This window comes from Pyrgilauda ruficollis, unplaced genomic scaffold (genome assembly GCF_017590135.1).
Source record: "Pyrgilauda ruficollis isolate IOZ18807 unplaced genomic scaffold, ASM1759013v1 scaffold3, whole genome shotgun sequence".
NCBI lineage: Eukaryota > Metazoa > Chordata > Aves > Passeriformes > Passeridae > Pyrgilauda > Pyrgilauda ruficollis.
In genome coordinates, this window is record NW_024524377.1 from 26287293 (window position 1) to 26403627 (window position 116335).

The following is a 116335-nucleotide window of genomic DNA, read 5'->3' on the forward strand; positions in this document are numbered from 1 at the left end:
ACTGTCACTCTTTTGACCTTTTTGTGCTGTACACCAGTTTGCTCCATGCTGAAGCTTTTGCCTGGTAATTAATGCAGTAATTTATACTGCAAGCCCAGTGCCTGGTGGGCTGCTGGGCAGGGTGTGTGGACCTGTCAGAAATATGCACAACCCTTCAGACTTCTGGCCATGACATCAGGCTTGAGCAGGAACTTCTGCCTGCTGTAAGGAAGTTGCTGTTGTTGGGTAGACAGCGGAAGCCCTACTCAAGCAGCTGAGGTCATATGAGAGTGACATTTGTTTCTGGGTAGATACAAGGTAGGACTCACTTTACAAATGAACTGTACAGAAATCTATTAAAAATAGATACTCTCTTACATACTGAATGAATTGAGCCATTCTCTGGCCAAATAATGAATGGACTGTTTTCTTAAAGTGTATGTTTATGCTGAACTATATGTTTTTCCCTTAGGGTAGATTTTCAGCCAGTCTAAATTATATGGTGGTTTTGTAATCTGAGCTGATGTTTAACATCTGAGCTGAGTCACCAGGTTTGAGTCCAAAGCAGACTGGAGATGCATGCACACTTCTTTCCTTTTTTCCTCCCTCTCCTGAACAGCAACAGCCTTGTCAAATTGCAGTGCAGTAATTTTTAGCTTTACTTCAAAACATGAATCCAGTTTCCAGAACTTTCTAGTTGTGATTTCCCAGCAGTGAGTTCAGAGTATGAGTTAGCAGACTGAAGGCAGAGTTTTTCAGCGCCGTTCACTCCCCACATGGCTCAAAGCAGAGTAGCAAGGCAAAAGGACATCCCAACAAAATTCTGTCCTCTTTTGCTCAGGCTGGAGTAACTGCAGTTTCTCCACAGATAAGGAGAGAGTGGTTTTGGTCCTCTGAGCGATTTTTTGGAGGACCTCTGCCCCTGCCCCTAAGGAGGCCAGCTTCGTGGCACAGCCAGCATAGTGTCAGGCATGTCATTCAGTCTGGCACTCCTGTGGGGATACTTTGAATGGAAAAGTCAAAACATCTCTCTTGGGAGAAGATCTGCAAACTGCTGTGTCTTTCAAGATGCTTAAGTTGACCTTCTTGACAATTTTTTTGATTAAAAAGGAAATCTGGTTGAAAGATTGTGCACACATGGGTTTGTTTCTGGAACCTGGGAAATGTTATTAAGTTCTTTCATCATCATTGCTTCAGGCTAAGCCACTTCTAAGGGTATCCAGTAATTGTCCTACTATGAAAGTTTGGGGGGCTTTGTTGAAGGAGGAAATAAGCAGGTCAGCAGAAAAATAATTTTTTTGAATTTAACTTGTCTCTGTGCTTCTGGAAAGAACAATTTCTATTTCAAGACAGTTACTATCCAATTAATTTAAAGCTGAATTAAAGCAACTTTTAATTTTATTCCATTTAAAAAGAGAGATATTAAAGAACATTTAAGTATTTCAGCTGTAACTAAGTCCTATGTCAGCTCTGACGGTTGCTTCCAATAATTTTTAATATCTTTCAAGACCTCCCCAAATAAAAGTAATATCCAAAACTAGCTGTTGAGGGAAAAACAGTGAATACAAATTTACTGTCGAATGTGTAAAGTAGAAGAAATGGAGTGAAAAAAGAGAGACTTCTTCTTTCCCTTTTAATATTTCTGATATATCCTGAGTATCCTTGTAATTAAAAAGAAAAATGGTGTCAGAAGTGTAATGATTTGATGTTTCCAGTTTATGACATCTCTCTTTTGATTTTTATCAGATTATATCAGATTTTATGTCTCTAGGTTTAGAATGATCACTTCTTGCCCTGGACTTGTTTGTATCATCTACCTGCATAAATAATTATTTAAAACATGCAGACCTAATGAGCACTCAGGCATTCTAGGTAGCAATACTGAACAGTTAGGACTATATTTTAGCTGAAGGATCTCATTACTTTCTGCCTGCTGTTGATGCTCAGAACTGTGCAGTTATGTAATATGATGGTAGTTGTATTTTTGAAATACTGAATTTCATGACCTACTGGAATAAAATTAAATTTCTACTATGTGATACAAGTTTATTAATTAATGAACTAAATAATATCAAAGACTTAGGATATAGTCATGATCATGTAAGTGAAAAGGCTTTATTACCCTCTCTTTGTTAATCAGTGGAGAAAAATAGAGATCCTAAAGAACTGATTTTTCTTGGCTCTTGAATACTGTGACAGCTTTTATATTCTTCTTTATCTTGGTGATAGAATAGGAAGCATCCAAATGTGTTAGCTTAACTTGCATCTGACAGAATGTTCGCTGATGGAGAAAAATCCTGCTAATCAGTGAAATACCTTCTAAGACAAATTCCATTATGTGGAATGCAGAAAACTTGATGAGTAGAAATTCTTGGAAATATTCCAGCAGGAATAACAAGAAAATGACATCTGGGCAGAAGGATGAAGCTTTTCTCTCATTTTTGTCTGCAGAGAAAAGGATGCCTCATGCCAGCTTTATCTGATTTTATTATTTTGTTGTGTTTTTACTTTATTTTTTTAAATTTTTCATAGGCCAAATCTGTTATCTGAAATAGTAGAATACAGGCCTGAAAGGAAGCTATTGAGTTAAAAGAGCTATCCAGTTAATCCCTTTGTCTCAGGCCAAATCAGCTCCTGATGATCATGCTGAGTAAGTAGCTGGTGAGTTTTACTGGGAAGGGCCCATCTGTCCTGCTGGCAGAGGTGCACAGCAGCTCTAGAGGAGAGAAAAGCTCTTCAGTGCTGAAGCAGGGTAAGTGCAGAGTGGTGAAGCATATGAGTGAGTCATGGTTAACCATCACCCAGCTGCACAGGCAGCTTTTGCAGCAGACAGTGAATTTTGACTATTCTGCTTTTGCCAGAGTTTCTAGCAGCTTTGAAGCCAGTACAGGGACTGGAAGAGTCCTACCTTATCCCAGAAAATATGCTAATTTTGAGTTCTGTGCAGAGAAGGATCTCCAAATTCTAAATTTATTCAAGAAGCATTTTCTCAGCCACTTTTAGCTCAGACAGATGGTCAGTTTGAACCTTATACTGTAGCATTTATAAATCTTTGTACTGAACAAAGCAGTGTCACACAGTGTGTAATTGGAAAACCAGCATGTTTTCTGTTCTTTTTATTCTTAATGTGTTCTTCAGCCTGTATAATTATGGGGATTGCTTATCTCAGCATGGGAGAGACATTTGAGAGATACAAACCAAGCATGATCTGGATGTGTCCAAAGGAGAGCAAGGGAGCTGGTGAAGGTCCTGTGAAGAGCGGCTGAGGGAGCTGGGGGTGTTTAGCCTGGAGTAAAAGAGGCTCAGGGGAACCTTAAGGCTCTCCACAACTTCCTGGAAGTAGCTGGCTGTCAGTCTGTTCTCCCAGGTAACAGGACCAGAGGAAACGGCCTCAAGCTGCCCCTGGGGAGGTTTGCATTGGGAAAATTTCTTCAGCAGAGGATCTGTCAGACATTGACAGTGGTGAACCGGTGTTATGTTAGTGGTTGGGCTGGATGTTGGTAAAGGTCTTTTTCAACCTGAGTGATTCAGTGATCCCGTGAGCGGGGGCCATTTGGGTGTCAGTCGGGCAGGCCAGTGTCTCCTGCCCGTGTGTCACACAGCAGCAGGGCCGCCGTGTGCGGAGCGCTGCCCAGGGCAGGGAGCCCCGGCGTGCAGCGCCCTGGGCCGGCCCGCCCGCCCCGCGCGGTGACCGCAGGGTGCCGCGGGTTAATGGGCGCGACCCAGCAGCGCCCTGAGCCCCGCGGAGCGCCGGCCGGGCCCGCCGGCCCCGCGTCAGCGCTCGGGCCAGCCCTGCGGAGCTGCTTCACTCTGAGTGCTGTGGGAAGAGGCTGGGAGCAGCACCCGTCAGCCACATCAAAGAGCGCTGCATAAACAAGAAATGAATCACTGGTAGGAATAAGATAAACAGGGCAGCATGTGAACTCAGGTTTGTTTTGCATGGTGGGGTAGGATTTTTTTTTTTTTTTAATTTTTTTTTTTTTTTGTTATTCCTTGCTGGAATTCTTGGACTTCCATTCATGGACTTATTTAAACTGTTGAGTATTTGACTGTGTGAAATGGCCTGACATTTCTTTTCAATCTCCTTTAGTGAAGAAGGTCGGGCAAGAGGATTTTTCCTATCTATATGTTGTGTATTAAGTGGAACTATTTCCCAGGTCTGGTCCCTCTATGATTAGTAATTGGGGAGTATATTTAGATAGACATAATCCTGAGTTTGGACCACTTAGAGATTAAGAGGAAATCAGTTCTAGTTCTCTCTAAGCTTCTTGTCAAGTACTGAAGAAAACGCTGTGATATGGATTAGTAGCTTTGATACAGGTTTCACTTTTCAGCTGAAATAGTTTGCTGAAGATGGTATCTGCTGAATGCCTGTATTTTCCTATGCTTCTAATTCAAACTGAACATTTCTGTTTGCCTTCATGAAACAAAGATGCCTGGCCACCTTGGTGTGATACTCACTGACATCACTGCTCTGATCGTGTTCAGCCTGATGAGCTGAACCTTCATGGCAGGGCAGGTGCACACAGCTAATCCTGGGCATTGTCTTTAGAGCATAGTCTGGGTGCAAATGCTGTCTCAGTGGTGCTTAGCAGGAACTGAAGGTGGGAGGATAATTCTTATTTTCAGTCTGTGGTAGGATTATGTGTTAATGTTAATGTTAGTTATTAGTGACAGACATCAGGAATTGTTAACCCAATGAACTAATTTCTTTTGTAGGCAGGAAGATGCTTTGTAAGGTTTTCCTCTTTTCTCAGGTGGAAATAATTGAAGCAGTGGCTCTTTTTGCCCTTCTATCGCTTCTTATGGGTTGGGTTTTATGGCAATCATATTTTCCTCTTTTACATATGAGTGTTATATTTCTGTCTTTACAAATATTCTTAATTAATCTCACTGTGAGATACTACATAGCAGAGTACTATCTGACATGAGGGCCCCTTTGAGGGCCCCTTTACAACCGCTTTTAATGATTTAGAAGATGCTGTAAAAACTTATGAGTCCTGAATTGTTGGAGGGGTTGTTTTTTGTTCTTTGTTTTGGTTTTTTTTTTACCTGCAATAGTAGCTCATTTACATGTGAGTTTGACTTGTTGGTTGCAAATTGATTTCAGTGGCTTTATGTGGTTTGTTTGGATCACACTTGGAATTATGAATGGGATCAAATGAGTTACCCAGTGTTTAGATTTGTGGTTTCCTTTACTTTCGGAAGCTGATGTGTTTCACCAGAGTGATAGCCATTGGGACTTAGGAAAGTGGACTGTTGCAAAGGAGTTAATGTTTTTCTCAGGCTATTTTTGTCGCTCAACCTGTGGCATAGTCCTGGCTAGTACAAGTTAATTCTCATGTGTCCTTAATCATAGATGAGTTTGTCCATCTGCCACATATAAATTTTCAATATGTTCCAACAAATGTCAGTTCTGCCCTAGGTACAGTATAAGACTTTGCAGCTGAAGGAAATTTCTTCATGCCTCCTATTAAAACTTGGTCTTTAACCTGTAGTCTGCCTGCACGGCACTTATTTTGCAGTGATTTTACTGCCATAAAACCAGTGCGTACAGTAGTTCAAAAAGACATAAATCTATGGCTGTGGGGCAGAAGACAAACTTAATAGCTCTCTGTCAGCCTGTTAGTTAATACTGCCTGATCTGGTGCTGAGGGCTGTGGTTCCCAGGCAGGAGCACGAGCTGTTTGCTGTCGTGGGCAGCCCCAGGAGCAAATCGGGACCTCCTGACTCGGGTAGAACTCTGTCAGGGTGACATTTAACACTTAAATGTGGTGTGTGCTGTCACATCACAGGGCTGATCCCTGTGTGTTTCACTGGCTTGTAGGGAAGGTGGTGGCTGTTTCTTGCCAACCTTTCTGGTCTCAAAGCACTTTGGGATTTTCAGGTCTAGTGAATAATACTTTGCATTGAGAAACAACATACTAACTTCCCTGATTCTCATTTAAAAAGTCCCTTTGTACTGAAGTTTCCCTTTTCTCACTGACCCTTATGTCAGGGGCAGAGTGTGCAGGAACATGGCAGAGAGGAGGCAGTGAACCCTGCTGACGTCCAGTAGCAGAAATAAAATGTGTATGCAGCCAAAATATTCCTCATGTCAGGAAAGACTGTGTCATGTACTTTGTGAAGTAGAGACAACGTGGTTGTCTCTATGTCACTTCTGTATATGTCGATTTATTTAACTGAATTTTTGTTTCCTTCCTTTTCTGCATTATTTGATGCTGAATCATATACAGTGTATGATATACTGCACACAGCTGGATAAGCTGAACTTTATTTTTCCCCTTTGTTAGTTCTTAGTGTTTCAAAACATCTTCCATTTAAGATAAGCTGAAAAACAGCAGAAAATTTTTTTGTATGCTTGAAGAGTTCATACACTGAAATATTACTGAAAAGAAAATTGAAGATGAGTTATGATTTATCGCAAGTTGTGAGTAATGTGAGGGCTTCTTTTCAAATGACAGTAATTTAGATGTAGTAATGTAGACAGTAATGGATAACAAAACACAAGTTCTGATTCTGAATGTATTGTGTGATGATATTGGCATGGCCCTTTCAGGGAAGACACTTTAGTGAAGTGTCTGCTCAGGGCTGGAGGAAAACAGTCAATGACAGCTCCTTTGCTGAAGAAATTGCCTTGAATTTCTAAGGCCTCTGTTTTGTATTGGATTGAGAAGAACAACAAAAATTTGACTGCACAGATGAGTGGACTAATTGGATATATATCTGTATTCTAAAGTACCTCAGTCAATGGTTTGACATGTTTTTGTATGGTATAGAGTACCTCAGAAGCTATGCTTTGTACCTTATAAGATGAAATCCTTACAAGATGATTTTATAGTAACATAAATCTGGAATACGATATTTCTGCTGAACTATGTCCAACCTTACATCCAATCTTAGACATTTAACTCATGCTGATCAAACAGTGCATAGAGAGTATTGTTGAAACTACCATAAACATCATGTACTGGTGGGATTTTTGTGGTACAAGGCGAGTTCATTATGTGTTTGCTCTTAAGGCTACTTCACTCTTAAGTCCACACTTACATTAGCTTTGTTTCTGAGGCTGTTCTTGCTTCATAGATTGTCCTGGATGATTTGCTTTCTGCTGTTTTCTGGCTTATAAATGTTATTTCATGGTGTATGGCTAACTCCGAATTTTGTTGTAAGTGAATCGTGGGTTTTTTTAATGTACAGACACTCAGTTCTTTGCAGTGGTAGAGCAATGAAGAAAAAAATTGTATTCGGTCTGTTTCAGGCTTTTGTGGGAACATTTTTGCACTGATACTTCTCCATTTAATAACTGAGTCACCTCCTGTCTCACTTAAAACTGTCTTTTTTTCCTTCGTTGTGATAGATCTCTGAACAACAACTTTTTTACGTGAGTTGACAGAAGAGGAGAAGAGATGGCCAGCTCAGCCCGAGAGCACCTGCTCTTCGTGCGCCGTCGCAACCCGCAGCTCCGGTACACCCTGAGCCCCGAGAACCTGCAGAGCTTGGCCTCTCAGGGCACCATGCCTGAGAACATGAACTTGCAGCGTGCCAACAGTGACACTGATTTAGTGACCTCGGATAGCAGGTCTAGTTTGACAGCCAGCATGTACGAATACACCTTGGGACAGTCTCAGAACCTCATCATTTTCTGGGATATTAAAGAAGAAGTAGATCCGACTGACTGGATAGGACTTTATCACATAGGTAAGTCAGAATTGTGTTGTAATATTTCTGCCTGTTTCTTGCTATTTTGCCACTTCATATTTTCTTTTCTGATATGTGTTCTGGCATGCTACAGAATTAATCTACAGATGAAGTTGAGGTACAACTGCAGAGAGTTGCCTTGGGTTCCTCTTTGCTGTTCTTTGTGCAGTGAGCTATGTAAAAACATGATTCTAATTAATGTAGATCTGGTTCCACAATGACGTGCTAGAAGATGAAATGTGTTATTCCTAAACAATAAATATGCATAGAGTTTCCTGTTTCCAGCTTGGCTGGTGGCTGGCTTACAGACTGGAAAATTTGAACTATCATACTCATCATGTACCTTGATGTGCTTACAGTCCAATGCTTATACCTTATCTTCGACAAGTAACCTCTTCTTGTTTGTTAAAAGCAAACAAATTATCATTTGTATAAGTCTTTGATTTTGTAGAACTGAAATAGCATCAGTTCTGAAGGAGTGAAAATTTCTGTTTACGAGGAATTCTTGTAGAAGGAAATCCTCTCCAGAGATTCTTCTGTGTGGGTTTCTTTGTGCTGTTCAGGCTGTTTCATAGGAGGAGCTGGAAAGAGCTCTAGGCTGCCATGCAAAGGCCTGTGGGTTGTGTGTGCATTAGCAAATAATGTGATTCCAAAGGGGTGGATCAGTAGCTCAGTTGGTGCTGAGAGCACCAGTAACCTATCTGGGCTGTGATTTTCCTCTGTGTTGTGTGTAGTCAAGGATGCAAATGTCCCTGTTGCAGGTGTGGTTTGGAACTGTCCAAAGGACAGCCTTTATGTCCCAGCTAGGAAAGGAGCACAGCCAGTACCTGGGGCAGCACATGGGGTTAGTCGCCTTCTCAGGAATTGCTTCACGTGCACTAAATTTAACCAGTGCTCACCAAGTGGGACTGGTGGGTTCATTTGTTCCAAAATTGTGCTGCTTCTCTGGATCTAATGACTCATGTAGAGAGAATGGTCAATTCAAACTGCCAGAAGCAGCTATAGCAGAAACTGATGGAGACAGTTCTGACCACTGAAGTTACATCTGACTGGGACTAAATGTAGTGCAATGAAACTGGCCTCAGTAGGATTTTTGAGAAATACTTGCTGTGTCATCTTTTCCCAAGATGTTCCATCTCTGCATCACTTAATGTTAAATTCTATGTAGATGCTATTTCTAGTTCTCTTTTTTTAAAGTCTGATTTTTTTTCTGACATTACCATAGTTCCACAAAGTCGGCATTATTAACTTGTGCTGTCCCAGTGCATACCTGGCAATAAAAGCTCTATTGCTGCATAAGCTGCAGTCTCTCCTTGAAAAACTGTGGATGTGCACTAACTTTTAAGCCACCTAAATGAAGTGTCTCCATAATAAACAGTAATGGATCTTCCCAACAGCGTTAGCAGCTGAAGTGTGATCTGTGCTGTAAAATGCACAGACTGCTAAATGAGCTGAAACATTCTAATTTAAATACATCGAGAGCTTCATCTGCATAAAGGTATAACAGTCTTTCTTGTTGTTTTTTTTATGGTTCACAGTGCTTCAGGATTCATGTTGAATAAGCTAAAATGCAGCATCTCTGTAAAATTCTTATTGGTTCTTACTCTAGGCTGAAAGTGATTTTTATCTTATTTTCATGATTAAAAATATTTATGCATTCAGTCTGTTGAGTCCCTAAAGTACAAAAAAATATTAAGTTAGGACAGAGTAAGAAACCTGTAAGGAACACCCAAATTTATGCCTTCTTGGGCCTAAACCCCCCATTATACAACCAGGTAATACCAGAGTATGTGAATGCTGTCTTGTTAAATGATGGAAGGTCCAGAAGCTTTTGTCTCCATTGCCACTTGAAATCCGTGAATGGTGGTGTGAGTTTTGATGGTGGTTTCATCATTCTGAGTGATGAAATTGTACATTTTTTAACAACAGAGGTAAGGACATACTCAGTCTGATAGGCATGCCTGCCTGTCTTTGATGTAAATTTTTTTATCAACTCTTTCAAGTGTTAAAAAAACCTTTTAATTTGCATAACTTTTATAGCCACAGTTATGGTAAGTTAAATTCTACAGGTATAATCCAGGATTTTCCATCCTTTATGATAATAGTTCTGAAGTACCTCCAGTTTCCACTTACTCCTTTGTAAGTTGAGCACACTTCTTATTTTCTCAGGAGAGGCATGCTAGTTGGTGAAGATTTTTGAGAGTAAAAGCTCTATTCTCAAACATGTTATTAAAATTTATTGTATTTGCTTAGGGTTCTTCATCCTAGTCTTTGTTTAAAATGAAAATTATTTCATTTAAGTCTCCCCTCGGGCACAGGCTCCTGAAGGCACTGGGAACTGTGTGTGGTCACTAACACAAGGCGGCACTGGGGCTCTGCCAGCTTGCTGCCGTACCTCCAGTATTCCCCCATGTCTTCTAGTAAAGCACCATTTTTCAAGGAGCTAGGAGGAGAAAAAGGCAAATATTGTGCTCTTATTTTAAAACGCAAAAGCACAGTCCTATGGCATCTTTTTTTTAGTGTTGCTTGTACAATTAACTGTCATGCAATCTGGATCAGTGTTTTGAGAGGAAAAAGTGGTTGTTGATTCTGTGAAGAGAAGGTGAATATTCTAAAATGAGCATCATTATGAGTCAGGCATTTACACAAAGAGGTTTGGCAAGGGTCTGAAGCAATCCAGGTACATTTTCAGCTGAAAATAAGTTTTGCAGAGTTACAGCCATTATAAAAGGAAATGAAAATGGACACTGGAAGCTGTCTTGCCTCTTCATTCATTAATTTTCTCAAGTAGCATGTTCTCATTAGTTTTCTGTAATGAGAAGGCAGTTCTGTGCTTCTGTGTGTGGTTTTATTGCTCAGTTAGAACTGCAGGGGCTCATGAGGAATCCCACAAAAGTTCTTAATAAAAGTTTCTTTATAAAAGTCTGAGCAGAACCCACTGCACACATTCACCCAGCATGGACTGGTGCAGTTGGTAACAAGACTGTCAGCAATCAGAGTCACTGCCTCTGCTGTTAGTGCTTTGCAGGTGATTGATTGGCTTTCACTAGGGAATAGTAGATGGAGCTTTTCCCAGTACAGTACAACTTTAGTGAAGTGTTTAGCCTGCTAAATAGTTATGAAAATAAATGTTCCCTTTTTAAAATGAGAAGAGCCCAAGGGGAAAAACACAGAATCATCTTATTCTGAAGGACTGATTTAAATTTTTTTTTTAAGTGCATGTGAATATTTTTTGGGGACTTCTGGTTATTTTATTTTTTTAAAAAAGGAAGGAAGTCATAAATGAACAAAAGCTTTGTAGAAAAGACTGTATTTTATGAGACATTAATTCATGGGCTACTCCTGCACAGAAACTTTCAGTCTTTCATTTTTAAATGCAAGGAATTGAACCTAACTGAAAAATTCTACATAGCTAAATTCATGCTCAGATTTTCTAGGATTTTGTACTTTAAAGAATGTTGTTAGATATGTATATGAGCTTGTTCACTTGTAGCATACTTTTATCTTCTTCGCTTTCATCAATATGCATGTGAAAACATGGCCAGTTTTCTTGCTGAGGAACGGCTTTGTGCGCATGTTCTTTTTCTTTCCCAGTGTATTCTTAAGGATTACCAGAAGAAAAGTGTGTGTGAGGGACGTGGTGTATTCTGTGAAGGCAAACATCCTTTTTCCTGGCTTTTTCTGGATTTGTACTGGCTGAACTTTTAAAAGTGTCAGTAGCACTTCTGGAACAGTCTTGTCCATCAAGTTTTGTTAAAGCAGCTTTCTGTCTGCAGAGGAGATGTGTGGGAGTGCAGATAGCACAGCTGTGAAAGCACAGAGGGTCCCACCGAGGCTGCGTGCAAGGCAGAAATGCTGTTTGCTCTCTTTGGGTAAATCGGGCAGTCTTGCATGAAACGTGAAATTGTCAAATCTGAAATGCAGGTTTATCATTTTGGATTCAGCTTTAAGCTCTGCCTAGAATGGACCTGTCGTTTTTTCTTCAGGACTGGTAATGAGGATTGTCACTTGAGAGTGACAAGCATGATGAAATTTGAAGAGGGGGCTTTTTAGTACAGATACTGAGCCTGTGCTTACTTTGAGAAGTAGAGGTAAATTTTCAGTCCTTCTGTACTTACAAGGAAGGAAGAAATCCTCTTCTCAAAAATTCTCGATTTCTAAGTAGGATTTAGACTGAAAATCACTATTTATTGAAGTCGTAGCAGACTACAGAATTTAACACACATCCTCTTAGACCCATAAGGTTTTCTTGCTCAGTAGCAACCCAGCTTTTGGTTTGTGTATGCCTGTTTTAAAAATTATTGTTGTTACAAGCAATATTTAATACATTGGAGGTTGTTTTTTATTTCCTCGATTCATGAGGAATCTGTATCTTGCTATGGCAGGAGTGCTCAAGCTCTGGAATCCTGTAGTGAGTAAAGCTGTGCCAAATACTGGCCCCAGTTGGAATCAAAGAAGATAAATGGATATTCAGTTTGAAGGAACTATAAGGTCCCAGTTTTCTTGCTACTGTGTTATTGTAGCAACAGGCTTCCAGGACTTCCTTGGAAAGTAAGGGCTGCTCAAAAAGATGAGCAGGTGGACTCTCCACTACTCCTGGAATGCTGAGGGAAGTTGCATCTTGATAAGTGTTACGGGTTGTCATGAAGTCTCATATTAAAAGAAAACAGGAAGTACAAAATAAGGAATAAAAAGTCAGCAGAGAGAAGCAAACCCTATTTCTGGTTAAAATAGATTATCTCCCATGGCCAAATTGCACAGGTTGGCCTATTTTTGTCCTAATTTACAGAGTCCTATTTATGCTGCCTGCCCTCATTCTAGAGAGCCTTAGCACATTCAGAATGCTGGCTGTCAAAGGTCACTGTATTTGTTTCCATTAGCTGCCTTACAGAAACTGCTTGCTTTTTGTTATACCTGCATCATGGGTCCAAAACAGAATTATAAAACCAGACAAAAATAAAAAGAAACAAACCCGCCTACCCCCGATGTGAACTTATCTAGGGCAATTTAGATAGGCTCTGGGTTTATACTAAGCTTCCTAGGGTAATGGAGTTTGGAGACTCTCCTTTTCAGGTCAGACAGGATTAAAAAGAAAAAAGCTTTTGCATAAACTGCCTTTAGTATGCTTAAAATAGAGGCTCACATTAGACAGAGAGATTATAAAGTGTTAAAATACTTTATTCCTAGAAGATTTATTTGGTTTGCATTATAGAAAACATACAAAGTAATACCTTTATTATCTTCCAGAAAATTCTGATTTTGCACTTGATTTTTTTTCTGCTTCCTGTTCTGTTCTTTCCTTTTCTGTACTTAAAAACGTGAGCAGTACTGTTCATGTCTGTTGACTAGTTGCTAGGCATAAAACTATTAATTTGTGGTTACTCCTTATTCTGGCTGCTGCTAAGGTCTGTAAGCTGCTGGCTTGCGTTTCTGTGTGGAAGAGTCTTTCCCAGCTGGCTCCATGAGAGTCTCTGGCTTTGACTTCCAGGACACTGGCACTGTGCTCTTTGTCATCAGCCATAATGCCAGAAAAAGCTGCCTTGATAGTTTAATTTGCTGGTGCCTTAGTAATATTTAGGGAAGGGCCACCTCTTGAGTGGGATAATGAAAAGTAGGGGCAGTCTAATGTAACAACTGTGTCCTAAAATGTGATGAGGCTTCAGTGGTCTAAAAATAATAAACCAAAGGTCTTCAGAAGCTTTCCCTCCAGGTACTACATTCCAATTTTATTCTTTCAGTTCTTCCTAGGTCCTGACCCACATACAAAGCTCTTTTTTCACCAGCATGGAATTTTTCCTCTTCAGTTGTGAGCTGGTGAACTTTGTTCAAAAATCAGTGTATGGCCAGCAAAATGCCATTTCTTTACTGCAGAAAATTAGAAGATGCAGATGGAAAGTGTTTTCTCTATGTATTTTTCATTGCATTAAGTAGATGCCTGAAAAGATACTAGTTACATTAAAATGTATGGGTTTTAATTGTTTTAAGAAGAAAATAATTAATTCCCTGCTAAAACCCCCAAAATCTAGGAACTTGTAGGATGATACATAGATTCAAACTGTGACAGAAAAGGTCTTGCCAGAACATCCAAACTTTTCAGTTAATTGTGGTCTTTTTCAGTTTTTCAGATAGCCCTGACCTGAAAACTAGACAAACGTAGCTGCAGGGAGGACATTTTCAGCTGTGTTGTCAGTATCTTTCCACTGCAAGAGGTTTTGGCATGACAACATTTATAATCCTTTGGATAGAAAGTGGTGCTCTCACAACCCTGCCTTTTTGAAGTGACTGTTCTAGCAGATGGGAAGATGGCAAATACAAACACTGGATAATGAAAAACAGTGTAGACCTCTGGATTTGTAACATTCCCTTTTACCATAAAACTGTCTCGTGTCAGCTTGTATTTTAATTTGGTTGAAGGAGGTTGGATTTAATTTTTTAAAAGACATTTCCAGTGCTGTTTTCTATCGTGAAATCCATGTGCCATACAGTATTTTCAAAGTAATTTGGAAAAACAGTTATTCCAAGTCAGTGATAACTGGATTGAAAAAGGTATTGCATAAATTCCTTTGTTGATTTTTTTCATGTGAGAAATAGTTGTGTTTGCATAGTGTTAGAATTCCTCCTGTACATTTTTAATGAAGTTCTTGCCTCCTGTGTCTGCACTGATTTATCAATGACTGTAAGAATCTGAATTGAGATGTGTTATAAGCTGAGTATTAAATAGGATATGTTAAGGATGTGACTGGTGTAGGTAAAGCCAGTGGGACATGAAAAGATGAGACACAAACATACTAGGACTCTGAAGCTAACACTTTTTGGCAGATTCATTTAATATAATTTTTAATATAGTCTGATATTGGATACACAGATTCTTAAATTATAACTGGAGGAGGTTAACGAAGGTGCCAATACGGATTTAGATAGGCCTCCTTTCCTAGCAAAGCTCATCAATTTATGCTCTTTGAAGGACAGAAAAGACACAGAGAATGCCCAGGTCTGAAACTTCTCTGGTATGAAAAAATTTTCAGGTGGGCCAGAGTGGTACCCAGCCCTTGTAGGATTTGCCATTTGTCATGAGGAAGGTTCTGGTTTGGGGTGAAGATGCTGGAGCTGTGCAGTTCCACTGACCGTGCTGTGCCGGCGCTCACCCTGTGGGCACTGCAGGACCTGGGCACGGCTGCACTGGCAGTGTTTCCTCTCTCCATGCCCAGCAGCAGCCAGGACTCCACTGCCCTCACTGTAATGGGCAGCTGATTTTCAGGCAAGCAAACCCTGTGCTTCTGAGCTTTGTTTCAAGAGATCTGCCTCCTTTGTGTGGCAGTCATTCAGAGTTCGTGTCAAACTGATCAGTCTTCCGTTGTGTTTCAAGTCATTGATCACTAATGTGTCAGTAGTCCTAGAAAGTTCATAAAAATCAGTGGGTTTATTGCCCTTGTCATTCCTACCCTAACGTTGGGAAGAAATGAATCCCTTATCTTCCAATGTGTGGTAATGCAAAAAACGAACCTACAATTTCCATGTAAGCAAGGTAGTCGTTCTGTGTGTACTGTAGTAAGGCAAAGAGGAAAAAGACAGGTATCTATTCAGATATGGTGTGAGCTCTCACACTCCATTAAATGCATCTTTCCTTGTGAATTTAAACTTCATCTGATGGTCAAAAATGTAGTTCATGTGACTTAAGTCACACTTGAGGATAATTTTCGAGAGGGAAGACTGAAAGCTTGGATCTAATAAGTGTCATCTGTGAAGAGGATTAAGAACTGAATGCATTCCATGCCTTGCAAAATCAGGACCTTAATCAATGTTTTATCTTTGCCATAAAATGTGGAAGCACTTTCTTGTATGTGAAGCTAGTTAAGCCTAAATGGGTTTGACTTCATAAAATTAAATATGTGTAGAAAAATGTTATAGTGCAGTAATAGGCACATTTGGTTGTCACTGAGATAAATATCCAGTAATGACCTCATTAAAAAAGAAAAAAAAATTCTATGTTCACTGTAGTTTAATTTGTATCTAGAGTTTCATGCATGACATAGTTCAGCAGATGGAAGCCTGCAGGGTGGGGGAAAATTCAGTTTGACAAATTTTTCAACATAGATCCCTCTTTTAATTTTAGTAGAATTCCAGAAAGACACTTGCTTCCCAGATACCGAATAAGGATGCAACAATCTACTAAAGTCAACAGTGAGTAAGATTTTTAGGAGTTATTGATGAGGTGGTACTTAATGTGCAGGCAACAACACTTTTTCTGATGTATTCTTAAATTTTTAAATTTGAGCAATAGGGTGAGAAGTGCATTGTCCAGTTCTCTTTGAAAACCCCAAATCAAACATACCCCTGCTATGTGTTCAGAAGTGAAATCCCAGCTGACATCAGTGCCACTGTCCCAAGGGATGTGAAGAGCTCTGAGTAGATCAGATCAGGAAAGGTTTGGAGTTTGGAAAGCAGTCCTAATTACAGCATGTTGAACTGAGTGCACTCCTTCTCTCCTGCTCAAGCAGTTAAATACAAATCTGTGTGTTTCAGATTCAGGTAGGTGACTGTGCTTGGTGCTGCTGGTTGCTGGCTCAGCAGTGCCAAGCTGGCAGAGCATTTACTCTCCCAAGAATGCAAACAGCTCTGGGCCTCTTCAGCATCTCGGAGGGGCTGAGGGACAGGAGCAGGGGTTACCCGCAGGAGCGTGGGACCAGGAATGGGAGGGACATTCTAGGCAGTAATTTGCCACTGGACATGCTCATCCACAGTGTGCAGCAGTGACCCCAGCAGAGAGGCTGTGATGGGATGTGATTTGTAGGCTGCTCTGAAAGGAGTGTGAGTCTAATTGCACTGTTAGCAATTAGTTACTTATGTCCGAGTTTGTGTGATTGCTGGTAGTAGCTGAGTTGGTGAGCCTTTGCTTCTAATTGCATTCAATTCTAGGTTCTGTTCATTGCCTGAAGAGTCCCAGGGAATTAATGCTTTTTACAAATGCTCTCCTGGAAATAGTGTAGAAATAATGGAAATCTTATATGTAGGTGCTTTCAAGATAATTACACAAGTTAATTAAACTTCCTTGCCTTCATTAGTCTACAGTTTTGTGTTATTTTTGATGTTGCATGCGAGAGAGCGCTTTTTATTTCAGAGATTTTTATATTACAAAGTTAAATAAGCAAAATCATTATCTCCTTTCTTGACTTCTGATGATGCTTTTTGGCACTGGTTAAAATGATACTGCTTCTGAAGAACTGCAGAATGACCTTTTTGTTTCTTCTGGCTTTGGTCTCATCCAGTTAATTTGCAGAGCTATTTAGTACTTATCATAAGCAGTGTTTGGCTTCATTTCTCTCATTTTCATGACATCAGCTTAAATATTTGAGATGAGAAATAACTATATTGGCATCCTTTTTGTTGAGGAGTTAAATGTACTACTTCTTAACCGTGAAGTAGTCATCCATCTCACTACAAAACTACTAAAGCCTAAATGTGAGAAAAATGATCTGGCAATGTATAGGGGGAAAAAAAAATCATTCCTGTTACTCTGGATGTGGCAGGATGGTGCTTAAGACAAGTTAGCAGTTTTTCTGGTTATTACTTGAAAACTCTCTTTATGCCATCAGTGCATTACTCAGAAGTTAATTTATCTTGGAAATTCTAAATTGTTTTCAGCTGAAGTAGATTGCCAAAATTGTAAGTGATCTTCCAACCTCCTTTTCCCCCTCCTTCTCCATCTATATACTGCATGTCACGTGATGAAGAATAGGTTATAAGATGATATTTTCTAGATAATGTCCTTTTGCTTAGGACTGCTCTGCAGTTAAATGTAGTAAATCAAGACTTTGTAATAAAATGAAATTTCAAATTTCATTTAGATTTCCAAAGGAAAACTGTCTTCTGTTTAGCTAGAGCATGAACTCTACAGTTACTTTGAGATGGCTTATTTGATACTCAAGAACATTTACTAGTGCCTTGAGATGTTGATCCATTGCTGGAAACCGCTGAAGGTAATGAGTCTGTGATGAGGTGATTCAGTGTTGTGTTACTCATCTCACTGAAGGGCTCTATTGGATGCGTGGTTTGACCATGGACTCTGTGCCTCTAGGAGTAAGCACCAGGGACTGAAAGCTCTCATGAGGCACACAGGCAGCAGTTTTTAATTTAACTGTAGGGGAGATCCACTAAACTGTTGCAGGGTAGGGTTTTTTTTGTCTTTGCAGGGAGAAAACAAACTTAGGAGAACCACTTCCTGATTAGCCATAGTATGTTGGTTTTAAAGTGGGTGTAAGGAGAGTTACGAGGATGGGAAACAAACATTGCGTTTCACAGAAAATATTTCAGGTTCTTTTAGAACTCCTTCCTGCTCATTTCTTTAGAAATCTAAGACTGGCTTATCTTATTGTGTGTGTATATTGGATGAATTTCTTCCAGGATGTGTTGGCTCATTTCCTTGAGTACTTCTAAATTTTCTGAATTTTTTTCAGTCACAACAGATAGCTCAAAAAGCTTTAAGGAAATGAGTCAACCTCCTGAAATAAATTGCTTACTGAATAGAGGATACTGTGTTCAACATCACAGACGCCCTTGATAGTTCTGTGGATACTAATTAACAGATAGTCTCTGAAAATCTGTTATATCCAGGTTCCAAAAGGATTCAGGAGACAAATACCCACAGCAAGCACATGAGCTTTCCTGTTATGAATGTGGGGCATGCTTCTAGACTGACAGGTATTAGTATGAGAGGTGCAGATGGCGAGGTGACAGACAGGCTCTCTAATGCAAAATTAAGGATGTTGTTGAACTTAAGTGTAAATAAATAGGAGTAATGTAAAGGTGCTGAGTTGAGGACTACAAAGCTTTCATAAAACAACACTGAAATCTGAAGGCTGCATAGGCAAAATGCTTTGGTCTTTATTTTATTACTCACAAGCAATTTGCATTCTGGTTCCAGGAGCCCTTGCTGTGAGTGTCCTGAGTGTCCTGCAGGTGCCTAAAGCCGGTGAGGTTTTTCTGTGAGCAAAGGCCCAATGCCTGGCCACCTTCCTTTTGGGTTGCAGGAGTCCCAGCAGGGAGTTTCCTTGCTTGGGCTTTGCTGAGTCACTGCGCTGGCAACTGACTGCAGTCTTATATAGTTAGATTAAAAATAAGTAAGAGGACACCATTTTAGTAACATATCTGTCTTATACAGTAGGTAGGCACAGGATTCAGGATTTTCTTTGCTTCCCAAGGATTACTCAGCGACTCAAGGACAGAAATGAGAAAGCCAGCACCAAACACCATGATCTGGGATTTTCTGTCTGATGGGCCTAACTAAAAGTAAAACCAGATGGCCCTTAATATTTAAAAAGTTCAATGTCTGGATCTGGATCTGAACTTTGAACTCTGAGGCAGCAAGTAATAAGCCAGCTTGCCCTGCTTTGGTGCATTATACAGAAAGTCCCTGATGCAGGCTGTAAATACCACATCTCTAAACAGAGGTGGCGTGCATCTCCAGACAGGTGACGTGCACTGCCAGGCACTCAAGGGAAATCTGAATACATGCACACCACAGTAGAGAGAAGAAAGCCTGGAACATCTGCAGAGGAGTTGACCCTGTTGGTGTGCAAAGTGTCTCAAAATAGTGAGAGTTGCATAAAAGCAGATGCAAAATACAAATCCAGCTGCAGTGGAAGGAGACAGAATAAGGTGTAGGGCTCTGTCTCTGTTTTTGTGGTTGTTGTCAGTGGTTGTTGCCTGTAATTTGTGGTCGTGAACAATTAACTTGCTACATTTCTCTTGTTGGAGCGTAAGTGTTGGCCATGGTAGTTTGGTACTGTGATCTGTAAGCTTTTTAATACAACATTTAGGAATGAAGTAGCAGTGTTGTGTGCAGGCAAAAGGACAGAATAGTCATGGTTTATTAAAAAACAAACAAAAGCATTGCATCAATAGAAGCATCCCTGTTGAAGAATCTGAAGAAATTATTGATTGATTTGGCAGGAATACAAGAAAGAAAAACAATGCTTGATGTGAGATTGACTTGCAGTTCCAGCTTGAGCAAAGGAGATGGTATATTCCAAACATGATAGAGAAAATCAGCAAAAATAGATGACTGAAACCATCAGGATAAACTCCCGGCTCATTGTGACAAAATAGGTTTGGTGGTCTCAGCAAAGAACCAATAAAAAACTTGTGTATGTCTGTCGAACAAGCCCCAGGCTGCAGTCCAAGGGAACCTGAATCAGGTCAGGGACAGTGCAAGAATGCAGGCATTGAGACAGCAGTGAACACATTCTATTTCCTCCATCTGTATACCTTGCAAAAATAGCATCTTTGGAAGTGTATGTGCAAATTTGGAATGTGCTATGCTCCCAATCTATTTCTGGATTATCCTGTGTCTGCTTAAAGATTAATTCAGTGCATAAGCACGCTATACTGTTTGGTGGACAGGACTGAGAAAAACATGATGTGCTCCTGTAGAGTGAACTGGGTCAGACTTCAGTCATATGCTCATCCAAAGAGCCTGCTCTCCTGGTGACTACAGTGTTTCCCTAATTGTGCTGTTAAATTCTGCAATGTCAGGGTGCTAGTGCCAGATCCCCAAATGGGACAGTCTTTGTTTGCAAGTAATCAGTGACACATAATATAAAATAAAGCAAAAATGTAAGAAATTGTAAGCTGTAGAAACCACAGTTTGGCTGAAAATTATGCCCTTGGGACTTGGTTCACAAATATTAGCAAGATTTGCAGCTCACTGTACAAACCTGTGGCTAGTTAGGCGGGATATAACCCATCTGAATTGATTTTTTTTGTTTGCAGTTCTTATATACTTTTAAACCCATAGATACCTTTTTTGTTATTTTTGTATATTGCTTGCCCACTTCTTGGATTTATGTTACCACATTGAATAGTTCTGGCTGTGCTCACTGGAACAAAATATGTGTTTGGAAACACGTAGAGTATTTTACTTCAGGTGCAACATTAGTAGGAAATGCTTAGAAAAGATGTTTGCTTTGTATAGGTTTGTTTGGCTTCATAATGAACTCAGCTTCTTGGACCATTTATTCTTTTTGTTGGTCGCTTTTACATTTGGGTTAAATTACCGAGACATTGAAGCATGACAAAAGGATATTGTCAAAATATAAACATTTTTCTGTATTCCAAACCAGGAAGCTCCCTGACTTTCTAATAAATTCCCTAAGAAACCTATTACTGCCAAATGACAATAGACTAGTTTGCATTCCCGCTTAAACAACTCATAATATTGAAGATAAACTTAAAAACAACAGCTGCTAAGGGAATATTAAATCCCACAAGATCCTTAAGAGATGTGTGCTGTAGAGACACAGAATAGAATGTTTTTTGACACGTTTCAGAAACCAGAAGAATTTCTAAAAGGCAAGTGAGTAATTGCTTGAAACTGGCAAAGAAATTTTTTTCCCTAAAAAAAAGTATTTTTGGGAATGGACTTGAGCACTGAAAAGGAAATGTTGGCTGATATTGTTACTGTCAACAAGTTGGAACAGGCTAAGAAGAATTTTGATCAATGTCAGAAGCTGTAAGTAGTAATCAAGTGCAATTGAAAGTGAAGCTGAGGAATCAAAAGGCTGTCCTTTGTCTCCTTTCAGTGATGAGTCAATTCTCTCCACCCAGGGTTGAAGGAAGCCACATTGCTGAAAATTTGACGATATCTGTACCATCATAATAGGTTCGGGATTCAAACCATCAACCATTTGAGAATGCAAAACTGAAACTAACCTGGATTCCTAGATGTCAGCTGCTGTGTGTAGGAAAACTCTTTTTTTCTGTGTATCTGATCTGTTCTGTGGGTGTACTGCTTCTTGTTTTAGCCCTCATTCCTAGCAATAAATAGCACTTTCACACACTCACATACCAAAAAAAGAAGTAAGTCTAAGTAAACACCAAGTAAAACAAGGGCTGAAGCTGCAAAAGTGATTGAGGGTTAAATGAACTCCACAGGACTCTTGGGGAGTGTGTTTGGCACGTACTTTGCTCTTTCCTGGTTCATTCCAGGAAAGGAAAGAGAGCTGTGGGGAAAGCTGAAGGTGGGACTGAGTATCAGAAGCAAAATGAGAACATCCAGCTAGCTGGCCATAACAGCAGCTGGTGGATCACTGTGTGCAAAGGCTGCGTCAGCTTTTTGGGTGATGCTGTCTCTGTAATTCAAAATGGTTTGTGCTCAGATCAGCCCTTGCTAATGATCAATTAATTTTTTTTTAAATATGTCGTTCAGAAAACTTTCAGTAATGTGATAGAAACTTTCACTGGCAAAAGCTACTTGTTAGAACTGCTGGCGGGTGTACATATGTGGGCAGTTAAAACACTTAATTCGGATTTGTGGTTACAGTCATTCTCCTTCATGGCCATGAGCAGAGCCAGCCATCTGGCAAGGGAGTGCCTCCTTCTCAGCACACATCTGAGAGCTTCCCACAAATGAGATTTCAGCTCATTAGGATACTTTATGCCCTTGCAGGGATTTGAGAAGAAATACATACCTTTAATCTCCTGTACTTTTTTCTGAGTTGCATGTTTTTGTTCTCTTCTAGAAAATAAATATGTTTACTGAACTTAGCCTTTTGATTGCATGTATACATTAAAGATTTTTTTCTGTGGTTTATTCAGAGTTATTATAAATTCCTAATGAATTATTTGGGCCTGCAGCCCTTTCATGGAAAGTTATGACATGATTAGAGGGTTAGAAGTGTGAGCCCTTGCTGAATGACACTGCTCTTCAGCTGATGGCTTCCTTTATTTTCATTGGTAAAGATGATGGAGTTACTTTTGGGTTGTAGCTGCTTATGGTTGGTTGGTGTTTGTCTGTAGCACCTGGAAGGTCTTGATGATCAAGATGTTGGACATAGAGACATGACTGAGCTCATCCTTTGAGCTGTATCAATATTTTCTAGCATTTGTAAAATGTAAATATTTCTGCCAGCAATAGGTCTGTTAGAATATGAATGGGAAAAGAGCATGTCAGGTGGATAATGCACCAGTAAATTCAGGTCAGTTTTTGTAGAAGATAATTGCAGAAATTGAGGGATTTGTGTCACTTGAGTAAGCTAGAATGAGGTTTTCAAATTATTGATGCGATGAGTAACTAGTTCTGGCTTTTCACCAGTTTTGAGGATCATCTGTCAGGTGAGGTTTTTGAATTGATAAATGTATTAACCTAAAGGCCGTGTAACCTAAATTATAGATGCTTACAATTTATCATCACCTCACTTTTAGGACCAGAGGATGAAAAGGGTAAATAAGCATGAGACTTGTCAAAAAGTGGTTGCAAAATTTATGTGAGTTTATAAAGTATTCACGTGTCATTATTAAGTTGTAGGGCAGGGGAAACAGGATGGCTGCTAATAATTCGACATGGAATGGCTCCTGTTAATTAGGACAAGAAGTTTTGTAGGTTATTAGGTAAGTAGTAACAGGTTTGATACTTCCCTTAGCTACTTCTTAGGGAACCCATCTTACCACTGGCTGGGTTTCAGATAATAGTTTACCATTGCTACTCTAAACTCTGTATAAAACAGGTTACTTTCTTTTGCTGTATGAAAAGCTGGAGGAGAAAAGGAAAAGGGAGCAGAAGGATGAGCAGAAAAGGAAAGCAGGAAACTAGACAATGTTCTGTGCAAATCTACAGATCAATAACAACAAATATGCTTGTAATGAATTTTACTCTGTTTCATGGGTAGCCGACGTGAGGCATATTGCAAAATGCTGCCTGGAAATAAAGGTGAGTACTCAAGCTGAATGTTTCAGTAATAGACAGCTGCCAAGTACATGTTTCCTATCTGATTTTAAAATTTCATTAACATAAACAGAACAAATGACACCTGGCAATAGTTTCAAAATCCAGATTTAAAATAACATGCATATGTTTTTGAAATCTCTTCTAGCCTGTTGTGCTTTTCCTACATGTGCATCACAGTGATATGTATGGTGTTTTAAAGGGCAGATGTACATTGCATAATAATTCAAAATGGTGTTTAGTTTTTAGATTTGCAAACAACAACAAAAAAGTAAAAATAGAACACAGTCATCAACTCTATTTTTAAAATCCTCTCATTTATGGCAGTTGTGTTTGCTGACAGTTCCACAAGAAAAGCCTCATTGTGAGGTATAAGTAATTTACAGAAGATCTACATGTGAAATGAAGTGCACTTAAGGTTAGTTTATGAGCTAGTAATGGCTGTCAAATGAGCCCATATTTTACCAAAATTAAACCCAGAAGAGATCATTACATCATTCAGTACAGTGTGCTGTGTATTAAGGCCAGTCAGTGTTGTCCAAATTTCTCCTCTCCTGAATATTCCCACTCTGAAAAGATGAAAATGTGACTATTGCCAAAGAGCAGCAGCAGACTGAATGGGAATAATGTTCTGATTGCAGAGCAGGAATTGCTCCAAGTACGTTTTGAGGCTGAGAAGGAGGGAAAGGGATGACCATAAACATATGACCTTTCCTGAAGTGGTTTCCACTGTTTCCACTTGAGAAGTGTTTGACCAGAAAAAAAGGCACACCAAGCAAAACTGCTAGTTTGTCTGGGACCTTTCTGCACTGGGTGTCTGCATACAGGACCAGATGTTTGCTGGTTAATAAATAAACCAGCATGAAGGCCACAGAATAAATGGCCCCTCACTTTTTCTGCTGCCTGTAGGATTACATGTGATGTGTATGAAGACAGCCACAGCACAGAAAGCCTCTCTGTAAGTGCAGCTGTGCTAGTGGCAAAATTGTGCTTTTATTGGTAATGTTTATTTACCAGCAGAATTTCCTGGGGGCAGGATAGGCTATGTAGACAAGAGCATGGCTTTGCTGATATCACATCTTCCACAGCAGGAATACTTTGTTATATGTTTGGGTTTTTCTGGCAAAGATTTGTGATGGGAATGTGGTCACAGATAAAAGTGCATGCCCTTTATCTTTGGAAGCTGCAATCCCCTTTTGCGTGCAGCTAAAGCAAGCTCAGCAGCTTGTGTGCTGCCAGAAAACAAGTGCTTATCTGACACCATATAAGGCTGTGGCTGAGGAGGAAAATGATGAAAAACATTCCACAATAAACTTAGACTGGCAGATTTAATATGGCACAGAAAAGGTTAGATACAGTTTTTTTTTTCATTTCTTTTTTAGTTTAGCTCTGACAGCATTTAACCCCACAATAACTTTTTTTGTGTTAATTAGGAAAAAATGGCTTGTTTTCCTAGATATTCTAAACAGTCTTGTCCCAAAATAACAGGATTTTAGGATATTGGTGCACTCAGGGTTTGTTGTTGTGGAGATTGGTTTTGGGTTTTTTTGCCCTTGGACTTGCTACTGTTAAAAGCAAGAAAAACACCTTTAGGATACAGGATTGTGGGAGTGTCAGGATGTGTTTAGAGACAGGATATAACAGTGAGGAGCATATTGAGAAGGAATTATGGTTGTGAAGATGAGTTTGAGTTTTAGCAAGATGTGAGATGCAGTGAAGTGCTTAAAAAAAAAAAAAAAAAGGAAGTGATGCTACAGGAGAGACAGGCTTCTCTTTTCCCTAGTTGTATTGCTTGTATCTTTGCTGTCCTCATATCCTCTCATCTTTATAATGAACTAGCCTGCTTAGTTATTGTAGTGCTTTAGAATATTGGTATAGTCCAACTTTGGTAGCCAGTGGTGGCCTAAATCTGAATTTCCAAGCTGTTCCCTACCTGGTGGTCACTGTTTTTGGCAGTCTCCATCTTCTGCACACATCACTTCCCCATACCCATCAGCAGCTGAGATGATTGTGAGTTGACAGGAGAGGTGGTGCAGCTTTTGCCTCAGCTGTGTGCTGCTTCTTTCAGGAAGAGGTTGAAACACCCCATGTGCCATATTTCCCCCCACATACAGCTAGCTGGACCTCAAGAATTAAATGGTAGGTGATTTATTAGCATTTTGCAAAGATGTTGGGAGTCTTATGCAATATCATTCAGCCTCTTGTGTCTAAGGGTGTGCAGTACCATCTGTCAGAGTTTTTTCAGTGTCATTCTTTAGCTTAATTTTTGCTCTAACATTTATGCCTTTCTTGTTGTAGCCAATCTTTAGTAGTGCAGTGCAGGAACAGCCAAGCATTGTGTCCCTGTGCTGTGCAGGCTGTGGTTTCCAGGTGGGCTGGGTCAGCTGGCAGGTGGCTCATGATGCTCAGGGCACTTGTGCCGTGGGGCTGGCACATGTGTGAAACCTGGACTGGAGGTGGGAATGAAGTGCACATCATTTATGAAGGAGGATTAGTAAGATTTTCAGGAAAGATGTTAAGCTTGAGGTCATTTCCTTCCTCTTGTTATGCTTTTGAATTTCTGCCAGTAAGATGGGTGAAAGGGCTTATTTTTATCTTTGAATGCTTTGAATTTCAATGATGCCTTTACTTTGAATACAGAGAAGTGGAATTCCACTTTATTCCTGCCATTGTACTGTCATATGCCTGAAAAAATGACTTGTATTTTTTTTCCAATATCTTTGTGTCTTGCATTCTAGTTAACTAATCCTTTGAGCTGCTGCTGTGCCCTGAAATATCACATTGTGTGAGGGCACATGGAGATGCTCTGATCCCCATGCTGAAGTGTTAGTGTACATAAAGAAGGAATCAAAATATAGTGGTATAATTCTTGGAAAAGAAGGAAATAGCCAGTGTCAGAATATGAGCTCTGTATGAAAATGAGAGCAAGGATTTTCCCACTTTATTAAGTTTCAATATCAAAAAGGTTTCATAGTTCAGTGTTTGAATGGGGTGTGTGGTATGGTGTCTGTGCTCTGCTTGTGCAGCTGAAGTAGGAATGAAGTGTTAGAGAAGTTGATGTTATTCCTGGCCATCCTGTCAGTCACAACTAGAAAAATTAATAATGGCTCTTGCTGCATAAAGCAATAGAGTGCAATAAGTCAGCAACATATTCATGTACACAGTGAGTCACAGGGGGCACACAAGGGAATGCAAGTGGAGTCTTTCTGCTTCTTGCCCATAGCTCAGGGGCAATCAGTGGAGGTACATGAACCTTAAATTTGGTTGTGCAATAGGAAAAACTGCTGCTGTGCTGTGAGGAGCAAACACCTCTTTTTTTCTGACCATGGGTCATGATTATAAATGATGATGATTCTTCACTGCTAATGTAGGAGGACTGTGGACCAGAAGGCTGAAATCTGTGTCCAGGCTGGAATTCAGAGTGTTGTCCAGCACCCTCTGGCAGTGCACGATTACCTTCAGGAAGAGCTGCAACAGCACCTTCTCTCCTGTGTGAGCCTGTAAGAGCATCTCTTGTACCTTTTTCTGCCTCTTTTCTGCTCTTGCTTTTCTCAGTTGGGCACTTGTGTCTTGTATTTCTGTTACTTTCCAAGTTTTTTTCAAAGTGTCCCGAAGAGTGAAGAGAACTGTAATAGTCGGATCTTGTAGCTGCTTAGGGAGCTTTAAAGACTGTCCAAGAATTTTGTTCTCAGCTTTTTTGGGGTTGCTCTGCTGGGAGAGAGGGAGGAATGTTTCCAGCCATTTACTCTTCAGTGTGTTAGATTTCTCTTACAGTGTTCCAGTTCTGATGTTCTTTCACCTTCTGTCCTTTGAAGATACAATTCCTAGAGGTGCTTATGCAAACACAAAGCAATATGTTAGCTTTCATCCCTTCATTAGCAAAGAATCCATCTTAATTTCTTTGACTGGAAGTGTTTTTGAGAAATCTTCAATTGAGTAAAATAGATACTCCTGTAAGAGGTGGAAGGGGGTTTTTTACTGGTTTTTTTTTTTTTTTTTTTTTTTAAAATCTGAGTATTACTAGGAAAACCAAGATATGCTTTGAGAGTCTGGACCTACAGCTCCACAAGTGTGCAATTTCATGAAATGTGTGCTGTGAAAATTTTGATCTTAGGCTACAGACCAGATTGCAGGTTCCTTTAGGAATCCTCTTTGTTCTTGAGGTGCTGGGACTGCTTTGGCACGGTTTGGGTCCTTGCCACAGGCTGAAGGAGTTTTTGGTCAGCTGCAGGTGTTCCACCAGGAGGCCATTGAGGAGCTGGAGCATCTGGAGGAATAGAGGCTTGTCCAAGCTCCTGCCCTGAGGTGGCATTTAACGCCCTGAAAGAGGAGAGGTATTAATGGAAGCTCTCTGCCACCTGCTTGTTGTCCTGCCCAGGAGTGCCCTGTGCAGAGTTATCCTGGATTTAAGGCAGCTCCATGCCAGTCAGACGTCATGGAGCAGTCCCCTCTTCCCTGAAATAACTGGATTTGTGGGGAAGTCATGCGGGAGGGCGAAATACTGTGTAAACAAAAGCCTGCACTTCCAGCGAGCTCCCGCTGTGCTCGTTGCTGTGGCTGCCTTGCCGTCATTTCTAGGATTTCAGGATCCTCCTGTTTACATCAGCCTGCCCGTGCTGCGGGGCCGTGGCCATGCTGAGGAATCCTCCCATGGACAAGGCAAGGAAGGAAGTGGAGGGAGGATGGGGCTTCGGCATCCTGTACCCTTCGGAGGGGAGTGGCTGCAAATAGCAGAGCCTGAAGGACGTAATACCTTATGTGTTTTAGCACGGGCTGCTTGAACCCAGAGGAACCTTGAATAAAGGAGAAAAGGCAGATGACGGCGTGTAACTGCTCGGAACTGCCGCGGAGTTGGAGGACATCCTTCTAAAAGCCTTTCCTTCAAATGACAGGAGGAAGGGAGAGGACAGACATGCCTCCTGGAGTTGAGATTATGCAGCAGTGCTAACGCAAAGCTAAAGCCTCCAAACTTGAGCTGCACAGGCTGGGTCCAGAAGGCAACTTCTGTAGAAAGCACTGGTTGTGATTGGGAATGAGGATGCTGTTTTCAATATCCGTCCTCTAGAACATTACTGGCTTTTATTCTTCAGTTTGTTAATTGGGCTCTGATGGAGGAATGCAGTTTAGGATCCACAGGCATCCTTTGGAATGGCCAGGTAAGGCTAGAAGGTACAACTAAGTGTTGATCTTTAATTTCAGCAGTAGTGCTGTCTTTAATGAGAAATATTTTTGTTCTACCAGGTAACCTGTGTTCACAGGCTGAGATGGCAAATTCTGAAAATCAGAGAAACAAGCTCTGACTTAGAGGGTTAATATTTGTTTATATGGTACTAACTGATACCTAGTGTATTTTAAATTGATTGACATAATGTGATTTGTTATAGTAATTGCTTGCAGTAGAAACCCTTGAACCTGTTAATTTACTTATTGACTTTTTAGAACAGGAGTGAGGCCTCAGGTGATAAAATTTATCTTCTTCTTCAGATGTGTCCTAATACAGTTTCCAAGTGCTTTTAAGCATATTCTGGGTATAAGAAAGTAATATATTTAATTCATTATATCAGTAAACACGGTGCTACTTCTTTATTGATCATCCATGGATTTTTATTTCTAGTATTTCTAGAATTAAAATTATTAGAGGTTACCAAAATGAAAATATTGCACAGAAGTTAGTGTTGCAGACTTTCCCACTCATTTGCCCAAAATCCACTGTACGTATTTTTTGGAATGTTCTAGTTAGTCTTACATTTTGGTGAGTCTGTTTTACTGCTTGGAAGTCTGTGCTCACACTGAAAAGAGTGCAATTGCTGGCATTGAGATTGAGGTATTTGGAAGTAATGCAGTAAAATGCGTGTCAATTAGTTTTTTGGTTCACATTGGAAATTCCATCCTAGAGACCTCCTGAGGTTGGCTCAAAAACAAGATCAGAAATATTCTCCAATGCAGATTAACCACAAACCTGTTACTTTTAAAGACTAAGTGAAATGATGGAGTAAAATAGGTAGGGGAGTGACCCTTCTTGGTAGGATGTTTATGAGAGTAGCTGATGGCAAATTCACAGATCTCAGCCTTGGACAAAACTAGATGTAGCCTTGCTATTCTCCAGCCTTCAGCACTGCTGATCCTCACTGTAAGAGAACACCTGCCTAGAGAAATCAATGATGCTTCAAAAGCTTAGTACCAATACTCCCCTTAATAACTGAATGCATTGCACACACCATCTTCAGTGCCAAAAATGTATTGACATCAGTCTAAAATGTGAAGGAAGTCAGCATTCTGACAATATGAACTTAATTGAAAATTTTAAATTAAAACTGAACAATACAAACACTTCAAAAGATTTTGCATAAAGCATCTTCCAGAAAGGGATAAAAAGTCAGAGACTGGGATGTAAATCCCAAAGGAGGATAAGAGAATTATGCAGGGATACAATGGGGTTACCAACGTGATTGATCTTTTCTGAGCTGAGCTGCATGGATTTTTCAAGGGCTGTTAGTTAGCCATATATGGTAGTGCAAGATGAAAATTGTTAAGTTGTATATAATTAAAGTTGACAACCAGAATCTATTAACATCACCTTTGCTCTGGTATGAGCATTTTTATAAATGTGTTAGAGTAAAAACATCAGAATGCGGAAGTTTCAACTTCTTAGATTGCTATAGCGATTTTTGCTTATTGCACAGGAAAAAAATTTAAATCAATGATGTTTCCACACCAGGAACTTTTGACTTCTATAATGTTTTGATAATATTGAAGAATAAAAATAATTTGTGTTGATGGAAGCAACCCTTTTATCACAAAATCTAGCACTACTGACAACAGAAACTGGGACCAGAAGATGAGTGCTGGTTTCTCTGCTCTGTGCACTGGGACTGTAAGGCTTGTTTCAGATAATTAATTGCTAGCAGTTCCTCTTCATCTGTCTTATAAGACACTATCTTATTTATCTGTTTGTTGCTTTAGTCTGTGCAGGATGACTCTGTGAGGTGATGGGTTTCAGGTAGTTTATCCTTTTTTCCTAAGACAGAAATAATGAAAGATGTAAGACACAAAGAACAAAATGTGAACTCCTCAGAAACCTCTTGACCCCTGGTGTCAGACACTGGCTTAGCACAGCTTCCAACACTCCATAACATGCTTGTGCAAAACTGGGAGTAGCAGATGATAAAACACGATTGTGCAGCAGGCAGACAGGCTGGAGAAATGGGCAAACAGGAGTAACCCCTGACATTGGGATGGGCTGGGGGCCGACTCTCTGCAAATCAGCTTTGCAGAAGACCTGGAGGTCCTGGAGGACAAGTTGAGGAAGAGCCAACAGTGTGCCAGTGCAACTTTTCTTAATGCCAGGTTTGGCTGATTGTTTAGTAGTTAAATAAAGAAAACACTGTTACTCAGAATGTTTTTGCTTTACAGTGATTTCAAGGAGCATTACTCAGAGTGTAATTCCACACAGTGATACATTTTTTATTACCCACTTTTTGTTGTAAAACATTATCTCATATACTCTGATTTATACAAGGGTTGCAGCTCTGAGAAGTTCTGTTCTGTTGTATTTTATGTCTAAGAATTACTGAAGATAAAGAGAAACTGTGCATCTTGCATTGTTTTATTTCTTTCAGAAGTGTAGCCTCACTGGACAAGATACTGATGCAGTAAGACAGTATTTTGTTACATATTTTATGTTCTGGGAAGGGATATTTATATCTACTATTTGGCCCAGATTCTGGAACAGCCGCCAGTTTCACAAACAGCAACAATTATGTGCTAAAAGGAGAATAGAACTGCTTAGAATCGAAGTTCCCTATGGAATATATATATATATATATATATATGGAGAGAGAGAGTGTGTGTGTGTGCATGTATGTTTGGGGGAAGAGAAGAGATGGGGGAGTGATAATTCTGATGTTTCTCTTTGTGCTCTTAAATGCTTCCTTTTTTTTGGTCAGTATTTTTATGATTATTGTGTACTTCAATGTTTTCATGCCATGCATTTTTTCCTTCAGTTTTTCTTTTTAAAATCCATGAACTGATGTTTGAAGTCATTTTTCCATATGCATTAGTAATGTTATTTTTCCCCTATGTGAATAGCATCATAAAAGTAGAAAAAACCCATCTGTTTCAGAAGAAAGTCAAAGCTGACCAAAATAAATTCTGTAATTTGAGTCGATTGCTGACAGGCAAGGGTCTGTTAGCATTTTCCATCCCTCTGTCTCCACCACCTTCTGTTGCAGTGGCAGCATGCCTGTGGGCAGAGTATCAATGATTTAGTCTTCATTGCTGCAAAGGAGTCCGTTCCTTCATGAAAGGGCTGAAAATCCAGGCACTTCTGTAAATGTGGGATTTTAATAAAGTGAAAGAAAGCGTTCTGCATACCAGCTGGGAATTTGAGACTCATTTCATGGAGGACCTTTTCTGAAGCTTACTAATATCCCTGTAAAAATTGCCATTGACTTTTCTTTGTGACTGATTTAAAAAACAAAGAACAGTTGCTTGTGCCTTATTGTTGGAAATCTCACCAATAAAGGTGTATTTCATTGCTTCAGGCTTTGTTCATTTGTTGAACAAGATAAGAATAAAAAAACTCATGGTTATAATATACCAAATATCCGTCCTTCTTAGAATCATGAAAAGACTCTTCTCCAGCTGATTAAATACAGAAATCAGAACTAGAGCATGTTAGATGAGATGTTTACTGTAGGAATGTGTCTTCATTTACCTAGATGAAATGAGAGTGCTGAATAGTTTAAAACGCTGTGTTTGAGATAACTGGAATTTTTAAAGAATCTGCTCACTTTTGGTAGTGATCTTTTGGATAACCAGGTTTATATGGTGGACCAGAACAGTCCCTAGTGTAGTGTTGATGGAAGTTAAGCTATATCTCATGGTTTCCCAGTGTTCTGTCTGGAAGAAAATAGGGAGCCTTGGGATAGGAAGGCACAATAAAAAAGTAAATAAATTCATCAACAATGCATTCTTTTGGTTAGAGTGTCATTGCAAATCATGTAGAGATTTTTTATAAGGTCTGTGGGGTGATTTAGAGGTTGTACATTGTGTTCCTCTTTATACAACTTCGGAAAAAGCCCCAACAAAACATGATCATGTAGAGATTTTTTATAAGGTCTATGGCGTGATTTAGAGGTTGTACATTCAGTGTTCCTCTTTATACAACTTCGGAAAAAGCCCCAACAAAACATGGGTGAGATGCAGCTTCATTTATTCTGAAAGCTTTTTTTTGCTGTAATGAAGAATAAATACATGCAGTTTAAGATTTTACTGCCTGTGTGCCTGACTTTCTGGTGCCTGTACTTTGTGTCCTATCATGTTGATTCTGCACTTAAGCCTGAGGGCATTACAAGCTTGAGGATCACAAGTGTCAGGAGAACCCTCCTGTCCCTTCTCCTTGTCATTGAGATAATTGTGAAATTCTCCCGGACTTGTCATGATTTTGAGGTGTTGAGACATCAGCTTTCTGAAAATTCTCAAAGTTATCCATGGCTGGAGGCATAAAAATGTCAGTAGCTTGCCATGACCCCTTCTTGATTCTCCAGAGCTCTTCTAGGTTTTGGGCAGTGTGTAAATTCTCTTGAACAGACACAGAAGCCCAGTGTGTGGTAGTGTTCCGTGTGTTGGTTTGGTGGGATGAGATTTACAGACTGCACTGATCTTAATTCAGTGGGGTTACTGCTTGTACACTGAGATGAGCCATCAGAATGAAAGGGAGGAAGAGAAGCTTTAGTGCGAGTTCATATTTTTAAGATAAATGTAAGAAAGCTGCATTGTTTATTATTCTTTCATAAATAGTATATGGATATCTAAAATGTAGGCGACAGTTCTGTAATCTTACGTGAGAGTTCCTACCAAAGTACAAAGGAAAGTGCTTGAATGGATATGAGCTTCATGAACAAAGCCTCAGTAGACTAGGTTCTTAGTGAAGTCTTTAAATTTGTAGAATGCACTCAAGTGTATATAATAAAAGAATTTTTTTAAAAAGTAAGATTAAAGAATATGCAGTATCACTGGAAAATATGTTGTATTTGACATCATAGGTGTAGTTCTTGTCTAGTTGAGAAACAGCTGCTGAAATGCACTGGTAAAATGTCATAATACATACCTCCAAAGAACTTCCTGTACAAAAGAGTTTAGTTGGATTTATGTCAGCTTTGTCCATGTCATCAGAACTAACCTTTGTGCCCTTTCAGCCAGCTTCTTGCCCTGGTTTTGTTTCATTCATTTGGTATTCTGGGTATCTGAATACAGGCTGGAAAATAAAAAGGCCCTAAGACTTGTGTTTGTTAGGACAAAAATCTTAATTTGAGAAGGGATAATACTGATGTTGCTAAGCTGCTCTGCAGATACTATTTGCTTTGAATATTTTCTCTGAATGCATTTTTCTGAATCTCTCCTTTCTAGCTGTGGCTTACTGACAGTCCTGCACTTTGGGCCTCTAACGGGATACCCGTAGTTACAATTCTGCATTTCCCAGCTAGGGAATGAATGCTAGATTTTCACATCACAGAGCAGGACTGGTGTGCAACATGGTGTGGTAACTCTGTGATGCAGTTTCAATCAGCTATACACTCCCAATAGCCTCTTTGTTGGATTAAGGAAGTTTGGAATTTAATACTGTACCTTGGCAGGTCACCTTTTACAGGAAGCCATATATTTACTTTGGCTGTGTGTGTCTGTCTGCTCACTCTGCATAAATTGATCTATCGAGTATACAAGAGAAGCTATTTATTTTTGCCAGTTAATTCGATTTCTTTAATTTTTTAATTTAATACAAGTAATTTTTTGTATCTGGGCCTCTTGAAACAGAAAGCCAAGAAAACTTCTATTTTAAATACTACTTGCTGAAATTATTTTTTGTCTTCCCTCCTTCAGATGAGAACTCTCCAGCCAATTTCTGGGATTCCAAGAATCGGGGAGTGACTGGCACGCAAAAAGGACAAATTGTGTGGCGAATTGAACCTGGCCCCTACTTTATGGAATGTGAGTACCTGTTTATGCAGTGCATATTCCAAGGCAGGTCAACAGAGTGGCATTTGATATCCATTTCATCAGTCCCTCTGATGAAGCAAGGGAATTAATTGTATTGCTCTTAGCGGGGAGCATTTTCTAGTGCATTTGCTGGACATGTTAAAAAGGGAGTTGAGCTTAGATTTACATTTGTATTCTAGTGTTGTTCTTAGCACATTTCACTTTAAAGGAGGAAGAGTTGCCTTATGTGGTGTGATGTAGTATATACACATTGAAAGATTAAGTCCCTTCCCACAGAAGTTTCAGCTGGCCAAATATTAATGGTAAGTGTGTGTGAAGGAAAAGGTAGTAAGCTAATAGTGCTTGCTGATGTTTGTTGTTGGGAAGGTCGGATTTGATTCTAGGAGGTGCCAATGTCCTGTTTAGTTGCACCAGAATTTCTCAGCTGAAGATTTGTTGCGCTGAAAAGTCCGCTGGGCAATTTGGAAATACTGAGAGTCTTTATGTGACTGAAATGAAAAACCTTCAGTTGAACTGTGTAAGGACAGTGTTGGTAGTTGACTACTGTGTTGGTAGTCAGACCTGAAATTGAAGAGCTACACCACTCCCTCAGACAACCAGGATTTATAGGAAGCTGAGCTACTCTGCTATGGGCTGGGTTTTTTTCTTGTTTTATTTGCTTTTTGATGAAACTATGTTATCCTACCATATGAAGCATATGATCTCTAAAGAAACTGAGGTTCTAATCATAGGATGTATCAGAGCTTGCTGGAAACTCTGATGTGCCAAGCATCAAAGTGGCAATCAGTCCCAGAAGAGCTCCGAGTTGCTCTACCACCTGTTTAGCCTCACAGTAATGAATCCTCTTTCATAAGTTAAAAAAAAAATAAAAATACTCCCACTCTTTACTTCACTGCAGTGAAGTAAAGCACTGCAGTGCTGCTTACTGTAGGTCTTGGCAGAAATTTTTATTCTAATTAACTGATAGCACAGTAATACATGTATTTCAAGAGGTGTTGTATGCCCTCTACTAAAAATAAATATTAAAGCTTCCTATTTGTAGAACTCATCATTGAATCTTGCCAAGTTGCCCTATGTGTTACACAACACACTTCTCAAAAAAAAAAAAAAAAAAAAAAAAAAAAAAAAAGGCCTGAATAGTATAAAATTAAATTCCATTTCAGGAGTTCATTACATTACAATGATTGAACTGAAGACAATGCTAAACAAAATAATAAAGATAATTAACTTCCCTGGTGCCTAAGACACTGGTATATTAAAGCAGATTAAAATTTATATTTATAAATATAAAATTTATATTTATATTATAAAAGCAGATTAAAATTCATTGCCTCATCTTTTTTGTACATGAACTCCGTCAGTATTGTTGCCAATATGGGCAGTTTGACTTCAAGGATGTTTGTATCTTTTAGCTGGTTATGTGTTGCTCCACAGTGTATTGAGATGAGGCTCTTGAATGATATTACCAGTTCATGTGAGTAACCCAAACTAATGCTTCAAGTGCTACTAGTTTGGACTTAAAATCAGCTGCAGCTGACTTTGTACTTTGCAACTAACTGCACATCACAGTCAGCTGAAGGGAAGTGCAGGATGTGTGTTCTTCAGTGATGGTGAGCTTCACTAACAAACAGCTCTGCTGCCATACAATGAACAAGTGACAAGCAATTGTGCAGCAGCTGAGAACTGTAAAAGGGAGTGTTTATGAGCATATGTTGCTATAGCACATAGTATGGTAGATAAATATGTCACCAGTGACACTGGTGTTTCTAGTGAGAGGTCAAAAACTGCACTGAAACACTTTACCGAATTTCTGATTCCACTTTTTAAATGAGAGGTGTCCACAGATCTGTGACCATGTTTGCTCAGCAAGGTTTTTCTTTGTAACTTACAGGTGGTGAAGCAACACTGATGCAACTACAGGCAGCTGCTGTTTTCCTTTTCTTTTCTGTTCCTCAGCTCAGTAAATCACAGCAGGGGCAAACACAGCAGGTGGCTGCGCCCTCCAGGTACAACCGAGCTGTCTCTGTGCCAGGCCAGGTGTGGGAAGAGCTGTGCTGGGGGTTCTTACCATGCCCTGCAGACCTGACACTGCCCAGCCTGTGTCATACTTAGCTCCCCTGTTAACCTCCTTCTTCTGTTGTGGTGCAGATATGATTTGTCTCTCAGTCTAGTACTGCATGTGATGCTAGTGTCGTAGCGAGAGGGAGAGACAAATGAGGAGTTTAACGTTATCAGTAAACATGTGCCAGATTATTAAATTTAAGGTATTTCTGATGCTTTAATCTACCATTGTTTTCCAAATTTGGGAAAAAGCTCTCCAGATGAACATACGTTTAGAAATACCTTTGCTGAGAGGTAAAATATATGAGATACAGGTCATAATACATGGGGTGTATCATATTTGCTCCTCACAGTAATGACATTCGGCAGACCTTTAGCAGTATTCCTGAGTTTTTGAAGCAGCAGATCCATAAGGGGGGCAACGTCTGGGGGACCAGCATGAACAAAATGTATAAATGGATCAATCTAAACTCAGTTGGAGACTAGCCACAGCATAGGAACATCATTGCATCCAATCTGCTCTCAGCTGGGACTAACATTTGACCTGCTCAAGTGTGATTTTTATTGGAAGGTTTCAAGGACAAAGATGTGGGTGCTGTAGTTAACTTTTTCTACTGCTGCAGTATTGTTCCATCTAAAAAGATTTCTGACCATAATGAATGGCTGTAGCTTAAATTTGGGGCCATTGCCCCTTTTAAAATCTCTGATAGAACTGGAAAGAGTAGAGATACGTTTGTCTTGCCTTAACCTTCTCTTCATGAGACTAAACAGGGCAAACTCCTTTAGCGTCTTCTCATATGTCACATTTTACCCATCCAGCCACCTTTGTAGCCCTCTGCTCTTCACTCTCCATTTTCTCCATGCTCTTGAACCTAGGGACCCAAAACTAGACACAGTATTCCTCACCAGTACCAAGTAGAGGGGACCAGTACTTAATTGCCACCTATATGCTGTGATACCTACATGATTGCAGGTTCCCTGTTATATACTGTGATACCTACATGATTGCAGGTTCCCTGCAATATACTGTGATACCTACATGATTGCAGGTTCCCTGTTATATACTGTGATACCTACATGATTGCAGGTTCCCTGTTCTACCCGTACTCAAGATGAGGAAGGAATGTTTTCTGCAAGCCTGAGAAGCATTGAACTTGCTCTGGCAGTGAGAATTGATGATGCACATTAACAGAGTTATGCTAAGTAACTACAATAATCCTTTAGGATTTGCACTCAAAAGCGGCGTAAAGTTGTCACGTTTTTTTGGGAAGAAAAGGAATGTAAGTTACTAATGTTGGATAATGAGTTGTGCTCAGTCAGCATGCACTTAAACCAGAGACTCTGGATGTGGGTTTTCCCTGGCACTGTCACAGCCTAGGGACATTATGTATCTGTTCACCAGTAACATCTCTGGAGGGTGAAGTGCAGAGAGTTATAGCATTGCTAACGAGCCATATGCAAACAAATCTCATGCAGAAGGAGTATTTCCATTTTAATTGCATTAATGTTAGTGGGAGTCAGCTGGGTTAGGCCTTGGACTCCTTCTGCAAAAAGATTTGTGTCTTTCAAGTAAAACATTTTATGCCTTAATTTGGGAAGCTGTTTTTCCATGAGCATAATTATAAACTTATTTACAGTTTCACCAAGGTCTCTCAAATTTATGCTTATGTTTAAAGGTAGACTTGGATAAACATTTTTTTTTTTGAATTTCATGTTACTGTGTGTCTGTAGTCTTGTAACTCAGTGTTGCGACCACTTAATTTATTCCTCTTAAAAATCCCTCCATGGGGATTCAATATCTCCTATCTCCAAGGAAGTAACATGTAAAGGCATAGTTTGCCATCTGCTCTATTCAGATCAAGCAACCTGCAGAAAGAGAGGAGGGGAGAGTTTCCTCTTCGTACTAAAAACAGATGTTAATTCCCCTCAAAGCATCCAAAATTAGCAAAACAAGGATGATCAAAGAAAACTCTATTTGCCTCGGACAAAAATCAACACAAAAATTCTGTAGGCTCTGCCCTGGAAGGGAGAATCAAAGGAATCAACAGTGAAATAAAGAGAAAGGAACTTAATGTATTCCAGAAAAACAAGCAGCTTCTGAGGGGAGGGGCTGAGGAAGGGGAGGGAGGAAATATTATGCAGAGGAGAAGGAAAATATTTGCAAAATACCAAGTCCAGCTCACCATTACAAACAGCCAGTGTCCTTAAGGTGTCACCTTGTGACAGTGTGAGTGGCTCTGAGCTGCAGAGCCAGCCAGTACAGAGGCAGGTGTTCCTCTTGCTTTTCACTGGGGAAGGAGCAAAAGTGCTTTGTAGGCATGAATGGGAACTCAGTCATTTTAGACATTCAAGAAGGTGAGTTTGAGGATCAATATGCCTGATAAGCTGTTTCCTCACATAGCAGAGGTGGCTTTCAAACATCCTGCTCTGAGGCTTGCTAAAATGTGAGTGAAGGAAAACAATGACTCACTGGATGGCTCCATCAGTTGGTTTTTTTTGGTGTGTAAACTACAGAAGGATTGCTAAACACAGCTCTGCAATTTTCATCCTCCTGTAAAAGGAAACAAGTTCAAGGAGTATTATCCTAAACAGGTAGCAATAGTGGGAAAGTGCCACACAGCTTAATGCTTTTGCAGTTAGTATGGTCATCTGGTATTTAGCCTGGCATCAGGCTGTTCAGGTTTCTAAGTACATTGGGGCCTTTACTCTCTTTACTTACCACTTTACTTTCTGGTGCAAGAAAGGTTTCAGTTGCCCCAGAAATGATTTCAGATGGTAAGTGTTTCTCTGGGTATAGCAGTCTGTGAGCTTGGGATGGAAGTGGCTCCCTTTGGGGTATTGTGTTGGAAATAGAGTGGATGGTGATGGTATTCCATATGGAGAACAGTGGTAACAGAAAGATGGAGTGAAATGATCCATAGGAAGGCTGGTAATAGAAAAAATGCATGAGAAGAAGCCCAAGTTTTATTTGGGACTAGCTGGTAACAACTGCTGCTCATTCATAATTTGCAGCTTCCAAGTCAGGTTTCTGCAGTACAGGGAGGGACAGGTCATGATGGAGATGCCACGACAGGGACATCAGCATAGGACAGTCGCTGCCATGCAGCAGGTAACTGGTGCTTATGCAGTTCCATATGCAGTGTGCCCAGAAGTGAAAAGCTGTACATATTCCTGTAGGTAAAGCAGGGGGGTGGTTACAGTTCAGCACTATGGATGGACGTGTGCTCACTCTTGATTCTCTGCCATGGTCCTGCCTGGGACCATGGGTTTAGGCTGAGAGCCTGCTTTGAGACTGTATTGGCCTTGTATTTATAAGTTGCAGTTTTGGTCCCATGAGTGTTAATTACAGGGTCCACAAGAAGCACCTTCACCTACTTTATCTACCTTTGTTGTTATTTATACTGTTTGATGTCATAGTCATTACTGTCAGTAGAATAGAAATACATTGATTTGCATATATTTTCTTTACCAGTGCTATGGTTTTATGCTGTGAGCAATAATCCATAGTGGCAGCTGTTGGGATTCATCCAGAGACTGCCAGTCTTGTCACATCAATCATTTCCAAATCTCCCCTGGGATGTTTGTGGTTAAATTACTTCTGGTGCCACACTGAGACACTTGGATGCAGTGACTGCACAGATGCAGTTTGTTTTGAACTCAAATCTCGTTTGTGGCATAGAATCACAGAATAGTTGGAGTTGGAAGGGACCTTTAAAGGTCTCTAGTCCAACCCCCCTGCAATGAGCAGTGGCATCTTCGATAGGTCAGGTTACTCAGATCCTTATCCAACCTGATCTTGAGTGCTTCCAGGAATTGGGTACCTACCACCTCTCTGGGCAATGTATGCCAGCATTTCACTGCCGTCGCTGTATAAAGTTTCATCCTTATGTCTAATCTGAATCTCCCCATTTTAGTTTAAAACCATTACCCACTGTCCCTGGTAAAAAAATTTTTCCTCATCTTTTTGATAAGCTCCATTCAAGTAGTGAAAGGCTGCAGTGGATTCTCCTCAGAGCTTTTTCTTCTCCAGGCTGAGCAAACCCAACTCTCTCAGACTGTCTTCATAGGAGAGGTGCTCCATTCCTTCAATCTCTTGGTGGCCTCCTGTGGGCTCACTCCAGCAGGTCCCTGTCCCTCCTGTGCTGGCCCCAGAGCTGGCTGCAGGGTTCCAGGTGGGATCTCAGAGGGAGCAGAGGGGCAGAATCCCCTGCCTTGCCCTCTGCCCACGGGGCTTTGGATGCAGCCCAGCACACGTTTGGCTCTCTCGGCTGGGAGTGCCCATTCTGGGTCATGTCCAGCCTCTCCTCCACCAGCTCCCCCCAAGTCCTTCTTACCAGGGCAGCTCTTGATCTGTTCATCCCCCATGAGTAAGAATATGAGTAGACTATGAGATATATTCAGAAGACGTGGTAATATATGTGTTTGCATTGCACTAGTATCATGTTAAAAGTGAGGTTTTATGTGGAGTTCTTGGTATTCAGTTCCTATTTCCATGCAGTTATAACTGTTGCAAAAATAGTTACTTTGCAGTAACTATGACTTACTTTGCAGTTAGCAAAGCAGACTCCTAGCTTTCTTTTTTGTTAAATGCTGATAGATATTGAAGGAAAAAAATACCAGTTTAATAATTGAACTTCATATACTTTTAGCTTTTAAGGGCTCCTTGTAACTAGAGGTATGAACAGAGTTTATTTTTTGTAATGGTTTTGACCATAATGGTTAATGTTAATGAATGTTCTATGAATGTAGTTCATTACTTGTATCCAGTCTTTATATTTTTACTATTTAAAATTTTACCAGTTAGATTCTGTAAAGGTCATGGTTTTCTCACATGGAATTGTTCTGAGCCTGGAACATTCATCTCTGCAGTGCCCTGCAACCAGTGCCCTTTCAGTAGTCTGTCTGGGGACTCATGGTTATTGTCCCTACTCTATTTATAGACACATGCACTGAGTTAGAAATACTTCTATTATTCTTCTGCTGTTTTTTTATGTTGTCTCTTAACAGCTATTTTTGAGTATCAAAAATAACTGAAACAGGATCAAGTCTTGTATTTTTTACATTTGAGGCAGGCTTTTTTGACTTCCTTATGCACATAATACCCCAGTGTTTTGTTTTAAAGGTTAGATTATAGTTAAATACTTTGCCGAACTGGAGCATAATAGTCAGTGCTCATGACTGTGAATAAGAATCTCTGATGACAGCAAAGTGAGCGGGCCTGGTAGGGATAGGGATGCTCTGTTACCTGAACAAACATTTGTCCACATTCCCTTTGAAGCAGGTTAGATGGAAAGGCTACTGGGACATAAGCATTTTCTGTTATTGATCCTATTTTAGCTGAAAAGCTTTCTGTAAGTCACTTTGTAGATGGCCTGCCTAATGTTCCTGTAAAATAAATTCTGTGATACACCTGCTGAGAGAGATGGCAAGTACCTGAGGGCTGCCAGCTTTGACCCTTGCATTCTGCTGCTGTGTTTGCTACTGTCCAGTAGGAAGTAATCAAAAATGCACACACTGAAAGTGATGCAGAGAAGAGAATGCTAAATGTCCAAACAGAAATGTTGAGTTCACTGAATTCTCACGCTACAGAAAAGTTCAACAGGCAGGAGTGATAAATTTCTGCAGCTGTCTATCAGGTTCCGATGGTAAGAAATAGGATTTAACACAGTTGCTTTCGCATGGATTGTATCTCCCTTATAGCTTTGTAAAGCGTGAATGTGAGTGACTTCATTTGTTCTAGTTTTCTTAAATAAGTTTTGCAGAACATGCTCTCATATTTTTCCAAAGAGTTACTGTGCTGTCAGCTTTTTCCTCAGTGGATGCTGGAGGACATATGTTTCTGTCTGCAGAGAGCCATGGATTCAGCCCAAGTACCTTCTGGGCACTCAGCTGCAGTGGCCAAGAAGTTTCAGCTGCTGTGCAGGTTCCATACAGTGAACTGGGAGCACTGTTTTGCTCTAGAGACTGCTGTAACCCAGCTTGGATTTGACTTCTTTTTGGAGATATGTCTGCTTATCCCTTTTCAGTAGAGATGATTCCACCTCTCTAGGTGTTTTGTTTGACTAGGGTCTGTCTGGAGCAAGCTGTTCTTACAGTAAACACACCTGTTTTCCTGCATTATCAGTCTCCTGGAAAGAATGCATTCTTCAAGGATTATGCTCATATATTTATGTATTCTTAGTATCTTTCTTTAATAAAGCATTCTTTTGATGAGCAAAGGTAAAGTATTAAAGGCAGTAAAAAAGTAGTTAGTGAGGAACTTTGGGGAATTAGTGATGTTTTAAACCCAAGCTGTTATTTAGTGTAAGCTGATCCCTTTATTATTGAAGAGGCAAAAGTATATGGTCCGTAGCACTATAATTTCATGCAGGTGTTCTTTTGAAATTCAAATGTCAATGTTTGAGTCCCATAAACCTTTACTGATTCCATTTTTATGTAATGGAGCTGTAAGATTATGATTATGATTATGAAATAGTAACAGAGATTATCTTTAAAAGAAGGGGATTATGGTTTCACAGAGTTTTCTGATTAATTAACATATATATCACTTTTTATGTGGTCATGTGATAGCTTTGAATGAGTCATAAATCCCCCCCAATTTAATTTTTTGCTTATTTTTAATTAAAGAAGGAATTTACTGTGGGCTGTATGTCTGCAGGAATGTCAATTATAAAAGGACATGTGCAGTATCAAAAGTACATTAATTTTTCCCATGAATAAAAATTCTTTTGTGTTCTGAAACATCTTATTTTCTTTAATGATACAGCAAATGGTCCTGTGGTCAGGTGCAGATGTTCCTCCTTTGCTGGGTTTACTGGTCTTAATGTTTTCATTAGAGATACCATACAAAGCAATCTCATTAACCTGTTGAGGAAGAATAAGTAGGAAAGAAAAAAAGAGAAGTGCCAGTTTCCCCCTGAAGGCAACACATAAAAACAAGGTGGCAGGAGAAATGAAAGAAACTGGGAAAACGCTATAAGTGACACATGCTAATGTGCATTAGGAGTGTGGAATAGTATGGAAGAGTTCAGAAGAAACCTGTGTGTTAATATGCTATTGAATTCGTTTCTCACAATATTGAAGTCCTGTTTGCAGATAATTGAATTTACTGCTGCTGAAGAAGTCTTTGTGGTTATGGGGCCTTAGAACACATCTGAGTGTTACACCACCTGTAACTGTAAGAACAGGCACAGATACGTGTTTCCAATAGATATAGAGGTCAGGAATCCACCAGTCATCAAGAAAAACCTCTCCTTATCAAGATTTTTCTTTCTGATAGCACCACACAAGACATGTCAAAAGGCAACATCCTCAGCTGCTTTGAACTTACAGGGTTCCTCTGAGATTTCTTCTTCTGTTAACATTCACTGCAGTTTCTAGCATTATTAGCCAAGAAAAAAACCACTTTGGTGCCTCTTACCCTCTGAAGTGTTTGTATTGTTGCTCTGTATAAGATCCAGTCTTGCAAATCCATGCTCATTTTGCCAACATCTGCGTGCATATGGTGGGTAGCCCATTTTTCAATTCTGTGCTGAATTTCAAGCACAGATTCTCTTGTATTAATCCCACTGACACAGTGCTAACAGCTGATCTGCTATTTCTCTAAATGCACGTGTGAATGCAGTGCTGTATAAAGCCCAAACTGAATCAGTGCTTCTTCTGCTGGCAAGTGGGAGAAAAAGTCTCATTGTCATGTTTTTAAGTACTCTGCTCTTTCTAATTATTTCTAGCAATAAGTCCTGAAGTTTGGTATTTTGTTTGTTAGATTGTAATTTTTTCAATTTAGTGTACCTGAAAGGGATTGTCAGATCCGTTTCTTGAATCAAGCATTGTTCTATCACCAGCCATATACAGGTATTGGAAAGTTCTGTATGCTCATAGAAGTCATTGAGAGAAACAAATATGAGGATGCAAAACTTGTAGTATTGCATTTCAGCCTTTAGATAAATGTACCTGTCAGTGTAGTGAGAGTATTTGTCCCCCGTCACATTATGGATTTTCCATGGATAGAACCAGCAGTTGGTAACCTTTCTATTGCTAGGTTCTGTTTGAAAGTGATGAATTGAGAGAAGATAGTCACAACAGACTGGATAAACAGTAGCTCCAGAAACTCTCTGAAAAATTAGGCTTAGGTTGCAATAAAAGTAAGCAATGCAATAAAAGTAAGCAATATGGCTGGAAATTGGAAGTCTTGGTTGGAATAGTACATTGTCTTAACCATGCTCTCATGTAGCCATAATATGTTTTCAGTGTGAATAAGAGATGCTCAGCCTTGACTTCTTGTTACTTAGTATGTGCATTTTACAATGTGGAGAGTCCAGTACGTGATATAAATTCTCCCAAATTTTGCAAGTGCTGAACCTCTGATTTTATGTGAGCTGGAAATTCTTGTGTATCCTGGATATAAGCATTGTTGGTAGGTGAGCAGAATTGCTCAGTTCAGGAAGAAATTAACCCATAGTTCTGCCTGATGAGTTTTAAGTCTCATAAACCTTTGTAGGTGATTAGAAATCCTGTTGGCATTTTGAATTTTTCTGTAGAGCTTGTGGTAAATAGAGCATGTTTTGTCTGTGTGTGTGAACTCATCTGTGAGGAGGAGGATGTGGGCTCAGCAGCTTCTCCACCTCCTGATTCCCTGGAGGCACTGTCAGCCAGACACTTTCCTTTGAAGGGTTGTTCTGAGGTGTCTCCTCTTTGTTCTGGGAGGAAGATAGTAAATAAATGTTGATATGTAATTGTAGCAAATTTAAAAAGAAATAAATATTTTTGGCTGAACAGGCTTGCAGAGTGCGTTTCTGAGTAGGGGTAAGTGGGTACCTCAAACCTCAAGCAATCAGGCCATATACGTCTCAAAATCTTATACCAAACTCTGGGGTTTTGTACTTCAGGACTACTGACATATTGTTAAACCAAGCAGAGGAATTGAACTGCCAAGACTTTTATACACGTCCTCTGTCTGGACTGGCTGCTGTAATTGCCTGCCTTTGGCCATTGCTGTCTGCCTGTGGCCATCTCTGTACCCAGAGGTAAAACCCTCACCAGCCTTACACAGAAGAGTTATCCCAATGGAGAAGGAAAACAGACATTGTTCCAGATAGGGAAAATCCCACAGGATCAAGGGCAGCCATAATTATAGCTGTTCTGCTTGGTTGGAAGAATGCAGAGGAGCTACAGGGGAGGTCAGGCTTCAGTTAAACATAATACTCTTTTGTTTGCAACAAATGCAGTTTAGCAAACAAAACTTTAATCAGTGGGACCAGAAACGTGGTTCAACATTTACCTTTCCTGTGTTCTGATATATAAAGTGATTCCAGCTTCCTTCAGATATGTGTCACGTTCTTCCAAAGTCCCACAAAATACAAGTTGCAGAATCGGGTAAGTTATAATTTTTGTCTCTTAAGTAATAGAATGACCCAACACACAACAAGGATATAACCAACAGTTCTATTTTTAATGTCCTGTTAGAGTGTTTCTGAAGATAGGTCACTGAATGCTGGACCCTTTTGCTGTGTCTCCTTTGCCTAGGGTCAGCCATGAAGTGTTTAATGTGGTTTTTGTTTTCTTTTCAGCTGAAATAAAGATCTGTTTTAAATACTACCATGGTGTTAGTGGAGCCCTCAGAGCTACTACTCCATGTATCACTGTGAAAAACCCTGCTGTGATGGTGAGTTTAGCCTATTTGTTCATTATATTTGTAGATGATTTACTGATAGGTTTTATAAAATGATAGTACTAATGACAGTATTAACTGTCAGACCAACCTATCAATGTCTCCTGTTTTTACTATTGACAACAATTATTTAAAAAAATGTGCTGCCTTACAAAACTATAAAAACTGGAAAGTGATTTTCATGGTTTTGAATTGCTCATAATAAAATAACAGTAAAAAGTCACTGAGCTTAACTGGAATCTTTTATGCTATGAATTTGACTTTGCTTGCATTCAGTTTTTTGCTACTTACAGTTTTCTGTAATTTAACACCGTAATAGAAATTTTTCTCACTGATTATATAACCGAAACCATGTCCAGAGTCTCTGTTTCTTCCGACGTCTTAAATATTTCCTAATATTCAGTATGAAACTGTTGCAGAGATAGCAATTTTTAGTATGAATTAAACTGGACAAAACTCTGCTTTTGCAAAAATTACTGAATTCTTTGAGTGTTCATGTACCATTGAAATTTAGTAATTCTCTGATTATCAAGAAGTATTGTCTTACTGCATTTGTGTTATGAGACTTGTTTAAGTTTTAGAGGAGTTTTTGTAGTTGTTTACGTAGCAGTGTTAAGCAGCGGCAGAAAAGGCTTCCAAACTCGTACCATGGTGCTTTTGCTGCAAGTAATTTATCTAACAGTTTAATTCTTCAACTAAGCTTCAGCAAGTTTCACAGTGCATTTGATTTGTTGATGTTAGCTGCCAGATATTTAAGATCACAGCAGTCAGGGTGGTGTCCTGACAACTGCAGTGTTGAGGATGCAGTAAAGCAGAAATTACTCAGACTGCATAGCATTTATTCTGATCTTGTGCTTTTTCAATGTTGTGCATTATATACAAGTGCATGCTATGGTTATCTGATACTAAATGTGCTATACTAGACTTTGTACCTCAATATACCAAATATGTGGGGATTTTCTCTTAGAATTACAAACCTAGGTGGTAGCATAATTTAATTTTCAGATCTTTGTCAGATCTCAATATGAGTAACAGTTTCACAGATGCATACAGACTCGATACTTTACAGGAGAAAATGTGTCATAGTTAATGAGTCTGCCAGCTACTGTCTTTAGTCAATTTATAAACTAAAGACAGGTAGTCTGATTTTTTTCCTCTGAGCAAGAGGAAAAAGTGAATCTCAAAATAACCATTATAAAATAAAATAACCCTTATATAGGCTGCATGCTGCACTATATCATTACTGAGAAGCAGAGTGATTAGACCACTTGAACTTTCTTGACCTTATTATCTTATCCACCAGTAGTTTTGAGATTAATTGAACAAAAGGACAGCTGAACTTCTGTCATCTAACTGTGCATTTAATGACTTGGAAGCTACCTGGAGAGCTGTCTTTGAGAGTCACAGTAATTCTTGAAGGCTTATACCAGCTTTTGCTGTATTTAAATTTCTTTGTTTTGAAAGGTAATGCAGGGTCCTGGGTATTGTACAGAATTCACACACCTGCTAGAAGGGGTAATTTTATATAATCATTTTTGTTTGTGTGAACAGTGCAGACTTCCAGAAGTAGTGAGCTGTTAGTTTTCTTGATGAGAATATTGTATGACAGTTCAGGTAATACTTCCTAAAAATGTCATACTGGGTTAGTTATGTGTAAGTAAACCTATTGTTAAACATTAAAACTTCACTGCATTTCCATGGTTTTGGTGTTGAGCTTAAGCACTGTGCAGCAGAGATCCCTGGGTTCTCTTGGTACTGGTTCTTATTTTCTTAGAGAAATGCTGTTTGAGGAAGTTGTAAGAGAGTAATGGTGTGCTCACTTCCCTTTTTTTATGGTGCAATAAATTCCTTGCTTACTGGATTTTCTCATACTGGTGGTGTATCACACCAGCTATTTCAGTCCATCATATTTTTGGATAAGCAGCTAACATTCTATTGTGTTACTTTGGCTCAGGGGAAATGGAAGGCCTGATGGAGCATTCAGAAACACTGTGATTACACTAGATGACATGGCCTTTGTGCTGCAAAGCTCTGTGTGTGTGCTGGGATGAAATTTTCACTTGGGGCAGAAGAATTGAAACTGCTGTTTAGATCATAATGGAACAGGAAGAGGTTGTATAGAAAAGTCATGGAAGTGCTAGGGAACACTGTCACCATTCATGTTATTATAGCTGAATTGTCGGCAAATTCTATTTTCTATAATGTGAAGTTAGCAATAAAAATTCTATTATTCAAATGGAGTCTGACTTGTAGCAGAGAAATAGGTATAGAATGGGAAAGGCCTTTTTGTTGATGAGTAAAATTTTTAACATGGAAAACAGTGTATGCTGAAATGAGCCCAAAGGAGGAAACTGGAACACACAGCATTCCTGTGGCATTGCCTGGACAGCATTAGTATCACAGTGGGATGCACCCCTCACTGCTTCCATGGTATCTGTCTGTAGACAAGGGGACACTGATCCAGCTGGAATTAACCCATTGCTTTTGATGCCTTCATAGTTTTGCTACCACCTGTCACTACTTACGCATCCGTAAGTAAAATCACTGGCATAATAATGTCATGCTGGGTGGAAAAGGGACAGTTCTGAGCTCTCTGGCGAGACTTGTCTTGCCCTGAGGGGTGGGAAGTGCCCATGAAGCCAACAGTGAGGGAAGGGAATGGACTGGCTGGCGAGTGGCAGTGCTTGCTGGCATGGTGTGTCCCCTCATGAGACCGCTGAGGCCCACAGGGATGTCAGGCCCCAACATCATGGCTGTTTCTTCATCACTCTGTCTGGAGAAATCCACACGTTTGCTAATTCCAGTGAAATTCCAATGTGCTTGCTGATCATCGTGGGAAGTATTTGAAATGATATTATTAAGTAGCTTAAAGCAGTATAAAAAGGAATGACTACATGTTTGATGAATGCAAAGCAGCTTCCCTGTGGCTACTGCAGCTCCCGAGTCATTTATCCATCTGGTGACTTCAAACCACTGCTCAGGGCTGCCTCACATTCTTCATCTACACTCACGGGTGTTGTGCCCATTTTTATTCAGCTGATTTGCATCTTTCAATAGATCAGACCCTGTTCTATCACTGGTATTAATCCTCAGCTCCGTGTTTGGCTCAAACTTTTTCTGTGTCACCTTTCCTGGCTGGGAGTGAGGGCAGTGCCTGCCCAGGGAACCATTTGTCTTCAAAGATCTCTCCATTGATGTCTCTGTGATAGATTATTCGGCTGGATGCACATCTCCTCTGTCTTGAAAGACAAATCCTTCTGCTAGTTGAAAGACAGACATTAATACATGAGAAACTTTTATTCTGAAATAGTGCTTTACCTAATGAGGGATTTCAGTAGAAACCAAACCTCAAAAATCTGTAAAGCATAAGCTTTTAGACCACATTTATATTTAGATGTGTGATGCGCTTTTCTGTTTAAAAGGAGCTTTTGTTAATAGAGCTGAAAGCTTTTTTAGTCTCTCTTTGATCTCTTTGCTTTTTTTTTTGTTGCACACTAAATTATCTATTTGGGGAAAGTGACAAAAGTTACATATGCTCTCACTGGACAGCTCAGTGCTTTGATGCATATTACAAATCCACACTGTTGTTTGTTACTTTACAGAAGGGAAAGCTGTAAAAGATACAGGTTTTCTCTGATTATTATTGTCTGCATGTGTGTTAGCCTATACATGTTCTGTTTGGAAGATTTGGGATACTGGTATATTAGCACTCTGTGACATAAATAATAGATATTTTGCTGTAAACTAATGCTGTGGCTGAGGCTGTCTGTGGTAACAAGGCAGTATTTGGTCAGATCCTTCCCTAGCATAGTACCTTAAAATTGTGTTATCATCCTCAGGCATGTACAAAGCAGATGAAAACTTCTGTGGTGTATTTCTTTTTTTTTTTCTCCTCTTTAGATGGGAGTAGAAGGCACGGATGAAGGTGCTTCTGGAGCTCAGCACTCCAGGAAGTTGGTCAGCTTTACCCTATCAGGTAAAAACCAATACTTCTCTGTGTTGTACAGATTATTGTTTAAAAAAAGAGTAAGTTTCTGTTTCTAAACAACATCAAAGATGGAATACTTTTCTTCATTAGCCTCTGTAGGAGCACACTCTAGTGGCTTGAAAGATGTCATTTTTTTAGAACTTCTGTTTGTTGAAATCCATCCAGAATCATGGGTCTCCAGGAGTGAAAGAAATGGATTGGATATATCCCACCATGAAAAATTTAGGGAAATTTCCAGTTTGCACAAGGGACGGTTCCTCTCAGACTGAAGAGTGGAAATCATAACTTCTAACTAAAATGCAGTCTGGCTCCATCACTGTGAAAAAAGCAATAGCTGAATGGTGGTTTAGAAAGGGAAAAAATTTTCACTTGTAACAGAGCTAAGCTGTCACTACAGTGAAATAGCTGTAGGGGTGCAGTCTACCAGCTTCCCTTGTTTTGATTAGCACTTTATTCCAGGGAAATCTTGTGTGAGACAGAAGCATATTCAGCTTGAGCAAAGGCAGATGAAATTCGCTTCTGCATCTTGAAGAGCTGACAATAAAACGTGCAGAGATTGTAGAGGTAGAGCAGAAAAAATCCACTGCTTTTTGAAGTGACCTTTCAGCATTTACCTGAGATAGAGCTGATAGGTTGTACAGACTCACAGAGTGGACTGTACAAGTAATTGCTTTGTGAATTCTGGAAAGCCTGTTTTGTTTAATAGACAGTTGTGATTCTGCCTGAGGAGTCCCATGAAATAATTTTGAAAGGTGTGTTGACTGATAGGCTTGTGACACATGTCCTGTAATGTTTTTGGGTTCTTCATTTACACATGACTATTTCATTGTGTTTCTGCTGTGTGGCTTAATTCTGAATACTGGGTAGGATTCTTTTTTTTTTTACCGAATCCACAGGCATGGCATTTAATTTTAGAGCAGCGAATGAATTCTGCTGCATGTCTAAATTGTATGTGCCTGTTGCATTGCTGCATGCAGCATACTGGTGTACTTAATGGAAAAAGACAAGTCTTGTGCTTCAGCAAACCTACAGAGAAACAGAGAAATATTTTACAGTTAAGTTTAAAATCTAATATTATATTAAAAAGCACCTCTTTATTTTTCTTGTTGCTGAAGATTGCACTCTCATTGAAGTCCTTAGTCATGACAATGTGCTCCTGAGGAAATTATTATTTATTGTTGTGAGTTGTGAGGGCGGCAGTACTGAGGTTTCCCTAGGAAGAAAGAAGCCTTTTCAGAAAAGTTGGCCTCCCTTTATGTGAGGTGGATTATCTGCTCTGTTGCGAGAAAATTGCATAATATTCCAGAGCAGACTTGGTAAGTTACATTTCTCAAAGACTCAACTTTTGGAAAGTGTCTTTTCACTGCATTACCTCCCATATAGTTTTTTATCTCTTCTCCTCACCCTGAAACAAAACAAGTACTGTGTGATTCATTTTGAGCTGGTTCTGTTGGGGTTTCCTTTTTTCTTTGAGTGGAAATACCTTAGATACCTTTCTGAGAAAAGTATTTGTAGGTGAGCTACAAGTTTATGTTTTTGTTTTACAAATAAGTGGAGGCTCAAATGTAAATGAGGATGTTGATACCTTTCTTCCTTATATTCTTTTGGGAAAACACTTGATTTCCTGCTGTACACTGGATCAAGTTAATGTGTGAGTACTTTTAAGTTGCTTTATTTAGTAATCTATGGTGAATTGATTTCCTGGGTAATATTTTAGGAATACACTACTTTGTGAACTAGCTTTAATTTACTCAGTTCCTTTTTCCTTCCTTCTTGTTTTGCTTTATAGATATTAGAGCAGCTGGACTTAAAAAAGGCATGTTCTTCAACCCTGATCCTTATCTAAAGATGTCCATTCAGCCAGGCAAGAAAAGTACATTTCCTACGTTTGCTCACCATGGCCAGGAAAGAAGGTCGACTATCATCAGTAACACAACTAATCCTGTTTGGCACAGAGAGGTAATGTATCCCTTTTGGGAGCTGTCTGCCAGGCTTGCATTTTCTCCTCATGCATTAGGCCTTAATCTCTGAAAGCCGTGAGCTTATTTTGTTGCTAGTTATTTCAAGTGACACAGAAATTTTAGTAATTTTAGGAACCCTGTTGGTGGATATAAACAGTTATCGTCTGCATATTAAAGCTGGGTATTTAAGTGCTGGCAGTTCATTCCCTTCTCTGCTAAAAAAAAAGCTGAACTCACTTAGCCACCCTGTAGATTTCTTAAAACTGCAAAAATAAATTAATTAAAATTGGATTATATGTTATGAGAAGACTCTTTAAGAGAAGTTAAACTACATGAACATTTATGCTCAGTGATTGCAACAACTGTTCATTTGGAAATGGTGTTTTTGTGCTGTGTAGCAGGTGACAAATTTCCAGTTTTATCTGGCTAAGGGGATTCTCTTTGATGTAGCCCCTGCAAGCTACACCTTGCAGGAAGGAAAACCCAGGAAGGTGTCAGAGCAGCACTCAGCAAGGGGGGTGAACAGGAGTCTAGCAGAAGCCAGTTTGCCAAACGTGTTTGTATTGGTTAAACTGTGCGCATCCCATCGAAGGAAATCAGTCCCACAACTGTCAGTGAATGCAGGAGAGCCAAGTCTGTGCTTTTGAAGATAAATGTTTATGTGGCAAAGTGAAACTGATGACACACATTCATAGGCCTTTCAGAACTGGCAAGCCTGTACTGTGGTGAATGTTAATGTATTCTTTGGGAAGATGAAAATTGAGTAGGCTTTGGGAAATGTTTCCACAAATCATAAAGCAAACAAGCAGTAAAGCAGAACTGAGCAGGGCCAGCATTAGCACTGCCCTGGGGTGCTTGGTTGTGGGAAAGACTGTAGATGTGAATAGTCCTAAAATCTTTTAAAAAAACAAAGTTCGCATCTCTACACTGACTCTTCAGCTTTCAGTCTGTCTGTCCATCTATCCAGAAGCTAGAAAGAAAATTTACTCTTTTTATTCTCCCCTTTTTTGTCCTCCTCCAGTTCTCCTTGGCTTTGAAGCTTATTAGAAAAGAGATAATGTTCACTGGTGCACACATTGTATTAGCTTGCTTTAGCTGCTGGATCTTCCCTTTAGCAATGCTCTGACAACAGCAGTTATGATCCCATTACGTATTCTGTCCTAGTGGTGCAGGATTGATCCTGTTTTACACCTAATACTTTCTGCAAAGTAATTTGCAATATTATAGCAAACTGAGTGTGACACATTTTTAAGTTCTGTTTATCAGAGGAACCCAGTTGTGACAGTTACTCAGCATGAGGAAGGTATTTTATTCCTGACCCAGTTTAATTGGTTTTTTTTGCAGAGTTTATCTGATGCCTACAGCTGAAGTGAAGAACTGTTTCTCCTATTGTTCATTGTTCAATATATCTTTGGCTACCTAACCAATACATGTGTATTAGGCATTGTGCACAGGTGGTTTGCTCAGAGGTCATAAAGGTGGCAGATAGTAAAAGAATAAACAGATGACCTTGTTTTTTCTGAGTAGGTTATGCCATACTTTGCTCACTTATTTGGAATGTTGTAAAATCTAGATGACAAATACAAATTTTGGGTTCTTAAACTTGTTTTCCTAAGGGAATTTATCATCACACTATATGTATATGTGTGTGTCTGCCAACGTGCTTGCTTAACATTTGCTCTGTACCACTTTTGAATCTTTTAGCCATCTTTGGGCAGACTTGACAGAGAACTACAGGTCTAAGAGATGAAGTACTCACAAAATGCATGAAAATGAAAGCTGAAAAGAGTAACTGTGTTAATGTTCCCATGTAGGGAAAGGTGGAAAAATTATTTTACCAGACATTAAGAAATCTTCTGTAAAGTAGCACCATATTGTTTAAAGACCCCAAGTGCTGGAAAAGGTTCTCTTGGAGTTTGCTGGGAAGATTTGTCAATGTTGGGGCAAGACTCCTTCTCTAGTAGTGCTGCTCCTGAATGTACTGTATACACATTGCCCTTTTGACTTCCTGTCAGGCATACAAAACATGAATGCCAGGCATGGTTTTGGAGGAAAATTCTTCTGAGCACAGCCTGGAGTGAGACACTTACTTCCTTCCTCCTGCATGGACCTGACAGGGTACAGCCAGGATTTCTTCTCTTTTTGCTTTCCCCTATGCAAATAGAAGCAAGCAGTAGGATACATGGCGTTCTACTTTCTGACATAGACACTGAAAGTGCCTTTATTCAGTGGAGTTTCTTACTGAGCAATTCTTTTCAAGGAACTGTGAAAGGGAATGGGGAAGAGTAAAAAGCTAGTTACATATGCAACAATTCTTTAATAAATGATGTTGACATTATTTTGCCTTGTGGAAACTGCTGTCATCAGTCATTACTTTTGAAGTTCACTGCACATTAATAGTAATTAAGTACATTCTTTCTGAATAAAGGTGTATTGATATGGTGTCAAATATGTTCTTTCCTTCCAGAAATATTCTTTTGTTGCACTTCTAACAGATGTCCTGGAAATTGAGGTTAAAGACAAATTTGCCAAGAGTCGTCCGATCATCAAGCGCTTCCTTGGGAAGTTAACCATACCCGTTCAGAGACTTTTGGAGAGACATGCAATTGGGTAAATGAATACATTCTTAATGCTAACTTGTGTTCAGCAGGAGGACTCAGCCTCTAGGATACTGAGAGCAAAGAGCAGCCTTTCTGGCTTTCTGGTAGAGACCAGCAAATTTTTACTGCATCTGTACTAAGAAATACATTGTAATTTTAATAGCTTTATGGAGTGACTGGAAAATGGCAATGTTTCTAGCCCTGTCCTGAATATATGTACCCATGTTTGTGTTGATGTGTGTCTTTTTCTTTCAGCCTGATTTCTTTACATAAAAAATGCTATTCCCAAGAAACGTTACCCTCTGGCTAGCTAGTAAAGAAACAAGGCATTTTCATAGTGTTACGTGGTTGTGTGCAAATTATTTAGAACAAGCAGGTATAATTGACTGACTTCTTGTATAGCTGCAGTCTTTTTAATTGTCAGTTCCCTAATCAGACATGTAATATACCCTCAGTGAATTGGCCAGAACTGCAAGGCTGTGACTCCTTATTTTTCAGAGTGCTTCTAGTACTACACAATTAAAATTGCCTGTTGTTATGAGTAGCTCAGTGATGGGACTCAAAATTCACCTGTTGTGCATGCCATTTTTAAAGGCCCTGCCTCAAAGTTTGATAAGTTAGTGTCTTCATTGACTTTAAAAAGCCACAGGATTAGGCCCATGAGGAATCATGGTGAAATTAAATGCATATTTTCTGCTTTAAAGCTTAAGGGCATGGCAGTGTCATCACAGTTATACAAACTGGCCTCCTTTTCCACAGATACTCCCCTGAAAGTAACAAGTTGCATAGGGGGAGAAAATCAAATTCAATTTGAAAACAGTTTTCAGCTTTACGTTTTCAAAGTGTTGTCTACACTGCTAAGTAAAGGAAGAATAAAATTGTAAGAGTAGCTTAAGATTTTGATAATACCTTCTGACACAGAATTTATTAAAAACATATTTTTAAAAAGCCTGTCCATTTGTTTTGTAGTGGTATCCAAGAACAGTACAGGTATATACACAATACAACTTTTCTAAGAAGTGCCTCACATTGAGCTTCAACATACTGTTTGGTTGAACAAGCAGCTTTTTCTAATAAATTTGCACACTCCTGTACATTCAAAAATAACACCATGATCCAGGCTGGTTTTAAAACCTAGTGCAGGGTGTGTATTTCCTTGCTAAACAGCAAAATGTTTTTCTGCTCTGGGATTCCTAGTGCTGTGATTTGTGGAAATCACCAGTTTGCTGTGTTCATCAGTTCTCACCTCTGTTTTTTCAAACCATTAATCTGGAAGACATTGCTCTTTTCTCTGAATTTCAGTTATGTATATTTGATATATCAAATATTTTTAGGAAAGGAGAGGCAGTATAAGAAATATGTATTAAGAATATGGGTATTTGGTTGGTTTACTGTACCTTTGTTAGAACTGACATTAAATCTTTTGCCTCTTCTTCCGTAGTATACCTGGCCGTTTTTGTGTAAAGACAGACAGTATTTCACCAAAGATTTTGCAAAGTAAACTAGTGTTTAATGTAGATGTGAAGTAGAAATGTACTAAATACACAATTATAACTGCTAATGCTCTTGAATTTTTTTTTGTCAAGCAAGTATAACACCATCATTTTGGTGATGTCAAGGATGATTCTTAAGGAATTAAAAGATGAAATCCAGAGCCAGCCACTTTTAGATAAATTCTACTCCAGTTTTAGCTGTAGTCAGAGCTCACAAGTTTGTGTAACGAAACGACCAGTGGCTTTTAATTTTCTGGAAAACAGGATAAATGAGCATGAGAATCATCTAGAACTGATTCAGCTGAATATAGAGAAGACATTATTCATGACATGGCTTCCTCTATTCTTGAATGGCTTGGAGTAATATAAAACTTATGTAAAAACTGGAAACCTCAGATGTCTAATGGATGACTTGCACTTGGAGTACAGAGTGAGGAATCTGTGACAGGTCCTGGAGAAGCTGCTGCAGAGATCTGGTATCCTGTGGACTGTAGAGCAGCTTGGAGAAGGGAGGCTGCTTGTCCACTGAGGGCTTTTTTTTCCCCCTAAAAGTTTATGCAAACTGTTGCAGCTTATTTCAGTAATAGCTGCATTTGTTTTATTTTACGGTAGGAGTGCTCCCAAGTAAAGGAGAGGTGTTATACCAGTATCAAGTTCTTTATATAAATAACAATAATTTCCTGTGGAGGTCTTTAGGAGCTCCCTCTTCTTCTTGCAGCTGTCCCAGCTGTGCTGGGGGGATCTGGGGCTGTGATTTCAGGCTTTACCTTAATAAAAATGTACAGCCTGGGATCTGATCCGAAGTCTCAAGCTGATACAAGTGTCTAATCTAGTCTGAGCCCCACTGAATTCTGTAACTCTTAAGAATGTATTTAAAGATTAATTCAAGCATTAATTTTCTACTATGCAGAAGTGCTTCGCTGAATGTGAAAAATGTTTTACTATGTTTTGCACATAGTAAAAACCACAAGGGGGCAGAAGGGTTTTGTTAATTATAAAACACTGTGTTGGGGATAGGAGGAGGTTAGGAGAGAGGGATCTTTGTAGTTTGATTTCTTTAGAACTTACATGTAGGGTTGTATAGGAATTGGTGGGGCACAATCTGTATTTGGAATTGATCAAACATAGTTTTTTAGGCTGCTTTATCTGTTACCAAAAGGTATTTTATACCATTGTTGGTGTTTGTGCTTTTCCATGCAAGCCGGAGTATGTGGCCGATTTTAAGACCATAATAGGAATTAAATACTGAAAACATGAAGCCAGCAAAAATTTTAAAAATCCCATATTTTTGATTTTGCAGAGACCAGGTTCTCAGCTATAATCTTGGCAGAAGGCTCCCAGCTGATCATGTTAGTGGGTATCTCCAATTCAAAGTGGAAATCACATCTTCTGTTCATGAAGGTGAGAATTTGTCAATTATTTGGATCTCCAGATAGTTGTATGGAGAGAGTTTCTTTGTATTTCCATGTCTAGGCTTTCCTGTTGTTGAGGACATAATATACTTTCTCATTCGTATATAGTTCCCCTACTACAGGTTTTTTCTATTAGGATTCAAAATTTAGATATGGCAGGTGCTGTCTTGGAGATGGCAGTTCCAGAACCACCAACACTTAGCATATTGTTTTTGATTTTCTTGGATAGATTCTAAATGAATCTGCTTATGATTCTCATGCTATGCTTGGCAATGCTCTGTTTTTTGCAAGCAAAATGGTAATAATTTAAAGTCATACTGCACACCTCTTAATTTTTCTATATCCTACAAAACAGTATATAGACATACAGAGACAGTTCTGTAACTGCTGTCCAACACTGTAGATGCCTCTGTTACTTTGATTGAAGTTTCTTCCCTTAGTTATACAGAGACAGTTCTGTAACTGCTGTTCCAACACTGTAGATGCCTCTGTTACTTTGATTGAAGTTTCTTCCCTTAGTTTTCTGATTGAAGCAAGCGTCTTCAAGAATGTGTATTTTTATATAATTTGAGTAGAATGAACTATGTGTTCTTGCTGCTCTGTGTTTCACCTTCAGTCTTTCTGTCTGCAGATGCTTCACCAGAAACAGTTGGGACTTTGCTAGGAACCAACTCTGTAAATGGAGACTTGGGGAGCCCCTCTGATGATGAGGACATGCCAGCAGGACATCACGATACATCCACTGTGTGTTCCAATGGCCCAGTCTTTGAGGAGTCTTCTGGAGACACAATCCTGAGACATTCTTTAAGGACTAGTAGGACTCTGGAGACAGACCAGGATGAGCTGACCTCTGGTGGTTCAAGATCATCCCCTCCCAGAGGTCGCCAGGACTCACTAAATGACTATCTCGATGCAATAGAACACAATAACCATCCCAGGCCAGGGACATCTGCCTGTGGTGACCGTCCACGAGGAGCCTCCCCAAAACTGAGGAGTAGCTTCCCTACTGACACAAGACTTAATGCTATGCTTCACATTGACTCGGATGAAGAGGAGCACGAGCTGCATCAAGACCTTGGTTTTCCATCTTCTTTGGAAGATGATGGTGGTTTAGTAATGCTAAATGGTGCTACCAGAAACGTTGAAAGAAATGAAGTAAGTTCCTCATCAGATCAGGTAATGCCGGGTCCTGCCGAGAATGAAAGGGTTTCGGCCTCTGATGCTCCTTTGCCATCAGCTGATGACCAGCAAGATTCTCCCCCAGAGCTTCCACCTGCAGAGGAAGGAGGCGAAAGCCTGCAGGGCTCTCAGGCTGAAGGCACAGCAGAGCAGGCTGGCAGCGAGTCCTCTGCCCCTCCGGAGGCAGAGCAGCCTCCCGGCAGTGCAGACTCGGGAGCTGCTGAAGCTGCAGGTGGGAGCAGAAGGGGCGTCAGCGAAACGGAGTCCACTGACCAAGGCTCGGAGCCTTCCCAGCTGTCGTCAGAGACGGAGCAGAGCGACCCGGCTCGCACCGAGAGCGTCAGCGAGGCCAGCACCCGGCCCGAGGGCGAGAGCGACGCCGAGGGGGCCGACAGCTCCTGCAACGAGAGCGCGACGGTGCGGCGCTCCTCCGTGGAGATGCGCTGCTCCTCCTGTGAGAGCGCCAGGTTTCCCGAGACTCCAGCCTTCTCTCCCCAGGAGGAGGAGGAGGAGGAGGGAGCCTGTGCCGCCGAGGCAGCTGCGGCGGAGCCGGGTGCCGGGGCGCAGGAGCCTGCGAGCGCCGCTGGTTCCCTGCCGGCGGTGCAGTTACCTCGGGAGGAGGCGCAGGAGGCTGAGGCGGGGGAACTGCAAGACCAAGAGGAAGCAGAAGAAATCTGGCAAAGAAGAAGAAGCCTGCAGGCAGCAGCTGCCCAGAGCCAGTCTCAGGATGAAGAAACTGAGGGAGCGCAGGCAGCTTGTGAGGGTGCCACAGCGCAGCTTGAAGGAGCTACTGGAGGTAACACCTGCGGGAGGCACTTTCTGGAGTGACCTTTCTGCACCTGAAAACAAAGATCGTTGATTTCTCAATTTCGTTGTCTTTCAGGATTTTTTGTTGTTGCTTTGAATTTATTTCTTTCTTCAAGAGACTCTTGCGTTTTTTTGGTTTAATGAAAAATCCAAACCTGAAATATCCAAAATGTGTTTACTTTAAAATTGCATGTATTTTAGTTCTTGAGGGAGTAGTGAGGAGGATGAAGAGAAGGAAAGAATTCCACAGTATTACCCTATTCACTAATGAAAATGGTAATGAAGGACAAAACTCCCCAAAAGTATGAAATGCAAAATAGAATTTCTATTGTGCTCTTTTCTTTTAGATGTTTTATATTAGCATTAAAACACAAGGGTAATAAAAAGAAAGGGGAAAGGAAAAATAACCATATTTTGTCAACTTCAGGCTCTTTATTTTCCTTTTCCCAATTCGTTCTCTGTACAGATGGATCCTAGCACACTGCAGCCTTGGCAAGAGAGAAATGTGGCACCTAAGTTAACATTGTAAAACGCTTATTGATTTTTAAATTATTTTAACAGTTGAGAATTTTCTGTCTCGCTAAAATCACTGAAAGTAGAAATGTGTCCCTAATGAATTGTTTCCAAGCAACTTTAATAATGGAATCTGTTCAGTTTTTTCAGGGCCTGAAGTGTATCCAGTCAACTGGGTTTCCAAATGCATCTTTTTCATAACATACCAAGAGCTATATATAAGCAGTAATTTCCTTCATAAACAGGTTGTTGACTGGAAATAATAATTTTGGTGTTTATTTCAAATACTGTCAATGTTTTACAGCATTTTCTAGACATTTGGGATGCTCTTTGTTAGGTGTCAGGTTGCATCATGCTTTGCAGATCAGTTTGGCCGCAGCAAGGAGGGACAATGGACAGTTCCACTTCCCACTCTTAAGGTTTCTGAGTCCAGGTGGAGCTTTGTCCTGGGATATGGCTCAGGCACAGGTTGTTTCCATGCCCTGACTTTGGCTGCTCACAGAGGGATGCAGCACATCCCAGAGGTGGTGTTTCCAGGACCAGGACATCCAGAGGATCACTTGCCTAGAACTGTCAGCATAACTTATTTTGACCCCAAGAAAAGATGACTGTTAGATATATCCTGAAATATCATAGTCCTGCAGAAGCTTTAACACAGCTTGCTCAGTTTAGAGGCAACTCTAGGGCTTCCCCACACTGACTGAAAAAAGAAATATGTGTGTGTGTGTTTTGATTCCAGGTTCTCCTGCTAATGGCCATCAGCCCTTGAGGTCCCTGCCTTCGGTGCGTCAGGACGTTAGCCGGTACCAGAGAGTGGACGAGGCCCTGCCACCAAGTGAGCTTCTCCATACTTTAACTGGGGAATAAGCTGCCTGTGGCTCTTCACTGAGAGTTCATTACATTTCCTTTTTTGGATGGTAGAACTGAGAATGAGCAGCTGAGAAGTTGGAAGTGAGGAGTGATGATGGTTGGGTCCGGTGTGTTGCTGTGATAGTTACACCTGGTGCACACAGACTTGCTGAGTGTCACTCATGCAGAGACAGTGCTGCCTTTCCTGTGTGCAGTGCACAGGGGCAGGGAGATGAGGTGATGGTGCTTGTGAGGCACTGTGAGCTGTCAAGCACTCTGAAATCTCTGAATGCTGCTTGTGTGGTAATGATTTACAAAGGAATATACATCTTCCATATCTGCAGATTAACTTACAGGTGTCTGTGCTTTCCTTGCATTTTTCAAGGCAGAGTGAAGATTTTATATTAAAATAAACCTGGACATTAAGCAAGTTAGATGAGCCTTAATGAACAAATGAATTGTAATTTCTCTAATGCATATGAAAAAAAATTGCTCTCAATTACTGAATTCATTAATGTGCTTAAACTTTGAGAAGTGAAAATCTATTCTATGTTAGGTATTCAAAGAAAAGACCCCCCTCCCCCCAAAGAAAAGCTACACAACTCATAAAACATTGCTTTAAAACAAATATGCAAAAAAAAAAAGTAAATTCAGACCCACTGAAGTCTGTGGCAAAGCTCTGTTACTTTAAAGGAGTCAGGAATTAAGATATTTACTGTAAAATGAACAGATCCCTATTTCCCAGTACGGTATGGGACTTTGCTCTGTAACTGGAGCAAGTAACTGGAAGGAGCCTGATAGCAGAACATGGATGGAACTGGGTGTGCAAGGCCAGGATGATGATATGGTTGTGCTCCCTTGCTGGTTATGTTATAATCAGATTAATCCTGTGTGCAGATCTTCGAGTTAACTGCCGCCCTATTATACCAGTTCTGCATTTTACCAAACTGTGTCTGGGAGACAAATATTTAGGAAATGCACAGAGATAGCTGGTCCAGTTCTGTGGTTTCAGAAGAAAACTATACAATAACTACTTGGAAAAACTGGTGAAATATTAGTGGAAAAAGCTTTGGCTGTGTAGTATTTTAACATTTCTGCCATTTGCTGTGTTTCTGCATAGTCATGCATGTCATGATGCATGTACACATCACCCCTTTACAGTCATAGCCCAATACAATATCTGTGTAAATAAATAATTTGCTAATATAAAGTCTACTAATCATTGCCTAGATTCAGTTTTTTTAGTTCAAACCTCTGCTTGCAGATATGTGAGATTTAATATTTTAATACTGAAAAATTAGAGAAAATATTAAGAATATGATTTTGAGCTGTAAATTGTAGTTTCTTTTTAATTTGGATTATATTCAATTTGTTGTTTCACCAAAATTTCAAAGTAAGGAAGAAAAATCTGTGTATTTCTTTCAGTCTTGTGTTAGTTCAAGTTAAAGAACAAGAGAAAGAATTTAAACATTTATCTTTTATTTCTGCCTATTATGTGCAACAATTATGTTGTTGTGCTCCAGTTCCTACATTCCTTGGAAAAAAATTAATAGAGCTTGACCATGAAACCTTGATGAATGACAGTTTTGCAATAGCTTCAACGAGCTATTTATAACACATTTGACTAAGTGATTTGATGGAATATAGCCTTATATAGGAACACAGCAGAAGACAGCCTTGTCAACCACAATACTGATGCACATGCTTTACTTTGGAAGCCATTGCTCAAGTGTTTAAAATTAAATGCAGGATAAAATTTTAAATGTATTTAAAATTAAATGCAGGATAAAATGTTTTTTTCTCTGCAAGAGCATGTCACAGAAATGGTGACTGTCAGAAGTGGGCATAAAGATGACAAGAAAAATCCCAATTTATTATACAGTGATTTGGGGCTTGACAATTAAGCAGGATAATGAATTCACAAATGTGAACTGTTTGAAGGATTTTTGGGTTTTTTTTGTTGTTTGGGTTTTTTTTCCCAATGAACAGTTCTGTTCTTCCTGGAATACTTGTTTACAAACTCTGGTTTAAAAACTTGAGGGTTTTTATTTTGTCATCAGATACTACTTTCACTTAGACTTGCAATATAGACAGTCTCATCTAGACACCTGCTGATCTCTCAAAGACTGTTTTTCAACTGATGTGCTAAATGGTTTGCATGTTTTCTGTAGTTGCAGGTGTCTAAGAATCAGGCATGTCTGTTTCTGTATAGATGTATATTTTTTTATATACACAGGTATATGTCTATGTTGTAGTAGCAATTATTATTATAGAGACGATAGATGGGTTTATAAAAGTGACAGAGCTCAAACAAATCAATGAATAAGCCCCAAGCCCTCCATAGCTGACAGGATTTTATTGCTCCTTAGACTGGGAGGCTCGAATTGACAGCCACGGACGCATTTTTTACGTGGACCACGTGAACAGGACAACAACATGGCAGCGACCCACAGCTCCCCCAGCCCCACAGATTCTGCAGAGGTCCAACTCCATACAGCAGATGGAGCAGCTGAACCGCCGGTAAGAGTCACCCTTGGTGCTTGTGAGCTGTGTGTGCTTGCATTGACCATTGCAAGACTGTGCGTGGAGACAAGGCCACGGCTGCTCCCACTGCTGGCCTTAGGTGGTTATTTTTGTGTGGCTGTTGCTTTTAGTTTGCATTTGAGTTTCCAGGACTTTTGTGTTCCACCTGTGATCTTAAGCTATGTGACCAAAAATAATACATCTGATGATGGTTGTCAGAAATTCAAAAGGCTATTAATGCAGAAATCAGAGGTCAATATATATTAACCTATATGGCAGAAAATATGGGCAGGCTACCTTGGAGCCAGAATTGGGTCATTGTTACCATATACTATATGTAAAGTCCAGTTTTCCAATCCTAGGTACCAGAGCATCCGAAGAACAATGACAAATGACAGGCCTGAAGAGCACACAAATGCCGTGGATGGAGCTGCAGAGGAAGCTGAATTTCACCATTCTAATTCAGGTTAAAAAAAATTAATTTTTTACCCCTTCTCCAAGGAAGGGAGCACTTATCTCGTAGATGATTTAGTGAGAGTACATAAGGCAAACCCTAACTTCTTCCTCTGAAGATCTGTGTGAAAATTAAGCCATTTGTTTTCAATGCTGTCTAGTTTTGAAGGTTATGACTCAGCCTGCTCAATATTCTGAAGAGAAGATGGTGAAATTCAGAGCACTTTTCTGTCAGTACCAGACTGGTTTAGAGAGCAGGAGACTTGCAGTGAAAAAAATATAAAATTGCATGGTCTGGCTTACAAATATTTTGACTCTGCTAATGAAGTTTGAAATAGTAGAATGTAGAACTAGAACAGGCTTCAGGCAGTCATTTGACTACATCTCTAGATAGATTGGATGAGCTGTTCCTAGGCCATGCTTGCCAAATGCTGTCTCATGAGTTCTTATATTCTCCGCTTGAGGGACATTCTTTAACTTTTTTAGACAGTCTTCTCATTATTCTTCTTATAATATACCCTTAAATCCATTGCTTCCTAGTCTTTCCTCGTGACTTCTGGGTTTAGGTCTCAAATTAGTTTTTTGGCCTACTCAGGATTGTCTGGAGTTGGTCTTCAGCTTTTAAGAAAAATTTCAGAAAATCAAATAAAGCTATGACTCTGCTGTACTGAAGAGGTTGTGGAAGTGTCTTACATAAAACACTCCTTGTACGTTACTGCAGAAGGTTTTGTTTTGTTTGTTTTGGTTTGGTGTTTGTTTGTTTGTTTGTTTTCTTTTCAATAGTTTGACACTAACCAGTGTCCTTGATCTGCTAAAATCAAGTCCTGATCCTTGTGTGCAGAACCTTGGCACTTTCATCTGGTCTTTGTGAGTTGATTATCCTTACCTGCACACAGATCTTTATGCTTTTCTGATGTGCCCCTGTGGTTTTGAATCTTGTCCATTCTGCTGTCCAAGTACTGCAGAATCTCCTAATTGGTGCAAGTTTTGTCTTCCCTATCCAGTCATTAGTAGAAATAATGAGTAGGACCAGAGCCAGAGAGATCTTAGTAAAACATCTTAGTGTACTCTTACAGCATTATCCCATTCCTTCTGAGAACTCCTTCAGACCTCTGAAAGAGCCACCAATGTCTCAGCGATTACTCCACCTTATTTCCTAACTGTTGGAGTGCATGTCACCTGACCTAAAGGCTTTGAAAACCTTTCATTTGCACCATGATCTTTAACCTGCTCTCTCTCACCTCTGTTTTTTCATTCTTCTGATAGTCTGTCCAGTGTTAACCTTCGGAACGAATAAAGGAAGAGAGACCTTTTGTTTAGGGTTCTGAACATCATTACTTTTTTCTTTTCACTAAACAGTTCCCTCCTTGGTCATCTTCCTACTAAAAATTTACTAACACGTTTATAAAGTTTTTTATCCATCCAGTTCCTTGCACAGCTGTGTGGTGTCGTGTGCTTTGGCTTTGTCTCTGGATGCTCTTGATGTACTCTTTTAAAAGTCTCTCCTAAATTAAACTGATGTGCAAGCAGTGTCACCCTTTTTTGAGTTTCAAGTCATTGTAGAATTTGAGATTTACCCAAGTGTTCCCTTTTATTACTTGTAGTCTTCACTTCTGTTGTAGCTGTTTCCTTTTCTACCTTTGTGCATGTGCAGCCAGATGGTTTGTGCTGTACACAAGTCAGTGTTAAGCAAATTCAGCTGAATAAACTTCTCATAAACCAAACTCATAAGCCTCAAATTGCAATAAAAACCCACCTGGTGACCCATTCTGGTTTCCAGATTGCCCAGGCTGTGACAGAGGACTTAGCTGCTACGTGTCACAGCATCTTCCAGAGAGTGAGAGCTGCCTGGTGTACACCCAAGTTTTGTACTAGTACAGAGTTCACATAAAACTTCAGTGAGTGTCTGCAAGACACTCCCAGCCCAAGTATTCAGGCACAGCTTCAGGAGCCTTTGTGCCACTCTGCCCTGTTCATTATGTGTTCTGTGTGGGACAGCTTGAGGTCTATTGTTTAAGTAGTGTTTGTAAAAGTCCTCTTGTTTATTTATTTTACCAGTTTCCCTAACACTTCCTAGTTTCCTCTAATGTGTTTTATTTTCTCCATTCCCTTTACTTTGAATTTTACCTTTGTTATTTGCCTCTTCTTTTGTTATACCTTCTTACTTTTCTCTCAGTTTAGAGTCTCATTTACTACCTTTCTCCTTGCTCTGCTTGTGTGTTATGATCTTTTATATCTGTGATAGCTGTGGTCTACATGATAAATATTCATTTGATGGAGAAGTGTGCACATACTGCAACATGTAAAAAAGAAGGAAAATGAAATATACATGGCAGCACACATTTTAGTGTAGCATCACTGAAGACCAAATCTGAACTTGCAGTTTTTCATTTACATTAAAAATACGCTTCCAAGTGTCCTCAAAGAGAATTGGGGGCAACAGTGTTCACATTGTAGCAAACACCACTCAATATTTTTCACTTCCTTCCTGGTACTGAAGAAAACTCAGGGCGCTTCTGTAGTTGCTAGGAGAAGACACAAATGTTTATTGGAAGTTGAAACTTGAAAGGTACTTCCTTAGCAACCTACTTCTTACTTACATAAGCTGCTTCAATACTGTATCAAGACTGGGGCTGTGGTAATGGCAGATTTATTGTTTGTTTTTTAAGAAGGAATGAAGTATTTATAAGTGTACCATGACTTTTATATCCATTAGTTAGCATTTAAAAAATTACTTACCTGCATACAGCTACAGTATAGCAGTGCAGACGTGCCCAGGAGACTTTATTGCATCTTATATAGAAGGACAAACTTGGTAACCCAAATAATGGAACGTGATTTTTTTTTTTAATGGTTGTTTGCTGAAAGCCACAGGTAAATGTTACGAAACTAAGATTGTAATATTTTCAGAAACTTCAGTGTTATGTTAGAAGAAATTTGGGTACACTTATGTGGACAATCCTCAGTAAATCTGCAATAGTTGTCTACTTAATGCTTTCCTTGCTTGTGTGATTCACATCAATATAGTTTTTTGCAGGGATGCTTTGGTAATAACTGCTGGAAGTCTTTGACATTTACTTTGCTCTTAGATTTTCGAAGAGAGAATGTGCTCCCTCACTCTACCTCCAGATCCAGACTTACTTTATTGCTCCAGTCTCCCCCTGTGAAATTCCTTATCAGCCCAGAGTTCTTTACAGTGCTGCATTCTAACCCTGTGAGTATGGTGGCTACAGCTCAAAGGCTTTCATAAATACATGCTTATAAATGCAGTTGTTTTGTGTACAAAAACACTGCTCAGTGTTTGATGATAAGATATTGGTAGTACATAGGGAGGCTAGATTCACTCATCATTATCCACAGAAATTATTGGGCTATCAGGGCCATCACAGCTCTGCATGATAGCAATTTTTATTTTCCACTCGATTCTTCATCTTTCTTATGATGCAAAATTATTTGTTTATGGAAGCAATAGCTTTCTTACTGTGCTTTGCACAGGGTGAGACACAATTCGGGGAAAGACCTTGCTGCTTAATGGCAATATTTGTTTCCCCCAGATTGCCCGGTTTATATCAAAGTATATTAGAGGTCATACAAAACCCTATTAATATATATATTTTCCTTTTTTGCCTGTTCTTCAGTGCTTCTTTTTGCATAGATTCCCCCCTCAGTGTTTCTTTGTGTATTGGGATTTATAGTGTAAGAAGCAGCAATGGAAGGAGTAACTTTTCTTCTGCAGGCCCACTTACAATGCACAGGCTTGTCTTTTGTGGCCAGAGCAGTAATCTCTTTGAAAAGCCTTTGCTGTTGTGTGTTTCTCAGAGTGCCTACCGCATGTTTACAAACAACACGTGTCTGAAGCACATGATCACCAAAGTCCGGCGGGACACCCACCACTTTGAGCGCTACCAGCACAACCGGGATCTGGTGGGCTTCCTCAACATGTTTGCCAACAAACAGCTGGAGCTGCCCAGGGGCTGGGAGATGAAACACGACCATCAGGGCAAGGTAACTCCACAGGGCTAAGAAGGCCTTGTGTTCATCAGTTTCTGAGATCAAATGATGTATCTGAGGTAAAAAGCATGGTCTGTGACAGCTCCCAGGAGGATCACTCTGGTGGTTGTGTATTGCTTGGAAAGAGATGGTATGGAGTAGGTTTCCTTAAGAGGTATTAGAGATCTTAAATACTTGAAAGTCTCGCTGATTTTTTAAAATAAGTATCAATTTTCAATTTCCTAAAAAAATATTCTGATGTCACTTTTACAGTTGTGATGTAAGTTTTAATGTAACTTTAAGCTAGTGCATCCTCAGTATCTGGAACATTATATTTTGTGTAGAAAACAGGAGGGTTAAAAATAGACTGTGATTAGTATGTGAGAAAGTGATAAGGCTTATCAGTTTATTAGGATTACTGGCAAATTTAGCTTCTTGGTTCTTACATTTATCACTCTCAATGTGGTTAGCTGTGAGAGTCCATATAAATAATGATCTTGATGCTTGGAAAGATTAGACAATTCTAAACTGAAGGGTAAAAGTACTTGAGGGTTGCTTCCTAGATTTTTTTAACTCTGTAAAGCACTTTGGTTTTTTGTTAGACAGAATTAGGAATGTGTAATTCTACTAACGTTGTTCTTTGCCTCACTGTTTTCTGTTTTAAGTCATTCTTGTTCTGTTAAGTTCTTCAGAGGTCAGTTTTCTCCTGAAGAATCGAGCAATTTTCAATTTTCTTTAATAAGTGCCCCATAGAGAGAATTAGACCTTTGGATTTCTGAGTTGTTGTTTGGTAACAGCAATGCTACCACAATATTAATCAAGGAGAGGAAGCACTGAATAATTTCCTACTGGGATTTCTTCACTTTGAATTAGTCTTAGTGTTGCTCATTTTCACCATGTTGAATTGTCTGTGTCACAAGTGCCACTTGTGGGCAGTGGAAAAGCCTATTCAGCACTCGAGAGAGACCATGGCCAGTACATGGCAAGAGCAGTGCTTGGGGAGACCAAACTGAAACTGGACCTGCCTTTATTAAAGCATAAACCTAAAGAGAAGCGAGTAGAACTTAGCCATAACACATTATATAATTATGTTTCCTTTCCTTAACTACTCTTCCCTGCTGAGAAGAGGTTTTCCTTTATTTTTTCAAGTATATCACAGTGAGGGCTTGGTGCTCTTTCTCACGAGGCACAGCGGTGGTTCTGGCCCTGGCACAATGCTGAGTAGTGGTGTTTTCATTCCCCCGTGGCAGTGTGGTGCTGCTTGCCTGTCCTCTTTGTGGGCTGTCTTCCAAGGTCAGCTGGGGACTGCCCACCTCTGAACTCCCTCCAGAGCTGCACAGCAAAGCCCAGCTGCCCACTCCTTTTTGGCTCCTCTGTGTATCCCTTGCAGGAGATAATATCATAAAAGGTCTGGTGTGACTATGGTGTAGTTTCTAATGGGCATTATAGATGATCCATCATCAGTCAGTGACCACAGGGAGGCAGAAAGCCATTGGGAAATGTGGTAGCAGGAAGCATTATACAGGCTTAATAGGCCCCTGAGCTGAGCTTTGGGGCTGTGCCTTGCTGTGTCCATGTGCATACACACACAGACAGCATACAGATAAAGCATTTGTGCAGTGTGTGTAAGCATGTGTCTGTATTTTAAAGCCAGATGCAAGTCTTTGTGCTTTTTAATTAGGTCTCTGCAAGATGTGCAAATACATAGGAAGTTATTAGAGCACATTTTTGGTTTTTCTCTCTACAATTAAAGAAATCATAGTAATTGATTACTGAACTCTCCAATAGGAAGAAAAGGTATTTTAGCAATCTTCATAGATTTTAACTGGAAGAGTAACTGGGGCAACTATTCATGTTTAATGGGCTAAATATAGTTTTGGCACTACCTATTTTATGTCAGTCTCTTCAAGCATTGTAGATTTATGGATTATAGGTAGGCAGGAGTTATGAGAGGAATTTTTTTGAAAGGAGATTGTGAGCCACACTGTATTTTGAGCTGTGTGCCAGTGTCCAGATTAGCCCAAAGCATTGAAGCTCCAATGATTATCTTCACCAAAGCTTCAAAGTGCTAACTTATGCTTTGTTTTAAAGTAGGCTACTATGAGCTGGCCTGCAACCATACATATTCAATAAGATAGGATTGTCTTTATCTTCATGTCTAAACTGAGTTGTTACTTAAATAGAATGCTGTGGAGCACTGCATGCAATACCAGAGTGCTGCATTAAATCAGAACTGAGTGGTACAGCTCTAGGGGGTACTACCTCCTTTATTGAATCAGGAATTTTTAATAAGTGATTTACAGTATGGTGTTGACTTCATGAAATCAACCTGTGTTTTGTTGAAAGTGCTTTACATCTTATAAATGTACACAGACTAGATAAAACAGGTAGAAGGACTTAAAAAACCCCCAAACTTGCTAGTAAAATAGGTAGATCTTACCAGTCGGGAGAAAAATTTTCAGAAATACTGGCTGTATTCCAGCAGTCACTTTGAGTCATCTTCCAGGCCCCAAATATAAATTTCATTATGGTTTTTATTCTTTCTCACTGGTTTTGTAATCTCTAATCTGTTTGCTTGCACGGCAGGGTGGCGTCATTGTTTGTCAAGGTAAATAAGTCCTGCATCAGGCTCAGCTGTAGCAATTAAAATTTCATTTATTGAAAAAACTTTACAGTGTTTTAGCTGTGAAACAGTTTCACTTGCATATCTGTGACTATGTCAGATGGTCAGAACAGAGTTCTTACTGCTCAGGTGATGGGATTCATTCCTTGTAGGCACAAGCTACAGGTACAGGTGGTTGCTGTTGGGGCTATAGGAGGCTTGGTGCTCTTTTCTGGAGCACTTTCAGGGTTCTGCAACTGTGGTGTCTCCCCATATGCTTCTCCTTCCTTGGGAAATGGAAGCATGAACATTGTCTCCCACTGCAGTCCATAATGGCTTTTACTTGCTGTATAGTATGACACATGGTTTGTCTACCTACCTTCACAGCAGTCAGAAGAATTGCATTTGCTCTGGTCTGGTTTTCCCAATCTGAAACAGTGATTCCATGAATACTAGAAGCTGCTGTTGCTGCCAGAAAGGTGGTTATGCTCTCCTCTCCTCTCACCCCTGGTGAGCTGACTGAGGTTAGAGGAGCCAGCAGGGAGAGGGACAAAAAGAGTAATTTTAGCCTGGACCAGCTCCCCTGATGGGTTCACTGCATGGCTACACAAACACTTGTGCCAGCACAAGGCAGGAAGGGCACACAGGGGATGAAACAAGTGGTCAGGAGGGGGAAAGATGAGAATGTTTCTTTTGCTGACACCACAGGAATAAATTGTTTGTGGAATTGTGGTCAAAGTACCTCACTGGTAGCCAAACACAGAAATGGCTACGACAGTCCCTGACCACCACTCTGCTGGTCCAGATTTTTTGATTCCTTGAACCAGATGTCACTTTCCTGTAATTCTGCTGCTCAAAACTGAGAATTTTTTTTTGCCACTTCCACATGTTTCCAGTATTGTGACAGAAAATGTGGAGTGTGTTGAAATAGAACAGTGCTGGTTTCCAAGTGCAACACTGGTGCTCCAAAAAGTTTAAATTTCAGGGCTTAGGAACCTTTTTGGTTCAAATTGGTTAGAATTTTAGGAGGCTTTAATTTTCCAGGATACATGTCCCTGTGACCTTGTTTTCAGCAAATGGTTGACTGGCCAGTATGTGGTTGTTCTCATTGGTTGCCTGATTAAAATTTTTTTGTTGCCATCATCTTTGTGTTGTTGGTTGACCTTTCTTTTTGGCTTTCAGAGGTCTTTTTGTTTTGTTTTGTTTTGTTTGGTATGGTGCTTTAGGGGTTTTTTTTGCATTTTGTTTTGGGTTTTAGAAAAAAAGGTCAGAGGACTTAGAATAGTTGTAGCAGAAATATGGCAAAAATGCCTGTTGGTCTGTAATCATAGTTCATCACTGGATGCAGGGATACACTTGACATACATACAGCCAATTGTATTCATAATTATATGGTAAATACTTCACAAAAGGTAATGGGTTTGCCACTTAATGACACCTTTTTAGATGCTTATAAGGGAATGAAAAGGAGAATACACCAGGATTACTTTTATTAAATATTCAAGTCTTCTCTTCTTGACAGTCATAATAAAGCTTCCCACTTCTGATGCTTGTCAGGTGAGAATTTCAAAGGATTTTATAGACACGAACAAAGTAAGGCATTAAACAGTTCATTCCTTTGTCTGGGATGGAAAAGTGTTGTCCTCCTTCTGCAGAAAGGAAATGGAAGCCACAGTAACAGATTTTCCACAGCCCCACCTGGTCAAATGAAACCTGGATTCCCAATAAGCATTAACCTCAGACTTAATGAATAAAAAAAGTGTTGATGAATTCTGTCTTGTGTGTCCTTCTGCAGGCTTTCTTTGTGGACCACAACTCGCGCACCACGACGTTCATCGACCCGCGGCTGCCCTTGCAGAGCAGCAGGCCCACCAGCGCGCTGGTCCATCGGCAGCACTTGACTCGGCAGCGCAGCCACAGTGCTGGGGAGGTGAGTGGGGTCTGGGCCTCCTCCTCAGGAGCTCCACCATCCCTTTTCACATCATTCCGTGTGGGGAGGAGCATGATCCTTCTGTAAGTGCACCAGTCATCTGTAAGGATTTACTATTTTTTCTGCTAGCCGTTGTTGTTTTTGACATGTATGAATTCAGAGGAAAAATACCAAGCATGAATGTTTCTTATTTTGCATTCGCAGTAACCCCACTTAACCACAGGAGAGCATCTGATTACAGATTACTGGTTGCTGTATCCAGTCTTTCACTGACAAAATGTGTATTGTCTATCATGGTGTCTGGTCGAGTGTGTTTGTACATAACTGTGCAAAATAAGAGGGGAGAAAAAATGCATGTATGACTATACGTCTAGTTCTGAAACTTGTCCATGAAGTTAAAAAAATCATAACACATTCAGCTTTATCAGACTGTTATATGCCTTTGAATTTATGTCTAATCTCTACTTTCTGATCAGAAGCCCATAGAAGACACTATTTTGTTGTTATGTTGTCGTGCACCATTTTCACTGGCAGTCCCCATAGTGTTGTTGTCACTAACTTATGCTTGTAACCTTGTGTATGTACAGTGGCTTGGACTTCAGTTATACTTTATTTAAAAACCTCCATACTGTTGGCTGTAGGTTGTAATTTCAGGAGAGGGCTATTCCATGCCAGCAATTAAACATAATGCAATTCAGAATAGCAAGAGGAATGATCTGATTTATCCTTTTCTTAGCTCAGTCTTGTGGCAGATGAAGGTCTGCCAGGCCTCTGTTTCAGAGCAAACATGAATCTTGTCTGCCACTTCTCTAATAGGGCTTCCACTGAGCTGCAGCGAGTGCCACAGTACTGGCTGCATATCTTGTCACATCCTGTGTGAACATGGTTTAGTCAGCTCCCCTCCAGTGTCAGGAATATTTTGCAAATGGTTTTAAATATAATTTTCCACCAGTTTGGTGATGTTGTGTATAAGGCAAGAAGCTATATACCTTCATATAGCTATTTAGGTCTCGAGTAAGGTAAAGCAAGTATTTCTGTTTGATTGATTCGTAGTAGAGCAGAATTTTTTTTCTTGACTTTAACCAATATGCACCCAAATTATCTTTCTTTAAGCAGCATCCAGTAGTTCTGCACTTAAAACAGGTATTTGTGCCTGCCATGCTCCTGAAGTTGTCAATGCTGCAAAACAAGTATAGTTTATCCAACAAGAAGTGATCATATATATTTCATATACATAGTACTGCTTACCTGTCAAAATTTCCCACTCCATCTAGATACATGAAATTCCTTAAACTGTGTTTCTATATGCAATTTTAGAAGTGTTTCCTTGATATTGTTACAATTGTTACTTGAATGAATTCCAGGTATAATTCCAGATAGGAATCTCAAGCACAGCAATTCAATACAGTATTACTATTCTAGTATTAATGATGCAATGAGGTTCTTTTTACATATGTATGAACCTGAACACCAGTTTTTCCTCTGCACTTTGGAGCTTATGTATTACATATTACATATTTGCATTTTTTTCCTATTTTCAAGCTATTACATAAAGGAACTGTACATTATTGCAAGAGATGAATACTTAATGAAAAAAAAAATCAAAATACTTTCTTTGGCTTTAACTTGCCATGAGCTTTGATGTTTTGAAGCCACTGACCCAGTTTTTACAGAGATGCTCTAAAACAAACATGAACCAGTGTAAGGAATGCCTTTTTAGCTAAAGCTGAACTACAGTGTGAAGCTGGAGCTAATAATAATGACATTCCTTTTCCAGCACATTGCCTAACGGGAAATAATTCTTCGTTTTTCTGAAGGAATATTATGAGGGAGCAAAAAGGTCTTGGGAGATATCTTGGGACTTTTGCTGCTTTGTGATTTCAGAGATTGGAATCAAAAGCAACCTTTTATAATTATTTGATCTTTTGCAGTTAGATGTTTTATAGATCTTTGAAGCTTGGGAGTTCAGTTCAAATGGTAACCATTACATGTAGGCAGATAAATGGAGACGTAAACAAAGAGGTCCAGCAGGATGAAAAAGAGGTTAACCAAATGTTTTACAGAGATAAAATACTGAATACCAAGAAATGTCTGAAACCTGAAAAATGATGCAGTAAACTGCAGCAGTTGCCCTGACATAACAAATGCCTCTAAGAACAATTTTATATTGTGGTTCTACCCTAAAAATTGTTCACATGCAATTTTCTTAAGTCCAGAAGGTGAATACAGGAAAAACAGAACAGTGTTTCTGAATTATTCTAGGAGCCGTGTTTTTACCAATTTTGGACTCGTTTGCCTTGCCTGAATGTGAACTCACTTCTTTATTCTCCTTTGAGGCTTCAGCCACAAACTTTTTTCCACTTCAAATTTAGGGAAACTGCATTCATGCACAGAGGTAATAGAGGTGCTAATGAAGGAGCAGAATTTGGTTTCCAGAATGTTTCATATAAATAAAGTTGTCCATTAATTACAAAAGACAAAATTAAATTACAGAGTCAAAAAAGATATCCCAGTTTTAATTTTTTGGTCTCTTTTCAGAGTGGTACTGTTTAAAAATAGCAGTAAATCTTGTATCAGTTTTGATTCTTCCTATTAATGGGCCCAGTATGCTAAATGATGTTTTGCTAGTACCTGTCCTAGCAGCACAGCTGCTTCCTGCTGCAGTGGTTGCTGGGGATAGTGATCAATCAGAGCCTTGATGTACACGCTTGGTTTTAAGCCGTATAAATTCTCACTTTGCTGTACCCGAGTGCTTGTGCTGGCACAGAGACACTCACTGTGGTTGCTTGCATGTTTTCAGGTTGGAGAGGATTCCCGTCATTCAGGACCCCCCGTTTTGCCAAGACCATCCAGCACATTTAACACAGTCAGCAGAGCTCAGTACCAGGATGTGGTTCCAGTGGGTATGTCAGCATCCAGCCTCTGCTGGGAGGAGTTCTCCATCACTGCGAGGTCATGGCAGTGTGCACTGCTGGGGTTTCCATTCACTTGGGATGGCTGGAAGTTGCCATTTGTTGTGATCCTTCTGTCCATCAGCATTTCCCCCCTGTTAAGTTGGTACTTTCAGAGCTGGAAGTGTGCAGAACCAAATAAGTGATGTATTTTACCTTCCTAGCTCACATACTCTGTGTGCTCACAGGATGAACTAAACCAGGGAGTCAGATTGGGTCCTAATTGGACTCCATGTATTCCCAGTGAATTGTTGACTTTTTTTCTTTTTTTTTTTTTTTTTTTGTTCCACAACTTGTGAGCATCTATTTTGGCAGGATTACAGAAAGTGTTAATCAGCTTGGAATTAGCCATTAGCTTAACTTCTGTTCTCAGTTACATACACACAGAGTTACTGACTTCTGTGCCACCACGCACAGAATGTAGCTTGTTAAATCTAACAGCTGTCACGTTGTGCTAAATCAAGATAAATTAATCCAATTAACTCTGACTGGCTCTTTGTACTGTGGCATGTTTACTTGAAAACCTCTGCCCATTTAAATCCTCCCCCTTGCCATGGACATGGTGTGCATGCCTCACAGGCTCAGCCATTACTGAGGATTTGATATGGGTGTTTCCAGTGGCTGCTTAACATTTAAGAATAGATGCAGTGAAAACCAAGGTCTCTGCAATTTTATACTAACAATAAATATTCTGGTTTGACCTTAGCTAAGAGTGTGAGTGCTAAAATATAAGAGGTTGCTAACAGAATTATAGCTGTTAGTGGTGGAAAGGATATATCACAGTGAGATTTGGTTCATAATCATAAGTGTGTTCCTTAAAAGACAATAGGATTGGTGGCCTTACATACAAAAGTATTAACCCAATACTTCTAAATTTAAAACTGTGAAGGTGAAGTATGTCATTATTGTTGAAGACTCAAAAGGAATGTCATCCTTTGTTTTGGGATCTCCTTGTTTCAGCATGATATTTTTGCTAATGTTTTCAGCTTACAATGACAAGATAGTTGCATTTTTGCGGCAGCCCAATATCTTTGAAATTCTACAAGAGCGCCAACCAGATCTTACCAGGAATCATTCACTCAGGTAAGAAAATTAATGAAGTTTGCTGTTCCCATTTCAATAAAAAAAAAGTTAATTACAATTACCTACTTTCAATTATTAGCAGTGGAACATAACACATTATAGACTTCTGGTGACTTCAAACATATTCATAAAGCTGTGGGAAATAGTTGTTTGCTCTATTTCTGTGTAACAGCCTACTATAACAGGGTTGAGAAGTACATAGGTAATGTTTAATTATCAAATAAAGGTACCTACAAGAAAATGTTTGGAAAACTGGCATAAGAGATTTGCTGATGTCTTCCTAATGTGCCAAGACAGCTGGACGGCACAGCAAATGTGCCCATTCATTCAGCTGGGAGCAGGAGGCAGAATGACATTTGGATTTGTCCTTATCTTTCCAAAGCACATTTACAGACAGGCTGTCCTGACCTCATGAGATCTGGAGGTAATCTTACATCAATCAGAATTTTTTGTCTCTGCAAAATTTACAAAATGGGATATCTGCAGATTTTTGCACAGTGCAACAAGATATGAGGAAAGATGATCTTTGTTGTGTGGTTGTTGAAACTCCCTCATATGTTTAGACTTGGAAATGGAAACACCAGCAACTTGGATAGTAGTGACCAGAACTGAAATGAATGTATCCGTTCTTCCTTGGGCACTACATTTAAAAAATTGGTTTGATTGTTGGCAGCCTCTCCTCTGCAGTGCTGTGTTCCAGAGGCCTACCCACGCTGGCCGGCATGGCAGCCAGCACTGGTACTCACTTTTCTTCTGTTCTGTGTTACTTACTGATCCCTTTTCCTCTGTGTCCTGCAAGTTCCCAAAATTCAACAAGCTGGCCTGTTTTGCAGTTTCCCTGTGTGTAGTATAACAAGTTTTGTGATGTGACTTCTGTGTTAAAGACATGGTTAACCTTCTAAAGAAATCCTTCCTGCCAAACGTGAAAGAACACACTGGCAGAATACAAGCTCTCTAGAAAATACAGCAGAAATCTTCAGTTCTCAGTATGTCAAAACACTTGTACCCCTATCACTGCAGGCAAGTTTTTCCCACCAGGCTTGGTTTGAAATCTGCTGGGAAGTAGTATACAAACAATTTCTGGTTGCTTGTAGTGTTATTGCTTCATATTCTTTTTCCCAGGGTGCTTTATTTCCTTCACTGTGATAGCAATCTGTGTAATTTTCTTCGTGTGTGCTGTAGGTTTTTTTAACAAATTAGAGTTCAAATTGCTCACAAGGCTTGTTGGTATTCCCCGATTCTGCTTCTAGTAGAACCTTGCTTCCTGATTACAGATGCAAAATTTCCCACAAACTTGACTTTCTCAAGAAAAGATGGGTTTCAGGTTAAAAATGAAAGATCCGAGGATTTTCTGTACCTCCTAATTTGCTTGAGATTATATGTCCTTCTGTACATTTACTTCAGGAGACTGAAGATACATGCCTTAACTGACTTTCTTCAGCAGAATGATTGGGGATTTTAATGAACATAATTTTATTTTACGTTGAATGGGATCGCTCAGAAAAGCCATTCTCTTAAGCTGAATGGTTCCATTCTAATTTTAGTATTTGAAGTTAGTAATTTGATTAAGGTAAATTGTCTTCCATTATACTTCTCCTATATCCTTCTAAAGCTGATGCTTCAGTAGCATTTTAATTTGTATAATTAAAAATTAAAATGTTACTGATTAAAATCCCAGTTTTATTTTTCCTGGTTAGTCTTTTAAGACCCTGATTTAGCAAATTATTGGAATCCATGTCTATTTGACACATTGTGAGACTAAGCAACTCCATGGACATTGCCGTAACACTTGATAAATTAAGACCTAACTAAAATCCTTCAGTATAAATGTTTTGTGTATTTTTTATAGTGATTAGTACAACTGCCAGAAATCTCTTCCTTTGAGGACCTTGGTGCAGTTGAAGTGAAATTATGATGATATTAAATATTATTATTTTTAATATTATTGTGATTATTACTTAGGTGAGGAGGAAAATCAGTATTTGGCCAGTGGAAGAGGACAAAGATAATTTGAAAAGATCTCTGACATTTTCTGTCTAAAATAATTTCATATTACCTTAGAGAAAGAAGAGATAGGAAGTTGAGAGTATTAAAATATAAAGTGAAAGTATACTACATGTAGAAAGTTGCTGTTCACAGGTCTCATGGTGGAGTGGGAACATTATACTTATCGTGTCTTTGTTAGGCATGTTGCCAAGATTAAATCTTCTGAGCCACTGCTGGTGAATCTGGGAGGCTGCTAGATAATGTAAAGGGCTTCAGGCAAAGGCACCTGCTATACATTAAATATAATTTATATCTTAATGGAAAGTAAAAGGCATATGTATTAAAAAAAAAAAAAATCACTGAAATCACATCTGTCACTGGTAACCCCAGTGACGGGCTGCATTCATTTGGAAGGCTGCATATGTTAGTTTACCCAGAAAATGTCCTTCTGGTTTCTGGTGTTGCTACCAACCAAACACTAAGATATATTTTATAATCCACCATTTATTTCCTCCAGCCTTGCCATTTGGGCACTGATGTAGAGTGAAGTGGGCTCTGCAAGTGTCCGGATGTCCCTGGCCTGCCAATTGCATGGAGTGTTTTTGACCTTCTTGTCACTGTTGGTAATAGGACATGGGGTAGACAGACCTGTGAGATGAGCTAATGCTGCTGTTCTCACTCAGAGGTCTTTTCTGTTTGTTTGGGGGCTTTCTCCTTTTGATTTGGGACTAGATTTAGGTTTTACTACATGGGTTTGATTCTTGGTTCTTTTTCCTCTAGAAGTGTAAAGCCAAATTAGAATTTATCTCTACTGTACTATCATGCTGATAAAGAAAAAATATGAAGGATGTACTTGTATTTCAGGATGCAGGGAAAGGCTCTGCAGAGAAAAATAATAAGAATCTGAGAAATTATATTCAGTACAGATCCTAAAATTATATGTGTTACCATGCTCAGAACTTAGGATGCGTGGATTGCACAACAGTGACCAAACTGGGTCTAGGAGAAAGGATGTGTGTGCTTAGATGAAATAGAGGGGATAAATAATACAGTTTTTTTACTGGAAGATATCTTAAATGCAGTGTGGTATGAAAACACTGGCTTTAAAATCACGAGTATGCATTGTAATGTATGGCTTGCATTTGTCCAGAGATTCAGAAGAGACAGTGAACTCTTTAAAGAGTTCACTTTTGCAGTAGGAATGTCCTCTTACAGGTTTCAGCCTCCTCCTTTGAATTCAGAGACATGGACTTGAGTGTGAATTTGAGGGATTGAATTTTTTTTTTTTTTTTTTTTTTTTACTTTTTGGGTGACTACCTGCCGAGAGCATGAGCATTTAAGAGATGAGGGCAACGTGAGCATCCTTCCTCAGAACAAGTTAGCTTTTTGGTTGTAGTGTTTTACTGCTCACATGGACTTGGTCTGGCAGGGAAAAAAAGTAGGGAAAACCATAACCCAGAGATTTCTGATATACTCTGTACTTGTTGCTGTGGTACACATTGATGCCTTATGTGCAAAAGGTAGTTTGAAAGCCTTTTTTTGCTTGCACAGGGAGAAGATCCAGTTCATCCGGACAGAGGGAACACCTGGGCTGGTGCGTTTATCCAGTGATGCAGACCTTGTCATGTTACTCAGGTAGGCACTGCTGCTGCCCATGCACGTGAGGAACACGCTGGGGCAGCTGCTCAGGAGCTTTCAGGGAGCAGAGTGGGCTGATGGTGTCTCCCAGTCCTTTCCCCTTCACTCCCTGGACTTGCGGCTGGGAGAGCTACAGCTTAGGGCTCAGGTTTTATTTTCTTCATGTTCAGTTCTAGATGGTAGTTGAAAGTCACACTTTTCATAGCATAATGGAATATGAAAGGCAAGTGCAAGAGCACTGTGCTTGTGATTTATATGGGTTTGCCCAGACCACCTTTAATTGTCCTGTTGTATCCAGCCCTGATGCTTAGAAAGGTGGTTCAGCTCAGACCTTTATTCAACAATGAGCCTTGTGCAACCTTTAGACTGCATCTGTTTAGTTCTGTGCTTTGGGAGGTGTCTGTTTGTAAAGGCACATACTTGAGAGGTGTTTTTATTACTTAATGTCTCTCTTGCCTCTTCACTGTGCTATCAAGCATTGTCCCCTTTAGTAAAGACACTATTACAGACATCAGGAAATGGGAAGCTGATTCTTTACTAGTTTTCATTTAAGCTATTAACTCAAAAAATCAGCCAGATTTTTTGCTAAAATTAAACCCTTTTATCTTGATACTGTGCTCTCATCCACTGTAAAAGTGCATCAAGAAATTCACGGGTACCTTTAAAATGGAATCTAGTGAAACAGAATTGACGTTAGTAGTTGTATTTTGAGGCCAGGTTGCATAACGATAATCCTTTCTGGTCCCCAAATCTCCAAATTATTACTATTAAGAAAAAATCTCATTTTAAATTGATGTTTGGGCCTTTCTGAAATGTAAATACTGTTTCTTTAAGAACTTAGTTTAAAAAAGTTAAGTGTAACTTGGAGGAAAACATCACACGGCCATGACTGTAAGAAGAACTGGCAGAAAGGACTCATTTAAAAAAAAAATCTACATAAAAAAAAGTCTAGATACTTGTTTGGTGAAGAGACTTAGTAAAAAACGTCTTTTATTTGAACATTGTTTTCACTGCATTGGATAGTATAAGACTGGCTTTCAGTTCTTTCTATAGCTCAATTTTTGAAAGTAATTTTTACATACTGTCGCAGCAGTTTATTTGTGTCATGTTTCACATTCAAAATACCTTTTGATACCAGATCCATTCTGACATTAGATATTCTGTCCCTTTTTGGATTTGCTTGTGTCAAATTAGGGAAAAGACTGAAATTTTAATATATATATGCATACATACACACACAGAGATGCAGTGATTAGGCTGGAAAATAAGTTTGAGTTTTTTCACTTAAAAAGTTGTGTATCAATAATAGATGAAGCTTGAAGTAACTGAGCTTGAACATGCTAGATATGATACCTGTTTCAGCAGGAGTGTTATTAAACATAAAATGTTATGCTAACAAGCTTACCAGTCAATACACTTAACAAGTTCAGTTGTGCTTCTTAATCCTGGAGGCTTAGAATGTTTCTGAATAAGGTTATTGACCCTTTTGTAATGAGAACATTAAAAAAAAAAAGAGCAGGGTCAAGGATTGTAGCCATGATATTTTATGAAAAATCCTTTGCTAGGATTTTTGTCCTATTCTAGCTGAGAAGCCTCAGAAAAGAAATGTAAACAATTAACTATCTGATGGCTGTGGAATGTGGTTTGGACATTGTTTACCAACAGGTGCACCTTTGATTGGTTCATGTGAGTTATTTCTACTTAATAACCAGTCAAAGATGCAGCTGCTTCAGCCTCTGAGAGTCACAAGCTTCTGTTATCATTCCTCTCCTGTCCTTTCTAGCCTTCTGATGGATCTTTTTCACTCTATTCTTTTTAGTATAGTTATAGTATAGCATTTTAATATATATATTTTAATATAATAAACCAGCCTTCTGAAACATGGAGTCAAGATTCTTGTCTCTTCCCTCATCCTGGCACCCTTGAACACAACCATAGATTAATAACTGTATTTTAACCTTGAGAACAAATACCCAAATAGTGGTTACTGCTTTCCAGTACTTTCAAAATCTGCTTGAGGAAATGGCAGTAAAATATTTTGTAGCACTCTAAGTGTGCACGGTGGAAACAGGTAGGTGACTACTAAAGAAAGCAGGTTAATAACTAGAGATTCATCCCTAGAAAGTGAAACATGCCATTTATTCAAATAAACATGTTCTTTCTTCTTTGCTCCTTTTTGCCAGCTTGTTTGAGGAGGAAATCATGTCATATGTGCCGCCACATGCCTTACTTCATCCTAGTTATTGCCAGTCCCCGCGAGGCTCACCGGTGTCTTCACCTCAGAACTCTCCAGGTAAGGTGCTCAGGCAAAGCTTCTGCAGGGGCTCCATGAAACCACTTCTCATCCTTGATAAAACAAAGATCTAGAACTACTTTTGGGCAAAGTCAACAGGTACAATTGCATTTGACTGTCAGACTTGAACCTCTTGCCTTGGGCTCACAAGATGCTTTGCTGGGTGTATTGCAAATTCAGGAGTTGTGATTTTGTTCTGACTTGTAAAAAAACATGCAGACTTGTTTCTCACTGATGTGAAACAACTAAGTGACTGCTCGTGCCAGCATCCTGATGCCTGGAGAATTAAAAGTATGGATCTAATAGCTGTACATTAAAATAGCAATGTAATGGGGCTGTGGGGCAATGAGGGACAATTTTATGCATAAAAGCCAGCTTGTTATACTTTAACACGAGTTCAGAACACAGCATACTGCAGCTGTCTGGATATTCATGTCAGAACGGAAAGAAACTGATATTTCAGATTCTAACTGAGCTGCAGATCAGAGCTAAATTATTGCAGGTATGGCAAGTTCCATTTGAAAGCCGTGTTGATAGATGTTGCTATGCTTAGTTTCCTCAAGATGATAGATAAACATATTGGAAGTGGCTTAAGGGGATTTCTACAAATTTGATAATGAAAATATAGATAAACGGAGAACATTTAGGGTGTAAGCAACTCTAGGTAGTTCCAGACAGCAAGAAGTTTTTATCAGAAAAAGAGCTGTGATTTTCATGGGCGTTTCCCAGTCCACAATGACAAAAAGCTTTGCCTTTCCATGGAATCAGATAAAATGCATTCATAAACATGTGGTAGCTTTTCCTGCTGTTGGACAAAGGACCTCTGTAAGATCTCTCTGAAGAAACTATCTGAAGACTTTAATGATCTTATGGCATTCTGCGAAGCAGTGAAATACAATATTCACATTTATTAATACTTTCAGTATGTATATGGTTTAGATAGAACTGTTTCTCTTTATTGAAAAGAAGAGAATGATCATGCATCTTACTTCCAACTGCAAACCTGGCAGTCTTTTATAAATAAAACCAGTTTTGGCTTCCAGAGTTCAGGTTTCTTAATCACTGGTATGTGCACCAAAGCATGCTGGGCATAGCTTCATTCCAACAAAGTAATTTCAAAATACACTCAGTCTTTAACATGTGATATTCTCATTTACTCACAGTAGCAGCAGATAGTAGAGAATGTACAGTGATGGGTTTAATCTCATTCTCCCTAAAATTGTAGTCTCTCTTCTGGCTCGTAGAAAAATATAGAGAGACCATTGAATCTCCCTGTCACTCTGCAAGCATGCACGTTTTGTGTTGGTGTACAAATGACTTTTTTGATGAGAAATTGTAAATAGCCCATGTTTCTATGGAGGCTCTGTTTTTTCTCCACAGCTAAGCTGGCTGTGCTGCAGTGCACGAGTTGGGGCGTTAAGGATCCATTGTTCAGATCAGTCACAATCACTTGTACTTTCTGTTTTGGAAAAGATGAATAGTCATGAAGCTACTCTTTATATCTGCTTTAGAATATAACCTCTTTGAAAATCAAGTATGATTATCACATCACTGATGGTTTTTAGCTCTTCCATTAACATCTTTTGTTCCCAAGGCGGAAGTAATCACTATAATTGCCCAGGAATTTCTTGGCATATGCATCTGATTTGCAGTGGGGACTTGTCATGATGTGCTGACAGAATAGTATGATGCTGATCTCTGAACCATGAAGTAGTGTGTTATCAGATTCATATTTCGTGGTACCCTTCAAAAAAACCCAGCTGCCTTGAGGGGTTAACATTAAAGTATATTTTTATTGCCTTTTTCTGGTGACTGCATTTTTGTTCATAGTTTGACCCACAGCAAAACAAACAAGAGAGGGGAAAGGCCAATAATTAAAAGGCTTGTTTACTATTTCTGTAAGTTTTCAGGAGATTTCAGCTGAGTGTACCTTTAGAAGCTCTTGGTGCTCTCAGTAAAAGAGGAAAACAACTACAGATTAATCAATGACCATGATCTGTTTTTCCAGAGGGATCCTTCATGTTCCTTTTGGATCCCTGCAGATTCCATGATATTTACTATTCCTCCCACACTTCACTTCAAGCCTGGAACAAGTGCCAAGTGTCTTTCTGGTCAGACAGGTCTTTTAAAGACCTGTTAAATGGCATTCAGTGCTGCTGGTGAGCTCACTGGCTCTCTGATCTCTGCAGAGATAGACTCTGCAGCTCCTTCCAGCCCCCACTTCCGCAGGATGTGCTGTCGCCTTTTCCGTCAGACCCATGGGCTTTGTGGCTGCCCTCCTTCCCCCGTCTCTGCCCACAGGCTGAACGGATGCACCTCCTCTCTTGTAGCACCTGAAACCTTACGTTCCCATGCCTTCCCCCACAGTAGCAATCAATGTTTCTGTATTGGCTTAGCTTCATGCAGGAAGCCAAAAGCAAACTTGCACTAGGAACTGAGCTAAAAGACAGAACTCTGCAGAAAAGTGCTGCTAAAGTCTTCTTGTGCTTTCAGTGCATTACAGGTGACCACTAGTTCCTGAGAAGTAGTTGGCAACTTGTATGTACTTTAGGGCATGAAAAATTTTAAACATCCTCTGAATTTTTTGTGTGGGATGTCTACACAGCCATGGAGGGAAGGAGTTTAACTGCCTCCTTGGCACCCTGCCTCGCATTTGAATCAGTGGAAGTAATTTATCCAGGGAGGCAGTGGAAGTCTTAATGATGGCCATTTTCAGAATAGATGAGACTAAACAACTAATTTGTATATACTGTACATGCAGTTACAGGGTATGCCTTTTTTTTTTTTGATGTACCAAAAAAAGGATCTCACCTCTCCTTGCCTTTAAGAAATTGACCCTCAAAAACAGTTTGTCAAAATTAAATTCACTTACATGGCCATCATATATGTTTCTGCAGCCACAGATTAGAAGTTCCACAAGCTTAAATTTGGTAGTCTTTCCATTCTTCCTATATTTTTCTTCCTTGTTACTTCCCCGGGGAAAAAACTTCCACTAAGGAATTTCCAAATATTTTCCTTCTTCCTCTTGGTGTAGTCAGCATGGGCAATGCAGAGTCCAGCCTATTTTTGCTTCATTTCTGAGTTGTTGTTTTTCTGATAATATTAAAGCCAGAGCAGAAGATTTATCATATGAACTATTACAAAGGTTAGACATAAAGTGTACTTGAAAAACAAAGTCTTTCTAGTTGCTTGTGTTGTTTTTAAAATCCATCTTTTGCATTGACCTGGATTTGCTCTTTTAAAATTTACTTTTGAAAGATGATACTATTGGAAGTGAGCAACCAGAAAGTCTTGGATGCAGAGCAGATTTGAAGATATGCAGCTTTTACTCTTTATAAAGGTGACTAAACCAAACACATACCATGCATACCTTTTGCTATTAAGGAATCTTTCCAGCAGCAGATGGGACATCCATCAGTTCATGTCACACAGCTCATCCTGTGCCTGTTTCTCCCTGCAGGTACTCAGCGTGCCAATGCCCGAGCTCCAGCTCCCTACAAAAGAGACTTTGAAGCCAAGCTGAGGAACTTCTACAGGAAGTTGGAGACTAAAGGATATGGACAAGGCCCAGGGAAATTGAAGTAGGTTGAAGCATCTCATGAAACTGGATTTCTTTTCAGGCAGCTTGCCTTGCCTTGCGCATCTGCAAGCTTCTTCCCATTAGAAGGAATGCAGATGTTACGGTTACCCAGGCATTTCTGGGAATATAAAACCTGTAATAAAACATTTAATGCCAGCATGTGACTCATAACAGAGGATACAGCAAGTTCTGAGCACCTCTGTGCTTCCTCCAACTATGTTTTTGTACAGACAATTGTATTGTATTACCAATACGGTGCCAAAAAGAGCTTTGGGAAGAGGCCTGCAGAACAGGAGGCATCTGAATTCTTCCATTATGATATAAACAGTTATATTTTCTCGTATCTTTTTCCACTAAAAAAAAAAATTAGATAGACATATCTTTTGTACATCATTGTCCATCCTGATACCACAGTCTGCTTTAGTAATGAGGATTCATACATTAAATGTTACTAAACTCTAAGGATTGCCTTAAAAAACTGCTAATATTTTTATTTTAGAACTCTGAATGGTAGAGTACTTGGAGTGAGGTCTTCCCTCCTTCATTTATTAGCTAATCATGTGATTATGTGCTGTTATATATAAGAATTGTTCTCACAAGATACTTTCAAAATTTTGTAAATTACCAAGTCTTGTGCCAGTGGTCAAACTCATAGCCACGAGGCACTAGAACACGATTTAATAATTTCCTCTATTATAAAAAAAAGGGATTTTCTATTTTTTTTTAATTTCTTTCAGCCAGTCACTTATTTTTGCAGTAATCTGTGCAAAGCTCAGGCTTCATTCATGTGAGCTTATTACAAGTTTTGCAAAACTGAAATGCGATTAAAATGCTACTGTTTAGACAGGTCTTAAGAGGCAAAGGTTGAGTAGTGTCTGCCTAAAATATAATGAAATCATGAACAGTTAAAGCCTTATCTATGAAAGCTTTGTCCTGAGTGCTTGGGCAAATAACTGGTGTGGAGCTTTGGCTCCCTGTAATAATCTGTTCCATTTCTCACACCCTTTTTTCCCTGTCCTTTCTTCCCTGCCCTATTTGCCATCACACTGTAGATTTTTAAGCTGCAGTTTGACATGGGAATGGAAGTTTTCTCTGGGTTGCTTTCCCAGGCAACAGCACTGACCTGTTCAAAACAGGGCCCAGCACAGCTCCACTGCTGCCTGGGTCCTCTCTTTGCCCAGGTGCCTGCTCAGTTCCTGGCTCTCCCCTTGCATGTCCTCGGCAGGATGGCTCAGTGCAGTCACTGAGCTCTGCAGGGCCAGAGGGGCTTTGCAGGAGCTGGGGTGCGTTCCTGCCTTCCTGCAGGCAGCAGCAGCTGCCATCTGATGGGCACACACAGAAGGCAGTATTTGAATATAGAGCAAGTGAAGTTTCAGGAAACTAATTAAACACATTTTTTTGGCAGAGGATAAAATGTTTAAGTAAGGAGGATTCTTTCACCTCTTATTTTAGATCTTTGACACTTCCTCATTTTCACAATTTTTCTTTCAGAAGGTACATTGCGTTTTCACATGTGATGTTTCAGTGGAGTTTTGTACAAATAATTGCCATTCCTTCTGAACTTCTTGTACCATCACACAAGGATAATGTAGGGATGTGTGTTTCTGGGTTTACCATACTGATTTTCTATGGTTTTATATTTTTCTGTGTTAAGAGATTGATTTTTATGGAAAAGATGAGATTCTTGCTCACAGTTAAACTCACTTAGGGACCCAGCTTTACAAAAGGATTTCAGACTTAATGAAATTCCAGCTTTAGGACCTTTCTGCTTAAGACTTTAAGGAAGAACCAAGGTAGACAAAACAAAACTACTCTTCCTTGTACAAGGGACATTTTATTGAAACATAAGAGAGAGCTTTGGAGAACAGGAGCTTCCTGATCTGAATAAAATTATCCAGCAGAAACAGGTATCTCTGAAATCACCCTGGTTACTATCCTGCTGTGTAAATAGATGTTTCCAAATGTGGTTCATGTTCACAAATTGCTGTTTCAAAATAATTTTGCCCTTCAGATTAATCATCAGGAGAGATCACTTGTTAGAAGATGCCTTTAACCAGATCATGGGCTACTCAAGAAAAGACCTGCAGAGAAATAAACTCTATGTCACGTTCGTTGGGGAAGAAGGGTGAGTAAAACAGGGAAGTATTTGTGGCCTGAGAACACAGTGTCTTGCAGCTCCTCTCTCACCAAACTTGTTGTCTAGAGTGAAAAGAGGAAGGGCTGTGGTCAGGAAATGCCACATACACAAGCCTAGAACATGCAGCTGTTCAAGATGGCTTCTTAAGCATTTTTCAATGTAACATATCTTGCCTTTGCAGAAGTAATGTGAATGCTTGTGTGAATTTTCCCAATAGCTGGTGTGTGTTTCAGAATGTTGCTGGGAAAGCAAATTAAAACCCAAACAACTTTCTTGTGTTATTCATATTTCTTTTCTCTCAGTGCTGTTGTGTCTCCAGGGCTTACCAAAAGACAGCTGCCATTTGTTGGAGGGAGTGTGCTTTCAGAGTAGGCTCTGGGTTCAGTCCTTAATTTAGCCCCTGTCTGAGGCACTGATGGCAGAAAGCCCTCAATGCTACAGGAGGTGCTCGCTGCCTCTTCAAGCCAGGGCCTACATCACAAATAAAAGCAACTGGGCTGTTGCCAGTTGCTAAAAAACCCCAAATATTCCCCAGGCTTCAAAGTCACCTTCAGAGAATGCTCAGTTTGTGTCTAATGAAAGTCTAATATGTTACAGGTTGTGAGATGTGCTTTGCAAAGCAAGATGTAGTTAGATTTCCTTTGCAAGTGAAACTGAAACAATGTACTATTTGCTGCTTTTGTCTCTTGATTTGTGCCCCCTTTGGCAGGTCTGAAAGCCCACTTGTCTGTTGTTGAAATGGTTCATGAATATGTTTATAAACATTCAAACTTTTATTCCATGATATTCAGAAAACTGCAGCACAGCTCTTGAAATGCTGTAGTGTGGGCTACTGCCATGCAATGTGTGAGTCTTTAAAATGCAAAGTTGTAATAGAAACATCTCCTACAAGATTAGATAAAATTAATATGTCTTTGAAAACCTCTAAATCCTACTGTTTGTTTAAAATTTACCCTGAAGCACTGCGTGTTAATAAAGACCCAGTGAAGTCTTAAAATAAAGAATGTTTACAGCTGAGAGACAAGTGTGGACTTGTTCATATAAATAATATCACTATGCTCTCTGAGGATAAGCTCAGAACTGGAATGGCAAGGCTGGTGCACAATGAGATTATGCTGTATTGACAAAGGAGGGTGGAGATGCAGGAACAAGGCCTGCTTTACACAGCCCCTACCAGCCTTTACTTTCACACCTACAGCCTCAAATCAGATTTAAAAATGAAAGGGAAATTTTTTAAATCATACATGAGATAGAGATTGATCCAGATACACCATTTCCTTTCATCAGACGTCAGACTTTTGCATTTCACCACTCAGCAGCATTTCACCCCCCCTGGAAATGGGGGTGACACCTCCTGTCCCCATTAGATCCAGCTTTACATGAGACTCTAGCCTTAATGGAAAAGAATCAGTTAATTAGGAGCAAAGTCAAATTAAAATGACGTCAGTCCTTTATTTACACGTCTGTATTTTTAATGAAGAAACGATGTGTGCAAACAGTATTGTTTCATCAGAGATGGTGCAAGGATATGTATCGCATCCAACCACTCATTTGGCCAGGTGAAGAAAGACAGGTCAGGGTGGAGGAGAGGAGGAATACTGAAAGTTAATTGTTTCCTATTTGCTCCTCCTTTTTTAAGAGTGTAAGTAGGAGTTTGCTTTTGCATTTCTTTTCCTCTTGGTAAAGAGATATAAGTCATAAAGTAATGGGTAAGGAAATACATAATAGAGCATTCTAGTAACTATTGATTTATTAGTATATAAAATACTAAGTGGGGCAACTCAGACATGGTTATTGCTATTCAAGTGATTTCTGTCATAAGTCTCATAATGTGTATCTTCCTCAGATCTTCAGTTTCTATACTCATCAATTGTGATGCTCATTTAATGGTTTTTATACACTCATTAATTTTGGTAATACATTACAAAAATTTATATAGAAAAATATGGTTCCTTGTTTTTCTTGAGTTCTTTGAACTACTAGGAGAAGCTGCTTTGCATTTAAGAGTGGTAAATCTGAAGTATTAATGGTGCTTCCTAGGAGACATGAGTCATGTTGCCAACAACATACTAGTCTCCTGAATATCCAAATGCCCCACTGTTGCAGCTGTTGTGTGGTTGCATACCTCTCGTATGAAGTTTTCTCACCCTTGTGCCAAGCCTTTAATTGTAGGATAAATCTGACTGGCAGTGCAGGACTCTCATGATTGATTTATTTAACATGACTCACAGTAACTGCATACAGAGGGAGCTGTATGAAGTGGCTGATAGTCAAGCACACAGTTTCCTTTCTATCTCAGGATTTCTTAGTGTGTCTGATTATCCCAGAAGTTTGCAAGAGTCTTGCAGATGACCCTATCCTTGATCCTGGTATTGATGCCAAGATTAAGATCCAACAGTTGTCCATGGTATCAAACAATTTTTGATTTTTTTTTTCTCTAATTTGTTGATGGAATCTACCCCTTCTTGCCAGGGTAAGGATCTGTTTCAGTACTTCACTGCTGAAGCTTAACAGAAGTGAAATGCTTCCCTGTGACTGAAGGGAAAATGTTTTTTAATCAGCTGAGGAAAGAGGGTTTGTCCTCAGCTTGGTAATGGCACCTAGCCTTTACTTCCCTGACAACTTCATCCTCAAAAACAACTTTCATTTGTGGTTGTCTTCTGTAAAAGTTTATGAGCCAAAACATTTGTAGCAGGAGTTCTTTGTGAAAGCTGACTTTCTCTGTGGTACGTCTGTCTGTGCATTGTCTTAGTACTGGAGTCAATTATTAAATCTTTCATCTATAAAAGATGTATCTTTCTTTTTGTTAGGATTATAATATTCTCTGCTCCCACTGGAAAATTCCTAGTTTTCTGTTTTCCAACTCTAATAGAGCATTAATATCATACCTAACTCATTTCACTGGTGACCTGCAGAGTAATGCCACAATTCAGTCTCAGTGCATTGTCAGCAATGAGTTTGTTTATCATTCAGGAAGAAGGGGTTATTTCGATTCATTAGTACTGGAATCTTGAAATAGGGAAAAAAAAGTAGAAAACAACAAATAAAAAAACCCAACAAAGGAAGTGCACTCTCCAAAAGACATTTAAATGTGCTCAAGTTTGGAAGACAGACAAGAAAATTTAGACCAAGAAACATAAATCACTGAAGTAATTTCAGATTATATTGCTAGGGAAAGCACAAATATTATCCCTCCAATTGTCCTATGGTTGCAGTCTGCAAAGACAAAATATGGCCATTGTTTATTTTCAGTGTTAATTTGTCAGATGCAGATAAGTCTGATTTTGGCTCTTTTCATGATTTTTCTCCTCCCTATCCTGGCCACCCCCAATTATTTGGTTGTATTTCTGTGGCAGAAAGGCCACTACAGCTGGAGCCAAAGCTACTTTCTGAGTGCAGCCCACATGGAGAACTTCATTCCAGTCCTCCAAGCCATTCCATTTTAGAATAGTCCCTTGAGAGTTCCACATATTTTTGCATTAGGCAATCTGCACGGATAAGGGTTTTGGTTAAAATCTTACGAAATTTTAATCAAAATATAGTGTAAGGAATGTAGATTAAAAAAAAAAAAAGTTTCTTGCTTCATAGTAATGTCAGGTTTCTCTTTAAAGGTTGGACTACAGTGGACCATCAAGAGAGTTTTTTTTCCTGGTGTCCAGGGAGCTCTTCAATCCATATTATGGTTTGTTTGAATATTCAGCCAATGATACCTACACAGTACAAATAAGTCCCATGTCTGCTTTCGTAGACAATCACCATGAGTGGTAAGAATTCTTTTCTTTTGTTTTTCAGATACATTTTCTGTTATTCCCACTTATAGAATTACTGCTCAGATCTGCTCAGACATTTAACACAGAATCTGATCTTTTTAACCAGCAGCAAGATAATTGCATTTCTTTAGACTTCCCTGATTTTGGTTTCTCTTGTGGTTTTTAAATGATCTTATTTCTCACAAGGTCAGCAAAATTATAATTTGGAACATGTATCATGGGATTGTCTCACAACACAACTCCCTGCATTTCTTGTACATTAGTAGTCATTTCATGAAAGCAGTATTAACCTCTTGTATATTAGGAAAAAAACAAGAAAAAATAACAACACATTGACTTTTTGTCAGCTAAGGAGATGAAGGGAGGTTTCAGGTACTTATTACTGTATGTAATTTGTTTGAGTCTTCCTAAAGAATACAGAGATCTCCTCAGTGGAAAAACCCCAACATACCTATTGGAAGGAAATCTGTGGTGATATCTTAATTGGGGGTAGGGGGGAGACTGCTGATCACACAGCTTTGAAACAGTCTGTACATTCACCCGTGCTTTTGAAATAGTTATCGAGGATTTTTGCATAATCCTATTTTTACAATTATAAGCCAGTTTAAATCACCCTCAGTTGATTTAAGCCATGGCATCACCATAAATCTGTAAAGCTGTGCTGTGACTATTAACAGAGAATTCTGCTGTGTAAGTAGTTGGATTACATTAATAGTGGAATGACAAGTGCTCATCTCTGTAGGACAGATATGCACTGAGTTCTTGTTTTTTTGAAGGCCAGTTATAAAGAATGAGTATCAGAGGGGAATCTCATTATTAATTTTACAAATGAAAAGAAAATTAACTGGTTGGCAGTTCAGTTACTTGAAGCAACTTGCCTGTTGAACTCCAGTATTTCAGGTCTCTATTGGAAAGGCAGAACAGCCTGGCACAGAGGTGGGAGAAAACCCTTATGTGCTGTGCAGCTTCTGCCAACGTTTTTTATTCATCCCTGGCTTCTGCAGTGCTGGACCAGAGACCTGGGGAATGAAGGAGGCATGACCCCTATCTCTTTCAGAGAGTGCTGGTTTTGTACAGCCCCAGGGGGAATTCAGAAAATGCAGCTGTGACAAGCAATTTATGCATGGAAAGGGGAAGGCTCTGCATGTCACATCCTCATCTTGCAAACATTGTACAAGCAGATATAATAAAGCGCTAATTTTTCCAAGAAAAATATTGTTAAGGATACATAAACAGAAAGTTCAAGAAACACTTACTTTGAAAACAGACACTAGACTTTAATCTAGTTCTAGAATTGTGGAAGAGCTTTCACAATGGATCTGGATTCTCATGGGAATATTTGCAAAGACCCTCCTATTTCAAGGTTGCTGCCATTTGGTCTCACCCCTGGCAAACTTCCTCCTTACACACCCAACAAAATGAAGATAATAAGGGAAGGAGGTGAGAGAAGGAGATTTAGATCCTGTTGACACAGGGCTGGAGAGCACTACAATACATAAAAAAATTTCTGGCAGTGTTTGTGAAAATATACATAGAACTCCTTAACCACAGTCAGAAGAGGGAGCAAGGAGCCCCTGTAAGCAGGAAAGACAGGCAGCATGAGCTGTCAGCCAGGGAGAGTAGAAGAATCTGTGGCCCCTCTATAACATGAAAACAAGTTAATCCTATAGGGGTGTGAAATAAAAATAAACAGTGGCTATCATTTGGGGAGATAATGCATTTATAAAGTGGCTGCTCTGGCAGGGGCTGATTGGGTTAAATATGGATTTAACATTTTTGAGCAGCTGTGACTTAGGTATCTGAGGGATTTTCCACACCCTGCAGTTGCTTTTTTTATTATTTTTTTTCCCTGTGCCTTTCTGAGAATGTTAAAGAAACCCAAGAAATAAACAAAAATACCACAATTTAGACATAGCTGTCTGATTTAATAATGCTGTTTGGAAATACATGCAAGTTTTGATGACAGAGCAGTGTGCCAACCACAAAGTTTCAGTATCATGACTGTAACCCTTTCTCTTCCAGGTTCAGGTTTAGTGGTCGAATTCTTGGTCTTGCTCTGATACATCAGTATTTGCTGGATGCCTTTTTTACAAGACCCTTTTATAAAGCCCTCCTCCGAATGTGAGTAGAATTGTTCTGTCTCCTCTTTTGTTTGGTTCCTTCCCCATCAGTGATGCCATTTTGTGTATGGATTATTTATGATGCTGTATTGACAAAGGAGACAGGCCATTATTTCTAATTTAATAAACTGTTTTCAATCCATTAACTTTTTGAAAAATTTCCTTGTTTCCACTACCTCAGAATGTTGTTTGTGATCAGTATGAGAACCTTGTGTTTTGTTTTAGCCCTGTTACCAGCTTTCTTCTAGACTTGAAGATGTACAATGCCGTGCTGTGGGCTTATTCCAGATATTAATAGAGTTCTTATTCTTTTGTCATGTAATGACTCACAGGATAGGATATGAATCACTTCATAACTTAGACTGCACCATGCATTCTCAGAGGTAGACTGATTGTTGGCAATCTCCATTTTGAGGAGCTGTACTTTGATAGACTTCAGACTTACTTTCCAGAACTACTGCTTCTGTTCTGGCTGAAACACTGAGAGCTGTGCTTGCTCAGCATGTCTGGAAGCTAAGACCTAATAAACTTAAGGTGCTTTACTTTTATTGGAAAGCTGGTTTTGAGAAGTCTGGAAGCATTTTTTTTTCCTATAAAACATTGCATGTTCTACTAGTGGGGAGTAATTAATCCGTTCCTACTGCACATACATTTTTAAAACACCTGAATGCTAGCAGCACCATTTTAGTGAGAAGGATGAGGTAAGGGAAAGTATGGTAAGTATGTGGTAAGCTGGAAATCTAAGCAGTTCAACGAATTATGGAGATGAGGCAGTGTAGCTACATAAACAAAAAGGACACTGCTTGCTTTTTTAAAAAAAATCTTAAAAATTCTTCTATTATTTGAATTCTTTGTCTCTTCAATCTGTGTATTTTCATATTTCCTAAATGTGCTTCTCAGGAAACATGGGGCAGACTCACCATTAAGAAGCAATGTGTCTTCAAATTAAATTCTGGAGTTTTGTATATTTACAGAGTTATTTTGTGTTTTACAGTAACTGCTGTTACCAGGCAAATAAACAGAGACTTGAAGTTGTCCTCTTTATTAATGTTTCTCTTGGCTCCCATTCAGTTTTGTCTGAGTTTATTTACTGAGCACAGGCTGCTGCCATCATCTGTATTTGTGTGTTTTCTTCTTTCTTCTGTCAGACTCTGTGACCTGAGTGACCTGGAATATCTGGATGAAGAGTTTCACCAGAGTTTGCAGTGGATGAAAGACAATGACATACACGATATCCTAGATCTCACGTTTACTGTAAATGAAGAAGTTTTTGGGCAGGTGTGCAAGATTCTTAATTTCCTTGGTGCATTCTACTGCTAGATAAACATTTATTTGGACAGAAGAATGAGTGTCCTTCCATGCTGCTTTGAACTTGTATTCTAAAAATTCCTGCTGGTGAAACCAGTGTTGAAATCTGAGGAGGAATAAATATTTGTAGCAGGTCAAACATGTTTTTCTGGTTAAGGAGCTTTTCTGGAGAGTATCCGAAACATCAGAATTTAGGATTGCTTTGCTAGAGGTAGTTCACCTGAATTGAATTGCAGCAAAGTTTCTATTCAAAGGTATTACAACACCTTTGTTAAGGTATTATTCAGAAAACTCCAATGCTTTAGTCACTGTCAAGATTGTTTCTTCTTCTCAACTTATTCTTCAATCTAATTATGAAGGTTCCTCAGACTAAATGGAATTTAAAATACTGTTTTTAAAATTTTTTTTGTGTGTTCTCTTACTTCATATATTCCAGTTTGTTAGTCAGGCTTGTTTAGTGATTTTAGGGAATACTCCAGCTTAAAAATTTAAGTTATTACAGTTCCTTCTTTTGTCTTTATAATAACTGTGTTGTCACTTGGTCATTTTTTGTCCTAAGATCACAGAACGGGAACTAAAACCAGGAGGTGCCAATATCCCAGTCACTGAAAAGAACAAGAAAGAATACATCGAGAGAATGGTGAAATGGAGAATTGAGAGAGGAGTTGTACAACAAACAGAAAGTCTAGTTCGTGGTTTCTATGAGGTAAAAAGCTCCAAAATTAAATTTACTTTCTTTCTCCTTCCAAAATATTTTTCTTCTTGTATACATTTCCAAAATACCCAAATATAATCAGAAGTGCCCTTGCAGATAGTGGAAGAGGAAGGGAGCGCAAAAAAAATTTTTTTAGTAATTTATATAAAGACTATGGTTATGTATCTGCTTTGCACTGGACAATACTCTCAATCACTGTATGATTAGCATTGAATCCTTGCTCTGTTTCTGCACTGGGTCTCTGAGACTTGTTTGTTTAAAAAGACAAAACCTGAATTCTGAATTACCTGAAATGATACCTGGTGAATACCTTAGTAACAGATTTTATGGGGAGGCACGAATCAGTACATGAAGAAATGCTGCTATGCATTTTATTTTCTTTCACAGGTGGTTGATGCAAGACTGGTGTCTGTATTTGATGCCAGAGAACTGGAACTGGTTATAGCTGGAACAGCAGAAATTGACTTGAGTGATTGGAGAAATAATACAGAGTACAGAGGAGGTAACTTGAATTTTGACTTGTTCAGTCACAGTGTCGAGAGCTCTGGACCTACCTAGTTTTCAGGACAGTAAAGAACCATCCCATGAGATACATTTGTAGTAACTTTTGAGTTTCTCTGGTTAAGTTAGTGTTAGGAGAAGGTAATTTTTCCATTTTAGTTTGCTTCCTTGCATCCCCTTGCTTAGATAGCACGACAGGACACTCTTCTCCACAGAAAGTGCCATGTTCAGCTGCACACTGGGAGGTACCTCCCAGACCTGGGAGAGAAATGGAAATGGTAGCCATTCTTGGTTGCATATTCCTCTTCTTTTTTTACGCACTCAAAGTTGACAGGAAATTAGAAACAATCACAGTGGCTGCAGGCTGGTAGTTGAAATAATTTCAGAACAACAGATGATTTGGGAACTCTGAGATACTGTGAGAGAAATGGTTGCAGCATCATTTGTAGCTTTGGATAGATAAATAGCACAGTGTTGGAATAGTTCAAGAACTGGCATTCATGTTAGTGACTGATTAATGGAAGAAATGCTTGCACAAGGGATCTCACTTCTTTTTGTCATAGTACATTCATTCTTTGCCTTTAGAATTTTTAAGGATTTTAGGAGTATTTCTCTCTCACCTTCTGCCTTTTGATGCAACTGGATAAAGAATATAGCATTATTGTGACTAGGGCCAAACCAGGAAAAGTTTACTAACTATTCCCTCAACCACTTTCATGGCACCTGAAAGTATAAAGGCTCTTGTTGTTTTAACAGGTTATCATGACAATCACATTGTAATTCGGTGGTTCTGGGCTGCTGTGGAAAGGTTCAACAATGAACAACGTCTAAGACTTTTACAGGTAAGAAATCAGCTGATCTGTGTAAAAATAATTAAAATTTGATGCTCAAATAGCCCCATCCTGGTTTAGGATACCCAGAAACTATGGTGATGTTTACTACTGGGAATAGCCTGAGTCAGAGGCTAAATGAAATAATTTCAAGTGACAGAAGCTCACTTCTATTTTATAGATTTCTAAGTTTAAAAGTACATTTAAGATACAATGGCTAATATCAATAATCCTTTACTATTGCTTGATTAAAAGTACATTAAGACTCCTAAAGATAGAAAAGGAAAACTGTGTAATTGGTTATGTCATTAGGTAGAAATGTTAATGGTATTTATACAGCTTAGGAAGGAGAAAGCTTAGATGGAAGTTCAAGGCTTCAAATTGGAAAATAATGATAGAAACCTTAAAGTCAGTCCAATTCCATTTTCACTAAACCTGCAGGTTCCAGTCACCCTGCTGCTGACTGAAGGACAAAATATCTCAACAGAAAAATATTTATATATGTGGGTTTACTATTGACTTAAATTTTTTAAGTTCAGGTTACATCCATCCTGTCTGTAAAGAAACAGACAAACCTCCACTGCAAACCATACCACATTATTGATCTAATATGAAATCTGCTGGTTTTAACAGTTCAGAATTTTTATCTGATGACTGAATTATGAAGAATTTTCTTTTTTGAATCCGTTTAAGTATTTTTTAAAAGATGTAAAAAGGCAGTGTAGAACATCTCATTTGATGGCGAGACAGAAATGTCTGCTTGTATGTTCCTGTCACATCTGTTAGTCAGAAGTTTTTATAATATCCAGGTCATTACAAATTAAGTAGTCTGATCTGTCAAAAGCTACATTTGATCTGTTCATGACAGGTTGTAAATAAAACTGCTCACGAGTCAGTATTTCAACAAATGTCAGTGGGCATATCTAACCTTCAGAATTTTGTCCTTTTCTTACAGTAGTTAATTGTGGTTTATAAAGCAAAGGAAATCCATATAGCTAGAAAGGCATAACACAAAGCCACCAGATATTACTATGTTTTGTGTTAGTTCCTTTTAATGCAGGAAACAGCAGCAAAAAACTCACTTAGGCTTAAGTCTGAGTAACTGGATACTGATAGTCTGTTATTCTACAATATTTATGCAGCAGCAAAGTTTTAGAGGAAATTATTCTGCTAGGTTGCCTCTTCCAGAGCCCAGCCAGGAAATGGTCTCTTTGCCCTTAGCCTCCATGTAAAGTAGCATTTATTGCTTGTGCCTCACAAATTTCCTTGCTTTGCAAATGCTTTTCCAAAAGTGTCTGGGCTGTGGTGGGTGTGCTGCTGTGCCCCCCCCAGCCCCTGTGTGCAGGCCTGTCCTGACGGGTGTTTGTGCTGCCAGTTTGTCACAGGCACGTCCAGCATTCCCTACGAAGGCTTTGCCTCTCTCCGGGGCAGCAACGGGCCCAGGCGCTTCTGCGTGGAGAAGTGGGGGAAGATCACTGCTCTTCCAAGGTACAGCTCTGGGGGCTCCAGTGCCAAGGTGGCTTCACAGGGCCACTCTCTGGGGTAACAGATCAGCTGTTGAACAACATTAACAAGCTTTCACTGAATATGCAAATATGCCTTCCCTTACATGCATACTTCCTTCCTGTTGTTGCAATGTCTGATACATCCATTTTGGTTTGAACTCAGTTTTGTTCTCTTAAGCTGGACAAGGCAGTGTAACTGTGGCTGACATCCATATTGCAGTGTTTTTCTCGTGGAAAATCATCTTAGAATGATAGCTACTTCTGACTTTCTTTATTACATTTGATTAAATGTGCAAGTATTTACCTACTAAACATGCAGTTCACAAGTTAGGAGCACAAATGAATATGAATTAAAATGAAATAGCTCTTGTGACTATGTCTGACTGAAAGCTACTATCATATTTTTTGCATCAGACAAAGACTTTATGGTATAGTTTACTGATACAATTTTTATGCTTGGTCTGGTGTCAAGTGTTAACAAATACTGAAGAGGCAGGTTGTGAGTGCAAAACAGGAGGGAGTAATTTCACTTGAGAAGCAGCAAGAGAGACAAGAGAAGGTAAGGATTTCAAACAGAGCAAGTAAAATCAATTGAAATAGGTGAGGAGGGTAAAGGAACAGTAAGAGAGTCCAAGATATGAAAGCAACAGTTGAGTTGTACAAGCCCTTGCAATTTATATTGGGAAGGGCAAGTTTAGAGGAGTAGGATGAAAAGATTAAAAAAAAACCTTTCCAATTTTTGGAGCAGAAAAAGAGTTCTCCTCAAAGGTCCATGGTAACAATGCCAAGACTAGACTAATAATGTGAGTGATGAAAAAACCACCTTCAGCTTGGTTTCTTCATTGACAAAACATGACAGGTTCTTGTCTTTACTGTGATGAGACTGATAGCTGGGAGATTTTCTTTCACCCAGTTCTGTGATTCTGCAGCCTCTAGAATTAGGGTTAGGAGTGGTTAGACACAGATTAGTGTGTGGAGTGTGGGCAGCCTAACTCTGCTTAATCAGACCTCAGCTTTAGTATGCTGTGTACAGCCTCTGGAGGCGGCTTTGGGCTGGGCTGATCCCTGGAGCAAGCTCAACCCCAATCATAAACCCACTCCTCATAAACAAGAGGCCTCAGGAATAACTTGCATTGAGTCTCATCTTAGACATAGGGTGGCTGTCAGAGACACTCAAGAGTCTCTCTGACCAACAACCTGTAGGTTTTTCCTCCAGCACAAGGTCAGAGGCAGAAATACCTCTTGAGTTGGCTGCTGCCATCAGAACTGCATGGAGAAGGTCATGGACACAGAAGTGGTGCTGTGAAATCCACAGGCACAGGGGGTGGCCTTTAAACAGAGCCATCTTTCCTGTTTACAGCATAAATGAGAGCCAGGCAACTAAAGATTAAAGGAATCCAAATCCTGAAAATTGCTATTTCATATCAAATGTTATCTGGGGACCTAGTAATATCTTGTAGCCCGATAAGTCTCCTTTATAGTTTGATTATGATTGGCCTATGGACTAGCTTTGATTCTTTTTTAAAAAGTAAAAGCTGTGCCTTTTTAAAAAATAATTTCTGTCTTCAAAATTCAAGGTTTTTTTTTTTTTTTTTTTTTTTTTTTTTTTTTTTTTTCGTCTTCAAAATTCAAGGTTGTTTTTTTTTTTTTTTTTTTGTGACTTTAAGTAAGAAAAGAGATTGCATGATTTTTTCCATATATTCTCTGAAGCTGAAATTCCCGGCGCTTGCAAGCAGGGCTTGGAAAAGGTCAGGGCCTGCCAGAACAGGATGTTCAGAATTTTCTCTGGAAAGCTTATGCAGAACCCTGGTTGTGATAAATTGCAGAATAAAACTGCTTCCAAAAGTGCAATATGGAGAAACATGTTGAGAATCTTTGCTATCATAGGCTGTTCATCAAGTAAGTGTAGGGGAAATGCCAGCTCCTCACATTTAAGAGATTGTATCATTCGTTGAAATTTCACTTACCTCACCTTCCCTTGGTTAACAAGCATTTGAATTTTGTCTCTCTGGATAGGTTTTACCTTACAAATGTGAGAATTAAAATAAAAACAACTGTGTGTGACAAACACCTGCAGTCATCATGAGCAAGCAGTTCCTGCTATTCGCACATGGTAAACCTTGATGTCATAAAAAATGAAAGCTCTTCCATGTTAGTGCTGAAATGGGTTAAGCCCCAAGCCAAAAGCACTGTTTGCATTTTTACATGTGTAGTTCTTGGATGCAGTGCAGCTTCAGCCTGGGTCTCAGCAGTCTCTGAGACTCCCTGTGCAAACACAGGGTACTGCTGGCTTGCAGGTAACACATCAGTAACTACAACCCCGAGTAGCAGCTTTCAAGAGGTTTCCAAACAAGCCCAGCATGTGTAAACATATCACTGGATCTGCTGGGAACGCTGCCCTAGGACTCTGTGACTCCTACTGATTCTCAGATAACTAAAGCTTTTATGTTAAGGCACCATCACTCACTCCTAGCAGTGCTGTACTTTGCAAATTGCTCTCTTAGCAGGAGTGCCTGTGAAATTTGATAGTGCTCAATGCTCAGGTGGCAAAAGTGAGGATTTAATAGGTCAGTGGACTTTGTTTCTTCCTCTGTTTCTAAAAACATTACTGCAGTGCTGAAAACACATAAGAATACCCACCCCCATTTCTTCTTCCTGGTCTGAGCCACAAAGGGCAGCTAGGATAGTCACTTAGGTATGTGGCTATGGCCTAAGCAGCTGTGAATGTAAACACACAAGTTTTCACTAGATGTTTGCCTAGTTCCCACTGTTCTGACTGCTGTGTAATCAGCTCTGCTGAATCCAAATAGTGAGATTTCTGTGAGGCACATGTCAGGTTGCCCAGCTTGTATTGCTGTCTTTGACCCTAACTAGGTAGCATGTAAAATGCCCTGGAAAGATTGATTACTATGGCTCTAGCTTAACTACTGCTACCCCAATGCCACTTCTACTTCCCTCTTTTACACTGTGTTGCAGATTAGACTAACTTAGGGGAAGGGACCGTGCTCTTTCAATTCACTCCCGTGCTGAGAAATTGGTTCCAGGTTCATTGCTGTACATTATTTATTCATTCATGTGACGATTCACTTGGAAATTATATTTATGTGTGACTACTGCATTTTAATCCTAAATCACTCTCTTTTACTATGGTAATCAAAATGAAGGGGAATGTAATTGGGAATCTGGGAACCTGGACTTTAGGAACCAAGATGGGTTTTTATGTTGTCATAAAATGTGAGCCCAGGAAGATGAACAGTCAGTGCCCATGAGGTTTGAAATGTTGGAATGGGAAGATACTACCCAGAAGGAAAAAAACACATTTGTCTTAAGGACTTAGGAAGTTGTGTGCTGGGGTTGGAAAAGCTTGCATTGCCTCAGAAGACAAAGGTCTTGTTTTTGTCTTTTTTAATTACTTGGTTTTCCACAGTAAGTTATTCCATTTTCAAAATTGCCCTCAAAATAAGATAAAACTCAGTTCTCTTAATAAATGTAAACAACATGCCAGCTTACTATTAAATCAGTTCATAATGAATCCCTTGCTAATTATATACTGTGTCTTTTATAATTTGTGGTTTTACAGCCCACACAGCATGATCCATAGTTCTAATGAGTGGCTTTCAGCCCCATGGAGCAGAAGCATGTGGTTAGGCTCTTAATTGCCTAAGATTCTTCAACACTCTATATTGAATTCAAGGGATCACTGAGTTCCAGTTGCTGCTGGCCTTAAATCAGTCTTTTTCTTCAAAAGAGAGTATTTTCAATTTTTTTAAGTACTCTGCAGGAAATGGAATAATATCATCTGTATCATGATATAATTTTATAAGGTTTTTGGAAAGGCCAAGGAGGAATAAAAGGAAAGCTTTCCTCCAGGAGCCTCAGAGATGTCTGGGTGGAAAAATTTTTCCAGACCCCTTGGAATATGGAATGGGGAAATGCCATCTCTGCTAGACAGCATGTACCAGCAGTGTTCTTGTAAGGATACTGGGTTTGGGGTGGGTGCTAAAGGCAATGTTTTTTTAAGTGATTGCATATTTGGTGTTAAGACTGTGTTTATAATAATGGTGTGACCTTGTGTGCTGTGTATACATATCTTCAGCCTGATATTTTTATGACACTACAAGGCTGTTACTGAGTGGGTGCTTCAGCTTCAGTGAGTTCCAGTTTGTAAAGGACTCAGAGGTTTTTTAACAAGTGAGATTAGCCCACTTCACTCCATGTTCTGTTCCCATAGCTGGGAGCTGAGAGGCACTTAAAGTGGCAATTAATGAATTTGCTCACATGGAAGGCAGTACTTTCTTGCTCAGAGGAAGTCTGTACAGGTCTGTGGTAGACAGCTGGATTTCTGGGACTGGGTAGGTAAAATGAGGAGTTGCATTTGCTGTGAGGAGGGAGCTTGTTCAGTCCTTCCATTAACATGTTACATATTTATGCATAACACATCATACTGATGAAGGGCAGGGCATTGCAGGAGGAGTTTGGTTTTCAGCTGGATTGAATTTAAATAAATAACTCTATGATGTATTTTATTGCAAAAGATTGAAGTATTTGTAAACAGAGACCTGCCAAAATTCTAAAATCAATCTAAAGTGAGGCTTTGTTACAAAGCTTTAGAGCAGAAGAGATGCCTCTTCCAGTTTCTCTCCGCATCACTTCATCCTCAAGATCCCATCACATTAATAGTTATGTTGTCTATTTCATTAGAGCAGGCTCATCCACCTCAGTGTTTTAGAAAGTACCATCCTTAGCATGCCCTGAGGTCAGGTAATGATATCCATGGTTCCACTATGAAGAGAAACCTTTGTTATCTCCCTTTTCATTCCCTGCAAGAGGATTTGAGAGACAGTTCCAAGTGTGTCAACAAACTTGAGGTAGATGGACTTCAAAAACTGAGAAATAAATCGCATGGTCGCCCTCTTAAGAAAGCAGGGAGGTTGCTAGAGGTTCATGCATGGTTTTGTGTAATTCCAAAAGCTGCTGGCCTCTAGGGCAGCTATGTCCTTTGGGAAATCAGCACAAGCAGTATGCCTCAACAACACCATCCATATGCCATATGAGGAAATTGTAGAAGGAAGAGCATCTAATTCATCTGTCTTTTGCCACTGTAGGAGTGTTTCCTATAGACCTGGAGATGTGTGGAAATATCTTTTTATCATTACAAATACAGTATTCAAGTATCATCCATACAGAAAAGAAAGGCTACGTCTCAGAAGATACATTTAAAGCCAGGATTTCAGACCAGACTGTTTGACTTGTACCATGCCAAATCATTCTTCTTTTTTCTCATGCACATTTGATGGATAAAATTTATCCCATGCCTTTTGGACTGTCAGTATGTTTCTAAAGAGCTTCATAAATGCTTCTTACTGGCTTATTTTAATGAGAAGGAAGCAGATTAAACCTCACTACCTGTTCAATTGGAAAACATCATTTGACAGAACAAAGTCTTCTAAAGAATACTATCTGCCCATCTCTATTCAAGCACATACCAATCTGTGTGTTCTCTTTTGAACTTTTCAAATAATACACTTCTTCACCTCCTCTTTCTTTTTCCCCTCAGGGCTCACACTTGTTTCAATCGTCTGGACCTTCCCCCTTACCCATCATTCTCTATGTTATATGAAAAACTGTTGACAGCAGTGGAAGAAACAAGTACTTTCGGACTTGAGTGATACACAAACCACAGTGCCCAGCTCATTGGACTTTTGTGGATCTGTCTTCTCAAGGAATGAATGAACTTTTGTATTGGATTTCCTAGAGGAAAATTGTTTCATGGTGCAATTCAAATAATGAGGTTCCACGAAGGAGCTTGTGAAGCAATTAAAAAGCATTGTGGTAGTGGCAGAATTCTCGACAGTGAAACTAGAGTGTGCCTGGTGTGCAGGGAAAGCCAAGTCTTGCAATCCATGGGTTTTTGGGATGGCTACACTTCTTAAGTTTATGTTCTGAGCAAACCAGAAACGTGATGCCATGTTGTGATCCATCTGGCTACTGCAAAACTGACATGTACCCAAGGACTGGATTTCATCAAAGTTGTTCAATAGAAAATTCAAGTCAAAATGTGAAATCGTTCAGTCCCTTACCTACCCAGTAAATTATCAAAAAAGCATACAGCCGAACTTTTATAAATTCTTTTTTTTTTTTTTTTTTAATTCATGAAGGTACATTACTTTATGCCATATGTTATAACAGCATATCCAACACTTGCTTTACCTAAGACTATGAGTGCCTGCCTGGGAAACACCATAGAGCTCGAGTTCCTGGGGCAGAAGTGAGTTGGAAGGAAAGTCAGCAACAAAGGATGTAACAACGGCTTGTGCATTGAGGAGGTTTGTGGAAATGCATTTGCCAGTGGTGTGTATGACAAAATATGAGCTGTTACAATGAACTTATTAACTTAATAAGACTGATTTTATGCTTTATACTGCATGGAAACTATTTTAAGAAGAAACTAGCAATTTATCACAGCATATCAGGAAAAAACCCTAACACAGTGACTTCTGTTATTTTTATAGGTTCATTATATTATGTTTCTTAGAGTGTAAACAGGAAACAAGCAAACAAAAGTGTTATTTCTGTTTTGTCACTTTCCATGCTTGAACAGACATTCTGCTAGTGTTTATTCTTTAAGCACTCTCCAGGGAAAAAAATGCCTTTTATTTTTATAAGAGTAAAAAAACTCCCAAAAATATTTTGCACTGAATGTACCAAAGTTGAAGGGACATTATGATCTGACTGATAGCAAATTGCATCACTATCAAATATCTATAAAAATGCTTAGGAACCAGGCTTTCTTCACAGTGCCATGTCTATAGATATCAGGACTGTGCACATAAGTAATAATTTTATAATACTATATGTGATATTGTAATATGCATTTATTTTAAATGCATCTGGGTCATTTTTCATGCATTGGATAACTTAATGCAGTGGAATTTAATACAGATATTTCATATACTCCCCACAACTTTTTATTTGTACAGCACTGTAAGACACTAGCTCATTTGGAAAACCATGAATAACTTTAAGGTGAGCCACTGGTCATAATTCCACTGTCCTGTATCAGTGAACACCTACAAGATGTAAACTGTTCGTAGTGTCCAAGCTTGCATTTTCACTGATAGTTTTCTTATCCAGTGCTCTTTGAAGCAGTTTCTATGGCATATCAAACACTGCATGGACACCAGTTTCTTTATGCTTAATTTTGCTGAAATACACGAGGCTTGCTCGCTTCTATTTTTGGTACTTTTCCTCCAGATGGTCTTGTGGAACACTTGTGCAGCTGTGTCCCATTTCTCGCACAGCTGCTGTCACGCGCTGCATCCACCACATTTTTAAATGGCAGGAATTGCACTTGGATACTGGATGGCAAGAACACGAATCCAGCTCTGTGCTAGCCTTTTTGGTAGTCCTGCAGCACAGCAAGCCCTGTTCTGTGGGAAAAGTAGCTTTTGGAGTAACCTTCTCACTTTGGAGGCTCTTGAAGGGGCGTCTGAGGGAGGTGTCCTGCTTGTTTTGGTGGGAGGTTTGTTCCAGCGTCCCTGGAGATGTCGTCAGCAGAGACTGCCAGTCACCCTCCGAGGCAGAAGGCAGCTGCAGCTGTGGTGGTGACTGAGAAAACCCTTCAGACTTACTGAGGAAATGTCACGTGTGCAAAGGAAAAGCAAAATCAGGGGGAAAGCATTCTTTTATTTCAAGGATAATTGAGCTTCTGCATGACATCTGGGACTCTCTTAAGTAACGTAGGTTTTCTTAGGCTACTTCTGGCTGGTATGAAGTAGCAGAGAAAAATCCAAACACATCACCCTGTTTCTACACATATATTTATCAGTCTTTGCTAAGATTGCATGTCACGGGTCCTAATGCACATCTCTTTTCAGAACATGAATGAGCAGTAGGCAAACTGACTTTTCAGCAGGTCACTCCAGCATGGCTCATGTTTCATGGGATCCATTCACTGAGTAGCTAAAATTCTGGCACTCAGAGCAGAATGCAACTTATGATTGGTTGAAGGACTGCAGAATTTTCATTTTACAATACTGTGTTATCTGTGGTCTTAAAAAAGAGATTTCCCAAGTGGAAACTGTATCTACAAGTTTTGAACCAGATACTCTTTGGAATGAAAAGTTTAAATATTTGGCACAAAGTAAGTTTATACTAGTTTGCCTTTTAAGTTATGCTTTTGTACAAAACTAAAACAATAAATGCATCTTGTCAATTTTTATTTAAATATATCTACTGCACCCATTTGTTCTGTATTTATGCATGTAAAAATAATTGAAATCAGCCATGATAATCCAATATTCTGTAAAAATGTGGCGAGTGGGTCACGAGTGGGACAGCTGTCAGTTAGAAAATAGATTTAAAAAAAAAAAAATCCAGAATCTTTGTAGCACTAAAGCCAAGAGAGACTAAGGAGAAGTTGCTGCTTCCTCTTGTGCTGCCAGCATGCCCTGGGGACTCTAGAAGAGCACTGTGTGAAGGTTGAGGTGTCAGCTGGGTACAGCTCCCTGTGCTGCCTCCAGCACTTGGCTCTTTGTGACGGTGTAAGTGATGCTGCTGCTCTAAGGGATTAGCAAGGAGGGAGTAGAGGAGAGGAAGCCTAAGCTTAGTCAGATACCCACATCTCCTGGCAACTGCTTGGAATGTTCTCCCTTTGGTTTTGGAAGCCATTCCCATTAAGTGTGTCCCCAGGGAAAGCCAGCTTTCATTGGCTGCAGCAGGTGACCACAATGCAGTTGCTTACGACACAGTGTAGCAGGGATGAGGGTCCACACAGAGCAAGGCTGGGGAGCCTTTCCAAAGCTCTGTATCTCCTTGGAGCTTTTCCAGATGGTGCTAAGGAGCTTTGCATTTAGGAAGGAAAAAGTCGACAGAATAATCCCTTCAGCCAATGACAACTCCTACTAACTTAACCCGCAGCATCTCCATCACACAGAGGCTGGCAGGGGAGGTCCCTGCAGGAATTGAAGTGGGGTGCCCAAGTTTCCTGTTCTGCTGGGAAGTGGAGCCACACATCACCAGGCAACAAGCAGCTCCCAGGTCACTGCAGCCTGGGCAGGCTGGCAGCAGAGTGGCCTCTGTCCCCCACATGCCAGGACAGGCCCCCTCTCCCCAGGTCCCAGTATCCCAGCCCAGCAGAGGTGTGCTTTGCTCACCTGGCACTGCTGGCAGTGAGGTTATAGCCAGAACACTCCTAAATACACCACAAAAACTTGGAATCAATGAGGTTGTGCAGTGTGGCACCTGCCGTAGCAAGCAGTCGCCCATTGAGAGTCTGTGGGCCAGCAGCAGTGAGGGGAGTGGTGCTTTTGCCCACAGCAGCAGGGCACAGCCATCTGCCACCTCCGTCACACCACCTGCAGCACCTGGCAGGGCAGGGCAGGAAAGCCTTTCGATCCAGACCTTTTTCCCCACCCACTCCCTGCCTGCTGTTTTTTCTTGATATTCATCAAATATTTGCCTCCCTTTGCTTTTAAACATAATTTTCATTATCCTGTACTGACCTTACCATTAAAAAAATGCTAATATGGCTTAGAGAGTATATGGGGTGAGCTATTCTGTGTTCCCAGGCAAGCCTGCTCACGGGCGCCACATGAGCTCCACATGGCAGCAGTCAGCCCTGAGTCACAGGGGGCAGAGAATAGCTGTAATCTTCGGGGAAACTGAAAATCTTAGCAGCAGTGCCCTGGCAGGACATCACACAGAGCTTCTGGCAGGAGCTGGACTGGCAGAGCACCGGACTGGTAGTTTGCTCCGTTTAAAATTATAGGAAAGAGAAGAGGTTTGTGGTTTCTTATGTATTTTTAATCCTTTAAAAAAAGTTTTTTAAAAAAATTCCTTCTGAAGCATTTGCAATGGTATCATCTGGTTGTTAAATGTAATCTCAGCAGTATTAATTGCAGATGTTTACTGAGTTTCTGCAGTGATAGCTGCAGAGTTTTTATGGAGCTGACGGAAGCACACTGCCTCTGCACTGAGGGAATCCTTGTTCACATCAGGGAAACTTCAGCAGCTGTGTTTGAATGGCCAGTGTAAGTTCATTTCCCATAGCATAAAGCAAGTTACTTCTTTTCAGTGAATGAAACTTATCTGCATTAAGTTATACTAATAGTGTTGCTTTTCCTGCCACTTTTTTTATGTGGAGGGTTAATATATTCCTGTTAGCATTAATGGGAATTGAGCTGAAGGTTGATCTCCAGTCATAAGATTGCAGATGTAGCTTTCATCTACTGTTGTTTCCCCTTCTCACCCTTTTTTCTCTGGGCAAGCAATTGAACTCCAAGCAAAATTTGAGAAGAATTACTCAAAGCTGGCTTCTTAAACTGTGTTTTGGCTCAATTATGTGCTATAAAACAGAACTGCAGAAATGCTATGGGTTGACTGGACTAGTTTAACCTTTTGCCTAAATATTTATAATAAAAAATTTTTGGAGGTTGAATTTGAAATAACTTGTTTGCTGGAGAACTAAATATATGTTAGGCAAATAGTAGAGGAAAAGAATAACTTTACTGTAAAGGCAATTAGCAGTATGCAGAATTACAATGCTGACCCTCCAAACACAGAATTTTCACAATGAAAGATGGTTTATATTTTTGCATGTCTTCCAAATAGACCATGAACTTCGTAGTGCTTCTGTTCAGCTTTAGACTGACTAATTTTGGCATTAGGCTACTACTATTTGGGATGTTCATTGCTATGAAATGTTTTTTACTTAAACATTTGTAATATTTTTACTAAATATTTTCCTTTAGGACTTTACTTCATAGGCTTTGTTCAGAGCCATATTATGCTGTAGGTATTTTAAGGTAAAATCATGATTATTTGATAATTCTGTTTTGTATGACTGATCTTCTGGCCACTGTTTAGAAAGGTTCCTCCTGATTTTTGGTAAAAGGATGCCAGTCAAGGACTCCTGGAATGGTTACAATCCATTGAAGTGTCTGTATGTATTCAAAATGCATTTTAAAATACCTCCTGAGGACTATGTGAAATAGTTGCTACACTCATTGATTAGCCCCTTTCCAAGTCAATATTTCAAAATTTGAACTTGTGTCCTTTCAGATTACATTGCAGAGTAATTATACTAAAATTTTAACTAAGATGTAGCGTTACAAATTTCTCAAAACTGTGAATGTGAAAGGGAGCAAAGCTATGCTGCTCTCAATCCTTTCACCCGTTAAAAAATCTTCTGAATTATGAAACTTTATCTTTTGGGTTGCATTTGTTTCTTGTTTTCAGAACTTTGAGAAGCTTCTCATTCAGCCCGTGTTAGAAAAAGCCTTGCCTACTTTGAGGCTTTTGTTAAGCACTCAGGAGGTATATTGTTCAACTAATTTAACATCCCTTTGTGCTGACATCAATTAGCTTTTAAAGGTATAGACCTACAAAACTCCACAGGACTCTGGTCTCCCTTATTCTGGGCTGCCTTCCAAAGCCATCCATCCTATCCCTTTTCATTGCACGTAATCCTACAGTCACCCAGAGACAATTGCTGACCACCTACACTGACTGTAGCTGTAGTATCACAGTAAGACTCTGGGTTGGGGTTTGTGTTCAAAAGCAGCTCCCTCAGTCCAGAGTTGACAGGATGACTGTTACTCTGACATCAAGTCTGAGCTGTTCAATGAAAATAGTCATAAAAGTAGTTTTGAAAATAGTTGATTAGATATCCAAGGGTAAAATGTCTTTTGGTTTTGGTTTTGCAAAATTAGTGAGGCAGGGGATTTTGCTTGCAATGCTCAATGCTTTATATTGCCAGAATTTGTGGGCTCCATGGGCTGCCCCAGGCTGTTGGCCACATGGGTGCAGAGCCTTTGCAGTGAGGCAGGTGATGCTGATCCAGAAAATCACAGCAGCAGGAGATCTGTTCCCGTCGTGAGCACTGTGCCTTCCACAGCTGGAGGCTTTCTCATGCAGCCCTTGAGCTGGATTCTTCCCAAAAGCTCGTTCTATCTGTGATGCCTGCTACTTGCAATATAAGCAGCTCGTGACACACTCCACTGACTATTCAACATCTTTCATTTTAAACGAGGATTACATTTTTCAGTTAGGAATGCCCATCCAGCAGTATAAGGTCAATAAAAGAGGATTTTGCTGAGACATCATAATTGATTGCCATGCTGACTGCAGTCAGACATTGGAGCTCACTAATTTTAAAGTAGATTAGTGTATGAATAAGAAAATAAATCTCGGAAGCCTCATAAATAATTCTAAGAAGGAATGCAATTGTAGTGCTGTAATGATAAGACAGGGCAGTTCCACACGGCACACAAGATACAGCCGTGGAGGAGTGCTGGAGTGAACACAAGCCTGAGAGTAGGCACAGGAAAAGAACTGCACTTCCAGGGTAGGGAGCAGGACAGTGAGCTGTGATGAGCCCTGGGGTATAAAACAGGACACTTCCTGCTTGAAAATTAGGCTATGATAATGCACCTAGGAAAAAATGACTGCTCATCCTGAAATACGTTGGTGTTGCTGCAACTGCAGGACATGCTTTAACTGATTATTAGCTTTTGAAAATCTAAGTACACAATCAGAAAATTTACTTCTATGTTGTTTGGATTTTTTGTTTTGTTTTATTGGGACCGGGTTGTTTGTTTATTTCTATTTTCAGGAAAACGAAGGCTTCTAAATAAAATAAGAGTGGTGTCTGGAAGTGGTCTTTTGTTTGTACAAGTAATGACTGTTTATTATTGTCTGCATTTGGCAAGGGATATCACTTCTGATAAAAGGTTAAATCATCACAACCAATGGTGACTTTCCTTTTCAATGTGATGGGCCAAATCCCTAATGTTAGATGTGTCAAAATGCAGATTTTGGTTTTGGGGTTTTTTTTTTTTTTTTTTTTTTTTTTTAATACTTGATATTTGCATTATGGTTGTGTAAGAACCATGCATTTCCACAAAGACAAGGATTGATGTGGCATTTCCAAAGCTTAATTAGGGTAATTAGAATGTTCTCAATTACCTAGGTAGCTTTAGCTAAGCAGATGCAAGTCTTGATTCCATTCACACTCTAATGACATTATTAAAAAAAATACTGTGTAAGAGGGTGGGAGGGTTTCATGATGGGTTTCTGTACCTAAAAGTTGACCTGTTTTTTTTTACCTGAAAGACAAGACTATTGAATGATTCAATATGAGAGTCAAAGGAAGAATTCCTTGTGAGTTTTCTTCTGCAACATGGTTACTGAGACAGTAGGAGTTTTATATAAACCTGAAGTCCTAAATGAGAAGACAACTCCCATGTTGAACCATACTGGTTCAATAGTTCCATACAGCAGGACATTTTTCTGCAATGAGTCTGCAGCACTCAGGAGACTGCTGTTTATTATCAGCATTGCAGGGAGGAGGAGAATTATGATAATATTAACTACATAAATCACATTTGGAGGATGCTTTTTCTTTGTGCGCTGTTTTTCCTGGGAATGACGTAGCCTTGAGGGCATCCATGAAATCAGCAAGGCTGCTTTTTGAATAATTGACTGAACATTTGTACTTGTAAGGGCTGGTACAGTATGGAAAGGGAGATCTTTAGAGGAAAAGAAGGTAATGAGGGATGTGGTGTGGAATACTGCTACCCCCAAGTCAGTTGATGTTCCTGCCCTTGCTAGATTACAGTTTGGGTTATTCAGCATGTTTGAACGTGTGTAGAGTTTTACAAGTTTTTGTAGTGGGGATGCAGGCATCCAGAATCTAACAGGATTATCGGTGCATCTTCCTCATTTTTGACAATTACTTGATATAATTTTATACCAAGTTCTTTGTTTTTAAAGAATTTCAGGCACTGAGAATATGGGGTGCATATTTATTTCTAAGCTTTAAGTAGAACACGGTGTATTTTTTAATCCTTTCCATACTTTTCAGTTAAGTGTTCACAAGACTGTATATCAAATACAATTCCAAGTTTTTCTATCTTTCTACAAGCCAATTTAAGTTTCATCTGAATTTGGTACATGACTTTCACAAAACACTAAATGGGGAATACCTGCTTCAAGCATTAAGGTTTCCCTCCTTTTCCCTATTTACATTACATTACATTACATTTCAGGATTTTTTTTCTTCGAGGCAGAGAGAGGAGATAGAAAATGTGTTGAGTGTGTTACAGGGGCACACAATGTGTGTCATTGTGCCTGGCTTCAAGGAATGTACTATAATGTTTGACTGCTCACAGATTTACATAATTTGAATACAGGACTGTTGTGTTGTATTCCCTGTTACTCAAAAACATTTGGGGAAAAGAATTTTCTGTGTATAATTTTATTTTCATACTGATCTCTATTTTGTTTAAGACCATGTTTCATCATGAAATCACTTAATTAAAATAAATCTTCTTACAAAATCTGCTTTGTAAATCATCTCTTTTATTGTGCCTCTGAATATGCTGTAACATCCTTTTTGAAGTGAGTACCTTTAGAGTATTCTGTCTTTTGCAGCATTTAAAAACCTTTAGGGAAACCACAAGATAGTCTTTCTGACATCTCCTTTGCTGAGTGGTTTCTGGTGGCCTGTGGAGTCTGGCATATTACAAATCATGATTTTGGAAGTGGGGAAATTAAGGATTCTGCAGTCATATGCAACATAATTTGAATAAGAGCTACATATGAAAAAAAACCCCAAAAACCCTTATGACAAATAAAGCACCAGATATCACAGCAAACACATGGGAGAGGCCCAGGCCTCGTGGAAGAGCCTCTGCTTTTGAACAGAGCATCAGAGCTGGCAGCAAAATACTTCCCAGCAGTGGCTGTAACACAGGAAAGCTCTCTTTTTCACACGGAAATACCTTCAGGGGGAAATGCATTCTGTTGTTTTTAATAAAAGTCAGTGGCCCCCACCAAATATTTCCTTTTCTTAGAGATGGTAGTGGTTAGAGTGAGAGAAAGTGGTCTTCAGTCAGCTCTTAGGCAAGTGTTCTCCCCACCATGACACAGCCCGAGGAGAATGGTTTAATGGCAGCTTGTCACTTCCCTTGTGTGCTACACAAACTGTTTGGAGAATCCGATAGTGAAGTGATATTTCCATTTTTAAAAAAACTTCTTCTAGAAGGTGATTTTGCATTCTCTTGCTGGTACTCGAGATGCGGTGCAAGCTAACCTGAGTCACTGAACGAGAGCTGCTGTGGGAAGAGGTGAGGCTTTGGGACTGGAGCCCTTTCAGAATCTGTTCTCTGTCATTCTTGATGTCAGACTCATGAGATATTTTCGTCCGGGTCACTGATAACTGATGCCACGTAGTGCACAGTCACTCACTTTCCCTCGGTGTAAACACTGGAGCTGGCCTGGAGCTTGTGCTGGGTGTCACTGAGGCAGCTGTGGGAAGCAGTGCCTGTGTGGAATCCAGGGATTTCCCACTGCACTGAGGATTGCCTTGTGTGAGAAGGTGGTGCAGAGATTTTAACGTGGGGGGAATCAGATTTTTTTTTAAAACTACCTGTATTAAATAAAAACCAGTTGGAGAAGGCTCAGACACTCTGAGCTTCCAGCTGTGCAGCTCTTAATGTCGTGTGCTTGTCCCCACTGTACAGTTCCCTGCTGAGAAGGGTAGGCTGCCATCTCTTCAAACATCACACCAGCCCGTGACAGACCTGAGCTGAAACCAGCATTCCTGGAGGGAGCAGAGCTTTTTCCACACGGCTGGCTGCCTAGAACACCTGTCCCCTGGTCACCGGGGGCTGTGCATGCAGCTGTGCTAAATGGCTGCTGGCCAAGTGGAAATCATTCTTTCTGTGAAAGCCTCTCAGGCTGAAAAGAGCCAGCTTAGTAATGGATCGATAATCAAGGTAAGCCAGAGAAGAAGTAACTAAGAATGGGAGTTATGCAGCTAACACCTTTAATTGCTATTTTTTAATTATCACACACACCAGGTGTATACATTAGGAATAATAATAGTTCGTGATCCTGTACTGTTGTGACCTTCAGCCTACCCGTTCCCCCTCCTCCACCTTTGTTTGTCCTTCTCAGTTGTGGTGTATCTAAGTAAAATTCCAAAGTCCTCAGGGTGGAGTCCTGTCAATTATACCCTTCTCCAAGTGCCATTCATGTTTCCATGGCATTATAGAAACAGATAACCAAGAGTACAACAACATGCATGTCACGAAGCATTTTTGGTATTTACTTGGTTTTCAAAACTTAAAGGGAGAGTAGAGCAAATCCTGAAGAGCATCACTAAAGACAAAAAAGCAGCTACGGAGACAAACATAAGCACTGTCATTTACTTCTTGGCACCACGTGCTATAATAACCTAAAACATCTTAATTGTGGGCATCATTTAAATTTACTCTGCGGCTCATTTGGTATGTTTGGAATGCTGCCTGCTTTTCATATTGCACAAAGAGCACTTCTCAACAAAACCAATCCTGTCCACATGTTGTATTTTTATTTGACAGATATATTTGAAATCATGTTAGAATCAAGAAAGAGTATGATCTGGATCACTGCAGAGATGGTGGAACTTTGTGAGAGAGAGTAAAGATTTTGGACTGCTTTTGTCAAAAATATTCACAGCTCAAAGTGCTAAAAAGCCACATGGAAGTGCAAGCAAGCAGGAGTTACATGTTTTCAGTAGGTAACTCAGTGTGCCATCTACATGGTGTGACATATTCTAGACTCTTCAAGAGTATTTTCTGCTTTATTTATCTTCATTTATGTTACTTTCATCTTAATGCAAGCCTTGCTGTGACTGCATGACTTAGGCACTGTAATAAACACAGCAATTACCCATTTCACTGGCAGTGCCATGGCACAAACAGAATTAACCCAGTAACTCTAATGGTGTGCTGCTGAAATGAAATACACAGTTCTTAAACTCTTGTGCTACATTACTATTGCTGACTTCATGACAAACGTATTATAAAACGGATGTTTGCAAATTTCTAGCTCGTTGGATTGCTTCAGAGGAAATCAATTTGACAAACAAATTGCAACTATTTTAGAACTCTTTCTAACTTCAGCTTATTTCTGAACCATGCTTTAGGCTATTTTGAGTCCTTGGAAAGAGTCTTTGAAACCACAGGTTGGAGTCTTTTAACTTTTTTTATTTTTTTCCTGTGGGTTTCTCACGGCTCTGAAGACCCTGTTTCCCCTTGCATGCATGACGAAGAGATTGTCAAACGTGCTTACACAGGCGGGCTGAAAGCGCTCGGTTCCGGGCAGCTGCGGGTGAGAACTGCTTTATGGCTGGGTTTTTAACTGCACCGGCCCGGTGCTGTGCTCTCGGAGCCTCCGCGGCCGCGTCACTCGCACAGCGGCGGCGGGGCCCGCACGGCGCCTCTGTCCCCGCGCCCGCGGCTTTTCCCGCCACGTCCCGCACCGGGACGGAGCGGAACCGCTGCGGGCGCGGCTCCCGTCCCCGGCTCCCCACCGCGGGGGATGCACGGCACGGCGTCCTGCACCGGCACCGCCAGCGCACCTGCCCCGCTGCCTCGGCCGTGCTCCGCTGCTCGAGCGCTCGGGGATGCAGCGGATGCACCCAGGAGCGTTCGCTGCGGGGTTT

General features: G+C 39.7%; 1 protein-coding gene across 3 annotated transcripts; it reads left to right on the plus strand.

Annotated features, from left to right (window-relative positions):
- The first annotated feature begins 7361 nt into the window (after positions 1–7361).
- HECW2 (HECT, C2 and WW domain containing E3 ubiquitin protein ligase 2) lies at positions 7362–107563 on the plus strand. 3 transcript variants are annotated; one of them, XM_041472885.1, is made up of 29 exons: positions 7594–7680; positions 26770–26898; positions 34280–34387; positions 46027–46121; positions 50028–50103; positions 51905–52074; positions 54544–54686; positions 57470–57570; positions 58213–59556; positions 60820–60915; positions 63299–63449; positions 63815–63918; positions 66995–67119; positions 67725–67910; positions 72293–72427; positions 75228–75330; positions 76365–76461; positions 79999–80082; positions 82269–82378; positions 85839–85959; positions 87970–88083; positions 91707–91859; positions 93888–93986; positions 95134–95263; positions 95853–95999; positions 96396–96510; positions 97266–97351; positions 98715–98827; positions 104402–107563. In XM_041472885.1, the coding sequence occupies exons 3-29, from the start codon at positions 34381–34383 to the stop codon at positions 104511–104513; spliced, it is 4317 nt and encodes a 1438-aa protein (XP_041328819.1). In that variant the 5' UTR covers positions 7594–7680; positions 26770–26898; positions 34280–34380; the 3' UTR covers positions 104514–107563. The 3 variants fall into 3 exon arrangements, with proteins under 3 accessions (XP_041328817.1, XP_041328819.1, XP_041328818.1); XM_041472883.1 differs by lacking the exon at positions 26770–26898 and having other exon boundaries at positions 7362–7680; XM_041472884.1 differs by lacking the exons at positions 7594–7680; positions 26770–26898 and adding an exon at positions 28219–28554.
- The last annotated feature ends 8772 nt before the right edge of the window (positions 107564–116335 follow it).

Coding starts and splice junctions, on each gene's coding strand:
- HECW2 (XM_041472883.1), top strand. CDS start 7,389: ATGGCCAGCTCAGCCCGAGAGCACCTGCTCTTCGTGCGCCGTCGCAAC. Junction 52,075..54,543: donor ATCCTGTTTGGCACAGAGAG/GTAATGTATCCC, acceptor CTTTCCTTCCAG/AAATATTCTTTTGTTGCACT. Junction 82,379..85,838: donor TTCACCTCAGAACTCTCCAG/GTAAGGTGCTCA, acceptor TTCTCCCTGCAG/GTACTCAGCGTGCCAATGCC.